The sequence below is a fragment of the Lissotriton helveticus genome, chromosome 2_1, assembly GCF_964261635.1.
Source record: "Lissotriton helveticus chromosome 2_1, aLisHel1.1, whole genome shotgun sequence".
In the NCBI taxonomy this organism is placed as follows: Eukaryota; Metazoa; Chordata; class Amphibia; order Caudata; family Salamandridae; genus Lissotriton; species Lissotriton helveticus.
The window spans coordinates 1,263,929,603-1,264,073,781 of NC_136059.1; positions in this window are offsets into that span (position 1 = coordinate 1,263,929,603).

The window sequence follows — 144,179 nt, forward strand, 5'->3', positions numbered from 1 at the left end:
TGTTTCTGTAATTGCAATTAGTGCCATGCTGTATTAGTATATATTGTCTGTTTTGTGTAACATGGAAGCAATGTTTGAGGGATGTAGATATCTGTATACATTAAGTTTTTTTTTAAAAATGTTCTTTTAAATGTTAATATAATATATTATTATATGTAACTAAGATTGTGTTTGTTTGAATTTCAGAAACATTGGGAAACATTTATTTTGTCCTGATGAAGGTGGTTAAACATTAACTATACCACCGAAACGCGTCGATGCTCAAGGAGTAATACTGGGAAATCAAATTAAGGAAAATTCTGTATTCTTGTCGGAATTTAGTCCTTTACCTGTACCTCCTTTTTTATTGTAATGTTGGATATATTTTGTATATAATGTTCCGTTTTGTGTATGTTTCCCATTTTTAACAAACTATAGTGTATGGTAATAAACTGTGCAGATCTACTTTTATTATTGTGCTTTTATTTTAAACCTTTTTTAATATTTTTTGCATTTTTTCCTTGTTATGATTTGATATTGTCGACTGCTCAGAGGTAAGCAATCATTCTTCCTCCTCAGACCCCGATTTTGAGAACTACTCCCTGCCATTTCACCATTCAAAACCATTTGATTCTACAATCCTTTTTCAAACTGTCTTGTCTGAGCAATCATCAGTTTTTTCTTAAGCTTTTTCTGACATACTTTAAAGAAGTCGCAATTATTTTTGCCAACATCAAGATTTCATTCATGCTCTTCAACTGCCAACACAATTTCCTCTGCTGAATATGATTAACAACCTCTGCCCTCAGTACAGTCACAAAAGCAGAATAAAACCACGAAATCTACCCCTCTCAAGATTTTTGACTTTGCTCTGCTTCTTGGAAATATCAACCTTTAATAAAAAAGAATGCACTGACTCCTTCCACTCCTGTGTGGTTCTCAAAATATTTAGGCAATGTATAACCTTTCCAGGAATGTGCTTTTTCAAATATTCAATTACAGACTGGTCTTTGTCGTTATCTCTGTAACTGGCACGTTATTAGGACCAAATCTAGCTGGTTCTTGGTTAGGCCATCCCCAACAACATTACATTCCAACCTTAAATCCACAGGGACCACAATTTCAAATTGCAAATTCAAATTAGTCCACAACATTGGAAAAATGTGTGACAAATGATGTATTTCAAAAGCAAAAACACTTCACGTATTTCATCATTCCACTTTCCCGGATTCTCTCATAACTTTGTGAAAGAATATGTAAATGGATACAAATCAGCCCTTGTCAACGTACATGCACAAAATTCCTTCCACAAACTTCCCTCACATCAAAGGCAACTCCAGAACTGAACTTTTCACTGCTTTAGAACCACTTTCAAAATGTTTTGCTGTTCCCTCAACACCTTTCAATCTCTTTTTATTTGCTGTCCCTTTCTTTCATATTTCTCAATATTTCTTCAAAATACCCCACTCCTGTGTTTTCTCAATTAAATCTTTAATAGCAGCCTTTGAGGTAATCAAGCCCATTTCCTTGATTTTATCATACATTACATAAATGTTATAATTGTACTTCACATTTTTTATTTTGCTAATGTCAATCTCTAATTCATCAGCAAATTGTTCCAATTTGTTGTGTACTTCCTTAGCACACCTAACAGCTTATTTTATTCAATATCTAATATCATCAGCATTGTAAGCCAATTGTCTTACTGAATCCACATTCCCTTGCAGCATTTTGCCAAATTCAATTAAAAAAAATACCAATACTAACTTCTTTAGGTGGAGGCTCAACTACCACTACAAGTGCAGGTAAAGTCTGTGTCTGCATGTCTGCAGCACTATTCCACTTGAACTAGGCACTGCAGCTTTCACTGTCATTCACATCAGTGCCCTCAGTACCACTGCAGTAGGAGTTTGCGCCATGGCATTATCTCCTCCTGCAGCTGTAAGTAAGCAAGACATATATTTACACATTCAGTTATATACTCCCTCTCAATCCAGTGTCTAAATGTATTCTTTACCTCTTTAAAAGCCTTCTTTCTCTCCTTCTCAGTAGCCATGTGATCCCATTTATTAAAAGCCTCAAACTGTGTAAGTCTGAGAGTCAGTTTCATGTCCTACATAATTTGTCTCAACAAATTGAACTTTCAAAAACTGAAAGTATCCTCTAATGGAAACTGTAAAACATCATCATGTGCAGTAAACTTGTGAAATCTAAGTACACATATAGGGCCTCATTTATGAGGCCCTACCTGCACTTTTGCGCTGCAGAAATGTCACTTTTTTGAGCCACGTTACGGGCATTTCATGGCCTTATAAATATTTGTCCCTTTCATGCAGAAAACTGTGTGAAAGGGGCATTCCATGGGTGTTGCGGGGGACGTTCCCAACAACATCCACGGTTTTTTGATACTGCCCGAGATGTGCAAGAAATCATGTCTGAGGCAGCACCAAAATGCCTCTCCATGGGAGGCGTAAGGGAGGCTCAACGAGGAGAAATATCTTTATTTCTCCTCCTACTTCCGCTTATATGTGTTCTGCATTCTGCAGCACACATAGAAAGAGGAAAAAGCCTCTTGTGATTGTTTTTGTGCAGGAAGGATTCCCTTCCTGCACAAAAATAATCATCCCAGCAACACAGGCACCCTTGCACAATGGTGCAAAGGTGGCTGCATTGGCACATGGCAGCACATTGTGCTCAGGGGAAAAGGACAGCAATGCTCCGTATCTAATTGATAAAGCACATTCCTGCCCTTTTCTTTTGCGGTAGGGCAGAGCCGCAGCAAGGCCTGCTGTATTGCCCTACGGCAACAGACCCATAAATGAGGCCCATAGTACCTAACCTGCTTCGTTATTTCATAAGCTGGCGCTCCCTTGTTGGCATTTTATGAAGCTCTTTAGGCATCTCATTAATTTTAAGCTTTGCTGACAAACTTCTCATTTTTTCTTCTCAAAACAAACACACTATAAACTAAAAAATCACTTCAGAATCACAACACACAGCTCAGTGAACAACAACCAGTTGAAGTGCGACTCTATCAAAGATCAACTTATCACTACATGGCTTCATCAGTAATCAACCAATCAGAGAACTGCTTTGTAATGATGCATCACCAATCCTAGCATGGCTCCCTGGTGTGTAAACAATCACAGCACAACTTATCTGTAAAACAGGAAATTATTGTGAACCTTTTTTTTTAGAACAAAATAACTAAGTAACCCCATTGTCTGTTCACCCTTAGAAGGAAAGAAACACCAAGTACATCAAATAAGTGCTAAAACAAGAGATGAGAAACCACAGTTCTATTTAAACCACTTCCCACACCAAGTAGACGCCCATCCAGAAGTCGTCTACCTTGGCTAGTGCACCTGCTCTGTGTACCCCTGAGCATGTTACATTAACCAAAATCAAACACATGACCTGGAAAAGAAAATGTGTTAGTACAGAATCCCTGTCAGTGTTCTCGCTCTACACACCGCAATGACAGAAAAACTAATCAATATCTCGAGATCTTGGGTTATGACTAATCGGATAATCAACTCAATTCAATTTGATAAACAAAGCATGTATTTTTAACCTATATATGACAGTAGTCCCCAAACAAGAAGTACCTTATCTATATATCCCCTAGTATTTATCATGAATACATATTGGGAATGTGCACACAGTATTAACACCTGCTGTCTAGGTGTAGTTTAAAAGGGGACTAAATAAGCATAAATATACAATAAGGTGCACCATACAACATTTCTAAAAAAGAATCCAGAGTCCAAAGTTGACAAATTTCCAATTCATTTTCCAATCTTCTTTTTACTTATTTTCTTGTTTCAAAGACCTCAATTTTTTAAGACAGCCAACGCGTTTCGTCAAACACAGTGGACTTCTTCAGGGCTCAGTAAAACGTGTCAGAGTATAGCTTAGTAATATCTATCTATATGGTAGACCAATTTTCATAGCGTAATGAAATGTCCCGGGCTGTATTTCTATTGTGTCCTAGGTAGGAGTTGTTCATGTAGAAGTAACAGTGCATGTTAATATATCAATCAAATGTTCATGCTTCATCTATCACGAAGGATTCCAAATGTAATAAATGAATTTATTAAGGGGTATCAATCAAACCCCAAACACGGCACCAGAATCAGTGCCTAAGTCCTTTCATTTAATCTAAACGCCCAATCTGGACAGAGCGGGCCACAGTTAACATTCTTCTTGAATTCGGCTATGCACGTACCCCACCCCCAACAAGACACTTGAGTAAAGATATCAGGCTGACGGGCTACAGGCTGACGGGCTCAGAGGAAGGTTGGGAAGCAGCCAGCCTTCATAATGCCAACATGGTAATACGTTGGGGGAACCAAACACCACAAGTCTCTCCTCCTCCTCATCGATGTTGTCAGGTAGGTGATTTAAATTTCAGATTGAATTGATTTAATGATTATTTATTTTATTCATTTGTAAAATAATTAAATCAGAGTCAACATTTTGTAAAAAAATATTTTAAATAATGAAATATGAAATTATCAAAAATATGCATAATCGATATTGTTAATGTTTCGTTTTTCTATACATTTAAATTTTTAAAAATAATAGCAATTTCAATAATTTACAATCATTTATAGTTTATCAGGTTTTAGAAAATATAACAATAAATTAAAATATAAACTGAATAAATTAAAAAAGGGCAATGAGCAATGTAAAAATATTTCGAAAAAGTATTGTAATTACAATAGTGCCATCTAATGGCCAGTCACAAGGTGTTTTTTTTTTTTCGTGGTTTAGGAAGTCGATGTAAAATACAGTAGTGGTTTAGCATAGCTAGTTGTTCAGCTTTCGTGGTTCAGAAAGTCGTGGTTTAGGAAGTCGTTATTTAGTCATATATTCATTGGAACAAGGTCAAAAGTGGCCCTCAAGTCGATGAAAGCAATGTGAAGATGGTCTTGAGAGAGAGCCAAATATTTCCATCTTTCCAGGTTCAGAGGAAAGACTTGGTCAGTGGTGCTCACTTTTACACAGAACCCCAGTTAACAGGGTGACAGCGCATCCTCTCATCCAACAAATCTTAAAGTCAAGATAAGATCTGATGGAAAAAACCTTTTGCAAGTTATCAATCAGACTGATTGGTCTGTAGTTGCATGAAGATGGTCTGTTACCTTTCTTGAAAATGGGGATTATTTCTACAGCTAACCATAAGGGGGTATGCTATCCACTTCCAGTATCTTAATGAGATAGCATTAATGTAAGGACTCCACACACTAGGTTTCAAGCGGCATAGGTCTCCTGGGACTTTATCAGGGTTGGGTGCCTTTTCAGGGTGTCAGGACTAGGCACCATGCCAGATTCTAAGAGTCAAACTCATGGAGAGCACTGACAGAATTATCACAGGTGGAAATAAAGTCTTATCGGACAATCATCTAGAGTCTGGGAAAGAAAATAAGAAGTTGTCCCCGAATGTTCAAAAATATTTGTTTATATACATTTTATGCATCAACAAAGAGCATAACTGCAGATTCTGCATGACCTGATCATAGTTAGCAAACACAAAGAGATGATGGATCGACCACTATCAGACACTCATCCCCAGTTACTATTAGATCTGAGTTGAATCCATCATCGTTCTTTAGCTCACTTCACCACCCCAGTTCAGACCCAGCCATATGCAAATCAGCTTTAAGCCTGTTCCTCATGTGAACAGTCCAGCCCGAACTGCCAACCAGGTCTTCCCTGACCAGAAATAAACATCCTGGGACCAATTTCGAGGTAACACCATCATCTTGTTGTCTTTGCTATGTTCACCCTGAGTGGCCATGGGTATGCCCAGATATGGGTCACTTGCTCACTGGATTCAAGCTAGCCTGGCTGATGAGAGGTAATAACCCACAACCAGTCCCAGGATGCTTGTTTCCGGTCAAGATTGATTTGCATATGGCTGGGTCCAAACTGGGTTGGCATAGTGAGCAAAAAAACGATGGATTAAACCCAGATCTGTGACTGCGGGTGAGTGGTTGAAGAAAAGTTTCAGCACTCCGTTCATCATCTTGTGGTGTTTGCTATGTTTGTCCTAAGTGGCCACGGGTATGCCCATTCGTGGCTCCCTTGCTCGGTGTGCCAATCAATTAAAGCTAGCCTGGCTGATAAGGAGTAACATCCTGAAACCGGTCCGAGGATGCATGTTTCTGGTCCAGGGAGGACCGGGACTGGCAGTTTGGGCTGGTTGTTCCCATGAGGAACAGGGTCAAGACTGATTTGCATATGGCTGGGTCCAAACTGGGGTGGCAGAGTGAGCAAAAGAACAATGGCTTAAGTTAGTTCACATTGAACAAATCAAAAGCAAATTGATCATAACCAAAAACATTAACATTAACCCACTTCTTAAGGTAAGAGAAATCATCCACTTGCGTCCTCTGAAACTGCTCTCCGGATATGTAGAAAACAATATGAAACATTTCTCAAACAAGGATTCATACAAAATGTTCTATGGCAGCTCTACATCTGAACTTCCAGTGGAAGTTCTTCAAAGTGATACATAGAGTACTCAGTGGCAAATTTCAGATGCAATGCATGCGGTCTAAGCAGAGTTGCCTTCTATGTTATAGCACTCTGTGGAAACTGTGGGAGAGAAGACCTGCAGCAAGCGCCTGATTGGGAGGGGGAATGAACAAGAGAAAGATGATCAGAACACTAGAAACTGCTTCCATTTTAATGAAATGGTGTCTCGCATGAAAATGCAGCATAACTATAATACAATATTATTCACTCTTTAAAACTATATAATTATGTAATTTCAAGTGCAACATCATTAGTTCATCAGTTACAACTATCTGCATCATCAAAATCTTTAATTTGCTCAAATAATTTGTCACCCGAAACTGGACGTTAATAAAAATGTCACTACCTCCAGGGTATGCTTTATGTTTACATTGTTCTGTGATCAAATATGAGGGAAACAGGTCCAAAATATAACTATAAGTTGATTTAACTTGTTTTCAGTAACATTTGTCTTGAAAGTGGCTGTATTTGCAAAACACTTCTTGGATAGAGGACTGTCTTCTGCAGATGCCAAATCAAAAGTAACAAAATCACAGCTAGAATCACTGTGTCCTTCTAACCAGCCATGTTTTAAGACAATCACCCTCTCCAGCCAACAAATCTGGTCAATAAACCAATGCTTATTTCCAAGGTTGAACCTTGACAGCGAGAATACAGCTCTGTTGCTGTCATTCTCTTATCTGACTGAGTCTCAATGTTAAATTACAAAATGCTCTACTGTGTGTTCATTTCACAAAAGTTGGTTCTGAAAATTAGGTTCATGTATGCCTGTGAAGGACGTAACAAAAAACTCAATTTACTTTCATATCCCGGCTATTGTTAACTTAAAATATTGTGTTTCCCTTGTGCCTCAATATGAAGACATATTGGACTTGTCTAACTAAAATGGCATAAGGCATCTAGAAATGACATTCTGAACACAGTTCCTTCATTTTAGTGTTCTCAGTTAGCTGGTTCTGTCTAAAACCTGCCAATGACAATGAAGGCAGGTTAAAGAAGGTTGGCTGGCCTTTACGTTATAGGTTGAAATATGCAGAACCTTTCAAATGCTTACTATGTCAGAATTTAGATCTAGGGTGACATCAACCTTTAACCATTGATTTATTTGCACGGGCCTCATTCAGCCAATGGCTTGAGGTAATCAAATCTTAAATCAGCCATTTGGAGTACTAATCACAGACAGGCAATTGGATGTTTGGGCTTTTACTTTGCTGCCTATGGGGAACTTAACTTACAGTGCATGAGTGTCTAGTGTCAGACCCTGTTTGGGGAAAGGGGTGTGCATAAGACAGAAAGGGGTTATTGGGCTGCAACATTGGTGCCTGAGGTTGTTTGCCATTCAAGGCCCTTCCTACTATAGCCCTGCAAAATAGGCAAGTACATCTGTACGTACTTGACTCTCATAGTAGCGTAGGTGCGCAGTCAAAGGCTTCTCAAGGAGGTAGTGTGAAGAACAAGAGTTCAGAACTCAAAAGACAACAAATCGACACAGCAATATATTGTCCAACCAACTGGGTAATTTTTAATTAAACTAAAGGCTTGTTAATCAAGCAGCATAAGATACTACTACACAGTTCAGTTAGAAGAATCAGACACAGGCTAGTCCTGTTTGTGATCTTCCTTAAGGTGCTACACCCTTCGATATGCTTACCTCCATGAGTGAGCTTGCCACCATCTATGGTCCCTTTTGTATAATGTGAGACAAGCCATTGCTTATGACACAGGTGCATCATTCTTAAATCATACCCATGGAGTAGATTCTCTGAACATTTCAGTTTGAGTTTACCTCTTGGGTATTATTCACTCACATACTTAAGCATGCTCTACAGACCTCAGTCTGCGGTATGGTGTCTTGTTCTCTCACAGTTCTCAAACGCCACAGTAACATACAGTGAAGGGCAATGCAGGATGGCTATGTGTGGCAGTCTGGCTCCTTCAGCTAATCTTAAGATTTGGGGACCATGGCATTGCATTGGCCTTGGAACATGATGACTTGGCATTTTTTGGTGCCGCAGCTCCAGTGGCCGCCCTTTGTCTTTGTCAGTTGGAGATGCCATAGAGCGGCTACAGACAGGAGGTTGTTACTGCAGATGTGGTCAATGAGCCAAATGTTATTTTGGGAAGACCCTGGCAGTGGTAGCCTCCGGGTCGAACAACATCTTGTACAGTTCTTTGGAAATGATATCCTGCGTACACATCATGGCTCCCAACTCAGTGTGGGTAGACTTTTCTAACTCCTATTTCAACAGTTGCAGCAAAAAAAAGACTCTCGTTTATGGAGGGGGAGGGATGATGATCTCACTCAGTGATGTCTTGTTGCGGTTCATGACCAGACCGGGTAGACCAGGAGAACCCTTCCAAAATTGGGTCACTCTTGGCTTCACTGCCTTGCAGTGTCTTGCTCTCTCTGGCTCTTCCCCATTGTGGGAATATACTGTGCTTCCTATCCTGGACAGGCTGTCTCTGTGCAGCCAGACATGAGCCTACCCTCTCTCAGCAGGCAGGGTTATTTTGGGGTTCAAGGCAGACACTCAGCTATTCAAACGGGAAGTGAAGACTTTAGGTACTGGCCCATCTCCTCTAAGAGACTTCCTATCATACAAAAACCACCCTAGCTCTGTAGAGCACTTCCCTAAATGATTACGAAGAACTTGGAATTAGACCCATTAAGCAGTGTTTAGAATAAACTTTTATACATAATTTCAGACCCAGTATTGGGTCCTCTCTTTAAGGTATCAGCACTAGTTTGGGTTTATTTTTTTTTAAATGTCATTTTCTGTCTATTTCCTCAAAAACAGTCTTTGTTCAAAATGATGGCTTTCCCAGCAGGTAACGAGGATGCTGACTTCAAGCTGGAATATCTTATACCAGAGCACAATGAAGTGTGCGATCAGTGCACCTAGTTGCCATTGGCCTTCTTGAGGTAGTAATCAGAGACAAACAGGCCCTGCTTAGATAGGCATTTGTGCACAAGCAGGATTAGCATGAGGCCAAGGCCAAATGAAAAGTCAGGATAGGTTTTGCAAACCATTGGGCACTCAGGTACATGCACATACCTGTTTGTCTTGCAGAGTACATTCCAGTCCCAAAGTAAAAATATTTTACATTTGAAAATGACATTCAGCTGTCACAGTGTTTCCCACATTCTTCATCTCATACATGTACTGTACACAGGAAGCAATACCTATATTTACTAAATTCTGAATAGTATGAATAATTTTGTCAGGTGTGTGCCAGCCTCTCGGTACAAAAGGGGGTGGTGATGGACGGAGCATCTGAACCAATCAAACACTCACACCCAGTCAACAGATCTGGGTTTAATCCATCACCGTTCTCTAGCCCACTCTGCCATCCCAGTTCAGACATGGCTATATGCAAATCAGTCTGACCCTATGCCTCATGGGAACAGTCCAGCCCGAACTGCCAAGCCATGCCTTCCCTGGACCGGAAACAAGCTTCCTAGGACCGGTTTCTGGCATTCCAGCCGTCTTCAGCCAGGCTTGCTTGAATCCAGTGGCAAAGTGAGCAAGGGACTCACGTCTGAGCATACCCTGCCAACTTATGCCAGCCTCTGACAAAAAATTCTGTTTAGCACACAACCAACAACACAGCACCACCAATACCACAATCGCTAATACCACACCATCACAAATGCACTAAGATCACAACTCCGCCAATGCCAGTACTCCACACCAAATATACCACACCACCACCATTATCTCATAACAACCGCTACCACCATGTTCACCGCTACCACCAGTACCATGCTTTGGCAAAATCAAAAGATCTACCTTTAATGTTCATTAACATGGAATATTTCATTTCTGAATACTTGTGTTTTCATGGTAAATACACAATTATTGGCGTTGCCAATGCTCCTTTATTAGGTCCATTAGCTCAATACAGAGCCATGTGGATTTTTAAACTATACATTCAGTTCTGTTATTTAAGAAAAATTAAATAGCAATGTATCTTAGGTTTTCTTACAAGGCATTAATCAGTAATAGTTAAGAGTGTTCTCCAAGGGCCTTATGTGAAATGAAAGGAGAACCTCCAGATCCCACTAATAAAACCCCCAGTGAGTATTTTATTGTTGTTTTACAAAATACAAGCATAATCCATCAGTATAAACTTACAAACTGTTTCACTGAACCCTTCGCTGCTGTTAATTTTTCTCAGAGATTTGCTTACAGTACTTCCAAGATTTATGTACCTCTTCAGTGACCTCTTCAGTAAGTTCATGTATACTGTTTAATAAAATATTGCAAAACAAACACTATAAGACATTTGCTTTTTGGTGTATCGATTGAGACAGTGATAAGGCTCCAAGACATTCTTAGACATGGTAGGAAAAAGGGCAATTAACCTTCTGTTTGAAGTATTGCATGCTTATTTCTCTGTTAAGTGATGGTTGGCTGAGTTTGTTTATTTAAGGCCTGTGGTGGTGTGGGATCAGGGAAACTGAGCTGCTGGGTACAGAGAGCTTTTGCTTGGCGTCATTGAATACCTCTGAGCATATAATGTCAGCCAATCTATTTCGAGGCTCAAAATTGTCTTTGAACCTCACTTTTAACATATTTGATTTCTAATAATAACTAGAAATCGCTCATGAAATCAATTGACTCAAAACAACGAAGACCATTGATTAATGAAATGATATCACTCTCAAGTGTCAGTAGTTTTTATTAGTTTCCATTTTATTGTATATTGTTTTTAGATACATTTATGTTGTTAATGCAGAATTCCATATTTCGTTGTCATCATGAAATGAATATAGCTACTCAGTTTTCACATAAAGCCCTTAAATGGAAACATCGGGCATGTGTTCCCCACTTACCTTATAGTATGGTATTCTCCTTCTAGACTTAATGACCACTAACTATACGTGATGGGTGTACATTTTGGGCCATATGCACGACAAAGTTGCGGAGCGTGTCGTTAGCCTCCTGGGCCTAATGACACGCTCCGCCACTTCCAAAACTCAAGGCTGGACCATATTTACAAGAATGTGGTGCAGCCTTGCGTTTCTGCCTGCGATGGAGCTAAGTATGTAGGCACCCTTGCACCAGAGTGCAAGGGTGTCTGTGTGCAGGGGAGAATTGATTATGTGTAGGAAGGTGTCCTTTTCTGCCCATAACCAATCCTAAATGCCATTTTGTACCTTTCATGTGTGCTGCTTCATGTAGAACAAATGAAAGTTAAAAAATGACATTTTTAAAAAGGTTTGTTTATGTACAGGAAGGGACACCTTCCTGTACTCATTCCTGCACATAAGCAAACCATGGCATTTTGCTTTTTCCATGTGTACTGCACAATGCAGCACACATGGAAAAAGCAGAAACGAGGAGAAATAATGCATTTCTCCTCGTTTCGCCACGTTAAGACCAGGGTTTTCCTGGTATTCATTTTGGCAGCAGCCTCCTATGTACGCCACCCTTGTATATAGGGGGCAGCATCAAAAACAATGGGTGTTGCGGTGGAACGCCCACCCCAACACCCACTGCATGCCTCTTTCATGCTAAACATAACATGAAAGGGTGCGTTATGTACAAGGCAGCATTAAGCCACGTTAAGTGGCTTAATGCTGCCTTGTACATAAGGCAAGGCCCCTATCGCCACAGGAACGTCACAAAAAGTGACATTCCTGTGGCGATAGGGTCTTGTACATATGCCCCTTTGTGTTTTTAATCATCCTGAACTGACATTATGCCTCAAGCTTGAATTATAGTAAAGGAAAATTGCTTTATATAGCACTACATACCGCAATTCAGCTTTTGAGTCTACTAGGACACAGGTTGAAAAAAGTGGTAGCAAATTGTGCACAAATGTTTAACGACCTGTTCCTGATTTTGTGATTCAACCTATGCACTAATATGTCATGTGGTAAAATATTCAATTGTGATTCCCTGCAAAAGGACATTAGCCTGCAAGAAAAACAGCCCACTATCCCTGTGTTTTTTTATTACCAAATGTGAAGTTTATCTTTTTATAAAACAGCCTATGTTCATGACCATGGCAGTGTTTGAAAAATACATTTTCTATTTGTGAAAACATTGGTGGGAGCTGAGAGAGGTCCCCTCGGCCTCTTTCTGCTCTCTCTGGGTTACCTAACACAATTTTCAAATTGGAAGGTGACCTAAGGTGATCCTTACCCAAGGGACACCTTCCTGTTTGTGAATCAGGTATCTTCTCCTTTGAGGTGTTGGTAACTGATCAATGGTTTGCGAAGACAATTATAGTTACAGTTCATTGATACATTACATTATGATTGGCTCACAGTTAAGCGGGGACACCCCATTCAGCCGAAAATAGATTGGAAAAAGCTTATCCGGCTCGCTTCAGTTTACTGGATATTGCAATTTTTCATTCATAAACACTGTGACAGTCCGAATCGCTGGGTTTGTGAATCCAAACATGCTTAGAAAATCGGGTCTAAGTGATTTCAATCTGTAAATAATAAGGACAAAAAGTTGTGAGGTTTTATTCCATCGTGGAGGAATTTGTAAAACAGAAACTTTGCAAAGTTGTTTGCTTTATCATATTCCCATAAAAGTTGTGACTTTTGTGACAATTTTTGTCACAAATGACCTCTCTAAAATGCTAACTTAATGGTTCTTCACAAAAATCTGGAAGGCCCTCACTCTGAACACTGGGCGGCCTCTAAATCCAGATGCAAATAGACTTTTGGATTCAGAGTTGTGCAAAAATGATCACTTCCCCTGGATTTTTCACCACACAAGTTTGAGGTGGTGCTGGAACTGTTTTGAGTCTGGGAGTACTGGTTAGGGGCATCCCCTGACTGCGATAATAAGAATTGTGAAAAATCCTGCAGTTACTAAAAAAAGCTACAGCAGCAAATGGGCCAGACCAAAGAGTGTGGTTGCATTGGGAATGGTGTCTTTCTTCAATCCTAGAGGCCATTTTAAAGCACGTTTTACCAAATGAATTTCTAAAAAGTGATTTAGGTTCCAATTACGAGTCACTAGGAGGTGCGATAATTATCCCCTTGATTACAGCTTGCCCAGCATTCCTGTGCTTGATATTCTCAGATGCTGAAACTCCAAGAAAAAAAATATGATCACTAAAAGCATGGGAGGATCAGGTTTGCAGTCCAGCACCAGCACTCAATATCCTCCGAATCCCTTCTACATCACAGGTTGCAGGGAATGGTTCAACCAAAAGTCTACAATCCGTCCAGCCCCCAGTAGACATACACAACATTTGCAAAACTGTGCTGCGGTAAAACCCAACACAGAAGTTAAGGTGCTAGAAAAACATATGGGCAGAATGCTCTATATTAGGATACTTCAATGGAAAAATAAGCACAAAGATACGGCACCCAGGAATGCACTACTCATAAAACTGAGTCCAGAGCACGTGTACATAATATTGAGGTTATGAACTTAAAGATGTGTGGTAATGTTTACATACTCTGTGAGTATGCTCACAATTCTTTTCAACGTTCTATTTGTTAAGGCAAAAAGATGACTGAGTGCTCTGTTCATAAAACCAAGACCCACTCAGAATCTTCCTACTAAAGATTCATCCTGAGACCTAAAAAAATCTATCCAAGGTGAGTCAATCTTTATGCTTATGGCATGATCAACCAACCTGGGAAGGAGGATTCGGCTCAGGTTTGCCCGTACCATCTCAGCGAGCCCTCCAATCTCCATGGGCTATTCTTTAACAACTTAATAGTCTTGAAAAACGCTTTTACACCAAAAGGTATTAGGAATTTAAAAAAAGCTAATCAACTCAAATAGTACAATAAATCACACAGTAAACAAATGAGCATTCTTATATGATTGCAGGTAAGCAGTGTTACATAGCAGAAGAATACTACACATCTACTACAATAGAAAGACATTTCTAGATCAATTTTAGATATTTTCCAATAGTAGTAGTAAAGAGGCCTAGAAAAGTGTTATTGATATTTATATAAATGTCTCCAAATACGAGTTTCTCAGATATGATGGGGTTTAACATGCAAATTTTAGTGTTATCATCTACATGTCCAGGTAATTACCTTACATTTTCCTCTAGGTGATTTTCGGCATGTTTCTCCTCTTAAAATTGATGTTGATACAATTGAGAGCGGGATTTCCTCATGTTTTTTTCTCTACATTACTTGTAATTTTGATGTGTGTGGTGACAGAAGTCCCCTCAGTTATCGGAATGCACTGGGCCACTTGTAACGAGGGCACAGTGTAACATGAATGTCTTGATTCTGTTGACCCTACTAAAGACTGAAGTGTACACACCACTTCGGCAATAAAACACAAAAAACTTGATTTGAACATCTCATGAAAGTGATGTATTTTGAAATCCAGAACAAAGCACCCATTCTATTAAAACTGTGTCACTGGAATCAAGCTATACTTGGCTGATGAGCCCTAACTAGGGTGAAACCATCCCTGGGCAGCTTGTATGCCAGTTCAGGGAAAACCTGGCCAGCTCCGGCTGGACTGTTCCCATTGGAGCAGGATCAAGACTGATTTGCATGTGGCTGGGTCCAAACTGAGGTGGCATGGTGTGCAAGATAACGATGACCTAGGATGCAGCCCTGAGTAAATACAAGTGGTTGAGTTTAAATCAAACATTCCATCCAGTACTGGTTTGTATACTTAGGACCCAAACCCGATCCCGTCCGGAAAGCCCTCCGTACGGCTCAGATCCGGAGGACTTTCCGGACGAAACATGCTCCGTGCGTCCGAGCAAGCGAGTACGATGCGTCCTTAAGCATACAGACTCGATTCGCTCGGACTTCCATTGAAGTCCATGGGAGCCTGCGTACAGACGCGTACACAGGCTCCCATTGCAGAAAATAGGTGGGTGGGTAAAAGCGTATACCCTGTGGCGGGCACCTCATGGTGCCCACCACACTGTGCGTGCTTGGATCTGGGGGACCCATGGGCACCCCCGTGACCGATTCAGAGGGCCCTGGATGAAGGGGGCCTGCTACGGCACTCTGAAGTATGCTTCCTGGAGCCTCCGACTCGATCCGGCTGATTAACACGTGCACCGTACATGGTCACTCGGAAATTGGACCCATTACGCTGCACGAGTCGACCATGTTGCAGTGGTCCGGAGGGCTTCGCTGACGGGTATGAGACACTCGGAGCGCAAGGCGATATTCACATTGTACTTGCTCGCATGTACGGGGGTACGAGTCATTCGGAAACCAGGGCTACGAATCGAAATCACTCGCTACGGATCCCGTTCAGAGCCATTCCGAGCGAGATCGGATTCGGGCCCTTAATTGTACTTCTCAACTCATGCTTTGATTTTACCGTCTGTTTACTAACAAATCCTTGAACATTTTGGTCTTTTGGTCAGTGTATTTTGTGGAAGGCTGGCAGTTTTAGGTAGAAGCTGTGGTTGGTGCTGCATGTGGATTCTGCTAATGCATTAGCTGTGGTCAGTATAGTGCCTATGGGGTTGATTTATATTTAGGCGGAAATGTCTACCATGGAAACGAAATGAAAAATGTAGGCACCGTTCTGCCATGGGAATGGAGTAAAATACTCCATCCCCATGATGGAGAGACCACCCACCTAATTTATAAATGGCAGGCAATCAATGGTAATTTATAAAAGCATTCACAGGAACCGCCACCACAGTACATCAGGTCCTGTCAATGCATTTTGTTCTTTGCTACAGGGTTTCAGCAGAAGAATGCAGCTCGGTGCCAAATAGTATTTTTTTTTAATTTACAAAAAGAAAATCCTAAAACAGGATTTTCTTTTTGTAAAGAAAAAACATAATGCTCCACTCACCATGGGAGTCATCTCCCATGGGGAGGGAGCATTATTTTGTTTTTGCCATCCTTCACCACCAGGGTTTGCCTGGCCGTGACAGTAAAAAATGGATACATGTCTAAGTATCCTAATGGGCAGGTGGACATGTAGCCATTTCTATGATGGACCTTACTCTACAGGGTTGTCAGAGAAGTCTGGCCACAGCAGAGATGGAGTAGTCCCCACCATGGACAAACTTATGGTCCACCTGCATATAGATCGAGGGGTGGACCCCACTGCGATGGAGTTACCTTCCCTCAAACATATAAAAAATATATATATGTAAAGTTTACTTTTCAACAGGAAAACACTTCACGCCTGATCTCAGGAACTTCACAGTGAACTTCGCAGTCCACTACAATAAACGGCAGGACGTTAATTAAGCTGGCGCGTTTCGGCCCCTCAATTTGGCCTTAATCATGGATAGTCAGCTGATCGTGAAATGTTTTTCAAAGATGACACTGTCAGAGGAAAAAAAGACTCCAATTAGATCTGACCAGTCTTTTTTCCAAATAGAAAACAAGGCTTTTTGTAATAAAATCACATTTTCATCATGCTACCTTTGTCCGCACTTATCTCCTTTGAATGTTGGTTAGAAAAATCCATACCATTACATAAGCGGTTAGAGTTAACTCAATATCTTTACATTCCCTTACAAATTGGGGGTACTGCGGGCGGGTCATGCTTCCTTTAAAACACAAACAGTTCCACTTTTTGTCAGTCAGAGGAAGCCTCCGACACTAACAGGGCCCCAGTGTGCGGGAAACGGACACCCGCTAAACGTAAGTTCACTTTCTAACAGGAAAACACTTAATGCCTGATCTCAGGAACTTCACAGTGAGCCATTTATTTGCCCAATACAATATATAGCAGGACTTTAATTAACCTGACGCATTTTGGTCCCTCATTTTGGCCTTAATAATCGACAGTCAGCTGATCATACAATGTTTTTTCAACTATACCAGGAATAGTTGGAAACCATCCCAGTATCACTTACAGGTGAGCCCGAAACTTAGGGGACAAGTTAATTCACGGTCATTTTAAGGACAAACAACACAGTACATGTACAAAGGAGGAAGCGTTCTGGTGATGTAAACAATGCAAATCTTGCAAAATAGCTGTACACTAAAAGGAGGTGGAACTAAATAATGGTACAAACTGGAAAATAAAACAGCATATAACAGGCAGGAGTAAATTTGTGATCTACACTCACTTGTTCTGGCTGCTTGCTGTTATTTGGATTGTCGCTGTCTTTGCTGGAGGGCGGACCAACTTCCTTCGTGTGTTTAGAGCCTTTGCGTGTTCACAGCTGTTGCCTCCCCGAGGACTCGCTGGTGTGAGCGAGAGCTGCAGTCGGCAAGCTCGGTCTAGCGCTCCCAGCTGGAGTCCTCAGGGTCAGAGGCCAGGGCGGAATAACACACGCAACCCGGGGGACTGCGAGGACCAGCATTCCCGGTTGACCAGCTGGTTCCTCTTCCCCCAGGCGCCACGCCCACGTACACACCCACTGGGATTTGGAATATTTAATTCGTGACACCTGCTTCGCTGGCGCCACTCACTTGTTCTGGCTGCTTGCTGTTATTTGGATTGTCGCTGTCTTTGCTGGAGGGCGGACCAACTTCCTTCGTGTGTTTAGAGCCTTTGCGTGTTCACAGCTGTTGCCTCCCCGAGGACTCGCTGGTGTGAGCGAGAGCTGCAGTCGGCAAGCTCGGTCTAGCGCTCCCAGCTGGAGTCCTCAGGGTCAGAGGCCAGGGCGGAATAACACACGCAACCCGGGGGACTGCGAGGACCAGCATTCCCGGTTGACCAGCTGGTTCCTCTTCCCCCAGGCGCCACGCCCACGTACACACCCACTGGGATTTGGAATATTTAATTCGTGACACCCGCTTCGCGGGCGCCACTCACTTGTTCTGGCTGCTTGCTGTTATTTGGATTGTCGCTGTCTTTGCTGGAGGGCGGACCAACTTCCTTCGTGTGTTTAGAGCCTTTGCGTGTTCACAGCTGTTGCCTCCCCGAGGACTCGCTGGTGTGAGCGAGAGCTGCAGTCGGCAAGCTCGGTCTAGCGCTCCCAGCTGGAGTCCTCAGGGTCAGAGGCCAGGGCGGAATAACACACGCAACCTGGGGGACTGCGAGGACCAGCATTCCCGGTTGACCAGCTGGTTCCTCTTCCCCCAGGCGCCACGCCCACGTACACACCTATTGGCGATACGTATATTAATTCCATCAACTCTTCCGCGACGCGGGACGCGCGCGGGTCGGCGCACGGAGCGAAGCCCGGGCAAAGGGCGGGCCGTCTGTGGCCGTCCGAGGACGAACAAGGACGGGACGGGCTACCCCACTAACATCTGCTTCTGATAAGTAAAGTTAAATTGTAACTATAAATTGTGACAAACCCTGCTTCCCAAGCATGGGGGATTATAAGCTTGATAGTAACAACAGTTCTGTCGAAAAGGAAATGGGGATCAAAAAACTACGATCACGGACTATTTTCATGAAACGTATGGGCACAGAGGATGCGATACGGAAAACTACAGATAAATCAATAAAACAAGGTCGCATAACACGGACCCCGGCTATCAGTGAATATTTTTCTGCCCTAATATCTAAAGAGGACACTGATAAGAAAATATTGGAGACAGAAACGATAACCAATTCAGCAATATACATAGGGTCAGATCTAGGCCCAGCAATTCAAACTGAACCAAATTTAATCCTAAATTTGAGCAACCTGGTTTCTGACAATATACAAAAATCCATTAATTCCTTCAATAATCTACAACCGCAGGATCATGAGGAGATTCATTTAATATCCTCCACACCTAAAAAAAGCTTTGATAATACATGCCATCTAGAAGAACTTTGTGCAAATAAATCAAAGATATCTGAAAATCAATCAGAGCTCAAATTATCTAATAGTCCTCCTCTGCTAAAAAACGTAGATCAACCTTCTACACTTGAATCATCCGTAGACCCTTTTAATATAAAAACCAGCTATTCAGCCAACATTGTCACACCAATGTCAAAAGCCCTCTTTTCCCTTCAGGAAATAGAGTCGGTCCTAACCTTTCTGGGAAACATATTAGAAAACTCGGACCAAACGTTGGATGTCCAAATTGGAATCCTTAGGCATCTAGTAGAAGAAAAGAAGAAAAGAAAAGAACCCCCTGAAACAGAAAAAAAACAATTGATACCTAACAATAACGAACTACAAAAGAACAATATAAGCAATATAAGTAATCACAATACTGAAAAGGAGACATCAAAACACGATTGTGGTACTCAGACATCATACGTACAAAAACGAAAAAAGGGAAAGCTTGAAAGTCAATATGAAACATCAATATTCTCCTTAAGGAAACTATTTATGGAAAACCCCCAAAATGAAAGGCAATATCCAATTTTCACAAAAGTAATTAAATCAAATACACAAAAAAACCTAGATGAAACTGTTGAAAATACTCAAGAAACAAGCCTCAATAAGACTTCAGAAAGTGAAAAGGGTGAAAAAACTAACAAAAAGATAGAAACTGAGCAAGTGGAAGGAAAAAGAAAGAGGAAAAAGCCACTAAGACGTATCCATAAAAAGAAAAACTGCAAGTTGAAATTCCAAAAGCTTTCTACTGTTAATAAAACATCAGAAGTACAAGACGCTGAATCTATAAAATCTAAACCTATTGAAAATATGGAAATCAGCTATAAAAAAAGAAGAGAAATTACAATTATTGGATCCGGCAGCAAAAGAATTTCATCCATTCAAGCTCTTCGACAATCCTGTACATCAAAATATATGTGAAAGAAATAACGAAGAAAAAAATCATTGTGGAACGGGAATGCCGCATTCCAAAACATTACAACTTGAAGAACTTTTTCCAATGGACACGGTCCCTCTTAATAGAAGAAGGGTCATCAACCTCCTTCGCTATATAAAGCCACTGGAATCCCTGAATAGTAATGAAATAGATTTAGTAATTTTCCCGCAACAGGATAATAATAAAATAGTAACAGTAACCTTTTGGTCATCTGTTATTCCCGGGATCATACTTAATGAAAAAGAGACATTAAACAAACACGGATATGATGTTATTGAAAGAATGGATCCAAAAGAAAATAGAATCCCTTCATTGTGTGACGACCAAATACGACTAATCTCTAACTCTCAAAACAAACATCGTCTGAGAGACACTGACGTGATTGGAGCGATGAACTCAGGAACTAATCATTCAGTGAAAGACACATTAAAAATAAAGGTGGAAAATGGAGAAAGGGCGGTATGGCGTCAAGATTCTATGGGAAAAGATTACAGTGAAGGTATAAAGTCATGGTCATGGGTATCTGAGACCCTGAACAGCAATACATTTTCTACATGTCCAGGACAATCTGTTTAACAATGGTTTAAAAATAACATCGTGGAATATGGCGGGAAAATCTAAGATTAAAATGACGGAAGCCATAAGTAACCATCCAGATATCTTGAAGCTACAAGAAACCTGGGCAACTGAATCATTTTCCCAGAAAAGCTATTACGTCTATGACATCCCAGCCAAAACCACCAATCGGGGCCATGCAAAAGGTGGTCTGGCCATTCTACTGAGGGAGGAATACATGTGGGACCAGGAAGTTATGCAGACTAAATCTCACAACCTGCAATGCATTAAAGTCTTCTTAAAAACGCATAATGAAGCATCCAAAAAGGCAATCTTGCTTTTTAATCTATTTGCCCCTCCCGGTAAGAAACAAGATATCAAATTTTTGGATATCATGGAAACCATTATACAGATAGTAGAAGACCAATTACACATTCCATACATTATAACAGGTGATCTAAATGGCAAAATCTCTAATTTGGAAATTAGTAAATGGGTTCAATTATACAATGAGGAATCTGTTGAATTTTCTGCCCCACAATTCCCTAAAGGTTTAAAATCCGATAAAAGAGGAAAACTAATATTATCAACATTACCTACTCTCAATGGAGTAATCCTGAATGGTAATATTGAAGGTGATATTCCGGCATCATACACCAGACGGGGCAATGGAAGCTTATCTATTATTGACTACATCATCTGCAGTATGAATTTATTGGAGACTGCCACATACTTACAAGTAAAGTTAAGTCAAGAGAGTGACCATGCGTTGATGAACCTAACTACTGAATGGAGGCCTCAAACAGCAACTGATAGGCAGTTAATTTTTCATAGAAGTTCTGTCTTGATAAATAAAGAACAGAGACGAATTTTCTGGAGCTCTAAAATTCTGGATAGAATATCCACATTGATTGAGCAAACTGATCTCCTGGCAAACACAATCTCGGAAGACCCAATAGAAAATTTTGAACATACAATTAAGGAGCTCAAAAATTTTCTACTAGATAAAATACATCGAGCTTCCTCAGGAGCTAATATGTGGAATAATCAAAACCTTAACAAAAACGTTACTCAAAATACTCAAAATTCTATCACAAAGAAAAAATTGAATAAACTTGTACGTGCACAATACAAGAACTCTACTCTAGCTACTGAGAAAGAAATTAATAAATTAAAAAATAAACTCAGGAGAGAGAAGCAAAGAAATAAAAAAGAAATACAAGATCGTAATTGGGTTGACATGCAAGTAGCTGCAAAAGACTATAATCAACGCAAATATTGGTCCCTCATAGCCAAATTAACAGGGTCGAAAAAGAAACTCCAATCAATACCTGTTCCTCCAAAGGAATGGGAAACTTATTTGACTGACTTGTACAAAGCAAACCCGACTAGCTCTGATGGGAAAAGCCCAGAAAAAAATAAGGGAAAAGTTGACTCTCAAATACTCAGAATCACAGCTACCTCAGTGGAATGGAATATTAGAAAAGCAAGAAAAACAGGTGCCTCTGGCCCAGACCAGATTCCTATAAAGATCTATCAAGCAAACTCAAGGGAATGGAGCAAGTTGTTATCGAATCTATTTAATCATATTCTCAAAACTGGACAAATCCCAAAATCCTGGCAGGGGAGTACCATCATCCCAATACACAAAAAGGGGAGCAAGTTAATTGCAGGAAATTATCGGCAGATTGCATTAATGGATGCTGCAGGAAAAATCTTTGCAGCAGAGGTTTTACAAAGATTAAAGGATTGGGCATTCTCACTGGATAAAATTCCAATGTTCCAAGCTGGTTTTAGGCCAAAACATTCAGTTACAGACAATATTGCTACCATTCAAACAATATTAGACAAATATGTAACTGGAAAATCCCAGGCAGTTTACGCAGTGTTCATAGATTACTCGACTGCGTTCGATCGTGTTGATCGACCAACCTTATGGCATAAACTCAGGGGACTGGGAATCTCAGAACAATTGCTCCAAACTATAGTGAATCTTTATACCAGCACCTGGTGCCAGGTACAAATGGGGGGAGAAAAGGTTTAACAAAAAGGATAAATATAGCTAACGGTCTAAAGCAAGGGTGTCTTTTGGCTCCGTTACTATTTTCCCTATACCTTAGCGACCTGCCCAAACAGTTACAGCTGGGCTCATGTTTACCCCCAAAAATTGCTAAGCAAAGCATACAAGTTCTACTCTATGCTGACGATATCGTGATGCTTGATCTTACTCCCTTCGGTCTGCAAAAATCTCTGGACATTCTTCATAATTACTCAAAAGCAAACTTTTTAATTCCGAATCTAAAGAAAACACAAATCGTGGTCTTTTCAGGAAAGAAATCCAGAGCAAAATATAGTTGGAGCCTAGGCGGAGAAAAAATAGAAATAGTGAACGAATATCCTTATCTAGGCAGGATTCTATCCAAGAATATCTCAAACGTAAAACAGATAGAAAACTTAATGAGGAAATCTGAAGTACACGCTGAGGCCCTTTTAAGACTTTATCGTTTCACTGGGAATCGGCACTTTTCTTCTCTGATAAAAATATATAAAGTAAAAATTCCTCCAGTGTTATCATATGCAACAGAGTATATCCCGATAAAACAGTGGACCTATATGGACCGTAAAGAGGGGAAAATCTCAAAAAGAATAATGAAGGTCTCTGATTCCATACCAGTTCAAGCTTTACGCTTGGAATTCTCCATCACAAGTTCCTACGCCACAGCGGTAGCCAGTGTAATCAGGTGGAGCTACAATCTTCTCCACGCAAAGGAGGGCACATTAAGATACTTACTGAAAAAAGAAACCTTCGACGATGGAACAAAAAAATCAGACTTTTTTAAACAATATGACAGCTATATTTCAAATGGCAGAAATCAGTCCGGAAATTTTGCTTAGCTGGTCAGCAGCCCAATTGAAACTCTTTTTAAAATGCTTTACCCCAAAGTTAAGCTTTGAACTAGACTACGAACATTGTAAAAAATTGTCAACATATAAATCCTTTGTAGACTCTCTGGTATACCACCAAACTCATCCATATATCGGGTTCTCCCTGATTCACGGCGCAAGGAGGTCAATTACTATGTTAAGACTGGGTATTTTACCCACACTATCCTATACAGTAAGATGGTTGCCAGGAGGATCGTCGCTTTGCCCCTTGTGTGAAGGGGGTGACCAAAACATTGAGCACTTGCTGTTCGTGTGTCCTAGTACAAAAGTAACTTTAGCACGCTCAAGATATCTTGCCCCTATTTATCGCACTTGTAGAATCACCCGAGCGAGTGAACTATTAGAGTTGTGTAAACAGCCACCAAATGAATTTGTTTGCTACAATTTTTTAAAATTTTTAAAATCCTTTTTATTATTGTATTGATTAAATGTGAAATCAGCTTTATTTTCTGTAAACTGTATATTTGTGGTCCTCTGTCGAGTACCAATACAAATAAAACTTTTTGACTTTGACTTTGTGATCTACATAGTGGAATGTCCATATAAACTCAAATATGTTGGAAGTACAACTTGTGAAATAAAAAAAAGGATCTTGGAACATGTTAGAGCGACAAAGAATAAATTTTGAAGTAATTCCATTACAAAGCATATGGAAAAGTTACATAACAGCAAATGGTAGGATTTACTATACTCTGCCATTGAACAAGTACCCGTCTCAGAGAGAGTAGGCAACTGGGAGAAGCGCTTGCGACAGAAGAATCCAAGTATATTGTATCTATAAGAACATCGAATCCGAAAGGTCTTAACCAGGATGAAGAACATTATGTTCATCTGTAGGAAAAATGAAAAAGAATATTTCTAGTGGTCCAGCATATAAGAACATCAATAGCAAACAATCACAAATTAATACAATAAGAGATTCATCAGGCTCACTAGAGAGCAAATATTTGTATAAAGGAAGAGTGAATGACTGGGCTCACTAGAGAGATAGCTAACAATCTAAAATAAATACAAAGTCACTGGGATAGCTGAATCACTTAAACAGAATAATTTTGAAAAACTGAATTTGATTAAGTGCATCCACTGGAGGAAATCATGACATGTAATTAAATTCTCACTAGAGAGCAAAAGAGTGAATAACTCAGCTCAATAGAGAGTGCATGGTTTGGATAAAAGATAAAATACTTGTGATTGCTAGACTATAGAAATAGAAAACTATGAATCTGATTAAGTTAATCCATTTGAGGAAATTATGAAATGTAGTTTAAATGACCGTAAATAAGATTTTAATTTTACAAATGCCTCAGAAATGTATAAAGTGAAATCGTTTTAATGAAACATTTTTGTACTTTTGGCACATTGAGCACTTGGGCACTTTATGATTTTTATCAAGCACATTGTCACTATATTATTGTGCCAACTACATGTGCCAGCATGCAATGGTAACAGGAAACAGGAATTAATCGGTGTAGTAGAAATAAATAATGCCTAAACTTGTAAACCGGTCATCCCGTGTTCAATGTCCGTGGGGAGGACCAAAACGTGTTTGGCATGGTAATGGCCTCTTTGCAGTAATAAAGAAAATGCAAGCAAACATAAACTCCATCTTGGCAGGCTTCTTGGAAGAGAATAATATACTTGACCCCTCTCAGAATGGCTTCCGTCGTGGCCACAGCACGGAGCCTGCCCTCCTTGCAGTGACCGAACATCTGAGGGCAGCACTCGATGAGGGACATACTTTGGCACTGATCCTATTGAATCTCAGTACGGCATTCGACACGATCTCCCACCAGATCCTACTGCAAAGGTTGGAGGAGGCAGAAATAGCGGGCATTGCACTGGACTGGTTCGCCTCTTTTCTTTCTGAGAGGACCTTCCAGGTAACGGCTCCCCCTTTCACCTCCATGAATCACACTGTTAAACTGGGTGTGCCACAGTACTCAGCTCTGAGCACAACGCTTTCCAATCTATATGTTCAACCATTAGCAGTGGTGGCGAGGAGTAGAGGGCTCACAGTAGTATCATATGCAGATGATACGCAGTGGTAATTGCACTCTCCAAGAACTGTGTGCAGGACGCCCATATGTTTTGGAGCGATCTTGCTGCTGCGCTGGGTGGATGACTGCCAACTGCCTCCTGCCCAATGCCAGCATGTCTGAGGTCTTGCTGGTAGGGAAAGATCCTGAGCTGTGGAGTGAACGCTGGTGGCCTTCTACCCTGGGTTCTGCACCTGCCCCAAACAAGGTGTGAAAAACCTAGGTGTCTGGGTCGACTAAGCTCTCAGCTTCCAGGCCCAAACTAAGAAAGTGGCAGGGGCGTGTTTTGGTATACTCCGAGGGCTCAAACCGCTGTCTGTTTTTTTCAATCCATCCATCAGGCAGGTTATTGTTCAGGCCTCCATTTTGTCGAAACTGGATTACGCCAGCTCGCTCTACATGGGTGCAAACAAGTCTGAAATTGGGAGACTGCATAGGGTACAAAATGCAGCTGCCTGAACTCTTCTTGGTCTTCCTAGAACCTTCTCTACAAAGAGCGCCATTCGTCGGCTTAACTGGCTGCCAGTGGCCAGACGAGTGGAGTTTAAGTCTATCTGCATTGCGTTTAAGATCTTGAATTTCTCCTCTCCTGGCATCTTGGACAACCTGCTCTGACCATACACCCCCTATTGCCAACTCCGCTCGATAGGTCATAACCTGGCGGTTGTTCCCTGTGTAAGGAGGGCTCAGAGTTTTGGGTGCTCTTTCCGCACACTAGCAGCTAATCTCTGAAACTCACATCCTATACACATTCGCAGCACAGATAATTACCTGGCCTTTCGTAAGGCTCTCAAGGCCCACCTCTTTCCTTCAATTTAGGCCTCCTTCTGTCACCTGCCTCCCGTTCTGTCTGCTATCAGAGCTGGGATGCCCCTTTGCTGGGGCAGCTGTGTGCTATATAAGACGTCTTAACATAAAAAACATAACAAATCCCAAGAATGTGTGCTTTCATTTTTGCTTGGTGCGAAACTTGGATTAATTAATCACCGGCTTGGTACTGCCAGAGAAATGCGCACCACTCACAGGGAGAATCACCGATGTCCAATCAAGGGTTCAGAACGGGATATATATATATAATATATATATATATATATATACACATATATATATATATATGTATATATATATATACATATATATATATATACATATATATATACATATATACATACATACATACATACATACATACATATATATATATTGCGCTCGAGACTCTTCTCAAATCCAAAGAAAGAGGCAGCACTCACAAACCACAGAGGTGTCCAGATTCTTTAATCTTCGGGAACAGAAAAGCACAGACGCGTTTCGGCGTTAGCCTTCGTCAGTGTGTCACTTGTCAGTTACATACATCCCATGTAATTATAGAAATCTGTAGACATTGACATAAACATAGGACTATACCCCTATGTGCCTCTAAGGGCGCCATATTGGAAAGGTGTTCTGTTCATATTGGGGTCTGTTTCAATTCATTCATTGATTCTCTGAGTGTAATAAAGCCGTGGATCGGCTAGTGTCCTATGATAAAATGCGCAATGTCATATTTACAGGTTAACAGTGCAAAAACAATAAACATATAAAGGACACGTTCAAAGTTAAGGGCGCAGACGTGATTTTGACATGCATTGATAGTGTATCTAGAAGGGCCAAGAAGAACCTCTAAGACTCTGGACTAAATAGCCTAGGAAAATAGCCTAGAAAATTACATATACAGGCCTGCCCCGGTTGGTTCTTGGGCTGTTATGAGTTCCATTGCATTTAAATTCTGCAAAGCCCACTATAAGGGACCCCCGTCGTAAAGCATGATTTCTTTCAGTCGGGATTCCCTATTGGCCAGTTCAGCTTTAGTATATACACATATTCACATATTCAATATATACATATCTACATAATTTCGTCCTAGCTTTGAACTCACGATTTAAGCAAAAGGGGTGTGGAGAAACGGGGGTGAAGACAAATAATAATGATCATCAACGCAATTACATTATACATTTCATTCCAACTTCCAGAGTCTAAATTTTGGGAATCTCAGTGTTGTTAGAATACAGTATTAACACTATCCACAAAATATACAGAAGATACAGATGGTCCTTCGACTGTCAGTTTGTGAGCAAGGCTGCCCGTGGGAGTCACTTATCCCTATGATCTTATTTACCCAGGTGACATGATAGTTCCTCTCCGCTGTTCATCCCTCCCGGGTGTTTAGCGGAAAGGTCTATGATGTATCTAGACTCGAGTCTACGTAGTCTCCTTAAACGGTCTCCTCCTCTTACATTGGAGGGAACAATGTCCAGTCCAAAGAATCGGAGTTTTGTGCGGTCTTTCTTGTGCTCCTCAGCGAAATGTCGAGCAACCGGATATGAGATGTCTACTTTCTCGATTGCTCGCTGATGTTCAAGGATCCTCAGTTTGAGTTCCTTGATAGTACTGCCTATGTAGCGCAGGCCACATGGGCAGACTAGGCAGTAAACTACAAACTGGGTGCTGCATGTAATAAAGTGCTTAATTTGCACTTTCTTTCCAGTGTCTGGTATATCATATGACAGTACACGTTTGCTGCCACTGCAAGCCTTGCAGTGGCCGCAGGGAAAGAAACCCGCCATCTGTTTCAAAGAGTTAGTTTTCGGAGGTAGTTTATCTAGATGACTCGAGACCAACATGTCACCTAATGACCGTGCCCTACTGAACGTAATTAAAGGATGTGTGGGTAAATCATCCTTCAGTATACTGTCAGTCTTCAGTATGTGCCAGTTCTTATTCAGCATAGCTTTCAGATCTTTAGCTCCCCTGGAATATGGGGTAATTAATCTGAATTTTCCACTCTCTTTGTTGGATTTTCTGTTTCTCGTTACCGTTGGATCGTTCGTGGCCAGCAAAGTAGCTCTCTGTATCTTCCTTACCTTATTCAGAGTGTTTTTCAGTAAGGTATTACCATAACCCCTCATTGAGAATCTCCCTACACATTCCGAGGCGGCCGCCTCAAAATCAGATTCCTTAGAGCAGTTCCTGCGGATTCTGAGTAGTTCTCCGTAGGGAATGCTGTTTTTTAGTTGGGTGGGATGGCTACTGCTGGCGAAAAGTGTGGAGTTGCCAGCAGTTTCTTTCCTGTACAGGGTTGTGTGCAGATGATTGCCTTCAATATACACCCTCAGGTCCAGATACTCCGCTGCCACCGGACTCACCGAACCCGAGAAGTGTAAATTGAGGTCATTAGTATTAAGAATCTTAATAAATTCTTCTGCCGTATCCACCCCTCCATCCCAGACGATAAACAAATCGTCAATATAACGATACCAGCATTTTACCTGCCCTGTGTCTGTACCAACTGTGCAGCTCCTGGGTACCTGCTCCTCCCACCAGCCAACGAACAAGTTCGCGTAGCTGGGAGCGAAGCAGGTACCCATCGCCGTCCCTGAGGTTTGTATATACAGCTGGTCCTCAAAGAGGAAAATGTTGTTATACAGACAGAATTCAATGAACTCTAGAATCATTTCATTGTGACGTGCATATTTCATTTGGCGTCGCTTCAGAGCATGTTCGATAGCTTCGAGACCCTTTCTGTGGTCTATACAGGTGTAAAGACTTGTAATGTCTAAGACCATTAACAGGTACCCAGAATCCCATCTTAGTTCCTGGATCTTGGTCAGGAAGTCTTTGGTGTCCCTTATATATGATTTTAGCTTGATCACCAAAGGAAATAACACATTGTCAACAAAACGGGACAAATTCTCCGTCAAGCTTCCAATAGATGATATTATTGGACGGCCAGGGGGATTTTCCATGTTCTTGTGTAACTTGGGGAGATGGTAAAAAGTAGGTAGCATGGGGGTCTGGTTCCTAAGGAAAAGGTTTTCATCTTTCCCGAGCATGTTGAGAGTGTACCATTTTTGTACTAGTGTATCATAGTTGGTAACACTTGTATGATACACTGTGTCCGTACACTCCTTATAGAAATTTCTATCAGCAAGTTGCCTCAATGCTTCAGTTCTATACTGATCCCTGCTCAATAGGACCACGTTGCCCCCTTTGTCCGAGGGCTTAATCACCAAAAGTTTGTCATTCATCAGAGCCCTTAATGCTTGGCGTTGACATTCCGTGATGTTATTTACTGGATTTATCGGTTGCGTTTTCCTATAGTTGGTAAGGTCTCTTTTCATCGCCTCTGTAAAGACATCGACTGCGTCCCATGATGCTTGTGGTACAAAAGTCGATGTAGGTCTAAACAAGCTTTCCTCTCTTACTTGTTCTACCCCTTGTAAAACAGCTCGTTGGGCAATGGTGAGGTTTTCCAATTCATGCTCGTACTCTCGGTCGAAACGAAGATCCTCGAGTGCCTCAATAACTGGTAGATCTTTCGAGCTGAGTATGTCCATCTCATTCACTTTAGTGTTTTTCATGTTGGTTTTTAAATGCGGACGCATTTTAAAGTGTTTATGGAGCTTCAGCTTTCTAGTGAATCTAAACAAGTCGATTCTAGTCTGTGTGTACTCGAGGTCATTCGTGGGGCAGAAAGTGAGACCAAGACTTAAAACTTCGGTTTCCGCTTCCGTGAGTATCTTAGATGTCAAGTTCACTACAGTGAGGCTGACGGAGCGTGTTCTCAAATTTGAGATGTCATCAGTGATGTCATCAGTGATGTCATTTGAGATGTCATCAGTGATGTCATCAGTGATGTCACTGACCATGTCATGAATGATGTAACATGTGACATCATCAGCAGTGGATTGCGGGTGTGCGATATATAGTTAGTGCAACTAACTATATATGGAATTTCATTGGTTTTATGTCAATAAAATGTCCAGCTAACTATATATGGTCTCTAACCTATGGTTTTTTCAGTGAATTTTCAAGGTTTTGTAAATGCAAATTCCTAACTATATATGGTCTATAACCTATGGTTTTTTCAGTGAATTTCATTGTTTTTTTAAAAGCTAATATCTATAGCTGTAAAATATATTCTTTATTACGTGACGTATCACGTAGCCACGTGAGACGCCTCATGACGCGTCGCATAATTGTGACGTATCGGCTCTGCAGCGCAAACAAAACCCGTAACGTAAGCGTGCCGGAGCACGCTTACAGATATATATTTTTTTTTAACCTTAATTACACAAAATCCACACGTGCACATATCTTGAGGCCTTGCAAAGGCACATCAAACAAACAGTCCCTACAATTTTGCCAAGTTTGCTGGAAATCTATTCCCTTAATTTTTTTTTTACTGTTTCTCTTGGTTTTCCCCTTGTTACGCTTACCGGGACGCTACACGGTACGCGAACCGGACGCTCCAAAACACAAGATGGCGGACTTTAATATCCCCCTCATCAATCCTAGGGGGTCAGGAGGGGTTTACCTTGCCCCCTTTCCTTCATTTCCCCCTTCTTTTTTCACCATATCTTGTCTCTCGAACCTACCGAGAGACAAGATGGCGGCCGCTCCGGACTGTTTAGAATGTTGACAGACACCGGAGAGCCAATCAGCTTCGCTTCGCGAAGTTCCGTTACGCGTCAGGTACGCGAACCGGGGCGCTAACCGGAGCGCTGTCACAGATATATATATTTTTTTAAACGTTAATTTCTCAAAATCCACTGGAGCACATATATTGAGACATAGCAAAGGCACGTCGGGCAAACCATATCTACAATTTTGCCAAGTTTCATGTAAATCCATTCAGCCGTTCGAGCTAAAAGTGAGTCCAACCGCCGTATGGAAAAATGAATGGGAAAAACGCGTTTTGGGACCCCCTTTTTTCTCGCCCCCCCCTTGACGAAACCCCCCCAAATTTTCAGGGGCTGCTCAGAAACAAACTGTGCCATGTTCCTGAAAATTTCAGCCAATTCCGTCCACAAACGCCAAAGTTATTAGACATAGAATTTTCAGAAATCCCATAGAGAAAAAATCCTAACTATATATACTCACTGGCTATCGCCAGTAGGTAATATACATATATAAACATATATATTCTGCATATCTATATAAATATAAATGCATGCATACATATACATATATGCATACATATGTATGTTATTTACATGAAAGTTTTAAAAACACTAATAAAAGCAAAGCTAAAAAGCCACCTCATTACAAACAGAACGGCTTTAACTTAAACGAGGGCGAGATCTATTGCATTTTCAATGCTTGTTTACTTTGGTTCTATCAAGAAGGCATTCAGATGTGTCACACATTTGCCATGAATTCTGAATGTTAGCACTCTAGTTGCTCATTAGATCAATGTAGTAAAGCTAGTGCTCACCAGGGAAGTCTGCTGCTAATCATGGTTTGCAGCCATTTTCCCGCATTTTTTATCCCGCCGACTTTCAGTCCGCATACCATTATCCCGCAAGGTCATTGAACTCGCATACCATTATCCCGCATTTTTTCAAAACGCATGTGCATTTATCACGCATGCCTTTACAAAGAATTACGTTTTAAAGGCATGTATGGTAAATGCATTTGCGTTGTGAAAACCACGATGACGAGAGAGGTAAGTGGGTTTGGGTTAATTTTTTCGTGGGTTAGTGATTGTGTAGTGTAGTGTTGTGTAGTGTAGTGTTGTGTTAGTGTAGTGTAGAGTTGTGGTGGTTTTTTAGTGTAGGGTCATGCTGGGGGTAGTGTTTTAGGGTTTAGGGTTGTGTTGTAGTGTTTGCGTAGTGTAGGGTCATGCTGGGGGTAGTGTTTTAGGGTTTAGGGTAGTGTTGTAGTGTTTGTGTAGTGTAGGGTCATGCTGGGGGTAGTGTTTTAGGGTTTAGGGTTGTGTTGTAGTGTTTGCGTAGTGTAGGGTCATGCTGGGGGTAGTGTTTTAGGGTTTTGGGTAGTGTTGTAGTGTTTGCGTAGTGTAGGGTCATGCTGGGGCTAGTGTTTTAGGGTTTAGGGTAGTGTTGTAGTGTTTGCGTAGTGTAGGGTCATGCTGGGGGTAGTGTTTTAGGGTTTAGGATAGTGTTGTAGTGTTTGCGTAGTGTAGGGTCATGCTGGGGGTAGTGTTTTAGGGTTTTGGGTAGTGTTGTAGTGTTTGCGTAGTGTAGGGTCATGCTGGGGGTAGTGTTTTAGGGTTTAGGGTAGTGTTGTAGTGTTTGCGTAGTGTAGGGTCATGCTGGGGGTAGTGTTTTAGGGTTTTGGGTAGTGTTGTAGTGTTTGCGTAGTGTAGGGTCATGCTGGGGGTAGTGTTTTAGGGTTTAGGGTAGTGTTGTAGTGTTTGCGTAGTGTAGGGTCATGCTGGGGGTAGTGTTTTAGGGTTTAGGGTAGTGTTGTAGTGTTTGCGTAGTGTAGGGTCATGCTGGGGGTAGTGTTTTAGGGTTTTGGGTAGTGTTGTAGTGTTTGCGTAGTGTAGGGTCATGCTGGGGTGTAGTGTTTTAGGGTTTTGAGTAGTGTTGTAGTGTTTGCGTAGTGTAGGGTCATGCTGGGGGTAGTGTTTTAGGGTATAGGGTAGTGTTGTAGTGTTTGCGTAGTGTAGGGTCATGCTGGGGTGTAGAGTTTTAGGGTTTAGGGTAGTGTTGTAGTGTTTGCGTAGTGTAGGGTCATGCTGGGGGTAGTGTTTTAGGGTTTTGGGTAGTGTTGTAGTGTTTGTGTAGTGTAGGGTCATGCTGGGGTGTAGTGTTTTAGGGTTTTGGGTAGTGTTGTAGTGTTTGTGTAGTGTAGGGTCATGCTGGGGTGTAGTGTTTTAGGGTTTAGGGTAGTGTTGTAGTGTTTGCGTAGTGTAGGGTCATGCTGGGGGTAGTGTTTTAGGGTTTAGGGTAGTGTTGTAGTGTTTGCGTAGTGTAGGGTCATGCTGGGGGTAGTGTTTTAGGGTTTAGGGTAGAGTTGTAGTGTTTGCGTAGTGTAGGGTCATGCTGGGGTGTAGTGTTTTAGGGTTTTGGGTAGTGTTGTAGTGTTTGCGTAGTGTAGGGTCATGCTGGGGGTAGTGTTTTAGGGTTTAGGGTAGTGTTGTAGTGTTTGCGTAGTGTAGGGTCATGCTGGGGGTAGTGTTTTAGGGTTTTGGGTAGTGTTGTAGTGTTTGCGTAGTGTAGGGTCATGCTGGGGTGTAGTGTTTTAGGGTTTTGAGTAGTGTTGTAGTATTTGCGTAGTGTAGGGTCATGCTGGGGGTAGTGTTTTAGGGTTTAGGGTAGTGTTGTAGTGTTTGCGTAGTGTAGGGTCATGCTGGGGGTAGTGTTTTAGGGTTTAGGGTAGTGTTGTAGTGTTTGCGTAGTGTAGGGTCATGCTGGGGTGTAGTGTTTTAGGGTTTAGGGTAGTGTTGTAGTGTTTGCGTAGTGTAGGGTCATGCTGGGGGTAGTGTTTTAGGGTTTAGGGTAGTGTTGTAGTGTTTGCGTAGTGTAGGGTCATGCTGGGGTGTAGTGTTTTAGGGTTTAGGGTGGTGTTGTAGTGTTTGCGTAGTGTAGGGTCATGCTGGGGGTAGTGTTTTAGGGTTTAGGGTAGTGTTGTAGTGTTTGCGTAGTGTAGGGTCATGCTGGGGGTAGTGTGTTAGGGTTTAGGGTAGTGTTGTAGTGTTTGTGTAGTGTAGGGTCATGCTGGGGGTAGTGTTTTGCGGCCTAATAGTACATGCAGGATTTTTTTTGCGGACTGATGGTATGCGGGATTTCGTCATATATTCGCTAATCATACTTTCTATGGCAAAATGAACTCCCTCATTTTGTTCCTATTTAAATTAAATGTTTTAAGAGTTACCACTTTATTCCAATCAAGATGGCTTCAGGTGTGCCATACCTTTGTAATAAGTAGGACTGTTAGCACTCTAGTTGTTCTTTAGAACACTCTGGGACATTCTGCCATTGGGCTATAGTTGGGCTACATCTGGCTGATATTTGGGCTACATTTGTTTTTTTTTGTCTCTGGTGGCCATCTTTGGGCTACATTGGGCTACATTGGGCTACATTGGGCTACATTTGGGCTCCAACATATATATAGCCCAATGTAGCCCAATATATATTTTTCAAAGTTAATTTTTGTAAAAACCACTGGAGCATATATCTTGAGACATAGCAAAGGCACATTGGGCTACCAGTCCCTACAATTTTGCCAAGTTTGGTGTAAATCCATTCAGCCGTTCGGGTTAAAAGTGAGGCCAACCGCCCTATGGAAAATTGCATGGGAAAAACATGTTTTGGGACCCTCCTTTTTTCTCGGCCCCCCCTTGACGAAACCCCCCCAAATTTTCAGGGGCTGCTCAGAAACAAAATGTTCAATTTTCCTGAAAATTTCAGCCAATTCTGTCCTCAAACGCCAAAGTTATTCGACATAGAATTTTCAAAAATCCCATAGGAAAAAAATCCTAACTATATATACCTACTGGCTATCGCCAGTAGGTAATATATACATACAAATATATATATATATACATACATATATATACACATATATATATATATACACACATATACACACACATATATATATATATATATATATATATATATATATATATATATATATATATATATTACCTACTGGCGGTCGCCAGTAGGTATATATAGTTAGGATTTTTTCTCTATGGGATTTTTGAAAATTCTATGTCTAATAACTTTGGCGTTTGTGGACGGAATTGGCTGAAATTTTCAGGAAAATGGCACATTTTGTTTCTGAGCAGCCCCTGAAAATTGGGGGGGGGTTCGTCCAGGGGGGGTCGAGAAAAAAGGGGGGTCCCAAAACGTGTTTTTAACATTGAGTTTTCCATAGGGCGGTTGGCCTCACTTTTAGCCCGAACGGCTGAATGGATTTGCACGAAACTTGGCAAAATTGTAGGGACTGGTAGCCCGATGTGCCTTTTGTACGTCTCAATATATGTGCTACAGTGGATTTTGAGAAATTAACGTTTAAAAAAAGATATATATCTGTAACAGCGGACCGGGCAGCGCTCCAGTACGCGTACTTTTCGCGCAACGCAGCTTTGTGAAGCGAAGCTGATTGGTTCTCCGGCGTCTGAAAACATTCCAAACAGTCCGTAGCGGCCGCCATCTTGTCTCTCGGTAGGATCGAGAGACAAGAGGAGGCCAAAGCGAAGGGGCAAATGACCATAAGGGGGCATAGTAGATCCTCGCTGACCCCCTAGGTTTGATGTGGAGGTTTTAAAAGGGCCTCGCGGGGCAAAAAAAAAAAAAAATTATAATAATCGAACGGCTGAATGGATTTGCACGAAACTTGGTAAAATATTAGGGACTGGTAGCCCGATGTGCCTTTGCTAGGTCTCAATATATGTGCTCCAGTGGATTTTGAGAAATTAACGTTCAAAAAAAGATATATATCTGTAACAGCGCTCCGCTTCGCGTAACGGAGGTTTGCGAAGCTGATTGGTTCTCCGGCGTCTGTAAACATTGCAAACAGTCCGTAGCGGCCGCCATCTTGTCTCTCGGTAGGAACGAGAGACAAGAGGAGGCCAAAGCGAAGGGGCAAATGACCATAAGGGGGCATAGTAGATCCTCCTTGACCTCTTAGGTTTGATGTGGAGGTTTTAAAAGGGCCCCGCGAGGCAAAAAAAAAAAAAATAATAATAATCGAACGGCTGAATGGATTTGCACGAAACTTGGCAAAATTGTAGGGACTGGTAGTCCGATGTGCCTTTGCTAGGTCTCAATATATGTGCTCCAGTGGATTTTGAGAAATTAACGTTCAAAAAAAGATATATATCTGTAACAGCGCTCCGCTTCGCGGAGACAAAATTATATCTGTATTACCTAGCTGTTGCTAACACCAGTTAGCGACGGCTAGTAGGAGATAGCGACCATCTTGGGCCCCACTTTGCATGTGAGTGATATTTATCACTAATGACATGCAAAGTGGGCATGCCAAGATGTTAGCGACTGGAAACAGTCGCTAACATCGCTATCTCCTATTATCAACTTTTGGAAATATTCGCGATAAGCGCGAATATCTCCAAAAGCTAGCACCTGCCCTGAGCAGTTCTAAGGCATGTTATCCAATGGGAGGTGGATAACATGGCTAAGAGCATTAGCTCGGTAATGCATGAATATCGCTGAGTTTTCAGCGATATTAATGCATTGCGGTCGTTTTTTATCGTATTTGCGATAAACCTTGATAATAGCAAGGTTTATCTGCGATAATTTCTGACGATGCTTAGCGGTAAAAAAATCATTGCTAAGCATCGTTAGGGATAAATATCGCTTAACTTTGGTAATATGCCCCAACGTCTGTTAACGTTCGATTCGAAGGAAATCAGGAAGTGTTGAAAAACATTGTCTGCGCCAATCTTGCCTTTTTTCAAATGCCACACTTTTGTCGTGCACGGCAGTCATTTTAGATGCCTTGACCAGACCCACTCTGTGCACGCTGTCGATCCTTAGCATGACTCCCCACCCTCGCAAGCATCTCCCCCAGGCAGTGGTCACCCCCGCTCTCTGTCTTATGCATGGGTAATAAACCACCCCCCATCTGCGCTGCTCTTCCCTGAGAATCACACCCTGTGCCCGCCCGACACCTCCCTTTCGCCCTATTCACTACCGCACCCTCTGACACTCCTTTTCCTCTGTGTCCGATTGTCCAGGCCGGTCCTAGGGTATCAGCTAGCCCTGCAGATGTAGTTTATGGCCCCAGCTGTAAAGAATCACCCCTCTTCAAAGGAGTTATAGTAGATCAAGGCCCACACTCGATGAGATCCGTCACAGCAGACGCGTTCCTATTATCTGAAAACCATCCTGTATTGTGATTGGGGAGGGGACCGAGCCTGAAGCGGAAGATTCCAGGGATGACTCTTTGTACATCAAAGTTTTTACAATTATGTGTCACATTAAAAATATATAGCACTCCAACAAAGTAGTAAGATTATAAAACTTTAATAACTTATAAATATATACAAGAAAACAAAAACAGTAATAACATATAAACATTTTTAGGGAAAAACAACGAAGTAGCGGTCGGATGTGCGAATAGTCCCAACGCAGCACAACGTCCAGATTTCTGGCGTGGGGCGTCGCGGGGGGTGGGTCATCAGTAGCAAACTGTTGTGCGAATAGTTCCAAGGCAGCAGAACGATGGCACCAAGGTGATGTCCAGTAAGTTGCCGCACTGGTTTTGGTATCCTACAATGCTGCTCCGAATAACGGCGTGGGGCGCCCCGGGGGAGGCGGCGTGAACGGGCCTCTCCAGGTGGAGTGTCATCTGTTGTACTGGGGCGCCCCTTTACCGTTTCAGTTGCCATTCTGTCCGTTTTTGGTCCACTGTGTCAAAAGCCGCAATTCAGCTGAGTTGCGCCCACTCTTGCGGTGCAGCGATAGGCGGCTGTCACAGGACTCTCAAAATGGCGGCAGGCTCTTTCCTTTTTGGGCCTGGTCCACTGAAATGGCCCTGGGACACCTTGGAAATCGGACGCTTGTCTGCTAGTACTTGGACCCCATTCTCGAAAGCGTCCCCTCCGCCTTGAGGATTTATCAAAAGTTTTGGGGGCCCCCGACTCCTGTAGGCTTCTGGTGGGGAGCGGTTGCCATGATTGCTCGCGGAATGACCACGACGGAGCTACGAGATGGTGGTGCTCTCATGCTGAAGCCAGCTTCAGTCTGAAACATCCAGAAACAAGGTGGGGCTTTCATCGTTTGGGAAAAAAAAAAAGTTTTCATCCAATGAAAAGTGTTGTTTTTAGGTCATATGATCAAGCCTTCCATCATTAGGAAACCAAAAGTAAAATGAACCAATGAAAAGTTTTATAAACAAGTCACATGACCTGTTATGCGGCATAGGGTATAAAATGCGGAGAAAATACGTTGGCACGTGAGGCGGCGTCAGTAGCGGACCGATGTGCGAAAAGGCCGAAGGCAATACAACGCGCCAAGATCCGGATGGCACCGAGGTGGTGTCCAGCAAGTTGCAGCACTGGTGTGGCCATCCTACAATGCTGAAAGTCGGCGTGGGGCGCCCCGTTGTCCTGTGAGTTTGCGTCAGTAGCGGACCGATGTGCGAATAGGCCGAAGGCAGCACAACGCGCCAAGATCCGGATGGCACCGAGGTGGTGTCTAGTAAGTTGCCGCACTGGTGTGGCCATCCTACAATGTTGAAAGTCGGCGTGGGGTGCCCCGTTGGCCTGTGAGATGGCGGCAGTAGCGGACCGATGTGCGAATGGGGCCAAAGGCAGCGCAACAATATTTTCGGAATAGAAGACACCACAAGGCGCTGAGATGCCAAGATCCGGATGGCACCGAGGTGGTGTCTAGCAAGTTGTGGCACTGGTGTGGCCATCCTACAATGGTAAAAGTCGGCGTGGGGCGCCCTGTTGGCCTGTGAGATGGTGTCAGTAGCGGACTGATGTGCGAATGGGGCCAAAGGCAGCGCAACAATATTTTCTGACTGACACCACAAGGCGCTGAGATGCCAAGATCCGGATGGCACCGAGGTGATGTCTAAGTTGCGGACCGATGTGCGAATGGGGTCAAAGGCAGCGCAACAATATTTTCTGTATGGAAGATACCACTAGGCGTTGAGATGCCAAGATCCGGATGGCACCGAGGTGATGTCTAGCAAGTTGCTGTACTGGTGTGGCCATCCTACAATGGTAAAAGTCGGCGTGGGGCGCCCTGTTGGCTTGTGAGATGGTGTCAGTTGCAGACCGATGTGCGAATGGGGCCAAAGGCAGCGCAACAATATTTTCTGTATGGAAGATACCACTAGGCGTTGAGATGTCAAGATCCGGATGGCACCGAGGTGATGTCTAGCAAGTTGCTGTACTGGTGTGGTCATCCTACAATGCTGAAACTCGGCGTGGGGCGCCCTATTAGCCTGTGAGATGGCGTCAGTAGCGGACCGATGTGTGAATGGGGCAAAGGTAGCGCAAGAATATTTTCTGAATAGAAGACACCACAAGGCGCTGAGATGCCAAGATCCGGATGGCACCGAGGTGGTGTCTAGTAAGGTGCACTGGTGTGGTCATCCTACAATGCTGAAACTCGGCGTGGGGCGCCCCATTAGTCTGTGAGATGGCGTCAGTAGCGGACCGATGTGCGAATAGGCCGAAGGCAGCACAACGCGCCAAGATCCGGATGTCACCGTGGTGGTTTCATAGTTGAGAGGCACTTCATCTGCAGTGGGGCGCCGAGATCCGGATGGCACCGAGGTGATGTCTAGCAAGTTGCTGTACTGGTGTGGTCATCCTACAATGCTGAAACTCGGCGTGGGGCGCCCCATTAGCCTGTGAGACGGCGTCAGTAGCGGACCGATGTGCGAATAGGCCGAAGGCAGCACAACGCGCCAAGATCCGGATGTCACCGTGGTGGTTTCATAGTTGAGAGGCACTTCATCTGCAGTGGGGCGCCGAGATCCGGATGGCACCGAGGTGATGTCTAGCAAGTTGCTGTACTGGTGTGGTCATCCTACAATGCTGAAACTCGGCGTGGGGCGCCCCATTCGCCTGTGAGATGGCGTCAGTAGCGGACCGATGTGCGAATGGGGCCAAAGGCAGCGCAACAATATTTTCTGAAGAGAAGACACCAAAAGGCGCTGAGATTCCAAGATCCGGATGGCACCGAGGTGGTGTCTAGCAAGCTATGCAGTTGAGTTGTGTGCGCACTTGCGGCGAATAGGTCGAAGGCAGCATAACAATGTTTTCTGAATAGAAGACACCACAAGGCGTTGAGATTCGGTTACCACCGAGGTGATGTCTAGCAAGTTGCCGCACTGGTGTGGCCATCCTACAATACTGCTCCGAATAACGGCGTGGGGTGACCGAAGGGGGGGGGGGCGGCGTGAACGGGCCTTCCTAGGTGGAGGCTCATCTGCTGTAGTGGGGCGCCCCTTTACCGTTTCAGTTGCCATTCAGCTGAGTTTCGGCTGCTCTTGATGCTACAGCGACAGGCGGCTGCAACAGGACTCTCAAAATGGCGGCCTGTTCTTTGGATTTGGGCCTGGTCCACTAAAATGGCCCTGGGACACCTTAGAACTCGGACGCTCGATTTTTTTTTCCTTTCCTGTACATGCAAAAAAAGGTAAATGCCCGGTACGTTACACGCTTCATCTGCCACGATGAACTCTCCAGAGGAACCGAAAAAATATATAGTTATGGTAACTATACCATGCATCGTCATATGGAGAGGTGGCACCAATTAATTATAGTGCTGCATAAAAGAGAGATTTGGAGGAGAACCCCATACCTGCTAGTACATTCATCAAAGAAGTGGCCCTGACAGCATCAGAGGCAAGGGAAACGGTCCCAAATATTTAGAAGAACTTTGGAAAGATTAAAATGACATGTTTAGATTGTGGCAAATTAATTTCATGTGGACAGATGAGTGTTACTCTAATAAATACAGCATATGAACATCATCATAGTCGATGGTTGGTAGAGACATTTTGACTATATCCTGGACCTGCCCGTCCTCGCCCAAAATGGCGCCGGAATAAATGGGACTCGTAACTCCTTGTTGTGTACTGGTTGCAGAACCTTGAAATCACGAGATACGTATGCAGTTTTGAAGCACATGGCGGGGGGGACGAGAATTGATTGAATATTTCGACATCCCTATTGATATTAAGTTCTGATGTGTTATTGATTACTGTACTATTGAAAGTTCGAATTAACGTCACCCATGGTACTTGCCCGCAAATGTATATCTAGATAATTTTATTGTAACTGGCCCTGTCGTATTTTAATTATAAAATGTACGTCCACCGATTCCGTAACTGTTAGACACCTTAGTTCTTGCAACCTAATGGCCCGCCCGTTACGTTCCTCTACAGTGTAAATGTCTACTCATCATATACGATTACAGTTTGCTCCGTGGCCGGCCCACGTGGTTATAGGCTCGTATTTGTATAATGAAATTTTCACAATAAAGGTTTTTAAAAGAAAACATGGTAGTAGTATATACATTGGTAAAGTTTTTAATAATAGTCACTGTTTTAGAATCATTAAAAGGCAAGTGAAATAAAGCAGACCAATTACATGAAGGGTAAAAGGTATAATACGAAGGAACGCAGTAAAGATAAATGGTCAAGGGCTGTTGTGTTTTCTATTCCTGCAACATAAAGTGATCGATAAGAATCTCATATTCAGGCGTATCGGCGACTAAGACAGCAGGTCGACCCTCTTTTGCTCAACGGCTCCGTCATGGGACGAAGAAACGCTCTTTTTCTCGAAAAAAGAATATATTTTACTTGCAGGACAGTTGTAAATTTTCCGGGAAAGTACATTAGCCTGGAACATTATAACATATATTTAAGAAAAAATAATGTTCGGAAGTAATAAAAGGCGTAATTTTTAGGTCATATGACCAAGCCTTTCATCATTAGAATAAGAAAAGTAAAATGAACCAATGAAAAGTTTTATTAACAAGTCACATGACTTGTTATGCTTACGTTACGCGCTGCGCGCCCCGGATGACTTCCGGATGCGCTAACGCGGCGCGTCATATGACGCATTACGCGACAACGCAGGTCCAGAATATAGTCAAAATGTCTCCACCAACCAGCGGTCGGAACACAACCCCTTTCAGCAGGCTAAATAGTTCTGTTAAATGACAACAGAAGGGACAGGCAACAAGAAACATCAGTCAAAGAGGGGAGGGCTAGTTCTTCTCTACCGGGTTACATTGGGGCGCTACCGGAACTGATCGAATTGGTAGTCTACAGTGTTTCTGGATGTTTCAGACTGAAGCTGGGGTTAGCATGAGAGCAGTACCATTTCGTAGCTCCGTCGTGGCCATTCCGCAACCAATCATGGCAGCCGCTCTTTATCGTTATTTTGGGCGGGGTGGGTGGCGGAGCCGAGCTGTTTTGCAGCCATCATTGTGTGGAGTTCAGTTCATTTCACTAGTTTTGTATTTGTCATGAGGGGTTGTTCCTAATGTTTCTATTTTAGCGAGGTCAAAAAGAGATCCCGTTAGTGGCCTACTGATTTTGCTCGATTCCTTTTCTTTTTTTTTTACACGATTTTTCGTTATCTGCAAAGACTAAACAGAGTATTGCGGCTCTGTGTTTGTTTGTAAATAGAGAATGAACCAAAGAGAACCAATTCTAAAACAGTAAATACTTGGATAACAATCAATCAAATGGAGAGAGAAGCAGGCACGACGTATTACAACGGAGGCAAAGGCCTGCGTTAACTACCCTTCACTATGTGCAAAGAGAGAGTACTCCTAATAGAAATGAGGGGGGGGGGCACCATTCAAAGCAGATCAGTGTGCATAAACACGAAAATGTTTTCACTTACCACGTACTTGACATTCGACAGCTTATGATATTTGCTATTAAAAAACCATTGAAATTCACTGAAAAAACCATAGGTTATAGACCATATATAGTTAGGAATTAGCATTTACAAAACCTTGAAAATTCACTGAAAAAACCATAGGTTATAGACCATATATAGTTAGGAATTAGCATTTAGAAAACCTTATTTTACTCACACAAAACCATTGAAATTCCATATATAGTTAGTTGCACTAACTATATATCGCGCACCCGCAATCCACTGCTGATGATGTCACATATTACATCATTCATGACATGGTCAGTGACATCACTGATGACATCACTGATGACATCTCAAATGACATCACTGATGACATCACTGATGACATCTCATTTGACATCAATGACCACATCACTGATGATATCATTCATGTGACAATACAATGCATCTCCTCACATTTTAATATAACCTCTGTTTCACCCAGTGTTAAATACAGAGTATAATTTTTGAAACCATTGACACACCAATACTAGTTACTACATATGTACTCACTGATTCCTACGTCTACACACACATTCACTCATTCACCCATACAATCATTCATACATACAATCACTCATCTTTACAACACTATCATATGCACTCATACACCTATACAGACACTCACACTCTGCCACTCATCCATGGAGTTACTCACACACCTAGTCAGTCCTGTAAAGAATCAATCACACTTCCATTTTCTTGTCTATACAGTTAAACATAGAGCACCTTACATTTTCAAACATATACTAACACATACTTACCTTGTTATACAATCATTGATATAAGTACACATTGATCTGCACAGAGTCACACACCTCCCAGCCAGCCACACACACACTCAGTCTCCCATACAAATACTTGGACAATCAATCAGTAACCCATATAGTTAATCATATAGCTACTGATCAACACATGCAGCAGTTTACAGAACAACAGACATAATGATGCACAAATTAAGACACTTTAGTCACTAACCCATGCACTCAGTGAGACACATTTAATCACTCACTCATACATTCAGTCATGCACCTACTAAATCCTTTGTCCAGACACTTATACTTCCACTCATTCTTCAATATGTAAGACACATTTTAACTTTACAGAAACATACAGTCACTGGATGTTGTCATCAGTGATGTCATCAGTGATGTCATTTGAGATGTCATCAGTGATGTCATCAGTGATGTCACTGACCATGTCATGAATGATGTAATATGTGACATCATCAGCAGTGGATTGCAGGTGCGCGATATATAGTTAGTGCAACTAACTATATATGGAATTTCAATGGTTTTGTGTGAGTAAAATAAGGTTTTTTAAATGCTAATTCCTAACTATATATGGTCTATAACCTATGGTTTTGTCAGTGAATTTTCAAGGTTTTGTAAATGTTAATTCCTAACTATATATGGTCTATAACCTATGGTTTTTTCAGTGAATATATATATATATATATATACACATATATATTACCTACTGGCGGTCGCCAGTAGGTATATATAGTTAGGATTTTTTCTCTATGGGTTTTTTGAAAATTCTATGTCTAATAACTTTGGCGTTTGTGGACGGAATCGGCTGAAATTTTCAGGAAAATGGCACATTTTGTTTCTGAGCAGCCCTTGAAAATTTGGGGGGGGTTCGTCCAGTGGGGGCCGAGAAAAAAGGGGGGTCCCAAAACGTGTTTTTAACATTGAGTTTTCCATAGGGCGGTTGGCCTCACTTTTAGCCCGAACGGCTGAATGGATTTGCACGAAACTTGGCAAAATTGTAGGGACTGGTAGCCCGATGTGCCTTTTGTAGGTCTCAATATATGTGCTCCAGTGGATTTTGAGAAATTAACGTTTAAAAAAAGATATATATCTGTAACAGCGGACCGGTTAGCGCTCTGGTTCGCGGACTTTTCGCGCAACGGAGCTTTGTGAAGCGAAGCTGATTGGTTCTCCGGCGTCTGTCAACATTCCAAACAGTCCGTAGCGGCCGCCATCTTGTCTCTCGGTAGGATCGAGAGACAAGAGGAGGTCAAAACAAAGGGGGAAATAACTATAAGGGGGCATAGTAGATCCTCGCTGACCCCCTAGGTTTGATGTGGAGGTTTTAAAAGGGCCCCGCGGGGCAAAAAAAAAAAATAATAATAATAATCGAACGGCTGAATGGATTTGCACGAAACTTGGCAAAATTGTAGGGACTGGTAGCCCGATGTGCCTTTGCTAGGTCTCAATATATGTGCTTCAGTGGATTTTGAGAAATTAACGTTCAAAAAAAGATATATATCTGTAACAGCGCACCGCTTCGCGTACTTTTCGCGTTACGGAGCTTTGCGAAGCGAAGCTGATTGGCTCTCCGGTGTCTGTAAACATTCCAAACAGTACGTAGCGGCCGCCATCTTGTCTCTCGGTAGGATCGAGAGACAAGAGGAGGCCAAAGCGAAGGGGCAAATGACCATAAGGGGGCATAGTAGATCCTCGCTGACCCCCTAGGTTTGATGTGGAGGTTTTAAAAGGGCCCCGCGGGGCAAAAAAAAAATAATAATAATAATCGAACGGCTGATGACCATAAGGGGGCATAGTAGATCCTCGCTGACCTCCTAGGTTTGATGTGGAGGTTTTAAAAGGGCCCCGCGGGGCAAAAAAAAATAATAATAATAATAATCGAACGGCTGAATGGATTTGCACGAAACTTGGTAAAATATTAGGGACTGGTAGCTCGATGTGCCTTTGCTATGTCTCAATATATGTGCTTCAGTGCATTTTGAGAAATTAACGTTCAAAAACAAGATATATATCTGTAACAGCGCTCCGCTTCGCGGAGATAAAATTATATGTGTATTACCTAGCTGTTGCTAACACCAGTTAGCGACGGCTAGTAGGAGATAGCGACCATCTTGGGTCCCACTTTGCATGTGAGTGATATTTATCACTAATGACATGCAAAGTGGGCATGCCAAGATGTTAGCGACTGGAAACAGTCGCTAACATCGCTATCTCCTATTATCAACTTTTGGAAATATTCGAGATAAGCGCGAATATCTCCAAAAAGTAACAGCTGCCCTGAGCAGTTCTTAGCCATGTTATCCAATGGGAGGTGGATAACATGGCTAAGAGCATTAGCTCGGTAATGCATGAATATCGCGGAGTTTTCAGCGACATTAATGCATTGCGCTCGTTTTTTATCGTATTTGCGATAAACCTTGATAATAGCAAGGTTTATCTGCGATAATTTCTGACGGTAAAAAAATCTTTGCAATGCATCGTTAGGGATAAATATCGCTTAACTTTGGTAATATGCCCCAACGTCTGTTAACGTTCGATTCGAAGGAAATCAGGAATTGTTGAAAAACATTGTGTGCGCCATCTTGTCTTTTTTCAAATGCCACACTTTTGTCGTGCACGGCAGCCATTTTAGATGCCTTGACCAGATCCACTCTGTGAACGCTGTCGATCCTTAGCATGGCTCCCCACCCTCGCAAGCATCTCCCCCAGGCAGTGGTCACCCCCGCTCTCTGTTTTATGCATGGGTAATAAACCTCCCCCCATCTGCGCTGTTCTTCCCTGAGAATCACACCCTGTGCCCGCCCGACACCTCCCTTTCGCCCTATTCACTACCGCACCCTCTGACACTCCTTTTCCTCTGTGTCCGATTGTCCAGGCCGGTCCTAGGCTATCAGCTAGCCCTGCAGATGTAGTTTATGGCCACAGCTGTAAAGAATCACCCGTCTTCAAAGGAGTTATAGTAGATCAAGGCCCACACTCGATGAGATCCGTCACAGCAGAAGCGTTGCTATTATCTGAAAACCATTCTGTATTGTGATTGGGGAGGGGACCGAGCGTGAAGCGGAAGATTCCAGGGATGACTCTTTGTACATCAAAGTTTTTACAATTATGTGTCACATTAAAAATATATAGCACTCCGACAAAGTAGTAAGATTATAAAACTTTAATAATTTATAAATATATACAAGAAAACAAAAATAGTAATAACATATAAACATTTTTAGAGAAAAACAACGAAGTAGCGGTCGGCTGTGCGAATAGTCCCAACGCAGCACAACGTCCAGATTTCCGGCGTGGGGCGTCGCGGGGGGTGGGTCATCAGTAGCAAACTGTTGTGCGAATAGTTCCAAGGCAGCAGAACGCGCCGAAATCTAGATGACACAAAAGTGATGTCTAGTAAGTTGCCACCCAGCAAATAACGGCGTGGGGCGTCGCGGGGGGTGGGTCATCAGTAGCAAACTGTTGTGCGAATAGTTCCAAGGCAGCAGAACGATGGCACCAAGGTGATGTCCAGTAAGTTGCCGCACTGGTTTTGGTATCCTACAATGCTGCTCCGAATAACGGCGTGGAGCGCCCCGGGGGAGGCGGCGTGAACGGGCCTCTCCAGGTGGAGTCTCGTCTGTTGTAGTGGGGCGCCCCTTTACCGTTTCAGTTGCCATTCCGTCCGCTTTTGGTCCACTGTGTCAAAATCCGCCATTCAGCTGAGTTGCGCCCACTCTTGCGGTGCAGCGATAGGCGGCTGTCACAGGACTCTCAAAATGGCGGCAGGCTGTTTCCTTTTTGGGCCTGGTCCACTGAAATGGCCCTGGGACACCTTGGAAATCGGACGCTTGTCTGCTAGGTCTTGGACCCCATTCTCGAAAGCGTCCCCTCCGCCTTGAGAATTCATCAAAAGTTTTGGGGGCCCCGACTCCTGCAGGCTTCTGGTGGGGAGCGGCTGCCATGATTGCTCGCGGAATGACCACGACGGAGCTACGAGATGGTGGTGCTCTCATGGTGACGCCAGCTTCAGTCTGAAACATCCAGAAACAAGGTGGGGCTTTCATCGTTTGGGGGAAAAAAAAAGTTTTCATCCAATGAAAAGTGTTGTTTTTAGGTCATATGATCAAGCCTTCCATCATTAGGAAACCAAAAGTAAAATGAACCAATGAAAAGTTTTATAAACAAGTCACATGACCTGTTATGCGGCATAGGGTATAAAATGCGGAGAAAATACGTTGGCACGTGAGGCGGCGTCAGTAGCGGACCGATGTGCGAATAGGCCGAAGGCAATACAACGCGCCAAGATCCGGATGGCATCGAGGTGGTGTCATAGTTGAGAGTTCTGAGCAGCGGTTGTAACACTGTCTGAAGCTTATTTGCAGCTGCTGCAGCTTCACTACGCGCCAAGATCCGGATGGCAACGAGGTGGTGTGTAGAAAGTTGCCGCACTGGTGTGGCCATCCTACAATGCTGAAAGTCGGCGTGGGGCGCCCCGTTGGCCTGTGAGTTTGCGTCAGTAGCGGACCGATGTGCGAATAGGCCGAAGGCAGCACAACGCGCCAAGATCCGGATGGCACCGAGGTGGTGTCTAGTAAGTTGTCGCACTTCTGTGGCCATCCTACAATGTTGAAAGTCGGCGTGGGGCGCCCCGTTGGCCTGTGAGATGGTGTCAGTAGCGGACTGATGTGTGAATGGGGCCAAAGGCAGCGCAACAATATTTTCTACTATATTTCCGGTGTAGAAGAGACCACAAGGCGCTGAGATGCCAAGATCCGGATGGCACCGAGGTGGTGTCTTGCAAGTTGTGGTACTGGTGTGGCCATCCTACAATGCTGAAAGTCGGCGTGGGGCGCCCCGTTGGCCTGTGAGATGGCGTCAGTAGCGGACCGATGTGCGAATAGGCCGAAGGCAGCACAACAATATTTTCTGACTGACACCACAAGGCGCTGAGATGCCAAGATCCGGATGGCACCGAGGTGATGTCTAAGTTGCGGACTGATGTGCGAATGGGGCCAAAGGCAGCGTAACAATATTTTTTGTATGGAAGATACCACTAGGCGTTGAGATGCCAAGATTCGGATGGCACTGAGGTGATGTCTAGCAAGTTGGTGTGGTCATCCTACAATGCTGAAACTCGGCGTGGGTCACCCCATTAGCCTGTGAGATGGCGTCAGTAGCGGACCGATGTGCGAATAGGCCGAAGGCAGCACAACGCGCCAAGATCCGGATGTCACCGTGGTGGTTTCATAGTTGAGAGGCACTTCATCTGCAGTGGGGCGCCGAGATCCGGATGGCACCGAGGTGATGTCTAGCAAGTTGCTGTACTGGTGTGGTCATCCTACAATGCTGAAACTCGGCGTGGGTCGCCCCATTAGCCTGTGAGATGGCGTCAGTAGCGGACCGATGTGCGAATAGGCCGAAGGCAGCACAACACGCCAAGATCCGGATGTCACCGTGGTGGTTTCATAGTTGAGGCACTTCATCTGCAGTGGGGCGCCGAGATCCGGATGGCACCGAGGTGATGTCTAGCAAGTTGCTGTACTGGTGTGGTCATCCTACAATGCTGAAACTCGGCGTGGGTCGCCCCATTAGCCTGTGAGATGGCGTCAGTAGCGGACCGATGTGCGAATAGGCCGAAGGCAGCACAACGCGCCAAGATCCGGATGTCACCGTGGTGGTTTCATAGTTGAGAGGCACTTCATCTGCAGTGGGGCGCCGAGATCCGGATGGCACCGAGGTGATGTCTAGCAAGTTGCTGTACTTGTGTGGTCATCCTACAATGCTGAAACTCGGCGTGGGTCGCCCCATTAGCCTGTGAGATAGCAGTTCTTTGGATTTGGGCCTGGCTCGTCTGCTGTAGTGGGGCGCCCCTTTACCGTTTCAGTTGCCATTCAGCTGAGTTTCGGCTGCTCTTGATGCTACAGCGACAGGCGGCTGCAACAGGACTCTCAAAATGGCGGCCTGTTCTTTGGATTTGGGCCTGGTCCACTAAAATGGCCCTGGGACACCTTAGAACTCGGACGCTCGATTTTTTTTTCCTTTCCTGTACATGCAAAAAAAGGTAAATGCCCGGTACGTTACACGCTTCATCTGCCACGATGAACTCTCTAGAGGAACCGAAAAAAAATATAGTTGTGGTAACTATACCATGCATCGTCATATGGAGAGGTGGCAACAATTAATTATAGTGCTGCATAAAAGAGAGATTTGGAGGAGAACCCCTGACCTGCTAGTACATTCATCAAAGAAGTGGCACTGAGAGCTTCAGAGGCAAGGGAAACGGTCCCAAATATTTAGAAGAAATTTGGAAAGATTAAAATGACATGTTTAGATTGTGGCAAATTTATTTCATGTGGACATCTGAGTGTTACTCTAATAAATACAGCATATGAACATCATCATAGTCGATGGTTGGTAGAGACATTTTGACTATATCCTGGACCTGCCCGTCCTCGCCCAAAATGGCGCCAGAATAAATGGGACTCGTAACTCCTTGTTGTGTACTGGTTGCAGAACCTTGAAATCACGAGATACGTATGCAGTTTTGAAGCACATGGCGGGCGGGGACGAGAATTGATTGAATATTTCGACATCCCTATTGATATTAAGTTCTGATGTGTTATTGATTACTGTACTGTTGAAAGTTCGAATTAACGTCACCCATGGTACTTGCCCGCAAATGTATATCTAGATAATTTTATTGTAACTGGCCCTGTCGTATTTTAATTATAAAATGTACGTCCACCGATTCCGTAACTGTTAGACACCTTAGTTCTTGCAACCTAATGGCCCGCCCGTTACGTTCCTCTACAGTGTAAATGTCTATTTATCATATACGATTACAGTTTGCTCCGTGGCCGGCCCACGTGGTTATAGGCTCGTATTTGTATAATGAAATTTTCACAATAAAGGTTTTTAAAAGAAAACATGGTAGTAGTATATACATTGGTAAAGTTTTTAATAATAGTCACTGTTTTAGAATCATTAAAAGGCAAGTGAAATAAAGCAGACCAATTACATGAAGGGTAAAAGGTATAATACGAAGGAACGCAGTAAAGATAAATGGTCAAGGGCTGTTGTGTTTTCTATTCCTGCAACATAAAGTGATCGATAAGAATCTCATATTCAGGCGTATCGGCGACTAAGACAGCAGGTCGACCCTCTTTTGCTCAACGGCTCCGTCATGGGACGAAGAAACGCTCTTTTTCTCGAAAAAAGAATATATTTTACTTGCAGGACAGTTGTAAAATTTCCGGGAAAGTACATTAGCCTGGAACATTATAACATATATTTAAGAAAAAATAATGTTCGGAAGTAATGAAAAGCGTAATTTTTAGGTCATATGATCAAGCCTTTCATCATTACAATAAGAAAAGTAAAATGAACCAATGAAAAGTTTTATTAACAAGTCACATGACTTGTTATGCTTACGTTACGCGCTGCGCGCCCCGGATGACTTCCGGATGCGCTAACGCGGTGCGTCATATGACGCATTACGCGACAACGCAGGTACAGAATATAGTCAAAATGTCTCCACCAACCAGCGGTCGGAACACAACCCCTTTCAGCAGGCTAAATAGTTCTGTTAAATGACAACAGAAGGGACAGGCAACAAGAACCATCAGTCAAAGAGGGGAGGGCTAGTTCTTCTCTACCGGGTTACATTGGGGCGCTACCGGAACTGATTGAATTGGTAGTCTACAGTGTTTCTGGATGTTTCAGACTGAAGCTGGGGTTAGCATGAGAGCAGCACCATTTCGTAGCTCCGTCGTGGTCATTCCGCAACCAATCATGGCAGCCGTTCTTTATCGTTATTTTGGGCGGGGTGGGTGGCGGAGCAGAGCTGTTTTGCAGCCATCATTGTGTGGAGTTCAGTTCATCTCACTAGTTTTGTATTTGTCATGAGGGGTTGTTCCTAATGTTTCTATTTTAGCGAGGTCAAAAAGAGATCCCATTAGTGGCCTACTGATTTTGCTCGATTCCTTTTCTTTTTTTTTACACGATTTTTCGTTATCTGCAAAGACTAAACAGAGTATTGCGACTCTGTGTTTGTTTGTAAATAGAGAATGAACCAAAGAGAACTAATTCTAAAACAGTAAATACTTGGATAACAATGAATCAAATGGAGAGAGAAGCAGGCACGACGGATTACAATGGGGGCAAAGACCTGCGTTAACTACCTTTCACTATCTGCAAAGAGAGAGTACTCCTAATAGAAATGAGGGGGGGGGGGCACCATTCAAAGCAGATCAGTGTGCATAAACACGAAAATGTTTTCACTTACCACGTACTTGACATTCGACAGCTTATGATATTTGCTATTAAAAAACCATTGAAATTCACTGAAAAAACCATAGGTTATAGACCATATATAGTTAGGAATTAGCATTTACAAAACCTTGAAAATTCACTGAAAAAACCATAGGTTATAGACCATATATAGTTAGGAATTAGCATTTAAAAAACCTTATTTTACTCACACAAAACCATTGAAATTCCATATATAGTTAGTTGCACTAACTATATATCGCGCACCTGCAATCCACTGCTGATGATGTCACATATTACATCATTCATGACATGGTCAGTGACATCACTGATGACATCACTGATGACATCTCAAATGACATCACTGATGACATCACTGATGACAACATCCAGTGACTGTATGTTTCTGTAAAGTTAAAATGTGTCTTACATATTGAAGAATGAGTGGAAGTATAAGTGTCTGGACAAAGGATTTAGTAGGTGCATGACTGAATGCATGAGTGAGTGATTAAATGTGTCTCACTGAGTGCATGGGTTAGTGACTAAAGTGTCTTAATTTGTGCATCATTATGTCTGTTGTTCTGTAAACTGCTGCATGTTTTGATCAGTAGCTATATGATTAACTATATGGGTTACTGATTGATTGTCCAAGTATTTGTATGGGAGACTGAGTGTGTGTGTGGCTGGCTGGGAGGTGTGTGACTCTGTGCAGATCAATGTGTACTTGTATCAATGATTGTATAACAAGGTAAGTATGTGTTAGTATATGTTTGAAAATGTAAGGTGCTCTATGTTTAACTGTATAGACAAGAAAATGGAAGTGTCATTGATTCTTTACAGGACTGACTAGGTGTGTGAGTAACTCCATGGATGAGTGGCAGACTGTGAGTGTCTGTATAGGTGTATGAGTGCATATGATAGTGTTGTAAAGATGAGTGATTGTATGTATGAATGATAGTATGGGTGAATGAGTGAAGGTGTGTGTAGACGTAGGAATCAGTGAGTGCGTATGTAGTAACTAGTATTGGTGTGTCAATGGTTTCAAAAATTATATTCTGTATTTAACACTGGGTGAAACAGAGGTTATATTAAAATGTGAGGAGATGCATTGTATTGTCACATGAATGATATCATCAGTGATGTGGTCATTGATGTCAAATGAGATGTCATCAGTGATGTCATCAGTGATGTCATTTGAGATGTCATCAGTGATGTCATCAGTGATGTCACTGACCATGTCATGAATGATGTAATATGTGACATCATCAGCAGTGGATTGCAGGTGCGCGATATATAGTTAGTGCAACTAACTATATATGGAATTTCAATGGTTTTGTGTGAGTAAAATAAGGTTTTTTAAATGCTAATTCCTAACTATATATGGTCTATAACCTATGGTTTTTTCAGTGAATTTTCAAGGTTTTGTAAATGCTAATTCCTAACTATATATGGTCTATAACCTATGGTTTTTTCAGTGAATATATATATACACACATTGTATTAATCCCTGGAGTTCAGAGGCTGAAACGGTTTGGGGACCCGAGGAGGCGCTTTTTGCTCTTCATATGCAGAAAATTGGCAAGAACTTATGAATTACCCTGCCATCACCGCAAGAACTTTTGGTGACATAATCCCCCTGTAATACTCACCTGGGCCTGACACCGTGCATTCTGGGTGTTGTGGTCCTCATACATCACGTGACTGACACAACAGGTGAGATAACAACGTCAGGGGGAGGAGTGGGCCCTCGGCCATTAAGAGGGCGGCAAGACGGACATTCGCTATGTTGGAAGCATACTGCATACTCGGGCACTGATGAAGGCTTACCTATAGCCGAAATGCATTCGCCAAACGAGAATTAAAAGCTGTTTCCAAAGTTCTCCCCTGGTGGTCTCTGCTCTCTCGTAAGAAGGAGGTTTGTTTGCATATATATATATATATACATACATATATATATATATACACATATATATATATTACCTACTGGCGGTCGCCAGTAGGTATATATAGTTAGGAGTTTTTTGAATAGGGATTTCTGAAAATTCTATGCTGAATAACTTTGGCGTTGATGGACGGAATTGGCTGAAATTTTCAGGAAAATGGCACATTTTGTTTCTGAGCATCCCCTGAAAGGTTCGGGGGTTTCGTCAAGCGGGGGGCGAGAAAAAAGGGGGGTCCCAAAACGTGTTTTTAACATTGAGTTTTCCATAGGGCGGTTGGACTCACTTTTAGCTCGAACGGCTGAATGGATTTCCACAAAACTTGGCAAAATTGTAGGGACTGGTAGCCCGATGTGCCTTTGCTATGTCTCAAGATATATGCTCCAGTGGTTTTTACGAAAATTAACTTTGAAAAATATATATTGGGCTACATTGGGCTATATATATGTTAGAGCCCAAATGTAGCCCAATGTAGCCCAATGTAGCCCAATGTAGCCCAAAGATGGCCACCAGAGACAAAAAAAAACAAATGTAGCCCAAATATCAGCCAGATGTAGCCCAACTATAGCCCAGTGACAGAATGTCCCAGAGTGTTCTAAAGAACAACTAGAGCGCTAACAGTCTTACTTATGACAAAAGTATGGCACACCTGAAGTCATCTTGATTGGAATAAAGTGTTAACACTTAAAACATTTAATTTGCAAAGGAACAAAATGAGGGGGTTCATTTTGCCATAGAAATTATGATTAGTGCTGAAGAAAGAAAAATTAGGGCACATTTTGAGTGACTTCTCAAATCCTCTTATATTTCATTAAAAAAATTCTGATATGCAGTCTCCCAAGATGGCCACCAGAGACAAAAGAGCCCAAATGTAGCCCAAATATCAGCCAGATGTAGCCCAACTATAGCCCAATGACAGAATGTCCCAGAGTGTTCTAAAGAACAACTAGAACGCAAACAGTCTTACTTATGACAAAAGTATGGCACACCTGAAGTCATCTTGATTGGAATAAAGTGGTAACACTTAATACATTTAATTTGAAAAGGAACAAAATGAGGGGTTTCATTTTGCCATAGAAATGTTATATATATATATATATATGTTGTATGTCGTCCTCAGCTTTGAGCAGCTCAGCATGTGCTGCCGAAGGGTGATGCGAGACCCAGTTTTCGGTGTTTTAAATCTCTATTGTAAACCCAAACACCAGTTTGCCACGACGCGTTTTGGCCAAAGCCTTGATCACATGAGGTATATATAGTTAGGGTCCCAAAACGTGTTTTTAACATTGAGTTTTCCATAGGGCGGTTGGACTCACTTTTAGCTCGAACGGCTGAATGGATTTCCACAAAACTTGGCAAAATTGTAGGGACTGGTACCCCGATGTGCCTTTGCTATGTCTCAAGATATATGCTCCAGTGGTTTTTACGAAAATTAACTTTGAAAAATATATATTGGGCTACATTGGGCTATATATATGTTAGAGCCCAATGTAGCCCAATGTAGCCCAATGTAGCCCAAAGATGGCCACCAGAGACAAAAAAAAACAAATGTAGCCCAAATATCAGCCAGATGTAGCCCAACTATAGCCCAGTGACAGAATGTCCCAGAGTGTTCTAAAGAACAACTGGAGCGCTAACAGTCTTACTTATGACAAAAGTATGGCACACCTGAAGTCATCTTGATTGGAATAAAGTGTCAACACTTAAAACATGTAATTTGCAAAGGAACAAAATGAGGGGGTTCATTTTGCCATAGAAATTATGATTAGTGCTGAAGAAAGAAAAATTAGGGCACATTTTGAGTGACTTCTCAAATCCTCTTATATTTCATTAAAAAAATTCTGATATGCAGTCTCCCAAGATGGCCACCAGAGACAAAAGAGCCCAAATGTAGCCCAAATATCAGCCAGATGTAGCCCAACTATAGCCCAATGACAGAATGTCCCAGAGTGTTCTAAAGAACAACTAGAACGCTAACAGTCTTACTTATGACAAAAGTATGGCACACCTGAAGTCATCTTGATTGGAATAAAGTGGTAACACTTAATACATTTAATTTGAAAAGGAACAAAATGAGGGGTTTCATTTTGCCATAGAAATGTTATATATATATATATATATATATATATATGTTGTATGTCGTCCTCAGCTTTGAGCAGCTCAGCATGTGCTGCCGAAGGATGATGCGAGACCCAGTTTTCGGTGTTTTAAATCTCTATTGTAAACCCAAACACCAGTTTGCCACGACGCGTTTTGGCCAAAGCCTTGATCACATGAGGTATATATAGTTAGGGTCCCAAAACGTGTTTTTAACATTGAGTTTTCCATAGGGCGGTTGGACTCACTTTTAGCTCGAACGGCTGAATGGATTTCTATGAAACTTGGGAAAATTGTAGAGACTGTTTGCCCGATGTGCCTTTGCTAGGTCTCAAGATATGTGCTCCAGTGGATTTTGAGAAATTAACGTTCAAAAAAATATATATATCTGTGACAGCGTCCCGGTTAGCTCCCCGGTTCACGTACCAGACGCGTAACGGAACTTCGCGAGGAGAAGCGGATTGGCTCTCCGGTGACTGTCAACATTCTAAACAGTCCGGAGCGGCCGCCATCTTGTCTCTCGGTAGGATCGAGAGACAAGAGGTGGAAATAAACGAAGGGGGAAATGAATGAAAGGGGGCAAGGTAGACCCCTCCTGACCCCCTAGGATTGATGTGGGGGCTATTAAAGGGCCCCGCGGGGCAAAAAAAATAAAATGATTTTTTTTCGATTTTTCGCGGTGGAAGCGCTACCCGGTACGCGAACCGGGTAGCTCACCGGTAGCGTAACGGGAGTCCGCCATCTTGTGTTTCTGACGAATTTAGTCACAAGATGGAGGATAAACAATGTTGGGAATGGGTATAAGGGGGCACAGGAGACATATCCTGACCCCCTAGGTTTTCTGAGGGTGGCTGAGGAGGCCCATATATGTAAAAAAACAACCTTTTTTTTTCAAATTTTCGCACGGTTAGCGCCCGGTCCGCGCACCGGATAGCGTTCCGGAAAGCGTAACAAGGGGAAAACCAAGGGAAATATTAAAATAATATTTTAGAGTGCTTTGCGGTAGGGTAGCTCTGAATAGAGCTGTTGTGTTGTGTGGGTAATGTAAGTACCAACATGTAGGTACCAATGAAGAGTCTAAAATTCAATGTACACCGTCTCCTCTGTAGATATTTTGTATGTTCTAATATGGGTTATTTAAATGTAAATGTGTGGAAAAGCACTTCATGCTTTAAAGCAATTGTATTTTTGAACTGATTGTTCTTTCCTCTTAGTCCTCCTCTTTGGTTTTTTTCCCCCACACTCTTCTTCAGCATGATAGTTGATAAATTTGTTCCCTCAAAAAATGTATATACATAAAAAAATTATATTAAATACATATAAAATATATTTTTCCTTTAAAAGAAGAATACATTTTACAGCTTTTGATATTTGCTATTAAAAAAACCATTGAAATTCACTGAAAAAACCATAGGTTATAGACCATATATAGTTAGGAATTAGCATTTACAAAACCTTGAAAATTCACTGAAAAAACCATAGGTTATAGACCATATATAGTTAGGAATTAGCATTTACAAAACCTTATTTTACTCACACAAAACCATTGAAATTCGCATATATAGTTAGTTGCACTAACTATATATCGCGCACCCGCAATCCACTGCTGATCATGTCACATATTACATCATTCATGACATGGTCAGTGACATCACTGATGACATCACTGATGACATCTCAAATGACATCACTGATGACATCACTGATGACAACATCCAGTGACTGTATGTTTCTGTAAAGTTAAAATATGTCTTACATATTGAAGAATGAGTGGATGTATAAGTGTCTGGATGAAGGATTTAGTAGGTGCATGACTGACTGTATGAGTGAGTGATTAAATGTGTCTCACTGAGTGCATGGGTTAGTGACTAAACTGTCTTAATTTGTGCATCATTATGTCTGTTGTTCTGTAAACTGCTGCATGTGTTGATCAGTAGCTATATGAGTAACTATATGGGTTATTGATTGGTTGCCCAAGGATTTGTATGGGAGACTGAGTGTGTGTGTGGGTGGCTGGGAGGTGTATGACTCTGTGCATAGATGTGTAAGCAGTTGATTCACTAGATGTATGGGTTCAAAAGTGCATGTGGAAACAACTGTATGGGCGGTTGACTGTGTGCATGAGTGTATTGGTGAGTGAATGGATATCTCAGTGCTACATGTCAAAGTAAGTACATATGTAAAACACAGTACATGTGAGAGTTGACATATATAAATAACTGTGCATAAGAGCCAGTGAATGTGTGAGTGGCTGTATGGATCATTGTGAACTTGTATCAGGGATTGTATAAGAGAGTAAATATGTGTTAGTATATGTTTGAATAAGTAAGGTGTGTATAACTGTATAGATGAGGAAATGGAGGTGTGATTGATTCTTTGCATGACTGACTAGGTGTGTGAGTAACTCCATGGATGAGTGACAGTCTGTGAGTGTCTGTTTAGACTGAGTGTATCTAAGGTTATATTAGAGTCTGAAGAGGTTCATCGTATTATCACATAAATGATGTCATCAGTGATGTGATCAGTAATGTCAAATGAGATGTCATCAGTGATGTCTTCAGTGATGTCATTTGAGATGTCATCAGTGATGTCATCAGTGATGTCATTTGAGATGTCATCAGTGATGTCATCAGTGATGTCATTTGAGATGTCATCAGTGATGTCATCAGTGATGTCATTTGAGATGTCATCAGTGATGTCATCAGTGATGTCATTTGAGATGTCATCAGTGATGTCATCAGTGATGTCACTGACCATGTCATGAATGATGTAATATGTGACATGATCAGCAGTGGATTGCGGGTGCACGATATATAGTTAGTGCAACTAACTATATATGCGAATTTCAATGGTTTTGTGTGAGTAAAATAAGGTTTTGTAAATGCTAATTCCTAACTATATATGGTCTATAACCTATGGTTTTTTCAGTGAATTTTCAAGGTTTTGTAAATGCTAATTCCTAACTATATATGGTCTATAACCTATGGTTTTTTCAGTGATATATATATACACACACACATATATATATATATACACATATATATATATACATATATATATACATATACATATTACCTACTGGCGGTCGCCAGTAGGTATATATAGTTAGGATTTTTTCTCTATGGGATTTTTGAAAATTCTATGTCTAATAACTTTGGCGTTTGTGGACGGAATTTGCTGAAATTTTCAGGAAAATTGAACATTTTGTTTCTGAGCAGCCCCTGGAAATTTGAGGGGGAATCGTCAAGGGGGGGCTGAGAAAAAAGGGGGGTCCTAAAACGCGTTTTTCCCATGTTAATTTCCATAGAGCGGTTGGCCTCACTTTTAGCCCGAACGGCTGAATGGATTTGCACGAAACTTGGCAAAATTGTAGGGACTGTTAGCCCGATGTGCCTTTGCTAGGTCTCAATATATGTGCTCCAGTGGATTTTGAGAAATTAACGTTCAAAAAAATATATATATCTGTAAGCGCGCCCCGGTTAGTGCCCCGGTTCGCGTACCTGACGCGTAACGGAACTTCGCGAAGCGAAGCTGATTGGGTCTCCGGTGTCTGTCAACATTCTAAACAGTCCGGAGCGGCCGCCATCTTGTCTCTCGGTAGGATCGAGAGACAAGAGGAGGCCAAAACAAAGGGGGAAATGACCATAAGGGGGCATAGTAGATCCTCCCTGACCCCCTAGGTTTGATGTGGAGACTTTAAAAGGGCCCCGCGGGGCAAAAAATAAAAATTGTTTTTTTTGCGTGGGGAGCGCCCGGTACGCGCACCGGGAAGCGGTCTGGGGAGCGTAATATGAGGAAAAAAGAATGATAGACTATGATAGACTTTTGAAATATTGTATGTTTATTGATTGTTCTTTTTTTTTTTATTTTTTTTTATTTAAGTAGCAGTATTTATGATTATTAAATATAAATGTATTTTTGTGATTGTGCACAGTATACTATAAGTCTGACTTTACATTATAATCAATGTGGTACTAGTTTATGAATTACATATAAAAATGATTAAAGACTCGAACAATTTTTGATTATTAAATATACATTTATTTTTCTGATTCTTTTTCAAAATGTAATAGAACGTCTAACATTTGACTGTCCGAAATGTCTTCTTTTTGACTAAACATAACTTCCAACATTTGACCGTCCTCATATTGAAGTAACAAATCCACAGATTCTACACATTGTAGAAGTTCATGGTCCCGTGATTCATCCATGAATTCCAAGTCAATGGGTTCAATGATTTCCTCATTGTCCATCTCTAGGACAATTTCAAAGGAAACGTTCTGTTCTCCTTCCATTTTTGTGCTGAAATTTGCATAAAAAATAAATATATCAGTAGAGATAGGGCACTGTTGGGTTTAAGTTCAGACAGGTACTTGTGAGTTTATAACAGAGAAGTTATCTATGGGCACTGTATGGTTTCAGGCGTGAAGTAGTACTATTAAAAAGTGCCTGTGAAAAAGCCTAAGTAAATTCATAATTATACCACAGAAACCTAAATCAATCCATAATTATAATAAACAAGCCTTTCTCAATGTGTAACTCTTACAGAGGGATAGTATAAAACTATCTGAAAATGTTTTCCCAAATTAATTTAAAGTGCATAACATAGTTCTCCTGTCAAATTTATAAAATAACATCTTACCTTTTAAAAACAAGTTTAAGTTGTTAGTGAAAATGCTCTTGCAATGTACTTCAGGAAGTAGTAGTCAAAATGGCTGTGTTTCTCTCTCTTTCTTTATATATATTCAGGTACATAACCAATCAAATGTCAGGTAAAAAAAGAAGAAAATGAAAGTAACATTTTAATTGGTTGTCAATTCCAACACTTCAGATGTGTTTTGTGAAGTAATTTACCTCAGGGTATTTAGAGAGGTCTACAGGCTAAATGGCTAAATGGAATTCCAATCAAATTTGTGAAAATGGTAGGGATTGGTATGTAGTATGAGCTAATCTATATTTGGTGAAACTGTCTCCAGTCATTTTTGTGTGAATTACTTTCCCACCTTTTTTAATTGAGCGCTTCCCGGTGCGCGCCCCGGTACGCGAACCGGCAGCGTTACGGGAGTCCTCCATTTTGTGTTTCGGTAGAATTGAGATACAAGATGGAGGGCAAATAATGTTCAGAATGGGTAGAAGGGGGCACGGTAGACGTATCCTGACCCCCTAGGTTTTCTGAGGGTGGCTGAGGAGGTCCATATGTGCGAAAAAAAACCATTTAAAAAAAAAAAATTGCGCGGTTAGCGTCCGGTGCGCGTACCGGGTAGCGCTCCGGAAAGCGTAAATTGTGAAAATTAGTAAAAAAAAAATTATATTTAAAATTTGTTTATGGTGATCATAGTTAGGGTAGCTCTGAGAAGAGCTTTTGGGTTTATGGTAGATTTAGGTACTTATAAGTAGGTACCAATGCACAGTCTTAAATTCAGAATGAAAATTCTGTTCCTCTCATCTGAGAAGTGAACTCCATCTCCTCTGTAGATATCTTGCATGTAGTAACGCAAGTTATTGTTGTACATGGAGCCCATTCCATGGTCTCTCATGTAAGCTGAAACAGACTTATTTACATGCTTCCTCGATTTCTCAATTTGTGGACAAAATTGGTTCGACCACCTCCATTTCTGTCTTTGGCATATATTTGAATATACCAAGGCAGTTTGAGGAAAAAGTGCCATCAATTGGTCAAAGATGTCCTTTAAAAGCATTTCCAGACCTACCCCAGTCAAAGTGCCCAAGTCATTTCCTCCACAGTGCACAATTAACAGGTCAGGTTTTGGCAAATGCAAAAAGGTTTTCACCAATTATATCAATTGGTGACATTTTAATCCTCTGTGGCCAATCCACTTAATTTCCACATTTTGTAAATTGAGGTTAGGTAAATTTCTGTTATCAGCATACCTTTGAGCCCAGTAGATGTAACTATGTCCAACAATCCAGACAGAAAACATGGTGAGAGAAGGTTCTGCTGCAGTCAGATGAAGTGTGGCAATGAAATGGCAGTTGAAAAAATAAGAGTTTAAAATGAAAAAAACTGTGGAGTTTCTGTGTTAATGAAGCAGTAGCAGTGATTGGTGGATTTTGATTGCTGAAAACAGAAAGTTAGGGTGCATGGATGAGTTCTTTGAAAGATGTAATTTGAATGGTCAAGAAAAAATCATTTTATGAAAGATTGCACTGGATATGCAGGTGTACTGAGAGTTCAGAGTTCAATTGAAACCTTGTTGTGTGAACTTGCAAACATCAGAGGTCTTTCAGGAGGTGGTTGCTATGGAAAAAAAGGCAGAAAGGGCAGAGGGGGAAGGGTGTTGATTTGAAAAAAGTGAGGGAAGAGTTTTGATTGGGTGACATGAGAGATATGTGTGATGAATTACAGCATTTCTGTGGCATTGTTGCTTGCAGACTCTGGAGTGCATACCTTTTGCTCTGCTAAAGACAAATTGGTGTGTGTCTGAGACTGTTTTGAAACTCATAAAGTATTTCCTAAGGTGAGAAAAGATTCATTTAATTTAGATAGAGAATAGTATGCTTTAGGGAGAAAATTATGAAGAAAGTTGTGTATTTAAAATGTTGCTTTGTGTCAAGTGTTTTACAAATAGATTTTGTTTCTTTGAGTTACATAGCCATGTTAAAAGTGACGCAAAAATAGTGCAAGGGTCTTACAAAAATGCTTTCATGTGTCTTAGGGCATTTTAACTCACTTCCCCATGAATGTAGGAATATAATTGCTTTACAAGATGTGTTTTAAAACGTTTTTTGAAATCAATTAGGTTTCTTGATATGTACTGCTAGAGTTTCATAGGTTGCTTGGGGCATATTTACAAGGCTTTTGAGTTCCTTTGATTTAATTTTTCCCATTTTATTTTAAGACATTTCCTTGTGGTGCAAGGTCCTTGTAAATACGCCCCCATGTGTGCTTGGCAAATTTAGATTTTGATTCTTTGAGTTACATAGCCATGTTAAAAGTAACGCAAAAATGATGCAAGGGCTTTAAAAAAACGATTTCATGTGTCTTAGGGCATTTTAAGTCATTTCCCCTTGAATGTAGGTATATAATTGATTTATATGATGTGTTTAAAAACGCTTTTTGAAATCAATTAGGTTTCTTGATATGTAGTGCTAGAGTTTCATAGGTTGCTTGGGGTATATTTAAAAGGCATTTGAGTCCCTTTGATGTTATTTTTCCCATTTTAATTAAAGACATTTCCTTGTGGTGCAAGGTCCTTGTAAATACGCCCCCATCTTTGCTTGGCAAATTTAGATTTTGATTCTTTGAGTTACATAGCCATGTTAAAAGTGACACAAAAATGGTGCAAGGGCCTTAAAAAAACGCTTTCATGTGTCTTAGGGCATTTTAAGTCATTTCCCCTTGAATGTAGGTATATAATTGATTTATATGATGTGTTTAAAAACATTTTTTGAAATCAATTAGGTTTCTTGATATGTAGTGCTAGAGTTTCATAGGTTGCTTGGGGTATATTTAAAAGGCATTTGAGTCCCTTTGATGTTATTTTTCCCATTTTAATTAAAGACATTTCCCCGTGGTGGAAGGTCCTTGTAAATACACCCCCATGTGTGCTTGGCAAATTTAGATTTTGATTCTTTGAGTTACATAGCCATGTTCCATACAGTGCTCACCTTCTGCGTAGTCTTTGATATGCTAGACTCCATCTGCACAATGAGATATCTAAGCAAAGGAAACACAGGTGATGTGATTGTGAAATGAGCAAAAGAAATTCCACATTTTTCAATTACATCACCTGTGTTTCCTAACTTTACGAATCACATTGTGCAGATGAGGTTTAGGCCTGTCCACGGACACAGAAGAGGTCTGGCCTTTGTTCAAGAGTGAAGTGGACATGACTCATTTCATTGGTAGGCCTGCACATGTATTATCTCCTCTGTACTCTTCAACAAGCCTAAATTTCATCTGCAACCCTGAGTAGGCCTCACCTCAAACAAACCTCTGAATAGGCCACACCTTATCGTCATCCTGAATCAATCATTTAAAATGTTAGGGACAGATTTATGATAGCTGTGTGCCTCTTTTGCGCCACTGTGCGTCACTTTTGTGACGCAGCGGCGGTGCAAAAGATTTGCTATGTGGCGACATATTTACAACTTGATGCATCTAGGCAGATGTGTCATGCTGTAAAGTCCTGTGCCACATGAAACCGATGCAGCAGTGATGCAAAAGATGCACCATGTTGCAAGACAGGTCTCACTTCATCTCCAACAAGATACCGTCAGTTTAACCTGTAAACATTTAGGACTGTGTAGGGGGCATGGAGAAGCTGAATCTTCTGTAAATGTCAAAATTGTTGTATACAGTGCTCAACTTCTGTGTACTCTTTGATATGCTAGACTCCATCTGCACAATGAGATACCTAAGCAAAGGAAACACAGGTGATGTGATTGTGAAATGAGGAAAAGAAATTCCACATTTTTCATTTACATCACCTGTGTTTCCTAACTTTACGAATCACACTGTGCAGATGATGTTTAGGCCTGTTCACGGACACAGAAGAGGTCTGACCTTTGTTCAAGAGTGCAGTGGACATGACTCACTTCATTGGTAGGCCTGCACATGTACTATCTCCTCTGTACTCTTCAACAAGCCTAAATTTCATCTGCAACCCTGAGTAGGCCTCACCTGAAACAAACCTTTGGATAGGCCACACCTTATCGTCATCCTGAATCAATCATTTAAAATGTTAGGGACAGATTTATAATAGCCGTGTGCCTCTTTTGCGCCGCTGTGCGTCACTTTTGTGACGCAGCGGTGGCGCAAAAGATGCGCTATGTTGCGACATATTTACAACTTGATGCATCTAGGCAGATGTGTCATGCTGTGAAATCCTGTGCCACATGAAACCAATGCAGCAGTGATGCAAAAGATGCACCATGTTGCAAGACAGGCCTCACTTCATCTCCAACAAGATACCGTCCGTTTAAACTGTAAACATTTAGGACTGTATGTTGCGACATATTTACAACATGATGCATCTAGGCAGATGTGTCATGCTGTAAAATCCTGTGCCACATGAAACCAATGCAGCAGTGATGCAAAAGATGCACCATGTTGCAAGACAGGCCTCACTTCATCTCCAACAAGATACCGTCCGTTTAAACTGTAAACATTTAGGATGTGTAGGGGGCATGGAGAAGCTGAATCTTCTGTAAATGTCAAAATTGTTGTATACAGTGCTCAACTTCTGTGTACTCTTTGATATGCTAGACTCCATCTGCACAATGAGATACCTAAGCAAAGGAAACACAGGTGATGTGATTGTGAAATGAGGAAAAGAAATTCCACATTTTTCATTTACATCACCTGTGTTTCCTAACTTTACGAATCACATTGTGCAGATGAGGTTTAGGCCTGTTCACGGACACAGAAGAGGTCTGACCTTTGTTGAAGAGTGCAGTGGACATGACTCACTTCATTGGTAGGCCTGCACATGTATTATCTCCTCTGTACTCTTCAACAAGCCTAAATTTCATCTGCAACCCTGAGTAGGCCTCACCTCAAACAAACCTCTGGATAGGCCACACCTTATCGTCATCAAGAATCAATCATTTAAAATGTTAGGGACAGATTTATGATAGCCTTGTGCCTCTTTTGCGCCGCTGTGCATCATTTTTGTGACGCAGCGGCGGCGCAAAAGATGTGCTATGTTGCGACATATTTACAACTTGATGCATCTAGGCAGATGTGTCATGGTGTAAAGTCCTGTGCCACATGAAACCTGCGTCAGGTTTCATATAGTCGTTTTGTTGCAGGGTGGGCATTCATTTGCATGAAAGCCCTGTAAAACTAACACAGTGAAATTTAGAAGATTTCAATGAGTCAGCTTTATGGCATTGCTGAATCAAATCCTTACGCCTGTTTGAAACAGGCATAAGGAGTGATGCACCAGGCAATGTGTGGCTTGCCCCTGTGCATTGCAGTAGACATGTTGCACTTACGACGTGATTCCTGCAATGTGATGCTTTTGCGGCACAGATGCGTGACGCATCTGTGCTGTTTTTGCTCAATGGTGCTCCGCATTGTAAATGCGGCACATCATGGGTGGCAGAACAGCAGCGCACGTTAACTGGTGCATCCCTGGGGATGCGCCAGTTAACATAAATCTGCCACTTTACATTTAAGTATGAGCAGGGGACACAGAGTTGGTGAGGCTTATCCAAGGTTAAGAAGAAATGAGTACTGTTCACTGAAAAATTGCACATAGGCCTCACCTCCGCAGCATCGCTGGACATGGTTAAATAATATCTGCAAAATGTTACTCTTGTTAAAAAAAATTACAATTATAGTGTCTGAGATTTGTCTCTTACTCTGCAACATCTCATTGTTGTTCTCTTTCTTTAAAGATAACGACAACATCAAGCATGAGTGATAATGAGCAATCTGTTGATCTTGATATTATCATTGAAATTGTGATTGAAACATCAGTGGAAGTTGATCCCTTGGATGATTTAAATCCTGAGGATAATGAAGAACATGATGAGGATGCCGATTTGTCAGAATTGTATGACATAGGGTGGGAAGCTGACCTGCTTGAGCCTATGGAACTATAAACATTTATTTGTAAAAAATACTGGAAATGTAAACATGCAAACCGTTTCATTTAAAATTAAACACAACTTTAAAAACAGGTTGTGTGTAGTGTCTTTAACAAAATAGTCAAATATGCTAATAAAATTAGTTCAGATTCACATATAAAACAGCACAGGTGAAATGTAGAAGTATTCCATTTCTTTGCTACTATTTGTGACTACTAAATTTGCCAATGCACTAAAAATTATTATATATGAAAAAATGACAAGTAGTGTGTTAAATTTTTGATGACTGTTATTGATTTACTGTTTGCTAATAGTGGTTAATAAAATTTTTTATTATATTTTACCACAGATTCAACTGCAGATCATTTCAAAAGTACATAATGCCATCTAAACAACGAAACCGAAAGGCTACAAAACGTCAAAGACAGCAGCTTACAAAATTTTTGCAGCAGTCAAGTCACCAAGAAAGCTCCGGGTAAGACAACGAAATCATTCATAAGAAACATTTGTAGAAAAAAAAGTAGTACTACAGAAAATGTTTTAGTCCAGAAAAAGAGAACGAATTTAAACGGAAAGGAAAGGCCAATCAAAAATGTTACTGCTAGAGCAGGAGATAACTCTGTGCATGGTAGTAGACGGAAAAATCAGTTTAGGGACATTCGTAGACGAATGTTCCGCAACAGGATAATTGGCAATTTGTTAAAAAATATTAAGAAAGGTCAACAGAAAGTGGTTTTTTATAAGAGAAAAAAAAAAGTTGAGAAAATTATTGATCAGGCATTTGAAATTAAGCGAAAGTTATTTATTTTGATAATCAATAGAATTAGGAAGCTAAACAAGGCAATTTATGATTTCAAAAGAAATAGTAGATGGAAGAGAACAGTTAATCGTAGTAATTTTTGTGAAGTTTTTTCAGGAGAATGGATGCATAGTTCAAGTTGTGAGGCATTTTTTAATGAGGAGAGTTATTTCCAGGATAATGATTTAGTGCATGCAGTTGACACCAGTGGTCGAGCTTATGAGGTGAAGGATGGTTGTCCAGTTGAAAAAGAAAAACTTGTGACAATAGAGGCAGAAGAGGTGTTAGGTAATGAGGTTTTAGGAAGATGTCCTAAGGGACCAGTGTATATCTGGAAGTGTAGTAGTATTTGCAGTGTGCGACAGGAATCCATCAATTTGCTTTGTGATTTTGTACGGACATTTAATAAAAAAAGTATAAAGCAGAAAATGAAGTTGTTGCAAGAATTAGATCCTTGCAGAGTGAGAGAAGTGACAGGTTTGCATGGTCATTCACTGGCTTGTCTTTCCAGGAGAGTATGCCAGAGTGTTTTTCATCATTTCAGGATGCTAGCAGTGCATCATAATAAAGTGAGGAAATTAGTTAGAATGTTGTATTATGCTAAGAGTCCAGCAATTATGCTTAAACAATTATGCACTGCTCTTTTGCATGGTTCTGAAATAGATGTGAAGATATTTGTGAAGAAATTGAGTTTTGTTACTTTGCAAGTAAAGAGGAGAATGTTGAAATTGACCCAGAAGAAGAGGGTAATGTGGAAGATAGTGTACAGGTTTCCAGTACAGATCATTTTCAGAAGGAAATTGCCACGTTTCAGGTGAAATCAAGTGAGAGGCCTAATTTCACTTGTGTGTGTTGTCGACGCACTTATTATAAGAATCAGACTAAGTTAGTGGATTTATATGCGAAAAGTGAAAGGGAAAATAATAGTGAATGGAAGGATTTTGCAACATACTTGATGGTAGAAAATTGTTCTGATTTGGGATTGGATCAACGTGTGTGTACTTATTGTTATAACAAATTAAATCAAAACCGGATGCCTGCTAGAGCGGTTCATAATAATCTGGAATTGGTTGAGATTCCTTCTGAATTGAAGGATTTAAATACTTATGAATCTATTTTGATTCAAAGTATCCATCCCTTTTAGGCTATTGTAAAAATGGAGCCAAAGACAGGGAAATTGCCTCCATCAGATTTACAGAGAGGATTAAAGGGAAGAGTTGTTTATTTGCCTCTAGATTTGAAGAAAAACATTAATACAATTGGAGTAGAAAAAGTGGAAGAGGAACCTCTGGTTATCTTAGTTAATGGGGTTCCGACAAAGAGTAAGAAAATATGGCAAGATTTAGTGGATGTTAGGAAAGTCAAAAAGGCAACATTGTATTTAAAGAAAAACAATAAGTACTACAAGAATGTATATGTTGCAGAAGAGGAAGTAAGTGAAGAAGAGGATAGCGATTTGTGTGGTGGTCAAATTGAGAAAGTAGATGCCTCTAAAAATGAAGAAATATATGAACATTATAGTGTTCATCCTTTGCATTCCAAGGAAGTCATGAGGAATGCTATTGAGTTGTTTCAAATGAAACAAGCCAAAGGAAGTCCCATTAGTGTTTGGGAGGAAAGTTTGGAAGCTCGGTGTTTCCCACAGCTATTTCCAACAGGTCAAGGAGGAAGATATGATGAGCGACCTGATCAAATTCCTGCTTCTGAATACCGGACTTTACGATTGTATGCAGAAGATCCTAGGTTTCGTCAATGCATTCCCTATTTGTTTCATCTCCTGTTTGAAAGCGATCTGTCTGGACTGTCATATGCAGTGAACCACATCTTGAAAAGTGGTGTACAGATGCAAAACATCTCGGCAAGTGACTTTATGGATAAAGTCAATGTGCAAGACAGTATTTTGGATTCTCACCTGATTAATCTCATGGCGTGTCAGCGTGGTACTAATGAGTACTGGTACCGTCGTCATGGTGATTTAAAATGTATGCTGAGGAACTTAGGAACTCCCACATGGTTCCTCACTCTCAGCTGTGCCGAGTATGGCTGGGAAGACTTACTTGAATTTCTACGAGAGGCAAATGGAAACATTGAAAATATCGAATTCAAGACACCCGGAGAACTGTGCTCTTTGGATCCAGTGAATGTATGCAGGTACTTCAATCATAGATTTGAAGCTATGATGTCTTTCATCATGAACAAGAAAAATCCACCTCTTGGAGAGGTGTTGGATTTCTTCTGGAGAAAGGAGTACCAAGCAAGAGGTGCTCCTCATATACATATGCTGCTGTGGATCAAAGATGCACCCAAATTTGGAACAGATCCGGATGACTTAGTGATGAGTTTCATAGAACAGTATTCTACATGTGCTGTTCCAAAGGCAAAGGAAGACAAAAGCCTAAGAGAACAAGTTTTACGCGTCCAAAGCCATCGTTGCGGAAAGTACTGTCGTCGTAAATTCAGAAACAAGGACAAGTTCTACACAAAATGTCGTTTCGCTTTTCCACGACCAGTGATTTCTAAAGGAAGAGTGAACAGTTTGATGTCTTCGCTGCGACATAATGTGATGAAGAAATCACCTAAAAACACATACAATTTGAAAAGGAACGAAGAGTCCAAGTACATCAACGACTACAACCCAGTGATTTTGTCCATGTGGAATGCTAACATGGATATACAGTTTGTGGCTGATAACTGTATGGCTGTGGCTCGGTATGTGACATCTTACATCACCAAAAAGGAAAAGACAGAATTGAAGGATATGTGGGAGGACATTTCCCATGAAAAGAGCCTCAGTAAGAAGTTGTACAGTTTCAGTCTGAAGATGTTGTCGCATCGAGAAATCGGAGCTTACGAATGTTATAACCGGTTGTCTTCAGCAAGTCTCTATGCCAAATCCAGGAGTATCATTTGGGCGAGTCTTGGTCTTGCTGCAACGCGTAATCGAGTTCTGAAACCTGTACGGGAAATTGAGTATTTGGCAGAAAAGGAGCCAAACAGTACCGATATTTTGAAGACAAACATGTTGGATACATATTATCCAAATAGAAGCAGTCACCTCGAGAATGTTTGTCTATATGAGGTTCTACAAAATTACATATTCAAGAGGAACATCAAAGAAGATATTGATAAAGGAGTGTATGCTGTAATTGGAAGTGAGGGATGTCTGGTGAAGCAAAGAAAATGCCACTTGGTAAACCATCGAAAATTGAGTGGCGAATCTCCTGAAAAAAAAGAGTTTTTTTATTTAGCACTTTTGCAACTTTTCAAGCCTTGGCGTGCAGAAGAGGAACTGCTTGGAGATTTCCTCTGTTACGAAGACTCTTTCAATGCCGCCAAGGAGACCATAGAATGTCCTGTTTTTCCCAAATATCTAGAAATGTTGAATGCGGAAATCGAGCAGGAAGCAACGATTGCAGCTGAGATTGCTAGAGACAGTTCTCAGGACAGTCAGAGTTCTGTTTCATTGAGTCAGGATCCACTAGGAGGACCAGTTATCGAAAATGAAGCTGCTACTGCCATGATTGAAGTGGAAAGAGCCATGGCACATGCTCAGGAGGATGCGGTTAACTTAGAAGACTTGGAAAGACAACTCAACGTTGAGCAGAGGAAAATATATGACGAAGTTACCAACCAAATTGATCATGGATTAAGTCATGAGAAGAAAGAGTGCTCATGTATGTCGTTGAAGGCTGTCCGACTGTACGTGAGTGGAGAAGCGGGAACTGGAAAATTTTTCCTCATTAAAGCAATTTCATGTTATTTGCAGAAAAGGACTGAGTCATCGCTGTCTTGTGTTGTCACCGCTCCAACTGGACTGGCAGCACATAACATTAAAGGTATTACTTTGCATCGTCTACTGATGCTGCCAGTGGAGCATGATAACAAATTACAATACCACAAGTTATCTGGAGATGCTTGTTGTGAAGTTTCAAGAGTCTTGAGGAAAATGAAACTTCTTATCATTGACGAAGTAAGCATGGTTTCCAATGTCATGCTTGCCTTTGTGCATTTGAGAATGCAAGAAGTTGTTAAAACAGAGTATGATGTGTTATTTGGTGGCAAACACATCATTGTTTTCGGTGATCTTCTGCAGCTGACACCAGTGAAAGGACAACCTGTGTTCAAAATGCTCACGCATGAAGATACCAGGAAGTGCCTAGGGAGCATTGGCAATGTCAATATATGGTTAAACTTCAATTATGCTGAACTGCGTGAAAATATGCGTCAGGCGAAGGATGAAGATTACAAGAATATTCTACAAGATGTTAGAATCGGAAAACTGACCCAGCATGGGAAAGAAGCTTTACATGCACGATTACTGTCAAATTTGTATCCGGAACAAGACGTTGTGCCTGAGAATATTTTTCAGAAAATTACTGAGAAGAAATCTGGAATATATTTGATGCCAACTCTTGCAGAATGTGCCATCTTCAACAACAAAATGTTGCATTTAGAAAACCAAGAGATTGTGAAACTGGAAGCTATTGACAGAGTAGAGCATATGGGATCAACAATTATTTTGTCTGAGAATTTGAAATCAAAATTGGATTCATTAGAGAAGACAATATCTAAAATTGCAGGTTTTGAAAAGACTCTGAATGTGTGCTTAAATTGCCGTATAATTTTAAGAAGGAATTTACATGTTGAAAGAGGTCTGATAAATGGATCAATGGGTAATGTTGTTGATTTTGTGAAATACAGAAATAGAGATGGAATTGAATTTTTAAAAATTAAATTTGATGGCATTGATGAAGTACAGCTAATTGGTCGTTGCTCTGCTAGGTTTTTGCTTGTAAAAGACTTATATGTTCGCCGTAAGCAGTTTCCTGTTTGCTTGGCATATGCGGTGACAATCCATAAATCGCAAGGTTTAAGTGTAGACAGTGCATTGGTGAATATTGGCAGTTCGGTGTTCAAGGAGGGTATGGCATATGTGGCATTGTCACGAGTCAGAACTTTATCGGGATTGTACTTGATTGAGTGTGATGTCACAAACATTTGTGCGGATCTAGATTGTGTTAAGGAATACAATAGGTTAAGAAGAGAGTATGCGCCACATTTGCCTCAATATCCTTTGTTTGAGAAACGTGTGGTAGGCCGGAAACGAAGAAATGTGACCAATAGTAGAGAGGTTGTAGCAAAAAGACGAAAAGTCGATGAACCAGAAATTATAAGCAGAAAGAAAAAGGATTTTGTTGAAGATGTTGTTGGTTTTCAATTTGAAAACAGTTCTGGTGTCAACTGCTATGCTAATGTAGTGGTTAATGTTTTGTTTTCTCTAGAAAATTTAAAAGAAGAGATTGTGGTCAATTCGGATCAAAGATTTTGCAGTTTGTTGAATTCTGTGTTAGAGAAATGTAGCACTGATAGAACAAAAATAGAAAGTGTATCTGAAATTTGAAATCTGTTAGACAAATGTTCAGGTCAAACACAATTCTCTCAAAATATTCAGCAAGATTGTCAGGAGTTTTTAATGTATATGCTTGATGTATTGCAAGATGAAGGTGTAGATGTAGATCACCTGTTTGGGCTTTCTTATCAATGGCAGCATGACAGCGAGAACTGTAGGGTATCAAGTACTACTAGTGTTGACTCAGAAAAATTTATATATTTAACTTTGCCAGACAGTAAATCAGTGTCCTTTAATAAGCTAGTAAAAGCAGCTGATCACAACATGGAGTGTAGCCAATGTAAGTCTGAAATGTTGTCCTCATTATTTATACGAACATATGGGCAGTATGTCATTTTAATGTTCCAACGATGTAGGCCTGATGGAACAAAATTGACAACTTTAATTAAAAATTTTGTGGCTTCGCAGTTGTCAATATCAGGAAGGACTTTTGTAACTGCAGCAATTATATATCATGACGGTCCTTCAACAACATCAGGACATTACACAGCTTATTTGAAGTCTAGAAACGGCTGGTCATTCTGCAATGATTCTGTTTTAACTTGAAAAAAAAATTGCCTTTTGACCTTAAAAATTCTTACCTGTTGTTTTTAAAACCAAACTTTTAGGGAAAGAATCTCGGGATTTGCTCTGAGGAATTTCAAGAGGTTCTAATTGCTCCTACACTATTTGGCCTTGAGGATAAGTGTAGTACAGAGTCAAAAGTTATTTTTCAGTTTTAACTATTTCCTGAAAAAAAAGAAGGTTTTTTTACAGAAAGTGGTGGGCACGGATTAGTTAATGGACAACAGAGTATTTCCCAAAGCAAACGGTGTTCTTACCATAACACTTGACGTCATGGAAAAATAACTGCACTTTGAATGAGTTCAGAAAAACTGTTTCTTTTAATAATAAGCTAATTCAAGCAGCCAATCAAAACATGGAGTAGAGGTAATGTAAGTCTGCAATGCTGTCGACATATTTTGAACAAACTTTTGGTTATAATGTCATTTAAAAATTCCAACTATATAAACCTGATGAAAATAAGTTTTCAACTTTAATTACAAATGTTATGGCTACACAGTCGTTGATTTTAGGAAGACCATTTCTAACTGCAGCTATTATATGACATGATGGTCCTTTGACAAAATCCACTTATTACACATCTTATTAAAAATATTCTTACTTTCTGTTTTCAGAAGAAAGAATTTAGGGTAGGTAACTGGCCTATAATGATTCTAGGGTTTGATATAATTTTATGTACTGTTTTAAATTGCTTTGTGATTAATAGTGATGTAAAGAATTAAATAATTGTAGTAGTCATAGAGGTAGTGTAAGTCTGCTTCATAGTAAGCAGTATCAGTGTCATAGGAAATGTGAAACATGAGTGAGCAAGAAGGGTAAGATATTACTAGTACAGGATTGTGAAAGTGATCTTGAACGTTTTCTTTCTGAAAGTTGCGGAAATACAAAATGACGGGATTTTCTTAGAAGAATTCCAAGAGTTATAAATGGCTCTTACACGATTTGGCCTTGTGGAAAAGTGTGGTAGAGAGCGAGAAGTTATTTATTGTATGTAACATATTTGTCAAAACGATGGAGCTTTTCTTTCAGAAAGTGGCGGGCTGAAAATAATAACAGCACAACAGAGTGTAAGCTGTTCATAGGATATCCTTCGACGTCATGGAAAGTAAGTTAATTTTTACGAGTTCTGATTTCTGATTGGTTATGTTATATGGGTTTTTTCCCCGCTGTTATATGATGAAAACCTTCAAGTCACTGTTTTTAGTGAAATTTGATAAATTCTGAGAACAGCAAAAATAAACCATTTAACATGTATAATTAATTCTGTACTTTTTGTATTTATGTTATACATTTAGAACTGTGTCGTAGGCATGGGGAAGTTAAGGCTTCTGTAAGTGTCAAAGTTGTTGCATACAGTGCTCACATTCTACGTAGTCTTTCATATGATAGACTACATCTGCACAATGAGATACCTAAGCAAAGGAAACACAGGTGATGTGATTGTGGAATGAGCAAAAAAAATTGCACGTTTTTCAATTACATTACCTGAGTTTCCTAACATTACACATCACATTGTGTAGATGAGGTTTAGGCCTGTTCCAGGAGACAGAGGAGGTCTGACATTTGTTCAAGAGTGCAGTGGACATGACTCACTTCGTTGGTAGGCCTGCACATGTATTATCTCCTCTGTACTGTTCAACAAGGCTAAATTTCATCTGCAACCCTGAGTAGGACTCACCTGAAACAAATCTGTGGATAGGCCACACCTTATCAGCATCTAGAAACAATCATTTAAAATGTTAAGGGCAGATTTATGATGGCCGTGTGCCTCTTTTGCGCCGCTGTTCCGTCACTTTTGTGACGCAGCAGCAGTGTAAAAGATGCACCATGTTGCAAGATAGGCCTCACTTCATCTCCAACAAGATACCGTCAGTTTAAAATGTATATAATTAGGACTGTGTAGGGGGCATGCAGAAGCTGAGGCTTCAGTAAGTGTCAAAGTTGTTGCATGCAGTGCTGCACTTCTGCGTACTCTTTCATATGCTGGACTACATCTGCACAATGAGATACCTAAGCAAAGGAAACACAAGTGATGTGATTGTGAAATGAGCAAAAGAAATTGCACGTTTTTCAATTACATCACCTGTGTTTCCTAACATTACGAATCACATTGTGCAGATCAGGTTTAGGCCTGTCCAGGGAGACAGAGGAGGTCTGGCCTTTGTTAAAGAGTGCAGTGGACATGACTCACTTCATTGGTAGGCATGGACATGTATTATCTCCTCTGTACTCTTCAACAAGTCTAAATTTCATCTGTAACCCTGAGTAGGCTTCACCTCAAACAAACCCCTGGATAGGCCACACCTTATCGGCATCCTGAATCAATCATTTAAAATGTTAGAGGCAGATTTATGATGGCCATGCACCTCTTTTGTGCCGCTGTTGCATCACTTTTGTGATGCAGCAGTGATGCAAAAGATGCACCATGTTGCAAGATAGGCCTCACTTCATCTGCAACAAGATACTGTTAGTTTAAAATGTATATATTTAGGACTGTGTAGGGGGCATGGAGAAGCAGAGGCTTCTGTAAGTGTCAAATTTGTTGAAAAACTGTTTGTCCTTCAATCTTTTCCCTTGTCTTTTCTAATTTGTAAATACATGTTTTAATATTTTTCAAATTTTTGTTCTTTCTTTCACAGATTGAAAGTATAAAAATAACAAGTGACTAAGTTAACGACAATTATAAGGTAAATGTTTTGTACTCTTTTCATAACATTTCTATCACATTTAACTTCTATTAGTTCCACTGCTTCATTTCTTTAACCCTCAGTTTCCTGCCTTTGCTACTTCTCTCATTCCTTTCTCTATTACTTACTTACTCTACTCCTTCCACTCCTTTTCTCACTCTCTCTGTTCTCATAGTTCCTCACTCCTATTCACTCACTCCGTCTCTATTACTCTCACTGTCTCTGACTGATCACTCTTTCACTAATAGTTCATTATGCTTTCTCCCTGTAGTTCAAGCACTCTAAGGGGCATATTATCAACACAGGCAATAAAATTATCGCTGCTTTTATTGGCAGAAAACTGCCGCAAAAGCGGCTTTAGCGGCAGTTTTCTGCCGCAAAAGCGGCTTTAGCGGCAGATTTCTGCCGATAAAAGCAGCGATAATTTTATCACCTATGTTGATAATATGCCCCTATGTTATTTACATTTCTTTGCTGTTTCAATCATTCTTTTTCTGTTACTTCTTCTTTTCTGCTTTCTGTTTTTTCTCTCTGTTATTCCACATGTTTTAATCTTATTTTGAACATTCACTCACATTCTCTAAGAAACTCTTGTTTATTATTCTTCTACTCTCCTTTTTTTCTTTCACTTCCTTATCTATTTTGTTTTTCACTATTATACCCTCTTCCATCTTTTCTTCGGTAAATAGATCTATTAAACAGTATCTCTGTGTTACTCCCTATAGCTGTCTTTCTTTTAACATTACTCTCTGTTTCCTTCCCTTATACTTACTCTTCTTTTTTTTTAAAAAAAAAAAATTTGTTTCGCTTCCGGTTCGCGTACCGGCGAGCGAACCGGGAAGCGAACCAAAAGAAATAGAGGTTGCCAGAGTGCTAAACATTCTAGCAAATTTTTTATAAAGGGCAGGTAGTTCTGAAAAGAACTTTTTTTTTATTATTTTTGTTGTTTTATATTTTTTTTAATTATTTTTCTGAACATTTTTTTACTTTTTTTGTATTTTTTGAACGGTTTTATATTTCTTTTGTTTTTTTTGAGGGGGAACAACGAAAAACAGGCATTAGAACGGGCTCAACAGGAGCAAAAAAATAAATATTTTTTAGGGCGTTTTGAGCACTTGTGGTTTTCAAATGCTCTGTTTATCAAATTGATACTCATATTTGCACATGAGAGTAGGTCACCACAATAAAAGCACTCTATCTTCATGTGCACAAAATTCTGTTGGATGTTTGGGACCGTTTCCCTCGCCTCTGGTCCCGACAGAGTTACCTGTGCCGATGTACTGGCCACAGGAGTTGGTGGGTTGTCTTGGAGGTGACGCATCTCTGCAACGTTGTAATTCAGTGGATGCCACCTCTGCATATGACGGTGCATAGTATAGTTACCATAACTATACTTTTTGTCTGTACCTCTAGATAAAACATCTTTACAAATGAGGCATGTCACATGTCGGGCATTCACTTTTTTTTGGCCTCGAGGAAAAGAATAAAACTGCCAAATAAAACTGTCTTTGTGGTGGGATTTCCGGGGCTCTTCACGTAAGAACTGCCTCCCCTCTACTTCCTCTTCCTCTTCTTCTTCCTTTTCCTCCTCTGGGTTGGGAAGTAACTGTGGAGGTGGTCCTTCCTTCCTAGGTGGTTGTGGTGGTGGTGGGGGTCCACCAGCTGCAGCTACTACAGATGTCATTATTTTAATAAGCAAAAACAGGTCTTCCTCTCACAAAGATGAAAGTCAGAGTGAGGAAAGAAGGTGGGGGCTTTCATCATTTGGGAAAAAAAAATGTTCTAAACCAATGAAAAGTGTTATTTTTAGGTCACATGACCTAGCCTTACATCATTAGGAAACCAAAAGTGAAATGAACCAATAGAAAGTTTTATTAACAAGTCACATGACCTGTTACGCTTACGTTACGTGCTCCGCGCCGCGCCCCGGATCGCTTCCGGGGAGCTGCGCTTTGCGCCTCGGTTCGCGCTCCGGAGCACTTCCGGGTGCGCTAACGCGGCGCGTCATAAGACGCATTACGCGGCAACGCGATAAGTCGCGCTTACGCGACGCGCCCCGGATCGCTTCCGGGGAGCTGCGCTTCGCGCCTCGGTTCGCGCTCCGGAGCACTTCCGGGTGCGCTAACCCGGCACGTCATAAGACGCATTACGCGACAACGCGATACGTCGCGCTTACGCGACGCGTCACGATGTTGTTTTCTAACGCGGCAGTTGCGCTAACGGAACGTTTACCGGTTCGCGGACCGGGTCGCGTCACCAAATCGAGCTAACGGGAAGCTACCCGGTGCGCGGACCGGTAGCGAAACAAAAAAAAAATATATATATATATATATATACATAAACAAATTATATTAAAAACATATAAAATATATTTTTCGATTTAAAGAAGAATACATTTGAAAGCTTTTGATATTTGCTATTAAAAAACCTTTGAAATTCACTGAAAAAACCATAGGTTATAGACCATATATAGTTAGGAATTAGCATTTAAAAAACCTTTTTTTACTCACACAAAACCATTGAAATTCCATATATAGTTAGTTGTACTAACTATATATTGCGCACCCGCAATCCACTGCTGATCATGTCACATATTACATCATTCATGACATGGTCAGTGACATCACTGATGACATCACTGATGACATCTCAAATGACATCAATGATGACATCACTGATGACATCTCAAATGACATCACTGATGACATCACTGATAACAACATCCAGTGACTGTATGTTTCTGTAAAGTTAAAATATGTCTTACATATTGAAGAATGAGTGGATGTATAAGTGTCTGGATGAAGGATTTAGTAGGTGCATGACTGACTGTATGAGTGAGTGATTAAATGTGTCTCACTGAGTGCTTGGGTTAGTGACTAAACTGTCTTAATTTGTGCATCATTATGTCTGTTGTTCTGTAAATTGCTGCATGTGTTGATCAGTAGCTATATGAGTAACTATATGGGATATTGATTGGTTGCCCAAGTATTTGTATGGGAGACTGAGTGTGTGTGTGGGTGTCTGGGAGGTGTATGGAAAGGGGCGACCACTCGGTCCCCCCGAACGTATGGATGGGTGCCCTGAACCTCCCGGGAAGCCATTTTGGGCGGGGTGGGCGTGGCCCGGCTGGTATGCCCGAAGCGGCGTAGCCGGGGCGCGCCTTCCCCCGCCCAAGAGGGGTTGTCCTAGACACCTCAACAGAAGACGACCACGCCCCGTAGGCGTACCAGGGACGGGTACACGCCCTCCCGCAGAAGAATAAAGGAGCGGGAATCCAGAGGAGCGTCCTCTTGTTCCTCGGATCGGAAGGCTGCACCACTCGTTGCCCGTGAGCCCTCGACGGAACAAGCAGCAATTTTGAACTTGTTAATATTGTTTTTTCTCTTTCAGTTTCGAGGGCCCACAGATTTCAGGACCTCGTGGATCGACCAAGGGCGGAAGACTCGAAACCATGCCTAACAAGAAAGCAGGAAAGGGTTCCGAGACGGAGAGGGTGTTACGCCTGTTGTCGAACCGGATGGCTTGTATGGACCAAAAGCTCGGACAAGTCCAGTCGCTCGGGAGAGGTCTAGCGGAGGTGAAGAAGCAATTGGCCGCATTGAACGACCCAGGTCAGCCGAAAAAGGTGATAGGCCCGGCCTTGCCTCAGGCGGGAAAAGGTTGCACAGCACATTCCCATGGCCACGAAAGAGTTAATATGGGGAGACAAGTATGTCAACATGTTTTCATTGTTAACTGACCATCGCGAGATGGAGTATGCTAAAACTCAGAAAGATTTGTGGCACCCGAGTGTCTGGCGCGCCAAGATGGCCGAGTTCAGGGTGGACGAGACAGTGACGAACTGGGTTAAGGCCTTCTCTATATTTACCGCAGTGATGGGGGAACGTAAACCCGAGGTTATGACTGATTTGATTTGCTATCAGAATCGCATTATGGATTTCTATTCAATGTATGAGGGGGAAGAATGGAAAGGCTATGACATGAAATTCCGTAAAGCAAAAGAATTTGACGCTTCTTTGTCTTGGGATTGTTTGGACTCGGTGTCATGGCACAAGCAGCTCCTGCCAGGGGCGACAGGTACGTCCGGAGTGGTCCGCCAAAAGCCCGGGGTGCCCTTTCGGGCAGGCACAGGGGGGGGCTACCAGCCTAGAGTTGGCGGGAATGGCGGAAAAGGGGGGGTCTGTTGGGGCTTCAATAGAGGCAACTGTAACAGACCACAGGGGACATGCAAGTTTAAGCATGTGTGTGCCGGCTGTGGGAATTCCTCACACCCGGAAAGTGCATGTAGATCAAAAATTGGCGGGACGGGGGGTAAAGGCGGGTCTAAGCAGGAGTGAGGTAGAGTTTTGTGACCGATTGCCTACACCCGTTGATCTCATGGTTATGATTCCTTGGTTAAACAAATACCCTGATCATGTATCCGCTGGGGTGTTGAGGAAGGGATTCTAACATGGCTTCCACATCCCGGCGGGGGATTTTCGGGGGAACTCCTTTTGTAGAAACCAGTTATCGGTACAGCACAACCCAGGCGTGGCAGAAAAGAAAATAGCAAAAGAAGTCAGTTTAGGGCGAGTGGTCGGGCCCTTTCGTTGCCCGCCGGTGGCTGAGTTCATCTGTTCCCCGTTGGGGGTTGTCCCGAAGAAGGACCCAGGGGAGTTTAGACTCATACATAACCTTTCTGCTCCTAGGGGTTCCTCGGTGAATGATGCCATTGACCCAGAAGTTTGTGCAGTACGATATGCATCGTTCGACGATGCCTTGGCCATGTTGAACCACCTAGGCCCTGGGGCGCTGATGGCGAAATGTGATATCGAATCAGCGTTCCAGTTGCTTCCGGTGCACCCGCAGGATCAGCGCCTGCTAGGTTTTGCATTTCAGGGAAGTTATTACATGGATAAATGCATGCCTATGGGTTGCTCCATTTCTTGTGCGTATTTTGAAATGTTTAGCTGTTTTTTAGAATGGGCATTCACCGAGGCTACAGGGCATAGACATGTTATGCATTATCTGGATGACTTCCTGTTTTTGGGGGCAGCCGGTGATGCGAACTGCGCGCAGGCGCTGTATGATTTCTGCATCCTCATGAGTGAATTTGGAGTCCCGTTGGCACCAGGTAAGACGGTTGGACCATCTACTTCACTGGAGTTTCAGGGAATTGAACTCGATTCTGTGGAGGGGTGTTTCCGATTGCCAATGGAAAAAGTGGTCAAGTTTCGGGCTTCCTTGATGCAATGCCTGAGTGGGGATAAAGTGACCCTGCACCAGTTACAACAAACAGTGGGTCAGCTTAATTTTGCCTTGAGGGTGATGCCTATGGCCCGCCCCTTTTCGCGCTCTATCGCGCAAGCTATGGTAGGTCTCAAAGAGGGTCACCACCGTACGAGACTGTCAGGGGAGGTTCGCCAGGATATGCGTATTTGGATGGCATTTCTGGCGGACTTCAACGGTCGAGTCGTGTGGAACTCCCCGCCGGAATCTTCAGATGAACTAGGTCTATGGACCGACTCAGCAGGGAGTGTGGGTTTTGGCGCCATCTTAGGTAATCGATGGTCGGCACAAACATGGCCAACATGGTGGCACTCCAACGGTCTCACAAGTAACATTGGTTTCCTGGAGTTATTCCCCATCTGGGTTGCTCTGATGACATGGTCTGACGACTTCAGGGACCGCTCAGTAGTGTTTTGGTCTGATAATATGACTGTTGTTGAGTGCATTAACCAACAGGCAGCACGCTGCAAATTGATCTTGAGATTGTTGAAAGAAATTGTGCTGCTTTGCATGAGATTGAATGTACAGTTCAGGGCGAAACATGTGCCAGGTGTACTGAATCATGCGGCTGATGCACTCTCTCGTTCACATATGCAGGCATTCAGGGGTTATCTACCCACAGCGGACCTAGAGGCAGCACCATTCCCTGAAACAATATGGCTAATCGGTGCCCCGGATTACAAGACCTCGTGGCAGCGAGTTTAGCCCCCAGGACAAGGAAAGCATACGAAGGAGCATTTCGTTCCTATTGCACATATTTGGGTCCCACAGAGAGTCAGAACTGGGGTCAGGAGGAATCCTTCCTGGGGTACTTGGTAGCGCTGCACAGAGAGGGCCGATCAGCGGCAACGGCCAGTAGGCATAGGGCGGCCATTTTATTCATGGACCAGGTACACGGCATAAAAGACCCTACAGGTTCCTTTTTGGTGAAAAAAGCCCTTCGCGGCTGGCAGCGCCTTGAGGGTTGCAAGCAAGATACGAGGCACCCGATTGGCTTAGACAGACTGTCTCTGCTTTTAGCAAAGCTGGATGAGACGTGTTTCTCCCATTTTGAAGCAGTTCTGTTCCGGGCAGCGTTCACATTGGCATTCCATGGGGCTATGAGGGTGAGCGAACTTGTCGCAAGGAACAAGAGAGATATGGAGGGAGGCTTGTGCAGGGATCACATCCAAATAAGGGGTGATTCGATGGTGATCGTGATAGCCAGGTCCAAGACTGACCAGTGGGCTATGGGAAACAGTGTGGTCGTACAGCGCAAACGTGGGTCCCCCATCTGCCCGTTGAAGTGTGTGGAAGACTATTTGGCGCTAAGGGCGGCCACATGGGGGGGGAGTTTGCTCCGACACAAGGATGGCACTCCACTGACGAGATTTCAGTTTCAGAGGGTGCTAGCACTGTCAATCGCTGACGCGGGCATGGACCCGTGCGATTTTGGGACCCACTCCTTTAGGATAGGGGCTGCTACTGAGGCTACAGCCAGGGGTCAGAGTGCTGAGGAAGTGAAACAATTGGGCCGTTGGTCCTCGAATTGCTTCAAGAGGTATGTGCGATTGCACATGTTGTGAGTGATCAATTGACATGCACTCACGTTTTCTGTCTTTGTTTACTTTACAGTTTCGCGAGCCTGCCACGCGGGGCGGAATTTGAGGTCGACCCAGCACCAGGAGACCAGCGGTCAGAGGCCACCGACTGGAGAGAGGATGGTATGGGTCGTGGGCCACTCATACGTGAGGCGCACCGGCGACGTATTCAAGGAAGGTGACGCGATTCACGCACCTGGGGAATACGGGTTCAGAGTGTCCTTCCATGGGAAGGGTGGGCTCGTTTTTGACCACTTTGAATCATTTTTCGAGGGGCTTCTAGGGCGGTATAGGTCACCGCCATCTGTAGTCATAGTACACCTGGGAGGCAACGACTTGGTGACACTGGGTAGACGAGTGTTACTTGAACAAATTTTGTCGGCGGTTAGCTGGTTGACTAAAAGAGTCCCGGGGTGTACGATTGCCTGGTCCCACATGATTCCTAGGAAGATGTGGCAGGGGGGCCTTTCGGTGTCAGCACTGAACCATTCAGTTAAACGGGTCAATAATAAAATAGGTAGATTGTTCCGTTCTGCGCAGTTGCATAACATTCCTCATGGGTGTATTCGGGGTGATCAAATGTATCTGAACGATGGGGTTCACCTGTCCAGGGAGGGGAATGACTTACTCATAGGAGACTTCGTAGCATGGCTAAGGGGTTTGAGGAAGCATGACCTTTAGGAGGATTTGGGGGGACCGGATAGTCGGTCAACTATCCGGTCTGTGGCGGTAAGGTCATGATCGGTGAGCAGTAATTTCAAGGTCCCTAGAGTGGGGCGCCACCCACAATGGATGGGAGCGCCCGGGGGAAGACGGCCATTGGCCCCTTCCACGGGGAGGCGGCACCCACTAAGGATGGGGCGCCTAGGGGGAGATGGCCATGGGGCCCCTCCCAGGGGGGGAGGCGGTTAGATGCCCCTCCTACTAATTTCCCGGGGCCGGATATCCGCGACGGCGGATAGAGAGTGTGGGGATGGGGGGAGAGTCCACGCTGTCCTTCCTACAGAGACCTCATACGGGAACTCGGACGACCCTTAAGATGGCGTCGAGTAGAAAGGGGGCCCCCACCACGACAAGGGAAGTTACAGTTGGCAATGAGGGTACAGTCCTCTGCGCATGCGCCGCTCACACCGTGAGGGCGGGAGTCTGGTAGTAGGGATCTGACACCGGTTAAGACCTTGCCGTTGGCCCTTAATGCTAGGATGTACAATTTGAGTTAGAGTGTATGTATTTTCAGGATGTTAGCCAAAAGTACATGACTGCATCGAAATGTAATAAATGGCAAATTGTACATAATGCATAATGATGAAACTTTTATTTATTGTTTTAAATTTTGTTTCATATTTTAATAAATACGGCCGGGAGGGTGACTCCCTCCCGCCTTCCAAAAGTTCAACTATTGTCCGACTTCCCATTCTTGGGGAAATGTGTTGGGAGGGGGTGGCGGGCATCCCGGCCATATGACTCTGTGCATAGATGTGTGAGCAGTTGATTCACTAGATGTATGGGTTCAAAAGTGCATGTGGAAACAGCTGTATGGGCGGTTGACTGTGTGCATGAGTGTATTGGTGAGTGAATGGATATCTCAGTGCTACATGTCAAAGTAAGTACATATGTAAAACACAGTACATGTGAGAGTTGACATATATAAATAACTGTGCATAAGAGCCAGTGAATGTGTGAGTGGCTGTATGGATCATTGTGAACTTGTATCAGGGATTGTATAAGAGAGTAAATATGTGTTAGTATATGTTTGAATAAGTAAGGTGTGTATAACTGTATAGTTGAGGAAATGGAGGTGAGATTGATTCTTTGCATGACTGACTAGGTGTGTGAGTAACTCCATGGATGAGTGACAGTCTGTGAGTGTCTGTTTACACTGAGTGTATCTAAGGTTATATTAGAGTCTGAAGAGGTTCATCGTATTATCATATGAATGATGTCATCAGTGATGTGATCAGTAATGTCAAATGAGGTGTCATCAGTGATGTCATCAGTGATGTCATTTGAGATGTCATCAGTGATGTCATCAGTGATGTCATCAGTGATGTCATCAGTGATGTCATTTGAGATGTCATCAGTGATGTCATCAGTGATGTCATTTGAGATGTCATCAGTGATGTCATCAGTGATGTCATTTGAGATGTCATCAGTGATGTCATCAGTGATGTCACTGACCATGTCATGAATGATGTAATATGTGACATGATCAGCAGTGGATTGCGGGTGGCGATATATAGTTAGTACAACTAACTATATATGGAATTTCAATGGTTTTGTGTGAGTAAAAAAAGGTTTTTTAAATGCTAATTCCTAACTATATATGGTCTATAACCTATGGTTTTTTCTGTGAATTTTCAAGGTTTTGTAAATGCTAATTCCTAACTATATATGGTCTATAACCTATGGTTTTTTCAGTGAATATATATATATATATATGTATTTATATATATATTCACTGAAAAAACCATAGGTTATAGACCATATATAGTTAGGAATTAGCATTTACAAAACCTTGAAAATTCACTGAAAAAACCATAGGTTATAGACCATATATAGTTAGGAATTAGCATTTAAAAAACCTTATTTTACTCACACAAAACCATTGAAATTCCATATATAGTTAGTTGCACTAACTATATATCGCGCACCCGCAATCCACTGCTGATCATGTCACATATTACATCATTCATGACATGGTCAGTGACATCACTGATGACATCACTGATGACATCTCAAATGACATCACTGATGACATCTCAAATGACATCACTGATGACATCATCTAGTGTCTGTGTGTTTTTGTAAAGTTTAAATATGTTTTACATATTGAAGAATGAGTGGATGTATAAGTGTCTGGATGAAGGATTTAGTAGGTGCGTGACTGACTGTATGAGTGAGTGATTAAATGTGTCTCACTGAATGCATGGGTTAGTGACTAAACTGTCTTAATTTGTGCATCATTATGTCTGTTGTTCTGTAAACTGCTGCATGTGTTGATCATTAGCTATACGAGAGGCTATATGTGTTATTAATTGGTTGCCCAAGTATTTCTATGGGAGATTGAGTTTGTGTAGGGGTGGCTGGAAGGTGTGTGACTCTATGCATAGATGTGTGAGCAGTTTATTCACTAGGTGTATGAGTTCAAGAGTGCATGTGGAAACAGCTACATGGGCAGTTGACTGTGTGCATGAGTGTATTGATGAGTGAATGGATATCTCAATGCTACATGTCATAGTAAGTACATATGTAAAACACAGTACATGTGAGAGTTGGCATATATAAATAACTGTGCATGAGAGCCACTGAATGAGTGAGTAGTTGTATCGATCATTGTGAACTTGTATCAGGGATTGTATAAGAGAGTAAATATGTGTTAGTATATGTTTCAATAAGTAAGGTGTGTTTAACTGTATAGTTGAAGAAATGGAGGTGAGATTGTTTCTTTGCATGACTGACTGGGTGTGTGAGTAACTCCATGGATGAGTGGCAGTGTGTGAGTGTCTGTATACACTGAGTGTATCTAAGGTTATATTAGAGTCTGAAGAGGTTTATCGTATTAGCACAAGAATGATGTCAAATGAGATGTCATCAGTGATGTCATCAGTGATGTCATTTGAGATGTCATCAGTGATGTCATCAGTGATGTCACTGACCATGTCATGAATGATGTAATATGTGACATGATCAGCAGTGGATTGCGGGTGCGCGATATATAGTTAGTGCAACTAACTATATATGGAATTTCAATGGTTTTGTGTGAGTAAAATAAGGTTTTTTAAATGCTAATTCCTAACTATATATGGTCTATAACCTATGGTTTTTTCAGTGAATTTTCAAGGTTTTGTAAATGCTAATTCCTAACTATATATGGTCTATAACCTATGGTTTTTTCAGTGAATTTCAATGGTTTTTTAATAGCAAATATCATAAGCTGTCGAATGTCAAGTACGTGGTAAGTGAAAACATTTTCGTGTTTATGCACACTGATCTGCTTTGAATGGTGCCCCCCCCCCTCATTTCTATTAGGAGTACTCTCTCTTTGCAGATAGTGAAAGGTAGTTAACGCAGGCCTTTGCCCCCATTGTAATCCGTCGTGCCTGCTTCTCTCTCCATTTGATTGATTGTTATCCAAGTATTTACTGTTTTAGAATTAGTTCTCTTTGGTTCATTCTCTATTTACAAACAAACACAGAGTCGCAATACTCTGTTTAGTCTTTGCAGATAACGAAAAATCGTGTAAAAAAAAAGAAAAGGAATCGAGCAAAATCAGTAGGCCACTAATGGGATCTCTTTTTGACCTCGCTAAAATAGAAACATTAGGAACAACCCCTCATGACAAATACAAAACTAGTGAGATGAACTGAACTCCACACAATGATGGCTGCAAAACAGCTCGGCTCCGCCACCCACCCCGCCCAAAATAACGATAAAGAACGGCTGCCATGATTGGTTGCGGAATGACCACGACGGAGCTACGAAATGGTGCTGCTCTCATGCTAACCCCAGCTTCAGTCTGAAACATCCAGAAACACTGTAGACTACCAATTCGATCAGTTCCGGTAGCCCCCCAATGTAACCCGGTAGAGAAGAACTAGCCCTCCCCTCTTTGACTGATGGTTCTTGTTGCCTGTCCCTTCTGTTGTCATTTAACAGAACTATTTAGCCTGCTGAAAGGGGTTGTGTTCCGACCGCTGGTTGGTGGAGACATTTTGACTATATTCTGTACCTGCGTTGTCGCGTAATGCGTCATATGACGCGCCGCGTTAGCGCATCCGGAAGTCATCCGGGGCGCGCAGCGCGTAACGTAAGCATAACAAGTCATGTGACTTGTTAATAAAACTTTTCATTGGTTCATTTTACTTTTCTTATTGTAATGATGAAAGGCTTGGTCATATGACCTAAAAATTACGCTTTTCATTACTTCCGAACATTATTTTTTCTTAAATATATGTTATAATGTTCCAGGCTAATGTACTTTCCCGGAAATTTTACAACTGTCCTGCAAGTAAAATATATTCTTTTTTCGAGAAAAAGAGCGTTTCTCCGTCCCATGACGGAGCCGTTGAGCAAAAGAGGGTCGACCTGCTGTCTTAGTCGCCGATACGCCTGAATATGAGATTCTTATCGATCACTTTATGTTGCAGGAATAGAAAACACAACAGCCCTTGACCATTTATCTTTACTGCGTTCCTTCGTATTATACCTTTTACCCTTCATGTAATTGGTCTGCATTATTTCACTTGCCTTTTAATGATTCTAAAACAGTCACTATTATTAAAAACTTTACCAATGTATATACTACTACCATGTTTTCTTTTAAAAACCTTTATTGTGAAAATTTCATTATACAAATACGAGCCTATAACCACGTGGGCCTGCCACAGAGCAAACGTTAATCGTATATGATGAATAGACATTTACACTGTAGAGGAACGTAACGGGCGGGCCATTAGGTTGCAAGAACTAAGGTGTCTAACAGTTACGGAATCGGTGGACGTACATTTTATAATTAAAATACGACAGGGCCAGTTACAATAAAATTATCTAGATATACATTTGCGGGCAAGTACCATGGGTGACGTTAATTCGAACTTTCAACAGTACAGTAATCAATAACACATCAGAACTTAATATCAATAGGGATGTCGAAATATTCAATCAATTCTCGTCCCCGCCCGCCATGTGCTTCAAAACTGCATACGTATCTCGTGATTTCAAGGTTCTGCAACCAGTACACAACAAGGAGTTACGAGTCCCATTTATTCCGGCGCCATTTTGGGCGAGGACGGGCAGGTCCAGGATATAGTCAAAATGTCTCTACCAACCATCGACTATGATGATGTTCATATGCTGTATTTATTAGAGTAACACTCATCTGTCCACATGAAATTAATTTGCCACAATCTAAACATGTCATTTTAATCTTTCCAAAGTTCTTCTAAATATTTGGGACCGTTTCCCTTGCCTCTGAAGCTCTCAGTGCCACTTCTTTGATGAATGTACTAGCAGGTCAGGGGTTCTCCTCCAAATCTCTCTTTTATGCAGCACTATAATTAATTGGTGCCACCTCTCCATATGACGATGCATGGTATAGTTACCACAACTATATTTTTTTTCGGTTCCTCTGGAGAGTTCATCGTGGCAGATGAAGCGTGTAACGTACCGGGCATTTACCTTTTTTTGCATGTACAGGAAAGGAAAAAAAAATCGAGCGTCCGAGTTCTAAGGTGTCCCAGGGCCATTTTAGTGGACCAGGCCCAAATCCAAAGAACAGGCCGCCATTTTGAGAGTCCTCTTGCAGCCGCCTGTCGCTGTAGCATCAAGAGCAGCCGAAACTCAGCTGAATGGCAACTGAAACGGTAAAGGGGCGCCCCACTACAGCAGACGAGCCTCCACCTAGGAAGGCCCATTCACGCCGGCTCCCCCCCCCTTCGGGCACCCCACGCCGTTATTCGGAGCAGTATTGTAGGATGGCCACACCAGTGCGGCAACTTGCTAGACATCACCTCGGTGGTAACCGAATCTCAACGCCTTGTGGTGTCTCCTATTCAGAAAACATTGTTATGCTGCCTTCGACCTATTCGCCGCAAGTGCGCACACAACTCAACTGCATAGCTTGCTAGACACCACCTCGGTGCCATCCGGATCTTGGAATGTCAGCACCTTTTGGTGTCTTCTCTTCAGAAAATATTGTTGCGCTGCCTTTGGCCCCATTCGCACATCGGTCCGCTACTGACGCCATCTCACAGGCTAATGGGGCGCCCCACGCCGAGTTTCAGCATTGTAGAATAACCACACCAGTACAGCAACTTGCTAGACATCACCTCGGTGCCATCCGGATCTCGGCGCCCCACTGCAGATGAAGTGCCTCTCAACTATGAAACCACCACGGTGACATCCGGATCTTGGCGCGTTGTGCTGCCTTCGGCCTATTCGCACATCGGTCCGCTACTGACGCCATCTCACAGGCTAATGGGGCGACCCACGCCGAGTTTCAGCATTGTAGGATGACCACACCAGTACAGCAACTTGCTAGACATCACCTCAGTGCCATCCGAATCTTGGCATCTCAACGCCTAGTGGTATCTTCCATACAAAAAATATTGTTACGCTGCCTTTGGCCCCATTCGCACATCAGTCCGCAACTTAGACATCACCTCGGTGCCATCCGGATCTTGGCATCTCAGCGCCTTGTGGTGTCAGTCAGAAAATATTGTTGCGCTGCCTTTGGCCCCATTCGCACATCGGTCCGCTACTGACGCCATCTCACAGGCCAACGGGGCGCCCCACGCCGACTTTCAACATTGTAGGATGGCCACAGAAGTGCGACAACTTACTAGACACCACCTCGGTGCCATCCGGATCTTGGCGCGTTGTGCTGCCTTCGGCCTATTCGCACATCGGTCCGCTACTGACGCAAACTCACAGGCCAACGGGGCGCCCCACGCCGACTTTCAGCATTGTAGGATGGCCACACCAGTGCTGCAACTTGCTGGACACCACCTCGGTGCCATCCGGATCTTGGCGCGTTGTATTGCCTTCGGCCTATTCGCACATCGGTCCGCTACTGACGCCGCCTCACGTGCCAACGTATTTTCTCCGCATTTTATACCCTATGCCGCATAACAGGTCATGTGACTTGTTTATAAAACTTTTCATTGGTTCATTTTACTTTTGGTTTCCTAATGATGGAAGGCTTGATCATATGACCTAAAAACAACACTTTTCATTGGATGAAAACTTTTTTTTTCCCCAAACGATGAAAGCCCCACCTTGTTTCTGGATGTTTCAGACTAAACTGGCGTCAGCATGAGAGCACCACCATCTCGTAGCTCCGTCGTGGTCATTCCGCGAGCAATCATGGCAGCCGCTCCCCACCAGAAGCCTGCAGGAGTCGGGGCCCCCAAAACTTTTGATGAATTCTCAAGGCGGAGGGGACGCTTTCGAGAATGGGGTCCAAGACCTAGCAGACAAGCGTCCGATTTCCAAGGTGTCCCAGGGCCATTTCAGTGGACCACGCCCAAAAAGGAAAGAGCCTGCCGCCATTTTGAGAGTCCTGTGGCAGCCGCCTATCGCTGCACCGCAAGAGTGGGCGCAACTCAGCTGAATGGCGGATTTTGACACAGTGGACCAAAAGCGGACGGAATGGCAACTGAAACGGTAAAGGGGCGCCCCACTAAAACAGATGAGACTCCACCTGGAGAGGCCCGTTCACGCCGCCTCCCCCGGGGCGCCCCACGCCGTTATTCGGAGCAGCATTGTAGGATACCAAAACCAGTGCGGCAACTTACTGGACATCACCTTGGTGCCATCGTTCTGCTGCCTTGGAACTATTCGCACAACAGTTTGCTACTGATGACCCACCCCCCGCGACGCCCCACGCCGTTATTTGCTGGGTGGCAACTTACTAGACATCACTTTCGTGTCATCTAGATTTCGGCGCGTTCTGCTGCCTTGGAACTATTCGCACAACAGTTTGCTACTGATGACCCACCCCCCGCGACGCCCCACGCCGGAAATCTGGACGTTGTGCTGCGTTGGGACTATTCGCACAGCCGACCGCTACTTCGTTGTTTTTCCCTAAAAATGTTTATATGTTATTACTATTTTTGTTTTCTTGTATATATTTATAAATTATTAAAGTTTTATAATCTTACTACTTTGTCGGAGTGCTATATATTTTTAATGTGACACATAATTGTAAAAACTTTGATGTACAAAGAGTCATCCCTGGAATCTTCCGCTTCACGCTCGGTCCCCTCCCCAATCACAATACAGGATGGTTTTCAGATAATAGCAACGCTTCTGCTGTGACGGATCTCATCGAGTGTGGGCCTTGATCTACTATAACTCCTTTGAAGAGGGGTGATTCTTTACAGCTGTGGCCATAAACTACATCTGCAGGGCTAGCTGATAGCCTAGGACCGGCCTGGACAATCGGACACAGAGGAAAAGGAGTGTCAGAGGGTGCGGTAGTGAATAGGGCGAAAGGGAGGTGTCGGGCGGGCACAGGGTGTGATTCTCAGGGAAGAGCAGCGCAGATGGGGGGAGGTTTATTACCCATGCATAAGACAGAGAGCGGGGGTGACCACTGCCTGGGTGAGATGCTTGCGAGGGTGGGGAGCCATGCTAAGGATCGACAGCGTGCACAGAGTGGGTCTGGTCAAGGCATCTAAAATGGCTGCCGTGCACGACAAAAGTGTGGCATTTGAAAAAAGACAAGATGGCGCACACAATGTTTTTCAACAATTCCTGATTTCCTTCGAATCGAACGTTAACAGACGTTGGGGCATATTACCAAAGTTAAGCGATATTTATCCCTAACGATGCATTGCAAAGATTTTTTTACCGTCAGAAATTATCGCAGATAAACCTTGCTATTATCAAGGTTTATCGCAAATACGATAAAAAACGACCGCAATGCATTAATATCGCTGAAAACTCAGCGATATTCATGCATTACCGAGCTAATGCTCTTAGCCATGTTATCCACCTCCCATTGGATAACATGGCTAAGAACTGCTCAGGGCAGCTGTTACTTTTTGGAGATATTCGCGCTTATCTCGAATATTTCCAAAAGTTGATAATAGGAGATAGCGATGTTAGCGACTGTTTCCAGTCGCTAACATCTTGGCATGCCCACTTTGCATGTCATTAGTGATAAATATCACTCACATGCAAAGTGGGACCCAAGATGGTCGCTATCTCCTACTAGCCGTCGCTAACTGGTGTTAGCAACAGCTAGGTAATACAGATATAATTTTATCTCCGCGAAGCGGAGCGCTGTTACAGATATATATCTTGTTTTTGAACGTTAATTTCTCAAAATGCACTGAAGCACATATATTGAGACATAGCAAAGGCACATCGGGCTACCAGTCCCTAGGAGATAGCGATGTTAACGACTGTTTCCAGTCGCTAACATCTTGGCATGCCCACTTTGCATGTCATTAGTGATAAATATCACTCACATGCAAAGTGGGACCCAAGATGGTCGCTATCTCCTACTAGCCGTTTTGAGATTTCAGTTTCAGAGGGTGCTAGCACTGTCAATCGCTGACGCGGGCATGGACCCGTGCGATTTTGGGACCCACTCCTTTAGGATAGGGGCTGCTACTGAGGCTACAGCCAGGGGTCAGAGTGCTGAGGAAGTGAAACAATTGGGCCGTTGGTCCTCGAATTGCTTCAAGAGGTATGTGCGATTGCACATGTTGTGAGTGATCAATTGACATGCACTCACGTTTTCTGTCTTTGTTTACTTTACAGTTTCGCGAGCCTGCCACGCGGGGTGGAATTTGAGGTCGACCCAGCACCAGGAGACCAGCGGTCAGAGGCCACCGACTGGAGAGAGGATGGTATGGGTCGTGGGCCACTCATACGTGAGGCGCACCGGCGACGTATTCAAGGAAGGTGACGCGATTCACGCACCTGGGGAATACGGGTTCAGAGTGTCCTTCCATGGGAAGGGTGGGCTCGTTTTTGACCACTTTGAATCATTTTTCGAGGGGCTTCTAGGGCGGTATAGGTCACCGCCATCTGTAGTCATAGTACACCTGGGAGGCAACGACTTGGTGACACTGGGTAGACGAGTGTTACTTGAACAAATTTTGTCGGCGGTTAGCTGGTTGACTAAAAGAGTCCCGGGGTGTACGATTGCCTGGTCCCACATGATTCCTAGGAAGATGTGGCAGGGGGGCCTTTCGGTGTCAGCACTGAACCATTCAGTTAAACGGGTCAATAATAAAATAGGTAGATTGTTCCGTTCTGCGCAGTTGCATAACATTCCTCATGGGTGTATTCGGGGTGATCAAATGTATCTGAACGATGGGGTTCACCTGTCCAGGGAGGGGAATGACTTACTCATAGGAGACTTCGTAGCATGGCTAAGGGGTTTGAGGAAGCATGACCTTTAGGAGGATTTGGGGGGACCGGATAGTCGGTCAACTATCCGGTCTGTGGCGGTAAGGTCATGATCGGTGAGCAGTAATTTCAAGGTCCCTAGAGTGGGGCGCCACCCACAATGGATGTATCGTTTTTGGCCACTATAGGTGTGGCAGGGTATACTCAGACATGAGTCCCTTTCTCACTGCTCCATCAGGATTCAAGCAAGCCGGGCCGAAGAGGCTGAAATGCCAGAAACCGGTCCCCGGTAGCTTGTCTCCTTTCTGGTGAAGAATTGGCTTGGTAGTTTGGTCTGCCCTGTTCCCATGATGCACTGGGCCAGGGACAGACTAATTTGCATATAGCCAGGTTCTGAGCTGGGATGGGGCAGTGAGATAAATAACGGTGATGGATCAAGCCCTGATCTTTGGACTGGGTAAGAGTGGTCTGCTTAATTCAGACACTCTGTTCATCACCACCCCCTTTTCTGTATCGTTTTTGGCCACTATAGGTGTGGCAGGGTATACTCAGACATGAGTCCCTTTCTCACTGCTCCATCAGGATTCAAGCAAGCCGGGCCGAAGAGGCTGAAATGCCAGAAACCGGTCCCCGGTAGCTTGTCTCCTTTCTGGTGAAGAATTGGCTTGGTAGTTTGGTCTGCCCTGTTCCCATGATGCACTGGGCCAGGGACAGACTAATTTGCATATAGCCAGGTTCTGAGCTGGGATGGGGCAGTGAGATAAATAACGGTGATGGATCAAGCCCTGATCTTTGGACTGGGTAAGAGTGGTCTGCTTAATTCAGACACTCTGTTCATCACCACCCCCTTTTCTGTATCGTTTTTGGCCACTATAGGTGTGGCAGGGTATACTCAGACATGAGTCCCTTTCTCACTGCTCCATCAGGATTCAAGCAAGCCGGGCCGAAGAGGCTGAAATGCCAGAAACCGGTCCCCGGTAGCTTGTCTCCTTTCTGGTGAAGAATTGGCTTGGTAGTTTGGTCTGCCCTGTTCCCATGATGCACTGGGCCAGGGACAGACTAATTTGCATATAGCCAGGTTCTGAGCTGGGATGGGGCAGTGAGATAAATAACGGTGATGGATCAAGCCCTGATCTTTGGACTGGGTAAGAGTGGTCTGCTTAATTCAGACACTCTGTTCATCACCACCCCCTTTTCTGTATCGTTTTTGGCCACTATAGTGATGTCATCAGTGATGTCACTGACCATGTCATGAATGATGTAATATGTGACATGATCAGCAGTGGATTGCGGGTGCGCGATATATAGTTAGTGCAACTAACTATATATGGAATTTCAATGGTTTTGTGTGAGTAAAATAAGGTTTTTTAAATGCTAATTCCTAACTATATATGGTCTATAACCTATGGTTTTTTCAGTGAATTTTCAAGGTTTTGTAAATGCTAATTCCTAACTATATATGGTCTATAACCTATGGTTTTTTCAGTGAATTTCAATGGTTTTTTAATAGCAAATATCATAAGCTGTCGAATGTCAAGTACGTGGTAAGTGAAAACATTTTCGTGTTTATGCACACTGATCTGCTTTGAATGGTGCCCCCCCCCCTCATTTCTATTAGGAGTACTCTCTCTTTGCAGATAGTGAAAGGTAGTTAACGCAGGCCTTTGCCCCCATTGTAATCCGTCGTGCCTGCTTCTCTCTCCATTTGATTGATTGTTATCCAAGTATTTACTGTTTTAGAATTAGTTCTCTTTGGTTCATTCTCTATTTACAAACAAACACAGAGTCGCAATACTCTGTTTAGTCTTTGCAGATAACGAAAAATCGTGTAAAAAAAAAGAAAAGGAATCGAGCAAAATCAGTAGGCCACTAATGGGATCTCTTTTTGACCTCGCTAAAATAGAAACATTAGGAACAACCCCTCATGACAAATACAAAACTAGTGAGATGAACTGAACTCCACACAATGATGGCTGCAAAACAGCTCGGCTCCGCCACCCACCCCGCCCAAAATAACGATAAAGAACGGCTGCCATGATTGGTTGCGGAATGACCACGACGGAGCTACGAAATGGTGCTGCTCTCATGCTAACCCCAGCTTCAGTCTGAAACATCCAGAAACACTGTAGACTACCAATTCGATCAGTTCCGGTAGCCCCCCAATGTAACCCGGTAGAGAAGAACTAGCCCTCCCCTCTTTGACTGATGGTTCTTGTTGCCTGTCCCTTCTGTTGTCATTTAACAGAACTATTTAGCCTGCTGAAAGGGGTTGTGTTCCGACCGCTGGTTGGTGGAGACATTTTGACTATATTCTGTACCTGCGTTGTCGCGTAATGCGTCATATGACGCGCCGCGTTAGCGCATCCGGAAGTCATCCGGGGCGCGCAGCGCGTAACGTAAGCATAACAAGTCATGTGACTTGTTAATAAAACTTTTCATTGGTTCATTTTACTTTTCTTATTGTAATGATGAAAGGCTTGGTCATATGACCTAAAAATTACGCTTTTCATTACTTCCGAACATTATTTTTTCTTAAATATATGTTATAATGTTCCAGGCTAATGTACTTTCCCGGAAATTTTACAACTGTCCTGCAAGTAAAATATATTCTTTTTTCGAGAAAAAGAGCGTTTCTTCGTCCCATGACGGAGCCGTTGAGCAAAAGAGGGTCGACCTGCTGTCTTAGTCGCCGATACGCCTGAATATGAGATTCTTATCGATCACTTTATGTTGCAGGAATAGAAAACACAACAGCCCTTGACCATTTATCTTTACTGCGTTCCTTCGTATTATACCTTTTACCCTTCATGTAATTGGTCTGCATTATTTCACTTGCCTTTTAATGATTCTAAAACAGTCACTATTATTAAAAACTTTACCAATGTATATACTACTACCATGTTTTCTTTTAAAAACCTTTATTGTGAAAATTTCATTATACAAATACGAGCCTATAACCACGTGGGCCTGCCACAGAGCAAACGTTAATCGTATATGATGAATAGACATTTACACTGTAGAGGAACGTAACGGGCGGGCCATTAGGTTGCAAGAACTAAGGTGTCTAACAGTTACGGAATCGGTGGACGTACATTTTATAATTAAAATACGACAGGGCCAGTTACAATAAAATTATCTAGATATACATTTGCGGGCAAGTACCATGGGTGACGTTAATTCGAACTTTCAACAGTACAGTAATCAATAACACATCAGAACTTAATATCAATAGGGATGTCGAAATATTCAATCAATTCTCGTCCCCGCCCGCCATGTGCTTCAAAACTGCATACGTATCTCGTGATTTCAAGGTTCTGCAACCAGTACACAACAAGGAGTTACGAGTCCCATTTATTCCGGCGCCATTTTGGGCGAGGACGGGCAGGTCCAGGATATAGTCAAAATGTCTCTACCAACCATCGACTATGATGATGTTCATATGCTGTATTTATTAGAGTAACACTCATCTGTCCACATGAAATTAATTTGCCACAATCTAAACATGTCATTTTAATCTTTCCAAAGTTCTTCTAAATATTTGGGACCGTTTCCCTTGCCTCTGAAGCTCTCAGTGCCACTTCTTTGATGAATGTACTAGCAGGTCAGGGGTTCTCCTCCAAATCTCTCTTTTATGCAGCACTATAATTAATTGGTGCCACCTCTCCATATGACGATGCATGGTATAGTTACCACAACTATATTTTTTTTCGGTTCCTCTGGAGAGTTCATCGTGGCAGATGAAGCGTGTAACGTACCGGGCATTTACCTTTTTTTGCATGTACAGGAAAGGAAAAAAAAATCGAGCGTCTGAGTTCTAAGGTGTCCCAGGGCCATTTTAGTGGACCAGGCCCAAATCCAAAGAACAGGCCGCCATTTTGAGAGTCCTCTTGCAGCCGCCTGTCGCTGTAGCATCAAGAGCAGCCGAAACTCAGCTGAATGGCAACTGAAACGGTAAAGGGGCGCCCCACTACAGCAGACGAGCCTCCACCTAGGAAGGCCCATTCACGCCGGCTCCCCCCCCCTTCGGGCACCCCACGCCGTTATTCGGAGCAGTATTGTAGGATGGCCACACCAGTGCGGCAACTTGCTAGACATCACCTCGGTGGTAACCGAATCTCAACGCCTTGTGGTGTCTCCTATTCAGAAAACATTGTTATGCTGCCTTCGACCTATTCGCCGCAAGTGCGCACACAACTCAACTGCATAGCTTGCTAGACACCACCTCGGTGCCATCCGGATCTTGGAATGTCAGCACCTTTTGGTGTCTTCTCTTCAGAAAATATTGTTGCGCTGCCTTTGGCCCCATTCGCACATCGGTCCGCTACTGACGCCATCTCACAGGCTAATGGGGCGCCCCACGCCGAGTTTCAGCATTGTAGAATAACCACACCAGTACAGCAACTTGCTAGACATCACCTCGGTGCCATCCGGATCTCGGCGCCCCACTGCAGATGAAGTGCCTCTCAACTATGAAACCACCACGGTGACATCCGGATCTTGGCGCGTTGTGCTGCCTTCGGCCTATTCGCACATCGGTCCGCTACTGACGCCATCTCACAGGCTAATGGGGCGACCCACGCCGAGTTTCAGCATTGTAGGATGACCACACCAGTACAGCAACTTGCTAGACATCACCTCGGTGCCATCCGGATCTCGGCGCCCCACTGCAGATGAAGTGCCTCTCAACTATGAAACCACCACGGTGACATCCGGATCTTGGCGCGTTGTGCTGCCTTCGGCCTATTCGCACATCGGTCCGCTACTGACGCCATCTCACAGGCTAATGGGGCGACCCACGCCGAGTTTCAGCATTGTAGGATGACCACACCAGTACAGCAACTTGCTAGACATCACCTCAGTGCCATCCGAATCTTGGCATCTCAACGCCTAGTGGTATCTTCCATACAAAAAATATTGTTACGCTGCCTTTGGCCCCATTCGCACATCAGTCCGCAACTTAGACATCACCTCGGTGCCATCCGGATCTTGGCATCTCAGCGCCTTGTGGTGTCAGTCAGAAAATATTGTTGCGCTGCCTTTGGCCCCATTCGCACATCGGTCCGCTACTGACGCCATCTCACAGGCCAACGGGGCGCCCCACGCCGACTTTCAACATTGTAGGATGGCCACAGAAGTGCGACAACTTACTAGACACCACCTCGGTGCCATCCGGATCTTGGCGCGTTGTGCTGCCTTCGGCCTATTCGCACATCGGTCCGCTACTGACGCAAACTCACAGGCCAACGGGGCGCCCCACGCCGACTTTCAGCATTGTAGGATGGCCACACCAGTGCTGCAACTTGCTGGACACCACCTCGGTGCCATCCGGATCTTGGCGCGTTGTATTGCCTTCGGCCTATTCGCACATCGGTCCGCTACTGACGCCGCCTCACGTGCCAACGTATTTTCTCCGCATTTTATACCCTATGCCGCATAACAGGTCATGTGACTTGTTTATAAAACTTTTCATTGGTTCATTTTACTTTTGGTTTCCTAATGATGGAAGGCTTGATCATATGACCTAAAAACAACACTTTTCATTGGATGAAAACTTTTTTTTTCCCCAAACGATGAAAGCCCCACCTTGTTTCTGGATGTTTCAGACTAAACTGGCGTCAGCATGAGAGCACCACCATCTCGTAGCTCCGTCGTGGTCATTCCGCGAGCAATCATGGCAGCCGCTCCCCACCAGAAGCCTGCAGGAGTCGGGGCCCCCAAAACTTTTGATGAATTCTCAAGGCGGAGGGGACGCTTTCGAGAATGGGGTCCAAGACCTAGCAGACAAGCGTCCGATTTCCAAGGTGTCCCAGGGCCATTTCAGTGGACCACGCCCAAAAAGGAAAGAGCCTGCCGCCATTTTGAGAGTCCTGTGGCAGCCGCCTATCGCTGCACCGCAAGAGTGGGCGCAACTCAGCTGAATGGCGGATTTTGACACAGTGGACCAAAAGCGGACGGAATGGCAACTGAAACGGTAAAGGGGCGCCCCACTAAAACAGATGAGACTCCACCTGGAGAGGCCCGTTCACGCCGCCTCCCCCGGGGCGCCCCACGCCGTTATTCGGAGCAGCATTGTAGGATACCAAAACCAGTGCGGCAACTTACTGGACATCACCTTGGTGCCATCGTTCTGCTGCCTTGGAACTATTCGCACAACAGTTTGCTACTGATGACCCACCCCCCGCGACGCCCCACGCCGTTATTTGCTGGGTGGCAACTTACTAGACATCACTTTCGTGTCATCTAGATTTCGGCGCGTTCTGCTGCCTTGGAACTATTCGCACAACAGTTTGCTACTGATGACCCACCCCCCGCGACGCCCCACGCCGGAAATCTGGACGTTGTGCTGCGTTGGGACTATTCGCACAGCCGACCGCTACTTCGTTGTTTTTCCCTAAAAATGTTTATATGTTATTACTATTTTTGTTTTCTTGTATATATTTATAAATTATTAAAGTTTTATAATCTTACTACTTTGTCGGAGTGCTATATATTTTTAATGTGACACATAATTGTAAAAACTTTGATGTACAAAGAGTCATCCCTGGAATCTTCCGCTTCACGCTCGGTCCCCTCCCCAATCACAATACAGGATGGTTTTCAGATAATAGCAACGCTTCTGCTGTGACGGATCTCATCGAGTGTGGGCCTTGATCTACTATAACTCCTTTGAAGAGGGGTGATTCTTTACAGCTGTGGCCATAAACTACATCTGCAGGGCTAGCTGATAGCCTAGGACCGGCCTGGACAATCGGACACAGAGGAAAAGGAGTGTCAGAGGGTGCGGTAGTGAATAGGGCGAAAGGGAGGTGTCGGGCGGGCACAGGGTGTGATTCTCAGGGAAGAGCAGCGCAGATGGGGGGAGGTTTATTACCCATGCATAAGACAGAGAGCGGGGGTGACCACTGCCTGGGTGAGATGCTTGCGAGGGTGGGGAGCCATGCTAAGGATCGACAGCGTGCACAGAGTGGGTCTGGTCAAGGCATCTAAAATGGCTGCCGTGCACGACAAAAGTGTGGCATTTGAAAAAAGACAAGATGGCGCACACAATGTTTTTCAACAATTCCTGATTTCCTTCGAATCGAACGTTAACAGACGTTGGGGCATATTACCAAAGTTAAGCGATATTTATCCCTAACGATGCATTGCAAAGATTTTTTTACCGTCAGAAATTATCGCAGATAAACCTTGCTATTATCAAGGTTTATCGCAAATACGATAAAAAACAACCGCAATGCATTAATATCGCTGAAAACTCAGCGATATTCATGCATTACCGAGCTAATGCTCTTAGCCATGTTATCCACCTCCCATTGGATAACATGGCTAAGAACTGCTCAGGGCAGCTGTTACTTTTTGGAGATATTCGCGCTTATCTCGAATATTTCCAAAAGTTGATAATAGGAGATAGCGATGTTAGCGACTGTTTCCAGTCGCTAACATCTTGGCATGCCCACTTTGCATGTCATTAGTGATAAATATCACTCACATGCAAAGTGGGACCCAAGATGGTCGCTATCTCCTACTAGCCGTCGCTAACTGGTGTTAGCAACAGCTAGGTAATACAGATATAATTTTATCTCCGCGAAGCGGAGCGCTGTTACAGATATATATCTTGTTTTTGAACGTTAATTTCTCAAAATGCACTGAAGCACATATATTGAGACATAGCAAAGGCACATCGGGCTACCAGTCCCTAGGAGATAGCGATGTTAACGACTGTTTCCAGTCGCTAACATCTTGGCATGCCCACTTTGCATGTCATTAGTGATAAATATCACTCACATGCAAAGTGGGACCCAAGATGGTCGCTATCTCCTACTAGCCGTCGCTAACTGGTGTTAGCAACAGCTAGGTAATACAGATATAATTTTATCTCCGCGAAGCGGAGCGCTGTTACAGATATATATCTTGTTTTTGAACGTTAATTTCTCAAAATGCACTGAAGCACATATATTGAGACATAGCAAAGGCACATCGGGCTACCAGTCCCTAATATTTTACCAAGTTTCGTGCAAATCCATTCAGCCGTTCGATTATTATTATTTTTTTTTTTTTTTGCCCCGCGGGGCCCTTTTAAAACCTCCACATCAAACCTAGGGGGTCAGCGAGGATCTACTATTCCCCCTTATGGTCATTTGCCCCTTCGCTTTGGCCTCCTCTTGTCTCTCGATCCTACCGAGAGACAAGATGGCGGCCGCTACGGACTGTTTGGAATGTTGACAGACGCCAGAGAACCAATCAGCTTCGCTTCACAAAGCTCCGTTGCGCGAAAAGTACGCGTCCTGGGCCGCTGCCCGGTCCGCTGTTACAGATATATATCTTTTTTTAAACGTTAATTTCTCAAAATCCACTGGAGCACATATATTGAGACCTACAAAAGGCACATCGGGCTACCAGTCCCTACAATTTTGCCAAGTTTCGTGCAAATCCATTCAGCCGTTCGGGCTAAAAGTGAGGCCAACCGCCCTATGGAAATTAACATGGGAAAAACGCGTTTTGGGACCCCCCTTTTTTCTCGGCCCCCCCTTGACGAACCCCCCCAAAATTTTCAGGGGCTGCTCAGAAACAAAATGTGCCATTTTCCTGAAAATTTCAGCCAATTCCGTCCACAAACGCCAAAGTTATTAGACATAGAATTTTCAAAAATCCCATAGAGAAAAAATCCTAACTATATATACCTACTGGCGACCGCCAGTAGGTAATGTATATATATATGTATATATACAAGAAATCACACTCACGTCCTCTCACTCCTGGGACAGGGTGAAGCATGGACACAGGATAGCGTGTTCACTGAATCTTTAATCAGCAGATGACAAACAAAACAATGTCACTCGACGCGTTTCGGGGCTCCTCCCCTTGCTCACGAGTAGTTGACAGAGTAAAAGGATCAGCGTAAATATAGTGAAAATCACATGGTCATTGTGCAAAAAAAGAACATAAACAAATTACAAGCGCGTTTGTGCACGCAAACTAATGAATTTAAAACAGAAACTGTTCATGTTAAGGACAATACGGTAATGAATTTTTCTGTTTGTCAAGGACCACAAAATAGCAGTATTCATAGTATGCCAAGTGACATAATGAATGCCATGATATCCAAATAATAAACAATAAACAAGAGACTTGGAAGGACACATACGTTATAGAAACAGTGTACTTAACCTGCTAAGCGCTCATTGCTTGTTGCAAAAAGGCTGGATTAACAAATGAGATCGCCGCCCAAGTGGGCAAAGTAATTATAAATTCACATGAATTGGCCAATGTAACGATCTGATAGATTATAAACAGCCACTACAATAAGACACTCTCCCTTGTGGGCTAGTGACTAAATAAAAAAATAATCAAAACATCACATGCTTCAGCAGAGTACTGCCCCAGTGGGCTTAACCATTCATACGTGTCGATCAGTCAGTTTTCGATTCCAAGTCAGCTCATTGTTTTGCTATCTCATAGCTGATACTCCCCTTCAAACAACAATAGATTTTATATGAATAATCCCTAAAAGAAAAAGAATAAAAAATAATGAATAATAAATTATGACCAGTGATACATAGAAAAGTTACCTTGTACCCTTCACAACTCATGTAAAGGACATAGAAGCTAAAAACAAATGTGGGCAATACATCCTGAAAACATTAACATCTTTCCACCATACCCAATTGGATCTACTACTAGACAAAAACTGCAGAAAGCTCAATGAAACTATATTCTTGGCATAGATCATCCTAGATGTACTTCCATTTCTTCATCACAATTATGACCATTCGGGACAATGGTTTTGTATTGAATAATCATTTTTGATTCCAGTCTTCGCAAGTTCTGTACCCGATTGCCACCCCTCTCATCAAATTTCACTGTACATAACACACAGAAACTAAGCAAGTTAGCATTTTGATTGTGATGACTGTGAAAATGTCGTGCTATCGGGTAGGATTTGTCCATGTTATTGATAGCACGTAAGTGCTCTAGCACTCTCAGTTTAGCTGGCTTAATGGTACTCCCTATATAGGTTTTATTACAGGGACAGAACAAAGCATAGACCGCATGGTCACTGGTACAGGAAGAATGTTCTTTGATGACTAGAATTTTGGATAAGGGTGAGAGTCGTACTTTCTTCAAGTTGCGACTGTTTTTGCACGCCTTGCAATTTCTGCAGGTAAAAAAGCCTTCTACCCCAGTAGTTTTCGTTTTTTTCGGAATCACAGCTGTACAAAACTGATCTTTCAGAGACCTTGCTTTTCTGAAAGAAATTTGGGGCGAATCGTTAACACATTCTGCCAAATCAGAATCATTTAATAATAAAGGCCAGAATTTGTTAAGGCTCTTTCTGAGTAAACCAGCTTCACTGCTAAAGGTGGTAATAAACCGTGTCTTGTTGTCACTCACTGGTTCATTTGTGATTGGCTGTAGTAACGACTCCCTTGAGCGTTTCTCTACTGCTTTCTGTGCATCGGAAATTGTCTTAGCGGAATAACCACGTTCGGAAAATCTCGTAATCATATTTTGTTGTTCAACCAGAAAAGTTTCCTCAGTACTACAATTCCGTTTAGCTCTTAAGAGTTCTCCCATTGGAATACTCCTAATTAGGGAATTAGGATGACAGCTGCGCGCGTGAAGTATACTGTTCCCTGCTGTCTTTTTCCTGAACAGAATTGTTTCCAATTTCATATTCTTCACTCTGATATTCAGATCTAAAAATTCTAAACTGTCTTTTGACCAATTACTGGTGAAGTTTAAATTGAAAACATTAAGATTAAGTTCATTCAAAACATGTTGGCATCTTCTTCCGTTCCCTTCCACACAACTAGAACGTCATCTATGTATCGCATCCACTTGACAACATGTTTGCGATACATAGGTGATCTGTATGTCACAGTCTCCTCCCAGTACCCCATATAGAGACCCGCAAAGCTTGGAGCAAAGCAAGTCCCCATAGAGGTACCGAGAGTCTGCTTGTAAATCTTGTTATTAAACAAGAAAAAATTTTGTTTGAGACATAACTCCATCATGGTAATTAACATTTTAGTGTGGTATAAATACGACACAGATCTTCTTGAGAGAAAATGCATGCAAGCATCAATTCCCAATTGATGAGGGATAGAGGTGTACAGACTTGTCACATCAAGTGAGAGAAGAGAAAATTCTTCATCCCATTTCACTGTCTCAATCTTTTTCAAGAAATCTCCTGAATCTTTAACATAGGATGGTAACTGGTGAACAAAAGGCTGCAAGAAATAATCCACATATTGAGAGGTACATTCAAAACAACTACCATTGGACGAAACAATAGGTCTACCAGGGGGATGTGTCATGTTCTTGTGAACCTTGGGGAGGAGGTATAAAGCCGGTAATTTGGGAAATTTACATAATAAAAATCTGTATTCCTCCTCTTCTAATAGCCCTTTGGTTTTCCATTCTGTAAGTTGTATATGAAACAGTTTAATTGAATTTTCGTACTCCATTCGATTACTCCTGCAATAGCTATTAGTGTCTGACAATTGTCTTAGACCTTCTGCTACGTAGTTCTCCCTAGACTGAACCACTATGTTTCCACCTTTGTCACTAGTTTTGATCACAATGGTGTGATCTCCCCTCAAATTGTCAATCAAGTTGCACTGTTCTTTGGTGACATTGCTCCATTTTTGATGATATTTCTTATTCTCAATTTTGTTTAGTTCATTAACCATACATTTTTCAAACACATCAATGGTATCATTGCGAATTTGTGGTAGGAATATTGATTTTGGTTTGAAATTAGTTTTGGAACTCATTTCTAAAGATACATGCGCATCAGCAAGATCTTGATATGGGTCATGACTCTCCTCACATTTGCCACTTAGTGCATTGAGGGAGTGTGTTAAATTGACATCAGAGATGCTCAAATGATGTGGTTCATCTCTAGTAGTAGCATTACTATGTCCTACTTTAGTCGCATACCATTTTCTTATTTTTAATTTTCTTGTGAAGAAAAATAAGTCAATCTTACTCTGGGTATGATTAAAATTATTGGATGGGCAAAATGTCAGTCCCAAAGATAATAACTCTACCTCATTGTTGGTCAGAATACGATCCGACAAGTTGATCACCGATTTCTTCTCCATTATTTAATTTTCATTTGGCCCCTTGTACGCTTTCCCACTGGCCTTGCAGGATTTCCTCCTGCAGATGTATTTTTGCCTTTTCCTCCTCTGCTGCCTCTTCCACGCCCTTGATATCCTTGTTGATTGTCCTGCATCAACATTGAGAATTCCATTAAAACATTGTTTTTTACTCCTGTAAAATTGCTTCCAGTGGAAATGTCACTGCCACTGGTCATTGACTGTAAGCCATCTTCAGATATATTTTCCGATGTGCTAGCTTGTACATCAACCTGTTCGTTGGACTTGGACTGTGATTGTATTGCCGCTCTCATCTTGTCATATTTTTTGGAAAATTTCAGTATCTGCCCTCGCTGATAATCCACCAGATCTCTCTGAAACTTACTTTGTTTCCTGTTTCTGATATCAATTTCAATTTTGTCCAAGTTAGTTTCTATCTTATCCATCTCTGATTTGAATTCTTCTTCAGTGCACATGTCTTTAAGTTCTTTAGTTAGAGCTTCAATCTCCAACTTTAATCTGTCAGTATCCTTAGAGGCAAACTAAATCAGCATCCGCAGCATATTTAGTGAGCATTCATGGTTGTTAGCTGCCCACCGTGTGACCAATTCAGGGTCCGGGTTTTGGAAGGTTGGGGTCACGAAAATCCGTAGCCCCCGAGGAATTCTAGATACATCTACATATTTTTGCAAGGTGGTGGCTTCCCACCATTTATTTTGTTCAAGCTTCAGAGCTCTCCATAGTTTGTCCCATAGGACCCTCTTGGGGGATTTTGAAGTATTAGCATTCGTTGTGCTGGATAAATTCGTTATTGCAACGCAGTCCTGGAACATGTCACTGGCTGCTTTTGCCCATTTCTCTCTCCTTTCTGCTGCCATTCTTTAGGCTGAACCGGCACTTTATTAGAAGAACATATGTGCCGTTTAATCACGCTGCGCTTTAAATTTCAAGTATTCTGAATTCAAACGCGCAAATAAACTGTTTCCGGATTTAGGTTATAAATATTTAAGAAGGATAACTGCTCGTTTCCGACGTTCACCACTTACACCTTGAATGAGCCCGGTGCAAGATTTTCGCCGCTTATAGCATAAACAAACCTTCTTTGAAAAATCCGTGGGTTGGGTCCTTACTCATTTTAATCCATGGAACGTGCAGCCATCGCTGCACTGCGCTTTGACCCCTCCTCTGTCAACAGTGGTCCGTGCTGGGCAGCGAGACCATTAAATACAAGAAATCACACTCACGTCCTCTCACTCCTGGGACAGCGTTAAGCATGGACACAGGATAGCGTGTTCACTGAATCTTTAATCAGCAGATGACAAACAAAACAATGTCACTCGACGCGTTTCGGGGCTCCTCCCCTTGCTCACGAGTAGTTGACAGAGTAAAAGGATCAGCGTAAATATAGTGAAAATCACATGGTCATTGTGCAAAAAAAGAACATAAACAAAATACTAGCGCGTTTGTGTACGCAAACTAATGAATTTAAAACAGAAACTGTTCATGTTAAGGACAATACGGTAATGAATTTTTCTGTTTGTCAAGGACCACAAAATAACAGTATTCATAGTATGCCAAGTGACATAATGAATGCCATGATATCCAAATAATAAACAATAAACAAGAGACTTGGAAGGACACATACGTTATAGAAACAGTGTACTTAACCTGCTAAGCGCTCATTGCTTGTTGCAAAAAGGCTGGATTAACAAATGAGATCGCCATATATATACACGTTCCACTAGTGCTGGTGAAGGGGTCAGGATGTCGCGGGCGGTCCTGTTACAGCTACGAGCAGGCTCGTAATTATTCCATAAATCTTCAAAATTGTTGAAGACAAACAGGACACCCAGAGCTCAAGTTCAAGAATTTTATTCGGCAGAGGAAAAATCCACGACGCGTTTCGCCAATTCGGCTTGGTCACACTCATCTCGTGGTAATGTCGGCCATTTTTAAAACACCACCACCCTTAGTGCATAGTATAACATGACGGAGAAGCGAGAGACATCTTTGAATGGGTTTTCTATTAAGACACACAATTAATTCTTGGCATATAAATACTGTTGTTTTTGTCCTAATTGCATAAGGAACAAATAATCACATTTTTGGAAATAATCGTGATATTAAACATCGTATTATGATTTAACAATTGTAATTCATAACTGATTTTCTAAAAACGTATCAATCTGTAGAAAACCCAACACATAAATTCAGATGCACATCCTTGTTACGAGTGTCATAATACATCAACATATAACATTTCTCGGGCATAGTATCTATCAATACTGGACGTTCATGTAAGCTGCATTCTCATTGGCTTACAAACATGTTCACGCGCCATAGGTGGAAATAGTTGTTGTCAAGGCGACCGATGTATTACAATGACATATACTATCGTGGTTCGAAAAACCATCGTTCCTTTCAAACAATAGGCAACCTATCTTAGATTACCTCAATATGTCATGAAATCTTATCCATGGATAGCCGATCTCCCAAAAATATAGGCACAATGAACATTACCATCAGGCAGTCCATGTAGGCGATTCAATCGTTCTACTTGATTGAACTTGAAAGATAAACATTCTGCCCCAGTGAGCCAATTCGAGTTATCATAGCCCAAGACATAATGAAAAGTTATTACCATAACCATAGTCGCATTATTATATCATGTGTGTTAGGGTATGGTCCACATCCTGCCCAAGTGGGCATTTATATCAAAAAAGTCAATAACAAGTAGTGCAAAAAAGTTCTGTGATCTGATCCACATTCTTCTGCTACCCCGTGATGTGTGAAATCTAAAAATAATGAAAAAAAAAACATTTAAAAGCAAGAAAGCTGCAGACATACTGTACAATATAAATTCTAGTAATCCGATTCATTCATGTAAATGTATTGATAGTTCTTCACTGACATTAAATCCGTTAGGAGTTAAACATTCAAAATCTACAATGTACTTGGATTCTAATTTCCTGAGGGACAATTCTCGATTGCCTCCTCTGATCCCCAGATCAACACAGTCAATCACCACCAACCGAACCAATTTCTCATCTTGCATGTGTTTTGCAAAGAAATGCCTTGCTATGGGATATTGTTTGTTGTTGTTATGTATGGCACGTAAGTGTTCCAGCACTCTTTTCTTGGCTTCATGTTTTGTGCTCCCCACGTACCATTTATTGCAAGGACAAATTAACACATATACACTGTAGGGTGTGTTACATGTCAGATGTTTCCGTATCGTAAACTCCCTATTGGTGGTAGGAACAATGAGCGTCTTGCAGTCCTGGCTATGTTTACACGCTTTGCATCTACGGCAGCATTTAAAACCATTTCCCTGACCTCTTAGGATTGATGTTGAGGTGACATAATTGTGGCTTAACTCATCTCTGAGTGATCTTCCCTTACGAAATGTAATTTGTGGGTTATCACTAAGATATTTTTTTAGATGAGTGTCCGTCTGTAGGATGTGCCAGTGTTTTTTGAAGATTTTCCGCACATCATGAGCTTGCCCAGAGAAAGTGGTTATGAATCTGACTAGATCCGTATCTTTTGTCTCTGTTCTAGGATTTAGTAGTTCCTCTCTATTCTTAAGATCAACTCTAGATTTAGCTGTGTTGATCATATTGCGATATATATATATATATATATATGTATATTCACCAAGTTTGGCTCATTTGTCCCGGACCCCTGGCCCTTCTAAATCCGGTGCGTAATTCCTGGCAGAGCCACGCCAACATTAATTCTCACAACAAATCCTTACGGAATCTTTTGTAGAATGGTTGAGGAGACAACCAACGCTTTTCGCTATCGCTGATAGCTTGGTCATGGTTCAAGTTGGAAACATTCAATTTAACCAATAAAAAACATTTTAAAACATCATGTGACTTTTGGTGGTAATTTCAATTTACATAGTGTATTGTGGGAGATGTAGTGTGCTCAAATGCCACATTGTCTATGTGCGCAGTAAATTGGGGTTTTACAAATGAATTTATATAATGTGATTTTATCCGCAAGTGCATAACTATGAAACAATAATTATTAATTTATTTTTAATGAATAACCCTTTGTAACTCAAATCCTTGTAACCATGTTGGTTTTTAGACATGTTTATCACTATCTGAACAGCTTTTTTTAAAGTCTTTTACATCAGAGTATCCCATTACCTACACTCTGTTTATTAAAGATAGTATTCGCCTGGGTTTCATATATGGCACTACCTTGTTTCACATGTTTTTTCCATTTTAATCACTGGATACTAATTTTGTTGCTAAGCCTGAACTTAATCCTTTATTAGTCTGTTTCTCACGGATATTCCTATGTTAACGGAGTTTTACTTTGTGCACAGTGATTTAGAAGTGTAATAAGGGCCCTCGGGTGGGCTTTAGTGTCCATAATTGCTAACCCGGCGTTAACTATTCTTTTGTCATTTGTTTAGTCGCTGTATCACTCCGATATAGCAGTCCAATTTTTTTGTTTTTTTAATGTCTATTTAACCGAAATTCAGATTGATTTTGCGGTTTTGGGTAATCGTGGCTTAATTTCTGATTTTATCTAGCGTGTATGTGTATGTGTACAAACCTGATACAATGTTTATGAACAAAAAATATTTTTCCCCTTTCTTCTACCCTTTTCTTAGGGATACTGTAAAAAACTCTTTTATAACCAAACAAGCAAATTCCATTTTACAAATGAATGTACAGTTCTTCACTCTGATTTAGACCAAAGGGAGTAAATGTCCTGAAATTGAGAATTTGCCGAAGAAGGCAGACCGCCGAAACGCTTTTGTTCGTGAAATAAATTTCAAAAGAACGCTATCCGTGAGTGCTTATTTTCTTCCGAAGTGGGGAAATTGGAGCTGATATATATGTATATATATTTCTCCAAATGCACTTTTTCACAAAAAAGCGTGGCGCACACTTCTCCAAATTTTCAAATTTGCTTTATTCCGCTCCCTCGGCAAAAAAATGTGTATATATATATATATATATTATGCTCCAATTCTAGATAAATCTCCAAGAATTACCCACACTCACGGGTTTGCCGTTTTAGAAGGTTGCTTTTATTTAACAGACAGACAGACGCCCTCGCGTTTCGGCACTCAGCCTTTTTCGATGTCGGTGACCACCAAACACCATCATGATTTTAAACAAACATTCACCGCGATCGAGGAAGGACTACACGCTAGTCAATTTGTACATAGCGCCATATTGGAGTGGTGTAATGATTACACGGACAGATCCTGTTAAATACATGTTATAGTTCTACTCACATGTAACTCACTCCTAGTACAGGTAAAACGTGAATAGTGCTATGTACATATATTATATGCATCGCAACATACATATATTGTATTTACACGAAATTACGTATACAACCAAAAAATACCGCCGTGGATCGGCTCTTGTCCTCCCTTAGATCATATTTAGGTCTGTTATTAGAATCAACCATTTATAAATTTCAACCATTTTTTCATTCTTATTTTCATTTAAACAAGTATCATATATAATTAATGAATAGACATGAAAATCCATCATCATAATTACAGTCTTCTTTACGGGTTCACCAAAATATTATCACCAGTATATAATTTCATTCTGCAGAACAAAAACTGGTATTAAAACTAAATCCAATGGTTTCTCGTATCCAAATTCATAACGTTAGTTAAGCTCAATCAAGGTATTAACTCGTTTCAACAATCCTACATCATGTTGGTACAAATATGCGTATTTACACCAATGTGCATGCTCTTACATAGGCACACCTTACCAATGTGTGTATGAATAATTACAACTATATACACTCGAAGACAAATGTCTATACATTAGTCATTCCTCCAATTTTAAGGATGTTAGATACAATCCCCCCATCAGATACTGTGTGCTGATGTGCACTTGTGTATCTGCATACATATGTACATACAATTTATGTCATCTAGACTGGAACCTCATCATTGCAATTCATGTAGATATTAACTCATGTACCAATATGAACCATCAGTTCCTCACCATAATTCAAACCCCATGGTGTTTTTCTGTGTAGGTCGATAATATATCTTGATTCGAGCCTACGGAGTTTTTTCAATCTGTCCCCACCTCTGACACTTTCAGGTACTGAATCCAGCCCATAGCACAGTAGTTTATTGCGGTCACTTTGATGTTTCGCTGCAAAATGTCTTGCGACTGGATATGCCGGATCAACTTTGTCTATCGCCCTCATGTGTTCTAAAATTCTGATTTTAAAAGGATGCACAGTGATGCCGAATGTATTGCAGCCCGCAGAGGCAGACAAGGCAATATACCACGTATGGGGTACTGCAAGTAATAAACTTGTTAATTTTTTTAACCATACCAGTGTCTTGAATTGTATTTGTAAGCGCCATTTTGCTGTTACAACACGCTTTACATTTATGGCAGGGAAAGAAGCCTTTCATGCTTCTCAGACTGTTAGACTTTGGAGGTAGTTTTTCCAGATGGCTCCGTACCAATTGGTCACGAATAGATCTAGCCTTTTTAAATGTGACCAATGGGTGAATGGGAATGTCCTCACCTATGATATTGTCTGCTCTTAAGATATGGCAGTTTTTTTTCAGCATTTGTTTCAGGTGGTTAGCTTTAGATGAATATGGGGTTATTAGACGAAATTTACCTCCCTCTTTTTTCTTACCCCTACTATTCTCTAAAAGACTTCCCTGGTCAAGGCTTTCACTTTGCAGAGTGTTCTATTGAGGGTAACAGGATTGTAACCTCTGATTGCAAATCTGGCTAGACTGTCTGTGGCAGCTGTATCAAAGTCACACTCGCGCGTACAATTTCTCCTAAGCCTTAGCAGTTCCCCATAAGGGATACTCTGCACTAGTTTGGGGGGTGACTGCTTGTAGCATACAAAATAGAATTGCCTGCAGTTGGTTTACGATATAACAAAGTTTCAATAAATATATATATGTTTAAGCAAAAGCCCTGAAGCTTCAGAGGAGCACTCGATGCTGCCCCTAGCTTAAAGCAGCCTGTGTTTGCCTCACTGTTGTTTGCTTACTGCACATCTTCCCTCATTGTTTTCATCCCTTTCCGACGCGTTTCGAGGCTGGAGCGCCCTGTAGTCATGGAGTGTTTCACAGAAGAGTCAGACAGCAGCGTTGTATTTACACCATTTATTGAGTTGAATGTATCCTCCCTCAGTGGGCGTGGCACATTCTGGAAGCATAGAATGCTGGTATGTGAAGTCCTTACAACGCTGCTCAGTGTTTGCCTTCAGTAGGTTCTAACTTTCTGTGACAATTGTACACAAATGTGTTCGTTAATACCTTGAGTAGGCGGGAATGTCCAGGCTTGCAAACTGTTTACACCCTTGAGACAGCATGCTGATCCAGAGAGGAAGAGGAAGAGTTCCTTTCCGACGCCGTTTTTTAGATCTTGTGTAATCTTGCTGAAACTGGTGCCTCCTCTCACGGCCAGGGTAGCCGTGTGATATGTGTTTAAGCAAAAGCCCTGAAGCTTCAGAGGAGCACTCGATGCTGCCCCTAGCTTAAAGCAGCCTGTGTTTGCCTCGCTGTTTGCTTCCTGCGCATCTTCCCTCATTGTTTTCATCCCTTTCCGACGCGTTTCGAGGCTGGAGCGCCCCGTAGTCATGGAGTGTTTCACAGAAGAGTCAGACAGCAGCGTTGTATTTACACCATTTATTGAGTTGAATGTATCCTCCCTCAGTGGGCGTGGCACATTCTGGAAGCATAGAATGCTGGTATGTGAAGTCCTTACAACACTGCTCAGTGTTTGCCTTCAGTAGGTTCCGACTTTCTGTGACAATTGTACACAAATGTGTTCGTTAATACCTTGAGTAGGCGGGAATGTCCAGGCTTGAAAACTGTTAACACCCTTGAGACAGCATGCTGATCCAGAGAGGAAGAGTTCCTTTCCGACGCCGTTTTTTAGATCTTGTGTGATCTTGCTGAAACTGGTGACTCCTCTCACGGCCAGGGTAGCCGTGTGATATGTGTTTAAGCAAAAGCCCTGAAGCTTCAGAGGAGCACTCGATGCTGCCCCTAGCTTAAAGCAGCCTGTGTTTGCCTCGCTGTTGTTTGCTTCCTGCGCATCTTCCCTCATTGTTTTCATCCCTTTCCGACGCTTTTCGAGGCTGGAGCGCCCCGTAGTCATGGAGTGTTTCACAGAAGAGTCAGACAGCAGCGTTGTATTTACACCATTTATTGAGTTGTAATGTATCCTCCCTCAGTGGGCGTGGCACATTCTGGAAGCATAGAATGCTGGTATGTGAAGTCCTTACAACGTTGCTCAGTGTTTGCCTTCAGTAGGTTCCGACTTTCTGTGACAATTGTACACAAATGTGCTCGTTTATACCTTGAGTATGCGGGAATGTCCAGGCTTGCAAGCAAACTGTTAACACACTTGAGACAGCATGCTGATCCAGAGAGAAAGAGTTCCTTTCCGACGCCGTTTTTTAGATCTTGTGTGATCTTGCTGAAACTGGTGACTCCTCTCACGGCCAGGGTAGCCGTGTGATATGTGTTTAAGCAAAAGCCCTGAAGCTTCAGAGGAGCACTGTTAGTTAACTGAGTATTTGTATGGGAGAGTGAATGTGTGTGTGGTTCGGTGGGGGGTGTGTGACTGCCCAAAGATGTGTGAATAGTTGCTTCAGTAGATATATGAAGTTAAAACTACATGTTCTAACAGTTGTTTTGGTGAGTGAATATCTTTATGGGTGTGGTGATGAGCAAATATATTTCTCAATGGTACATATCCAACAAACCAGAAAAATAAAAGGCAGTGTATGTGTCAGTTGTATATAAATAAGTATACATAAGACTCAATGATTGTGTGAGTGACTATATGGATAATTGTATACTTGTAATAAGGATTTTATAATACACTAAGTATGACTTACTATCTAAATGAATAGATGACGTGGTGTTTGTATAAGTGTGTAGCTAAGTAAGTATGTAGGTATGATCCATTGTTTGCATAAGTGAGTAGGATAACTTCATATGTGAATAGGTTGTGTGCTGGTGTCTAATGTCGATATAGGTGTATAAGTATTTTTGATAGTGTTCTATTGTTCATTGACAGCATGTATGAGTGAATCTACAGGTAAGTGATTAGATGTGTGTATACATCTAAGAATTACTGAGTGGGTTTTTAGATACTTGTATTGCTGTGTCAATGGATTCAAATATGATACTCTGTATTTTACAAAGAGTGATGAAAGATTTTACTAGTGTATGAAAAGGTGTATGTGATTGTTACGTGGATGATGTCATCAGTGATGTAATTTGAGATGTCATCAGTGATGTCACTGACCATGTCATGAATTATGTAATATGTGACATCATCAGCAGTGGATTGCGGGTGCGCGATATATAGTTAGTACAACTAACTATATAGGAGCAATTTCAATGGTTTTGAATGAGTGAAATGTCCAGCTAACTATAACACCCCTAAAACTTATAGTTTTTTCAGTGAATTTCAAAGGTTTTTTAAATGCTAATTCCTAACTATATAAGGCCTGAAACCTATGGTTTTTTCAGTGAATTTCAAAGGTTTTTTAAATGCTAATTTCTAACTGTATAAGGCCTGAAACCTATGTTTTTTTCAGTGAATTTCAAAGGTTTTTTAAATGCTAATTTCTAACTATATAAGGCCTGAAACCTATTGTTTTTTTCAGTGAATTTCAATGGTTTTTAAATGCTAATTCCTAACTATATCAGGCCTGAAACCTATGGTTTTTTCATTGAATTTCAAAGGTTTTTTAAATGACAAGTTTTAAATGTATTAATTGTTATTTTTTTTTATACTGATTTACTAAATTTTTGCATGCAAGTGTTCAGAGGGCACGCCCTCTTTCTACAACAATCTGCAGCGCAGCTCAATGGCGCTTACTGGAGATACCTGTTGGACTAGTTCCCTCTAGGGGACATCTGGATTGAACAGGAATTAATTCTCCAACTTAAACTGTGCAAACGCGCCCTGTAGAGTGTTCTAAATTGGGGGATTATGTTCCCTTGCATACTGGGGGTCCCTGGAGGCCAACTAGCCCACGATGAGCCTCCATTATGCGCCTGTGGACTGCGTTGCCTTTCCCCGGGGGGGAGGTGGTCCCCGGGGCAGTGTAGGGGGGATTGGCCCCCCCCCACACTTCTTTATCACTATGCCCCTGCGATTTTGTCCCCCCGGGGGTAATTTGAAAAAAAAACAGGTTTAAAAAAAAATTGGCCTTGGGGGTCCTTGTGAGACCACCTGGGCAGGCCTAGGGGGTCAGGGTGCTTGTACCCTGCCCCCTTTTTGAGTTCTACACGTTTGTTTTTCTGCTTTCTTGTGCCTCAGTCTACCGAGGCAAAAGATGGCTGCCATCAATTTCTGTTTTGGAGTGTTGACAGACAGTGGCAGCCAATCAGCATGCAGCTCGTGCATGGGAAGGTGCGCACACAGTGCGCGCACGGTGCGCGCTTATAGATATATAAATGTTTTCTCTTTTGATTTTTTCAGGAACTACTAGAGGGATTTACACCATTTAAGCAAAAGGGCGATCTGCGAATCAGACTCTACCATTTTGCCAAATTTGGTGTAATTCTGTTCAGCGGTTCGGGCTGTAGCCGTATCTAAAGGTCCTATGGAAATTAACATGGGGAAAACACGTTTTGGGACCCCCTTTTTTCTCGGTCCTAGCTTGACAAATCTACCCGAGACTTTCAGGGAAGAAGCGGAGCAGAACGGGCCATCTTCTTTGAGAAATTCGCGAAGATTCAACAACCGGCGCCAAAGTTATTCCCAATAGAATGTTGCGGATTACCTATGGAAACTAGGTCCTAACTATATATACCTACTGGCGACCGCCAGTAGGTAATTACCTACTGGCGGTCGCCAGTAGGTATATATAGTTAGGATTTTTTCCCTATGGGATTTTTGAAAATTCTATGTCTAATAACTTTGGCGTTTGTGGACGGAATTGGCTGAAATTTTCAGGAAAATGGAACATTTTGTTTCTGAGCAGCCCCTGAAAATTTGGGGGGGGTTCGTCCAGGGGGGACCGAGAAAAAAGGGGGGTCCCAAAACGTGTTTTTAACATTGAGTTTTCCATAGGGCGGTTAGCCTCACTTTTAGCCCGAACGGCTGAATGGATTTGCACGAAACTTGGCAAAATTGTAGGGACTGGTAGCCCGATGTGCCTTTTGTAGGTCTCAATATATGTGCTCCAGTGGATTTTGAGAAATTAACGTTTAAAAAAAGATATATATCTGTAACAGCGGACCGGGCAGCGCTCTAGTTCGCGGACTTTAAGCGTATCGGAACTTCGCGTAGCGAAGCTGATTGGCTTTCCGGTGTCTGTCAACATTCTAAACAGTCCGGAGCGGCCGCCATCTTGTCTCTCGGTAGGATCGAGAGACAAGAGGAGGCCAAAACAAAGGGGGAAATAACTATAAGGGGGCATAGTAGATCCTCGCTGACCCCCTAGGTTTAATGTGGAGGTTTTAAAGGGGCCCCGCGAAGCAAAAAAATATTAATTTTTTTTTTGTTTTTTTTCGTGGTTAGCGCCCGGTACGCGAACCGGGAAGCGTTCTGGAGAGCGTACCACAATGAAAAATAAATGATAGACTTTTCAAATGCTGTATGTTAATTGATTGTTGGTTTTGTTGATTATTTTTTATTTTTTTTAATTTTTTAAGCTTTTTTTATTGTGTTTCATAATTTATTAAACTTTCTAACATTTCATTGTCAGAAATTTCATAATAATCATGGAATATAGATTGTAGTCTCTGAGGTTGTAAAATGTCCTCATTTGCAAGGAGGTTATCTACTGCTTGTACACATTGCAGTAGTTCTTGGTCCCAAGTTTCATCCATAAATTCAATCTCATTTGGATCAATGATTTCTGTGTTGGACTCTGGAAGGACAATTTCAAATGAAATGTTTTGTTCACTTTCCATTTTCCCTGAAATTTGCATAAAAAATATATATTAGTAGAGGTAGGGCACTGTTGGGATTAATTTTAGATAGGCAGTTTTTAACAGAGAATTTATCTTTGGGCAGTGTATAGTATCAGAGTGGAAGTAGGAATATAAAAAAGTGTATCTAAATTTATAAGTACTACAGAGGGATAGTATATAACTAACAGAAAAAGTTTGCCATATTAACTTAAAGTGCACAATATACTTCAGTTTTAAAAATAACAACTTACCTTTAAAAAGAAGTTGAAGTTATTAATGAAAATCCTATTGAAATGTACACCAGGAAGTAGTAGTCAAAATGGCTGTGTTTCCTACTCTTCCTTTATATATATTCGGGTACATAACCAATCAAATGTCAGGTAAAAAAAGTAGAAAATGAAAGTAACATTTTAATTGGTTGTCAATTCCAACATTTCAGATGTGTTTTGTGAAGTAATTTACCTCACGGTATTTAGAGAGGTCTACAGGCTAAATGGCTAAATGGAATTCCAATCAAATTTGTGAAAATGGTAGGGATTGGTATGTAGTATGAGCTAATCTATATTTGGTGAAATTGTCTCAAGTGGCTTTTCTGTGAACTACTTTCCCACCTTTTTTGATGGTGCGCTTCCCAGGGAGCGACCCGGTACACGAACCGTTGAGCGCCCCGGTTCGCGTACCTTAAGCGTTCCGGGAGTCCACCATTTTGTGTTTCGGTCGAATTAAGATACAAGATGGAGGGCAAATAATGTTCAGAATGGGTAGAAGGGGGCACGGTAGACTTATCTTGACCCCCTAGGTTTTCTGAGGGTGGCTGAGGAGGTTTATATGTGCGAAAAAAAAACATTTTTTAAAAAAATTTCGCGAGGTTAGCTCCCGGTACGCGTACCGGGTAGCGCCCCCGGGAGCGTACTTTGTTGAAAATTAGTGAAAAAAGTTAGAGTAAAATAATAATTGTGAGTGATTAGATGTAGGGTAGCTCTGAGAAGAGCTTTTGGGTTTATGGTACATTTAGGTACTTATAAGTAGGTACCAATGCACATTCTTAAATTCAGAGTGAAAACTCTGTTGCCCTCATCTGAGAAGTGAACTCCATCTCCTCTGTAGATATCTTGCATGTAGTAACGCAAGTTATTGTTGTACAGGGAGCCCATTCCATGGTCTCTCATGTAAGCTGAAACAGATTTGTTGACATGCTTCCTCGACTTCTCAATTTGTGGACAAAATTGGTTTGACCACCTCCATTTCTGTCTTTGGCATATATTTGAATATACCAAGGCAGTCTGAGGAAAAAGTGCCATTAATTGCTCAAAGGTGTCCTTTAAAAGCATTTCCAGACCTACACCAGTCAAAGTGCCCAAGTCATTACCTCCACAGTGCACAATTAACAGGTCAGGTTTTGGCAAATGCATAAAGGTTTTCACCAATGGTATCAATTGGTGACATTTTAATCCTCTGTGGCCAAACCACTTAATTTCCACATCTTGTAAATTGAGGTTAGGTAAATTCCTGCTTTCAACGTACCTTTGAGCCCAGTGAATATAACTATGACCAACAATCCAGACAGAAAACATGGTGAGAGAAGGTTCTCCTGCAGTCAGATGAAGTGTGGCAATGAAATGGCAGTTGAAAAAATGAGAGTTTGAAATGAAAAAAACTGTGGAGTTTCTGTGTTCATGAAGTAGTAACAGTGATTGGTGGATTTTGATTGATGAAAACAGAAAGTTAGGGTGTACAGATGTGTTGTTTGAAAGATGTATTTTGAGTGGTCAATAAAAAATCATTAAATGAAAGAAAGCACTGGATATGCAGGTGCACTGAGAGTTCAGAGTTCAATTGCAACATTGTTGTGTGAACTTGCAAACACCAGAGTTTCTCCAAGAGGTGGTTGCTATGGAAAATAGGCAGAAAGGGCAGAGGGGGAAGGGTTTTCATTTGAAAAAAAGTGAGGGAAGAGTTTTGATTGGGTGACATGAGAAATATGTGTGAAGAATTACAGCATTTCTGTGCTTTTGATAGCTGCAGACTCTGGAGTGCATACCTTTTGCTCTGCTGAAGACAAATTGGTGTGTTTCTTAGACTGTTTTCAAACTGAAAGTATTTGCTAAGGTGAGAAAATATTTCTTTACTTTAGATAGAGAATAGTGTGCTTTAAGGAGAAAATTATGATTTATGTGGCGCAAATTGCTTGTAATTATGCTCTCACATGTGCATGGAAAATTTTGATTTTGAATGTTTGTGTTACATAGCCATGTTAAAAGTGACGCAACCATGCTGGAAAGCCAATCAAAAAATGATTTCATGTGTTTTAATGACATTTTAAGTCATTTTCTGATGTGCAGTGTTTAGAAATTATGATTTGAAAATCGTTTTTGAGGAAAAGGAATTGTTTTTAAATTCATGACAAGGATATAATGGTGTATGGTTCTTTATAAGGCAATTGACTGTCCCTGATGTTATTTTTCTCATTTTAGTGTAAGACCTTTCTCTGTGGCGCAAATTGCTTGTAAATATGCTCTCACATGTGCATGGAAAATTTAGATTTTGAATGTTTGTGTTAAATAGCCATGTTAAAAGTGACTAAACCATGCTGGGAAGGCAATCAAAAAACGCTTTCATGTGTTTTAATGACATTTTAAGTCATTTTCCCATGTGCAGTGTTTAGAAATTATGATTTTAAAATCGTTTTTGGGGAAAAGGAATTGTTTATAAAATCATGACAAGGACATAATGGTGTATGGTTCTTTATAAGGCAATTGACTGTTCCTGATGTTATTTTTCTCATTTTAGTGTAAGACCTTTCTCTGTGGCGCAAATTGCTTGTAAATATGCTCTTACATGTGCATGAAAATTTTAATTTTGAATGTTTGTGTTACATAGCCATGATAAAAGTGACCCAACCATGCAGGAAAGCCAATCAAAAAACGCTTTCATGTGTTTCAATGACATTTTAAGTCATTTTCTCATGTGCAGTGTTTTGAAATTATGATTTGAAAATCGTTTTTGGGAAAAAGGAATTGTTTTTAAATTCATGAGAAGGACATAATGGTGTATGGTTCTTTATAAGGCAATTGACTGTCCCTGATGTTATTTTTCCCATTTTAATGTAAGACCTTTCTTTGTGGCGCAAATTGCTTGTAAATATGCTCCCACCTGTGCATGGAAAATTTTGATTTTGAATGTTTGTGTTACATAGCCATGTTAAAAGTGACCCTACCATGCAGGAAAGCCAATCAAAAAACGCTTTTATGTGTCTTAAGGACAATTTAAGTAATTTTCCCATGTGTAGTGTTTTGAAGTTATGATTTGAAAATCGTTGTTGAGGTAAAGGAATGTTGTTAAAATTTATGTGCGCCATATGCCCCCAAATTTCTTTTTCAGGGTCAACGCGATACGTCGCGCTTTCGCGCCGCGGATCGCTTCCGGGGAGTTGCGTTTCGCGCCTCGGTCCGCGCCCCGGGGCACTTCCGGGTGCGCTAACGCAGTACGTCATAAGACGCATTACGCGGCAACGCAATACCGTCACTATGTTGATTTGTTACCGGTTCGCGGACGGGATCGCGGAATCGAATTGAGCTAACTGGAAGCTTCCCGGTTAGCGGACCGGGAGCGAAACCAAAAAAATTTTTAAAAAAAATTATTAATAAACATATAAAATATCTTTTTGGATTTAAAGAAGAATACATTTTACTTCTGTAGATATTAGCTTTTAAAAAACCAATGAAATTCACTGAAAAAACCATAGGTTATAGACCATATATAGTTAGGAATTAGCATTTACAAAACCTTGAAAATTCACTGAAAAAACCATAGGTTATAGACCATATATAGTTAGGAATTAGCATTTAAAAAACCTTATTTTACTCACACAAAACCATTGAAATTCCATATATAGTTAGTTGTACTAACTATATATCGCGCACCCGCAATCCACTGCTGATGATGTCACATATTACATCATTCATTTTTTTTTTTTTAAATCTGTTTATTAGCATAGTTTTGTGAGCAGTGACAGTATACAATTACATACATATAATCACAGTGTAGATTCCATTGGTACACGTACATGGCCGCTCCAAGCATATATAGAAACATAGTGATATCGATTTTTCTTTTTTTTGTCGACGAACTAGAACAAACTAACAAACCCCATTCTCCTCTGATCCCACCCTCCACCCCTTCGGAATCCCACCCGTCACTCTCTAATTAGGCACATAAATGTAATATCCACACATGGGTCACACTTGACGTATTTATACAATGTGCAAGGCTTATACACAGGTAATGTGGGTAGCGTGAGCGATGGGCCGGGGGTACCCGTACCTCATCTCAGTGCACCTTAGGCAGTGGTGGTCGCGCATGGGAAGGGTGGGTCGGGGCGCAGTAATACCCTATGCGGTTAATCACTATCCTCCTCTTCACCTTCGTCAGTGCCAGCCTCAAAAACCCCCAAGGTGGCAAACCACTCCAACGAGATCGGTGTTTTCCGGAGGCCCCTGCTCTCCTCCCTTTGTAGTGCCTCGCCCTCCGCTTTCCCCCATCGCACCACTTCCGCCCGCCACATGTCTGGGTTGGGTGGTCTAGACGATTTCCATCGCATCGTGATGGCACGCTTCGCCAGCAACAAGGCCAGGTCAGAGAAGCGCGCCGCCACGGTTCTAGTGCGGGTCGAAGGCCCCAGCCCCAGTAGTGTACGTTCCAGTGTAGGTGTTCGTGTTCGAGGCAGTGCACCAGCTGTCGCGAGTGAGTCATGGACGGTGTTCCAGAAATACCCTAACTTGGGGCAGTGCCACAACATATGTAGTAGTGATGCGTCATCCTCATCGCATCGTGGGCAGTTGTTCCTGGCCGCAGGGAACATCACATGCAATCGGTGCGGTGTCAAGTAGGCTCTGTGCAGTAACATCAATTGTATGAACTTGTACTTGGGATTCCTGGCCACCTTCCTGGGGAACTGGAGTATGCGCTCCCACTCCTTGTCTCTTAGCGGCCTTCCAAGATCTGCTTCCCAAGTCGCCCGTAGTGGTGACAGTGGGAGTGCCCTTCCCTTTTTAATGCTAGATGTGAGCCATCTGGTCAGGTGGCCACCCGTCCCCATAAGGTAGAGCATTGTAACAAGAGGGTTCACAGTAGGCTCCCGCCCATCAGGCGACCATTTGCGTGAGATATAGTGTCGGAGTCCAGCATACAGGAGAAAGGAGCCGCCGGGGACGCCCTGCGAAGTTCTTAAGTCATTGAAAGATAGTAGGTGTCCCTCAGCAAACAGGTCACCCACATGTGTCACACCCATGTCGTGTCAGGGCTCCAGCAGGGTCGTCGTGAGCGTGCCCGAACCAAGCGGTATGCCCAGTAGTGGAATTGTGGGGGCATATGGCGTCCCAGGGGACGTGTACCTCAGCGCTTTCCGCCAGTATGTGATCGCCAGCTTGAGAAGTGGCGGGGCGTTTCTAGGCAGATCCGATCCGGGAAGAAGCAAGTTGTGTACTCTCCCCTTAGCGTGGTCGTCCTCCGATACATTAATCTCATGCAGATTACGGCCCGCCACCCAGTAAGCTAGCCATTGCAGTTGACATGCATAATTATAGGCCCTGAGGTCCGGTAAGCCCATGCCTCCAGAGTCAGAGGGGAGTTGCAACTTGGCTAGACCTATGCGCCTGCGGCCGTGCCCCCACACAAGCTCGGTTAGTAGTGAGTCGAGGGTCTTAAATGTCGCCGCTGGGATCTGGAATGGCAGGTTGGTGAAGTAGTAGATAAGCCGGGGGAGCATCACCATCTTGGAGATCGCCACCCTCCCGGGTATCGAGAGCGGTAATGTAAGCCAAAACTGAATCTGTGCCTTCAGCGCCCTAATGGCCTTCCCCAGATTGCCGTCTATCATCATGCTCGCCTCTCTGTACATCTGGATCCCCAGGTACCGGAAGGTGGTGTCAGCCATCTGGAATTCGTGAGGGGCAAAAGGCAGGGGGATGAACCATCTGTTACTGCAAAGGTGAACCCATAGGATTTAGTCTCGCTAATGGTGAGGCCGGAGATCTCTCTGAAATCCTCGAAGACCCGAGAAACCGGACTCAGATCACCTCTCAGGTCGCGGAGATATAATATAATATCATCCGCATAGGCAGATACAATGTGGTCCGTACCGCATCGCCGTATGCCATAGAGGGGGGCCATCAACCGGAGTCTACAGAGTAGTGGTTCAAGGGCGAGGACAAAGAGGAGAGGGGAGAGCGGGCAGCCTTGTCTGGTGCCTCTGGCAATAGCCATAGGACCTGAGATTTGATTGGAGGTGCGCACTCTGGCCGTGGGGGTGGTGTATAGCAATCTGACCCATGCGAGGAATTCGGGCGGTATCCCGAATTTCAACAGAGTGGCGAACATATAGTCCCATCTCAAGGAATCAAAAGCTTGTTTCAAGTCTAGAGAAATGCATCCTTTGGAGCCAGTGTCAATATTGTCTCCGAGCATGAGCTGAGCCAATCGCCTAAGGTTCATGGCCGTATTGCGGCCCGTCACAAAACCGCACTGATCTGGGTGGACCAGCTGTGGCACGTATTGCATGAGCCTCGACGCCAGCACCTTGCTCAGTATTTTAGAATCAGTATTGAGAAGGGACAGGGGCCTGTAGTCGGCCAGGTGCAGACCGTCTTTGGCCGGTTTCAAGAGGGACGTGATCAGGGCTTGCATTGATGATGGCGGCAGGGAGGTTGTGCGTAAGGCAGCCAAATAAACAGTATGCAACCGTGGGGCTAGTAGGTCTATATACGTGGCGTAGAACTCAGTCGGTAGGCCATCCGTTCCAGGTGCCTTGCCCTTCGGAAGAGCTCTGATCGCCTGTCTGATTTCTGCCACTGAAATAGCACGTTTCAAGTCCTTGTTCTGGCTGGCAGTAAGTTGTGGGAGAGCCAGACCCTCCATGAAGGCCACAAGTGCGGGTTCTGATAGGGTTTGCGGAGGACTATACAACGTGGTGTAGTAGTCCTTAAACGCCGTGTTGATCCCTATTTGGGTGGTAGCTGAGCGGCCAGATTGGTCTAAAACCCTCAGAATGGGTTGGCTGATCGGGGAGTCCTTGAGGAGGCGGGCAAGTAGGGGTCCGGCGCGGTCAGCCTGTGTATGCTGCCTGTTTGTGTACTCCCTGTAGTCTATAAGCCGCAGTTCTTCCAGGAGCTCCGCGTGTCTAATATGTGCCTCCTGTAGTGGTGTGAAGGGAACATTTGTGCCCGCCGCCTCGTTTTCCAGGGGTGCAAGTGAGCTCTCCACCTCTTTCAGTTCGCTGATCACTTCCCGTTTCCTTCCTACCCTAATAGCCATAGCAGCCCCCCTGAGACAGACCTTGAAAGTGTCCCATTCTATCTGCCGGGAGCTGGCCGTGTGTGCATTGGTGGAGAAGTAGGTATCTATAGTGTTGGACAGGGAGGACCGGAAGACCGAGTCCTCGAGGAGCTCAGGAGACAGTCGCCAAGTCGGGATGGGAGCCAGCTTCCTACCCCACTGCCACGTTATCTCCACAGGGCTGTGGTCCGATAGCGTTTTCCCCATGTGTTGGGCTTGGACAATCTGTGCTGTGAGGGAACGGGAGCAGAAAACATGATCAATTCTGGTGTGAAGCTGGTGGGGAGGTGAGAAAAAGGTGTATTCCCTATCCAGAGGGTGTACGCTGCGCCACACATCCGCTAAATCCCAGCCCGCAGCCCATCCTGCAAGCGCAGCAGCCTGTTTACTGCTCTCGGTAGCCTGTAATGGGGGATGCGATCTATCTAGCATAACATCAAGTACAGCATTGAAATCACCCCCTATGATCCAGCGATGATCAGCCCAATCCGCAAGTACCCTGTTGACATTAAACAGAAATTCTGATTGATTTGTGTTAGGCGAGTACACACAGCCGATGACTACCGCCTCCCCATCCAACAGTCCCCGTAGAAATACATAGCGTCCCTCCCGGTCAATCCGTTGCTCTTGTAGCTGGAAGGGTACAGAGCCACGGAGCCAAACTGCCGCCCCCCTAGAGAATGCAGAATATGAGGTCGAGAAAAACTGCCCTCTCCATTTCTTGCGCAATTTCACCGCTTCAGCAGCATTCAAATGTGTCTCTTGCAGGCAAGCAATCTGTGTCCCCCTTCTATTGAGTTGTGCCAGAATTCTATGTCGTTTATGCACAGATCCCATGCCACGCACATTCCAGGTGCACAATTGGTAGTTATTAAGAGGTCCCATCTTCAACTGTGCGGCTCAACAATGTAATACAACTGGGTGACCCTACATGCCCTGCTGTGCTAAGAGGTGAGAGTGTCCCGCAAACAATTAACCCCTGAACAAAAAGGTCCCTGAGCCAACGTACCCAGGAGCCAAACCATGGTGCCCAACGTGGGCACAAGTCAGTCAAGTTCTTGTGCATACCGGGGGTGGTAGGCCTCTGTCGGTTGACACTGAACTGTCCGCGTGGGCATGATAGCCCCTAATACAATGTGCCCCTGCACATACAACCCACCATATGTGAAGGAGGGGATTAGCCATACGTTACCACCCGGAGAGGCTCAATCGCGTCGTCGTTCAGAACTCCTCCGCCATCTGGGCTGTGATCTTCGGGAAGAGTTGCAAGCTGTTGTCCGAGCCAGATACCTCAGTGTGGGTGTCGGTAGTGACGGAGAGTCTGTCTTCGGTTGCTTCCGCGTCGTGGGCAGCCAGTGCCTCCTCAGTTAGACGGTGGTGTGGGGATGATGACGTTCGGTTCGCTGCTTGGCGTCCGGGTGGATGTGTCGTAGTCGGATCTCCGCGTGATGAATGATGTCCGGGGCTGTGAGTGTCGCTCCGTCTGTCTTGCGAGACTCTGCGGATGTCACTGCGGTGGTCTGCGAGCGGGTCCTGTGACGCCTGCGGGGTCAGTGTGACCTCCATCCACTCTGCCGCATCCTCGGGCGAGTCGAAGAAATGGGATCTGTTGCCATGTAGGATTTTGAGCCGGGCAGGGAATAAAAGTGCATATTTCATGTTTCTGGCCCGTAAATTGCGTTTCACCCCCATGAAGGTGGACCTGGCCCGTTGCACAGTGGGTGTAAAGTCGGGGTATACCGATATATTCTTGTCCTCAAAGCGTATTGGCGCTTCCTCCCTGGCCGCCCGCAGGACGGTGTCCCGGTCCCTGAAGTGGAGGAGACGAGCGATCAGGGGGCGAGGGGGCTCCCCGGGCTGCGGGGGCCGCGATGGCATCCTGTGGGCTCTTTCCACACTGTAGAGGGCGGTGAGGTCTCTCTGGCCCACCAGTTTCCTCAGCCAATCTTCCACGAATCGCGTCGGATCCCCTCCCTCGCTTCTCTCCGGAATGCCTAGGATGCGGACGTTGATGCGGCGGGCACGCCCTTCCGCGTCGTCCACTCTACCCCACAGAAGTTTCAGTTGCTTCTCCACGTTTTCTAATTTCGTGGAGTGTTCCGTCTGTTGCGGTATGAGATCGTCCAGTGCTATTTTCTGTTCCGCCACTCGATCCGCCAACTTGTTGTGATCAGCCTTGAGTAGGGACAGGCCAGTCGCCATATTGTCTATGCGCGATTCTAGCGCTTCGCGCGTCGCGCGTATTTCATTTAGGATGAGGTCTAGTTTGGCGTCCTGCGATCTCTTACCGGTCGGCGGGACGATGTCCATGCTGGAGGAGGCCAGTGGGTCTTCAGAGCCCGTGGACTGTACATCCGTTCGGGCAACTTGATCTTGTGGCTTGCCCTTGTTCCTGCCCATGGTTCGTGTTAGCAGGGTGGCGTCGCAGTGATCGCAGCAGCCCGCCGCTGCCCCTCCGAGTGGTCTGCAGTGGGTGTGGACGGGCCAATGTTCCCTGAGTAGGAGCTTTGGTAACGGAGACCCCAGGGCCGGTAGGGGCGGCGTGGGTTGTCTTGGCGAGGTATCAATGTGAGGGTGGGTCGGTGCACCACTAGTGTCCTCAGCTGTAGGTATATTCCCAGGTCCGCAGCGGTGGCGAGGGGGGAGAGGCAATGTGTCCAGTCCTCCACAAAGCCAGTGCGTCAAGGCTGGCAAGAGCGTGGAAAAGGTCCGGGCCACAGCGTCGTGGAAAGGCGCCAAAGCGCGTGGCGCACCACCCCACTCCAATGTGGTCTCAGCGCTTGCAGTGTGTGTCTCTGCACGCTGTGAGTCCGACCCTGGTCCCCACGCAGGCAGCCCCGTGGTCCGCAAAGGTGAGACTGCTAGGGTCTGAGTCCTCCACCAGGTTCCGAGGCGGTGGCAAGCTGGCGCCTAGGCAACGACAGAGTCTGGCTGCGCTGTGTTATGGCGTCGGAACCCTGTGCAGAGGGAAGCTGGACCCGCAGCGCCCACAGCAAACTACACACCTCGTCTGCTCCACCGATCCTCACCTCCGCCGGCGAGACGCTAGAGTTCCAGCAACCTCGTGGGTTAGCGTGGGGACAGCACTGTGGTGGCCTCTCGTCCCGTAGGGGCCGCGTTGCGGTGCAGCTTGGCCGTGGCGACGTGTCCTAGCGGGGCAGGCAGTGGGGCCACAGCGAGGGCAGGGGCTCCGTACCTCAATCCCTGGGTCCGGCTGGCAGAGCGTCGGGCGTCGGAAGACCAATCCCGGGTCCCGACTGGACCGCGAAGGAGGTGGGTGGTAGGCCGGCCAGGCCGATCACTTTAGGCCGGGGCTCCGTCTCAGCCCACAGGCCGCAGCAGGCTCCGTCGGTATAACTCGTCCAAGGAGCGTTTCCAGTGGGGGCACGAAGCACCGCTCCACGCCGCTGGCCCCCGGGGGTAATCTGAGCAGGGATCAGGTGGGCTGCAGGCAGGGGAGTACAGGATAAACAGCTAATATTTAGGGCACCGGACGGAGCTAGCAAGCTACACGTCCACCATAGACGGCTTCAGGCCACGCCCCCCCCATATTATTACATCATTCATGACATGGTCAGTGACATCACTGATGACATCACTGATGACATCTCAAATGACATCACTGATGACATCACTGATGACATCTCAAATGACATCACTGATGACATCACTGATGACATCTCAAATGACATCACTGATGACATCACTGATGACATCTCAAATGACATCGCTGATGACATCACTGATGACATCTCATTTGACATTACTGATGACATCACTGATGACATCATTCATGTGATAATACGATGAAGCTCTTCAGACTCTAATATAACCTTAGATACAGTAAGTGTAAACAGACACTCACAGACTGTCACTCATCCATAGAGTTACACACACACCTAGTCAGTCATGGAAAGAATCAATCACACATCCATTTTCTCAACTATACAGTTATACACACCTTACTTATTCAAAGATATACTAACACATATTTACTCTCTTATACAATCCCTGATACAAGTTCACAATGATCCATACAGCCACTCACACATTCACTGGCTCTTATGCACAGTTATTTATATATGTCAACTCTCACATGTACTGTTTTTACATATGTACTTACTTTTACATGCAGCACTGAGATATCCATTCACTCACCCATACACTCATGCACACAGTCAACCGCCCATACAGCTGTTTCCACATGCACTTTTGAACCCATACATCTAGTGAATCAACTGCTCACACATCTATGCACAGAGTCATACACCTACCAGCCACCCATACACACTCTCAGTCTCCCATACAAATACGTAGGAAACCAATCAATAACGCATATAGTTAATCATATAGCTAATGATCAACACATGCAGCAGTTTATAGAACAACAAAGATAATGATGCACAAATTGAGACAGTTTAGTCACTAACCCATGCACTCAGTGAGACACATTTAACCACTCACTCATACAGTCAGTCATGCACCTAATAAATCCTTCATCCAGACATTTATAAATCCACTAATTCTTAAATATGTAAGACATATTTTAACTTTACAGAAACATACAGTCACTGGATGACGTCATCAGTGATGTCATCAGTGATGTCATTTGAGATGTCATCAGTGATGTCATCAGTGATGTCACTGACCATGTCATGAATGATGTAATATGTGACATCATCAGCAGTGGATTGCGGGTGCGCGATATATAGTTAGTACAACTAACTATATATGGAATTTCAATGGTTTTGTGTGAGTAAAATAAGGTTTTTTAAATGCTAATTCCTAACTATATATGGTCTATAACCTATGGTTTTTTCAGTGAATTTTCAAGGTTTTGTAAATGCTAATTCCTAACTATATATGGTCTATAACCTATGGTTTTTTCAGTGAATATATATATATATTACCTACTGGCGGTCGCCAGTAGGTATATATAGTTAGGATTGATTTTCATAGGGAAATCGCAACATTCTATTTGGAATAACTTTGGCGCCAGTTGAGGAATCAGCCTGAATATTTCAGCAACTTCGCCTCGCGTCTCTCCGCTCCTTCCCTGAAAGTTTGGGGGGGATTCGTCAAGCGGGGGCTGAGATAAAAGGGGGGCCCCAAAACGTGTTTTCCCCATGTTAATTTCCATAGGGCGGTCGGTCGCACTTTTAGCTCGAACGGCTGAATGGATTTTCACCAAACTTGACAAAATTGTAGGGACTGGTAGCCCGATGTGCCTTTGCTATGTCTCAAGATATGTGCTCCAGTGGATTTTGAGTAATTTAGGTTTAGAAAAATGTATATATCTGTAAGCGCGCCCCAGTACGCGCACCGGGGAGCGCTCCGGGCGCGCCACGCGACTTGCGCACGGCAAGCTGATTGGTTCTCGGGTGTCTGTAAACATTCAAAACAGTCCGCAGCGGCCGCCATCTTGTGTCTCGGTAGGATCGAGACACAAGAGGTGGTAAAAACAAAAGGGAAAATAATGAAAAGGGGGCAGGGTAGACCCCCCCTGACCCCCTAGGTTTGATGTGGGGGCCACAAAAGGGTCCCTCGGGTAAAAAAAAAAACAAAAAAAAAATCGATTTTCACGTGGGGAGCGCCCGGTACGCGCACCGGGGAGCGTAGTTTGGTGAAAAATAGTGAAAATAATAGTGTAAAATAATCATTTTGAGTGATTACAGGTAGGGTAGCTCTGAATAGAGTTGTTGTGTTGTGTGGGTGATTTAAGTACCAACATGTAGGTACCAATGCAGAGTCTTAAATTCAATGTAGACTGTCTCATCTGTAGATAATTTGCATGTTGTTACAGAAGTTATTGTGGTATATGGAATCTATACTATAGTCTGTCAGGAAAGCAGAAACAACATGGAGGCAGGAGATGAAAAAGAGATGTCAAATACACATTGGAGATAATAAAGTGGGAGAAAGGAAGTAACTATGAGCAAAATTACTATGTAACACCAAAAAAATTGCACAGTATACTATAAGTCTCATATTATATTATATTCATTTTGGTACTATTTCATTGATTACATATAAAAAAGAATAATGTCTGGAACAATTTTTAATTATAAAATATAAATTTATTGCTCTGATTTTTCAAAATTTAATAAGACTTCCAACATTATGTCATCGGGAATGTCCTCATTTGGATTACATGATTCCATTTCTTCCACATATTTCAGAAACTCTTCATCAAGAGACTGATCAAAAAAATCTGAATCGTTATTATCTTCCTCTGGGTTGTCCTGAAGATCAAGTTCAAATGAAATATTACATTTATTTTGATCTCCTTCCATTATGTTGCTGTAAATTGCATAAAAAATAAATATATCAGTAGAGATAGGGCACTGTTGGGTTTAAGTTCAGGCAGGTAGTTTTGATTTTTTAACAGTGAAGTTATCTTTGGGCAGTGTATGGTATCAGGCTGGAAGTAGAAATATAAAAAAGTGTATGTGATGAAACCTAAGTAAATTCATAATTATACAAGACAAGCCTTATTCCATCCATAACTATAACAGAGAAGCCTATCTCAATCTATAACTATTACAGAGGGATAGTATATAAAATGTTTTCCAAATTAACTTAAAGTGCACAATATACTTCAGTTTTCCAAATAACATCTTACCTTTGAAAAAGCAATTGAAGTTATTAGTGAAAATCCTTTTGAATTGTACACCAGGAAGTAGTAGTCAAAATGGATGTGTTTCCCTCTCTTTCTTTATATATATTCAGGTACATAACCAATCAAATGTCAGGTAAAAAAAGTAGAAAATGAAAGTAACATTTTAATTTGCTGTCAATTCTAACACTTCAGATGTGTTTTTGTGAAGTAATTTACCTCAGGATATTTAGACAGTGCTACAGCTCAAATGGCTCAATGGAATTCCATCAAATTTGGGAAAATGGTAGGGATTGCTATGTAGTATGAGCTATTCTATATTTGGTGAAAGTGTCTCCAGTGGTTTTTATGTAAATTAATTTTTAACATTTTTTGGGAGCCCTTACCGGTGAGCGCCCCGGTACGCGTACCAGTAAGCGCAACGGGAGTCCTCCATTTATTGAGTTGAATGTATCCTCCCTCAGTGGGCGTGGCACATTCTGGAAGCATAGAATGCTGGTATGTGAAGTCCTTACAACGCTGCTCAGTGTTTGCCTTCAGTAGGTTCCGACTTTCTGTGACAATTGTACACAAATGTGTTCGTTAATACCTTGAGTAGGCGGGAATGTCCAGGCTTGCAAACTGTTAACACCCTTGAGACAGCATGCTGATCCAGAGAGGAAGAGTTCCTTTCCGACACCGTTTTTTAGATCTTGTGTGATCTTGCTGATACTGGTGACTCCTCTCACGGCCAGGGTAGCCGTGTGATATGTGTTTAAGCAAAAGCCCTGAAGCTTCAGAGGAGCACTCGATGCTGCCCCTAGCTTAAAGCAGCCTGTGTTTGCCTCGCTGTTGTTTGCTTCCTGCGCATCTTCCCTCATTGTTTTCATCCCTTTCCGACGCTTTTCGAGGCTGGAGCGCCCCGTAGTCATGGAGTGTTTCACAGAAGAGTCAGACAGCAGCGTTGTATTTACACCATTTATTGAGTTGAATGTATCCTCCCTCAGTGGGCGTGGCACATTCTGGAAGCATAGAATGCTGGTATGTGAAGTCCTTACAACGTTGCTCAGTGTTTGCCTTCAGTAGGTTCCGACTTTCTGTGACAATTGTACACAAATGTGTTCGTTTATACCTTGAGTATGCGGGAATGTCCAGGCTTGCAAGCAAACTGTTAACACACTTGAGACAGCATGCTGATCCAGAGAGAAAGAGTTCCTTTCCGACGCCGTTTTTTAGATCTTGTGTGATCTTGCTGAAACTGGTGACTCCTCTCACGGCCAGGGTAGCCGTGTGATATGTGTTTAAGCAAAAGCCCTGAAGCTTCAGAGGAGCACTGGTAGTTAACTGAGTATTTGTATGGGAGAGTGAATGTGTGTGTGGTTCGGTGGGGGGTGTGTGACTGCCCAAAGATGTGTGAATAGTTGCTTCAGTAGATATATGAAGTTAAAACTACATGTTCTAACAGTTGTTTTGGTGAGTGAATATCTTTATGGGTGTGGTGATGAGCAAATATATTTCTCAATGGTACATATCCAACAAACCAGAAAAATAAAAGGCAGTGTATGTGTCAGTTGTATATAAATAAGTATACATAAGACTCAATGATTGTGTGAGTGACTATATGGATAATTGTATACTTGTAATAAGGATTTTATAATACACTAAGTATGACTTACTATCTAAATGACGTGGTGTTTGTATAAGTGTGTAGCTAAGTAAGTATGTAAGTATGATCCATTGTTTGCATAAGTGAGTAGGATAACTTCATATGTGAATAGGTTGTGTGCTGGTGTCTAATGTCGATATAGGTGTATAAGTATTTTTGATAGTGTTCTATTGTTCATTGACAGCATGTATGAGTGAATCTACAGGTAAGTGATTAGATGTGTGTATACATCTAAGAATTACTGAGTGGGTTTTTAGATACTTGTACTGCTGTGTCAATGGATTCAAATATGATACTCTGTATTTTACAAAGAGTGATGAAAGATTTTACTAGTGTATGAAAAGGTGTATGTGATTGTTACGTGGATGATGTCATCAGTGATGTCATCAGTGATGTAATTTGAGATGTCATCAGTGATGTCACTGACCATGTCATGAATGATGTAATATGTGACATCATCAGCAGTGGATTGCGGGTGCGCGAAATATAGTTAGTACAACTAACTATATAGGAGCAATTTCAATGGTTTTGTATGAGTGAAATGTCCAGCTAACTATAACACCCCTAAAACTTATAGTTTTTTCAGTGAATTTCAAAGGTTTTTTAAATGCTAATTCCTAACTATATAAGGCCTGAAACCTATGGTTTTTTCAGTGAATTTCAAAGGTTTTTTAAATGCTAATTTCTAACTGTATAAGGCCTGAAACCTATGTTTTTTTCAGTGAATTTCAAAGGTTTTTTAAATGCTAATTTCTAACTATATAAGGCCTGAAACCTATTGTTTTTTTCAGTGAATTTCAATGGTTTTTAAATGCTAATTCCTAACTATATCAGGCCTGAAACCTATGGTTTTTTCATTGAATTTCGAAGGTTTTTTAAATGACAAGTTTTAAATGTATTAATTGTTATTTTTTTTTATACTGATTTACTAAATTTTTGCGTGCAGGTGTTCAGAGGGCACGCCCTCTTTCTACAACAATCTGCAGCGCAGCTCAATGGCGCTTACTGGAGATACCTGTTGGACTAGTTCCCTCTAGGGGACATCTGGATTGAACAGGAATTAATTCTCCAACTTAAACTGTGCAAACGCGCCCTGTAGAGTGTTCTAAATTGGGGGATTATGTTCCCTTGCATACTGGGGGTCCCTGGAGGCCAACTAGCCCACGATGAGCCTCCATTATGCGCCAGTGGACTGCGTTGCCTTTCCCCGGGGGGGAGGTGGTCCCCGGGGCAGTGTAGGGGGGATTGGGCCCCCCCCACACTTCTTTATCACTATGCCCCTGCGATTTTGTCCCCCCGGGGGTAATTTGAAAAAAAAACAGGTTTAAAAAAAATTGGCCTTGGGGGACCTTGTGAGACCACCTGGGCAGGCCTAGGGGGTCAGGGTGCTTGTACCCTGCCCCCTTTTTGAGTTCTACACGTTTGTTTTTCTGCTTTCTTGTGCCTCAGTCTACCGAGGCAAAAGATGGCTGCCATCAATTTCTGTTTTGGAGTGTTGAGAGACAGTGGCAGCCAATCAGCATGCAGCTCGTGCATGGGAAGGTGCGCACACAGTGCGCGCACGGTGCGCGCTTATAGATATATAAATGTTTTCTCTTTTGATTTTTTCAGGAACTACTAGAGGGATTTACACCATTTAAGCAAAAGGGCGATCTGCGAATCAGACTCTACCATTTTGCCAAATTTGGTGTAATTCTGTTCAGCGGTTCGGGCTGTAGCCGTATCTAAAGGTCCTATGGAAATTAACATGGGGAAAACACATTTTGGGACCCCCTTTTTTCTCGGTCCTAGCTTGACAAATCTACCCGAGACTTTCAGGGAAGAAGCGGAGCAGAACGGGCCATCTTCTTTGAGAAATTCGCGAAGATTCAACAACCGGCGCCAAAGTTATTCCCAATAGAATGTTGCGGATTACCTATGGAAACTAGGTCCTAACTATATATACATACTGGCGACCGCCAGTAGGTAATATATATATATATTACCTACTGGCGGTCGCCAGTAGGTATATATAGTTAGGATTGATTTTCATGGGGAAATCGCAACATTCTATTTGGAATAACTTTGGCGCCGGTTGAGGAATCAGCCTGAATATTTCAGCAACTTCGCCTCGCGTCTCTCCGCTCCTTCCCTGAAAGTTTGGGGGGGATTCGTCAAGCGGGGGCTGAGATAAAAGGGGGGCCCCAAAACGTGTTTTCCCCATGTTAATTTCCATAGGGCGGTCGGTCGCACTTTTAGCTCGAACGGCTGAATGGATTTTCACCAAACTTGACAAAATTGTAGGGACTGGTAGCCCGATGTGCCTTTGCTATGTCTCAAGATATGTGCTCCAGTGGATTTTGAGTAATTTAGGTTTAGAAAAATGTATATATCTGTAAGCGCGCCCCAGTACGCGCACCGGGGAGCGCTCCGGGCGCGCCACGCGACTTGCGCACGGCAAGCTGATTGGTTCTCGGGCGTCTGTAAACATTCAAAACAGTCCGCAGCGGCCGCCATCTTGTGTCTCGGTAGGATCGAGACACAAGAGGTGGTAAAAACAAAAGGGAAAATAATGAAAAGGGGGCAGGGTAGACCCCCCCTGACCCCCTAGGTTTGATGTGGGGGCCACAAAAGGGTCCCTCGGGTAAAAAAACAAACAAAAAAAAAATCGATTTTCACGTGGGGAGCGCCCGGTACGCGCACCGGGGAGCGTAGTTTGGTGAAAAATAGTGAAAATAATAGTGTAAAATAATCATTTTGAGTGATTACAGGTAGGGTAGCTCTGAATAGAGTTGTTGTGTTGTGTGGGTGATTTAAGTACCAACATGTAGGTACCAATGCAGAGTCTTAAATTCAATGTAGACTGTCTCATCTGTAGATAATTTGCATGTTGTTACAGAAGTTATTGTGGTATATGGAATCTATACTATAGTCTGTCAGGAAAGCAGAAACAACATGGAGGCAGGAGATGAAAAAGAGATGTCAAATACACATTGGAGATAATAAAGTGGGAGAAAGGAAGTAACTATGAGCAAAATTACTATGTAACACCAAAAAAATTGCACAGTATACTATAAGTCTCATATTATATTATATTCATTTTGGTACTATTTCATTGATTACATATAAAAAAGAATAATGTCTGGAACCATTTTTAATTATAAAATATAAATTTATTGCTCTGATTTTTCAAAATTTAATAAGACTTCCAACATTATGTCATCGGGAATGTCCTCATTTGGATTACATGATTCCATTTCTTCCACATATTTCAGAAACTCTTCATCAAGAGACTGATCAAAAAAATCTGAATCGTTATTATCTTCCTCTGGGTTGTCCTGAAGATCAAGTTCGAATGAAATATTACATTTATTTTGATCTCCTTCCATTATGTTGCTGTAAATTGCATAAAAAATAAATATATCAGTAGAGATAGGGCACTGTTGGGTTTAAGTTCAGGCAGGTAGTTTTGATTTTTTAACAGTGAAGTTATCTTTGGGCAGTGTATGGTATCAGGCTGGAAGTAGAAATATAAAAAAGTGTATGTGATGAAACCTAAGTAAATTCATAATTATACAAGACAAGCCTTATTCCATCCATAACTATAACAGAGAAGCCTATCTCAATCTATAACTATTACAGAGGGATAGTATATAAAATGTTTTCCAAATTAACTTAAAGTGCACAATATACTTCAGTTTTCCAAATAACATCTTACCTTTGAAAAAGCAATTGAAGTTATTAGTGAAAATCCTTTTGAATTGTACACCAGGAAGTAGTAGTCAAAATGGCTGTGTTTCCCTCTCTTTCTTTATATATATTCAGGTACATAACAAATCAAATGTCAGGTAAAAAAAGTAGAAAATGAAAGTAACATTTTAATTTGCTGTCAATTCTAACACTTCAGATGTGTTTTTGTGAAGTAATTTACCTCAGGATATTTAGACAGTGCTACAGCTCAAATGGCTCAATGGAATTCCATCAAATTTGGGAAAATGGTAGGGATTGCTATGTAGTATGAGCTATTCTATATTTGGTGAAAGTGTCTCCAGTGGTTTTTATGTAAATTAATTTTTAACATTTTTTGGGAGCCCTTACCGGTGAGCGCCCCGGTACGCGTACCGGTAAGCTCAACGGGAGTCCTCCATTTTGTGTTTCGGTAGATTTGAGTCAGAAAATGGCGGACAAACAACGTTGGGAATGGGTATAAGGGGGCACGGTAGGTACTCCCTGACACTCTAGGTTTTCTGAGGGGGTCCTAGGAGGCCCATATAGGCCCAAAAAAATAATATATATTTAAATTTTTGCGGGGGGAGCGCCCGGTACGCGCACCGGGAAGCGTAGCGGGGAGTGTACTTTGGTGAAAAATAGTGAAAAAAGTTAGAAAAAGATAATCATTTGGAGTGATCAGAGATAGGGTAGCCCTGAAAAGGGCTTTTGGGTTCTGTGGCTGATTTAGGTACCTACAAGTAGGTACCAATGCACAGTCTTAAATTCAGGAGGAATATTTTATTCCCCTCATCAGAAAAGTGCACACCATCTCCCCTGTAGATATCTTGCATGTTGTAACGCAAGTTATTATTGTATATTGAACCCATTCCATAGTCTCTCATGTAAGCAGAAACAGATTTATTCACATGTTTCCGTGCTTTCTCAAATTGTGGACAAAATTGATTGGACCACTTCCATTTCTGCCTTTGGCATATATTGGAATATACCAAGGCAGTTTGAGGAAAAAGTGCCATCAATTGATCAAAGGTGTCCTTTATAAGCATTTCCAGACCTACCCCAGTCAAAGTGCCCAAGTCATTTCCTCCACAGTGCACAATTAACAGGTCAGGGTGTGGCAAATGCAAAAAGGTTTTCACCAATGGTATCAATTGGTGACATTTCAATCCTCTGTGGCCAATCCATTTAATCTTCACATTTGGTAAGTCAAGGTTGTGGAAATTTCTGGTAGCTGCATACCTTTGAGCCCAGTGGATATAGCTATGTCCAATAATCCAGACAGAATACATGGTGAGAGGAGATTCTGATGCAGTCAGATGAAGTGTGGAAAAGAAATGGCAGTTGGAACAATAGGAGTTTGCAAACAAAAAACCTGTGGAGTTTCAGTGCTATTGAATCACAAGCAATGATTGGTAGAATGAGATAGTTGAAAACTGAAAGTTAGGGTGCATGGTTGTGTTCTGTGTAAGAAGTAATTTGAATGGTTAAAAAAAGTCATTTAAAGAAACATTGCACCAGATACGCTGGTGTATTCGCAGGTCAAACATCCTTGCTGAGGTGATTTGCAACATTGTAAAATAAACTTTTAACCCTGGGAGCTCAGTGAGGAGGGAGTTGCTATGGTAACAGGTAGAAAGGGCTGAGGGGGGGAAGGGTGTTGGTTTGAAAATAGAGAGGGAAGAGATTTGATTGGTTAACCAAAAGGGATATCTGTGTAGAATTAGAGGTTTTCTGTGCCTTTATGTTTTGCAGTGTCTGGAGAACATATCTTTTGCTCTGCTAAAGAAATATTGGTGTGTGTATCTGACACTGTTCTGAATCTCCTAAAATATTTGTAAAGGTGAGTTATGATTCATTTAATATACATAGCGACTTGTATACTCTATGGAGAAGATTTGGAAGCAAATTGTGGTCTTTACATGTTGCTTTGTGTCATGCTTTTTGATAATGCTTGGTAAAAGGTTTTTACTGCATAGAGTAATTGTATTTTGTAAAATTGTGAAGTTTTAGTCGTGACATGAAATGCTTCTACGTAGGACCTGTGCTGTGTTTTGTAAATGTGATGTAAAAAACGATTTTGGGGAAAAAAAATCGTTTTTAGATTTTTTAAAAGGAATAAAGAATGTGTGCATGTTTAATAGAAATACATTTGACTGTTTACAATGATGTTACCTGTGTTAACTCAGTGTAGGAAGCATATTGAGTTTGTTTGCATAGAGGAATTGTATTTTGTAAAATTATGAAGCTTCATGTGCAAGATTTTGCCTCAGTATTATCCCTGCTGTGAGGCAGATGGTTGTAAATATGATCTGTGCTGTGTTTCCTAAATGTGATGTCAAAAACGATTTTGGGGAAAATAATAGGATTTTACATATTTGAGTATAATGTGGCGCAAAGGTTTAAAAAATGACGAATACATGCGTCACTTTTTAAATATGGGGAAAAAAGGTACATGTTTGGGCTTTCCTGGGGAGCCTAGGTGGTGAGGATTGTATCTAAGTGCAGGGGACTAGGCTTCATGAAGGATAAAAATAGTTTTTACATTTTTTAAAAGGAATAAAGAATGTGTGCATGTTTAATAGAAATACATTTGACTCTTTACAGTGATGTTAGCTGTGTTAACTCAGTGTAGGAAGCATATTGAGTTTGTCTGCATAGAGGAATTGTATCTTGTAAAATTGTGAAGCTTCATGTGCAAGATTTTGCCTCAGTCTTATCCCTGCTGTGAGGCAGATGGTTGTAAATATGATCTGTGCTGTGTTTCCTAAATGTGATGTCAAAAACGATTTTGGGGAAAATAAATGGATTTTAAATTTTTGAGTATAATGTGGCCCAAAGGTTTAAAAAATGACGCATACATGCGTCACTTTTTAAATATGGGGAAAAAAGGTACATGTTTGGGCTTTCCTGGGGAGCCTAGGTGATGAGGATTGTATGAAGCTTCACAATTTTACAAAATACAATTCCTCTATGTAAACAAACTCAATATGCTTCCTAAACTGAGTTAAAACACAGGTAAGATCATTGTAAAGAGTCAAATTGACACCTATGTCTAAGAATGCAGACAGGGATATGCTTTATGAAGCCTAGTCCACTGCACACTTAGATACAATCCTCACCATCTAGGCTCCCCAGGAAAGCCCAAACATGTACCTTTTTTCCCCATATTTAAAAAGTGACGCATGTATGCGTCATTTTTTAAACCTTTGCGCCACATTATACTCAAAAATCGTTTTTGACATCAAATTTAGGAAACACAGCACAGATCATATTTACAATCATCTGCCTCACAACAGGGATAAGACTGAGGCAAAATCTTGCACCTGCCTCACAACAGGAATAAGACTGAGGCAAACGCTTTCACATGGAGCTTCACAATTTTACAAAATACAATTCCTCTATGCAAACAAACTCAATATGCTTCCTACACTGATTTAAAACACAGCTAACATCACTGTAAAGAGTCAAATTGACACCTGCGTCTAAGAATGCAGACAGGTATATGCTTCATGAAGCCTAGTCCACTGCACTCTTAGACACAAGCTTCACCAACTACGCTCCCCAGGAAAACCCAAACAAGTACCTTTTTGCTCCATATTTAAAAATTGATGCATGTAGGTAGATGCGTCACTTTTTAAACCTCTGCGCCACATTATAATCAAAAATGTAAAAACCAATCATTTTCTCCAAAATCATTTTTGACATCACATTTAGGAAACACAGCACAGATCCTATTTACAATCATCTGCCTCACAGCAGGGATAAGACTGAGGCAAAATCTTGCACCTGCCTCACAACAGGAATAAGACTGAGGCAAACGCTTTCTCATGGAGCTTCACAATTTAATAAAATACAATTCTATATAACTATATAACTCAATATTTTCTTGGGAAGCATAGGTGGTGAAGCCTGTGTATAAGAGTGCAGTGGAGTTAGACATAGGTCTGATCTTCTTTGTAGTTGTGGACAGAGCTGTCTTCCACTATATTTTTCAATACTGGCCTCACCTTTTGTGCACCACTGGAGAATCCTCACCTGATCTGAAACCCTGTATTGATCGTCTGCTTTTTGTCATTGCTTTGTTGTTTGGTAATAGTGGTCTATAATGTGCTACTGTTTTTCTTTAACACAGATTGAAATCGTTATTTGAAGAAAAAGCAAAGATGCCCACAAAGGAAAGGACAAAGAAACAACGTAACTGGGAAAAATCAAAAACAGCAACGGAATTACAGCATTCTTCCACAATAGATACTTCAAAAAACAGGAACAAAGCTCCTGGTAAGACAACTAAGTCTTTTTTATGCAACATATGTACATCCAGAAAAAATGATGGACACCATGTAGAAAAAGAAAATGAGAGAGTAAAATTGAAAAGGAAGGAGAGAACTTCAAAGAATCCTAAAACTGGAGCAGGAGAGAATAATATGTATAGGAATAGAAGGCAGAATCAGTTTAGAGACATTCGTAGACGAATGTTTCGCAATAGAGTGGTTTTAAATTTGTTAAAAAACATTAGGAAAGGTAAACAGAGAGCTGCTTTTAATAAGAAGAAGAAAAGTGTAGAGAAGATTGTTGATCAGGCTTTTGAAGTTAAGAAAAAATTATTTAGATTAATAATCAATAGAATTAGGACACTTAACAAGACAATTGATGTTTTCAAATCAAACAGTAGATGGAAAAGAGTAATTAATCCACTAATTTTTGTAAAGTTTTTTCTGGAGAATGGATGCACAGTTCAAGTTGTGAGCCATTTTTTAATGAGGAGAGTTACTTCCAGGAGAATGATTTAGTGCATGCAGTTGACACCAGTGGTCGAGCGTATGAAGTGAAAGATGGTTGTCCAATTGAAAAAGAGAAACTTGTGCCTAGAGAACCAGAAGAGGTGTTATCTGATGGAGTTTTAGGGAGACGTACTAAGGGTCCAGTGTACACTTGGAAGTGTAGTAGTATTTGTAGTGTGCAACAGGAATCAATTGATTTGTTTTGTAATTTCTTACGTACATATAGTAAAAAAAGTATAAAGCAGAAAGTGAAGTTGTTGCAAGACTTAGATCCTTGCAGAGTGAGAGGAATCACAGGTTTGCAAGGCCATTCACTGGCTTGTCTTTCTAGAAAAGTCTGTCAGAGTGTTTTTCATCATTTTAGGATGTTAGCAGTGCATCATACAAAAATGAGGAAATTAGTGAGAATGTTGTATTATGCAAAAAGTCCAGCACTTAAGCTTAAACAATTAAACAGTGCTCTTTTGCATGGAACAGAATTAGATGTGAAGAAGATTTGTGAAGAAATTGAGATTTGTTATTTTCGTGAGCAAGAGGACAGTGTAGAAATTGAGACAGCAATTCAAGGTAATGTGGAAGACAATGTACAGATTTTAAATACAGAAAAGTTTGAGAAGGAAATTACCAGGTTTAAGGTGAAATCAAGTGAAAGGCCGAATTTTACTTGTGTGTGTTGTCGACGGACTCATTATAAGATTCAGACTAGGTTAGTTGATTTATATGCAAAAAGTTTAAAGATGGATAATTATGAGTGGAAAGATTTAGCAACTTATTTGTGGGTGGAGAATTCTTTTGATTTGAGTTCTGATCAGCGTATTTGTAAATATTGTTATGACAAATTAAATCAAAACAGAATGCCTGATAGAGCTGTTCATAATAATCTGGAGTTGATAGACATTAATGGTGAATTGATGGATTTTAATACATATGAGTCTATTTTGATTCAATGTGTCCATCCTTTTCAGGCAATTGTTCGCATGGAGCCTAAGATAGGGAAATTGCCTCCTACAGATTTGCAGAGAGGATTAAAGGGGAGAGTTGTTTATTTGCCCCTAGATTTGAAAAAAAATATTGATACAATTGGTATAGAAAAAGTAGAAGAGGAACCTTTAGTTATTCTAGTTAATGGGGTTCCAACAAAGAGTAAATAAATCTGGCAAGATTTAGTGGATGTTAGGAAAGTCAAAAAGGCAACGTTGTATTTAGTCAAAAACAATGAGTACTACAAAGATGTATGTGTTGCAGCAGAGGAAACAGCTACAGATGAAGACAGTGATTGTTCAGGCGGCCAAATTGAAAAAGTTGATGTGTCTAGAAGTGAAGAAATATATGAACATTATACTGTTCATCCTTTGCATTCCAAAGAAGTAATGGGGAATGCAATTGAATTGTTTCAAATGAAAACATCAAAAGGAAGTCCCATTAGTGTATGGGAAGAAAGTTTGGAAGCTCGTTGTTTTCCACAGCTATTTCCAACAGGTCGAGGTGGACGCTATGACGATCGACCACTTCAAATTCCTACATCTGAATATCGAACTGTAAGATTATATGCTGAAGATGCAAGGTTTCGTCAATGCATTCCCTATTTGTTTCATCTACTGTATGAAAGTGACTTGTCTGGGCTTTCTTATGCAGTAAACCATATTCTGAAAAGTGGAGCACATCTACAAAATGTTTCGGCGAGGGACTTTATGGAGAAAGTGAATCTGCAAGATAATATTTTAGAATCTCATCTAATCAATCTCATGGCATGTCAGCGTGGTACAAATGAGTATTGGTACCGTCGCCATGGGGAATTGAAATGTATGCTAAGAAACTTAGGAACTCCTACATGGTTCCTCACTCTTAGCTCTGCCGAGTATGCATGGGAGGACTTACTTCAATTCCTACGAGAGGCCAATGCTAATATACAAAATATAGAATTCAAAACACCTGGAGAACTGTGTTCTTTGGATCCAGTGAATGTATGCAGATATTTTAATCATAGATTTGAAGCTATGATGTCTTTTATTACCAACAAAAAAAATCCTCCCCTTGGAGAGGTTTTGGATTTCTTTTGGAGAAAGGAGTATCAAGCGAGAGGTGCTCCTGACATACATATGTTGTTATGGATTAAAGATGCACCCAAATTTGTAACAGATTCGGATGAGACAGTGATGAGTTTCATTGAAGAGTATTCAACATGTGCTGTTCCGAAAACTACGGAAGAAAACAGTTTAAGGCAACAAGTTTTACGCTTTCAATCCCATCGTTGTGGAAAGTACTGTCGTCGAAAATTCAGAAACAAGAACAAGTTCTACACAAAATGTCATTTCAGCTTTCCACGACCAGTGATTTCTAAAGGAAGAGTAAATAATTTGATGTCTTCTCTGCGACATACTGTGACGAGGAAATCACCAAAAAATACATACAATTTAAAAAGAGACGAAGAGTCCAAGTACATCAACGACTACAACCCAGTG